At 36.5% G+C, this 144179-nt stretch overlaps 2 protein-coding genes and 1 long non-coding RNA gene across 9 annotated transcripts in view; 1 reads left to right on the forward strand and 2 right to left on the reverse strand.

Annotated features, from left to right (window-relative positions):
- Positions 1 to 12022: 12022 nt before the first annotated feature.
- ABCA5 (ATP binding cassette subfamily A member 5) lies at positions 12023 to 83572 on the reverse strand. 5 transcript variants are annotated; one of them, XM_046675874.1, is made up of 41 exons: positions 83453 to 83572; positions 72386 to 72528; positions 71623 to 71648; positions 71357 to 71473; positions 70094 to 70298; positions 67936 to 68097; positions 66918 to 67006; positions 65203 to 65432; positions 63490 to 63631; positions 62314 to 62502; positions 60741 to 60888; positions 58606 to 58774; positions 57415 to 57473; positions 53948 to 54058; positions 52559 to 52734; positions 51688 to 51807; positions 50492 to 50630; positions 49140 to 49230; positions 48812 to 48951; positions 47780 to 47899; positions 44796 to 44997; positions 42461 to 42630; positions 39754 to 39881; positions 39201 to 39338; positions 36346 to 36459; positions 32885 to 33055; positions 31782 to 31895; positions 31245 to 31379; positions 29679 to 29753; positions 29068 to 29159; positions 25311 to 25437; positions 24880 to 24997; positions 24692 to 24783; positions 23476 to 23651; positions 23017 to 23092; positions 22792 to 22886; positions 21860 to 21979; positions 14621 to 14770; positions 14148 to 14227; positions 12834 to 12889; positions 12023 to 12314 (listed from the first exon to the last, which is right to left on the reverse strand). In XM_046675874.1, exons 4-41 carry the CDS (start codon positions 71456 to 71458, stop codon positions 12207 to 12209), a joined length of 4929 nt encoding a protein of 1642 aa, XP_046531830.1. In that variant the 5' UTR covers positions 71459 to 71473; positions 71623 to 71648; positions 72386 to 72528; positions 83453 to 83572; the 3' UTR covers positions 12023 to 12206. The 5 variants fall into 5 exon arrangements, with proteins under 5 accessions (XP_046531830.1, XP_046531829.1, XP_046531828.1 ...); XM_046675873.1 differs by lacking the exon at positions 83453 to 83572 and adding an exon at positions 74651 to 74688; XM_046675872.1 differs by lacking the exons at positions 71623 to 71648; positions 83453 to 83572 and adding an exon at positions 79254 to 79418.
- Positions 83573 to 122340: 38768 nt separating this feature from the next.
- LOC124247458 (uncharacterized) lies at positions 122341 to 140880 on the reverse strand. 3 transcript variants are annotated; one of them, XR_006890742.1, is made up of 5 exons: positions 140551 to 140880; positions 136853 to 136961; positions 134503 to 134673; positions 127635 to 127720; positions 122341 to 123943 (listed from the first exon to the last, which is right to left on the reverse strand). It is a non-coding gene; the product is annotated as an uncharacterized LOC124247458 (long non-coding RNA). The 3 variants fall into 3 exon arrangements; XR_006890743.1 differs by having other exon boundaries at positions 127635 to 127715; positions 136853 to 137008; XR_006890741.1 differs by having other exon boundaries at positions 136853 to 137008.
- Positions 140881 to 141028: 148 nt separating this feature from the next.
- The window catches only part of MAP2K6 (mitogen-activated protein kinase kinase 6), a 116978-nt gene continuing 113827 nt past the window's right edge, over positions 141029 to 144179 (forward strand). The window contains exon 1 of the mRNA XM_046676986.1: positions 141029 to 141295. Within this exon, the coding sequence (XP_046532942.1) occupies positions 141280 to 141295 (16 nt within the window). The 5' untranslated portion in view covers positions 141029 to 141279. The remainder of the gene's footprint in view (positions 141296 to 144179) is intronic.

Here is a 144179-nt window from a genome sequence, read left to right on the forward strand (position 1 = left end):
CCGCCAGAATCTTAAGAGTTTATATAGAGGCCTTAATGGAGTTCAGTCCCATATACCGTCCAGATGGTCTCAAAAACATACTGCTCTCTCAAGGCTGTGTCCTTCAAACAGCTGCTGGCATGGGAATAGCAGGCAGAACATACACTCCAAGGACAGAGGAGCGGGTAAGGAGCCTCTGACTGCCTGGGTCTAGCTCCTGGGTCAACTGGCAGTCACGTCCTCTCCATGACCTTCTCCAACAACCATATCTTATTTTTGCATTTATAATCTAAAGAGAATTCACCTCTATATCATAATGAATTTTCCCTCCCCCAACATGATAAAACTCTGCTTATTTGAGTCACTTTTATGTTCTTTGATGAAATGTACATTTTACCCTAAAAGTCTTCCATGTTAAATTTTGCAAGATTTATTGCTACATAGCATAGAGCTTCCATAACTAACCTAATAGGATCCATTTTTTAACATATTCTCGAATTAATTGTTGCCTGTATATAGGCACAGTATTTAATTTAGGTGCAGTATGTTAATTTGAACTTTGCTGAACTCTCTTACTTATTCTGATTGTAAATTCTTTGAATTTTCTGAACAAATTTATCTGCAAATAATGACAGCTTTATGAGTTCTGTTTTCTAACAATCCTTACAACTCTCTGAAGTTGAATTCCTGGGATAAACCCAGCTTATCCTCTGACTGTTCTTTTTTATAGTATTCTGTTTCTTTTCATGATGCTGTATTAATTATATTTTTTATAGTTTGTATTTCCTTAAAAAGTCCCCCTTTCCTCCAAATTGCCTTTTTTTCTGTTTGGTCATTAATTTTAAAAGCACACAGCTAAGCTACACTCAGATTCCTGACCTACAGAAACTGTGAGTTGATTAATGTATGTCGTTTTAAGATGCTAAGTTTTGGTATAATTTGTGATGCAAAAATAGACAATACATCCATCTCTTTCTCTATATCACCCAATATACTATAAGCCCTTTAAAGTCAAGACTCTGTATTGCTTACCTTTGTATGCCCAGCTCCTAACCTAGTGTTTGGCTCAATGTAGAAATTTAAAAACAAAAGAAAATGTTGAATTTAATCACTGACAAACTGACTGACTACTAAGTGTTGAGTGAACCCCAGTCCAATCTGCAGGCAGTTTACGATACTCCAGGTCACTTCCCCAACACACTCACACACCTCAGAACGTAAAACTTCTTTAAAACAATAAAATAATCTAATTGTGGACTCACAAATTCGCCTTTTCTAATCTAAGTGACTAATCAGCTTCAGAATGGAAATCAAATAGAGGTATTTTTCAGGAAACTCCTCAGGCAAGGTGTTAATACTCCAAAGTCGACCCGGAAGAAATGTTTCCTTCCTTTGGCTTTTCACAACTTTTGTCCAGTCCCCTCAGGTTTCACTCTAATCAGGATCTTCGCAAAGCAGACAATTCAGATACCTATTTAAATATGAAAATCACTGCTCTAGCTAATGCTGATTCTCATTTTTCCACGAAGTTTGCAACTGACCACTTTTGACTGATTATCTTCAGTTGACTTTGCAGGAAGACAAGACAAATGGAACTTCAGCCACCACCAGCCACCTTTGGTAACATGCGCCCTCACATGTGTGTGGAGGCGCATGCACACCCAGAGAGATGTCTATCCATTATGCACATTGCTCTTACCTAGGGAATTCCATATTTCACAAGCGCCATAGGACACAAGCCAGATACCACAAGAGGCTAAGCGGCACTCTCTATGAGAGGAAGAGATAACGTAAGCTCTGAAATCACACTGCCGGGGTTCCAATCCCAGCTCAGCCACTTAGGAACTCGGTGTCATTCGGTAAATCACTTAACTTCTCCGGCCTCAGATTCTCCAGCTTGAAGGAGGAGGGTGAAAAATAAACATCCTTATTTCTTAGGGTTGTTGTAAGGATTAAATGTAAGATGCAACACCAGCGGTTCTCAAACTGTAGCCTGCATCAGAATCACCTGGAGGGTTTGTGAAACAGGTGGCTGACTCCTCCTGGAGTTTCTGATTTGATAGATCTGGGGCGACCTGAGAATTTACACTTCTAACAAATCCCCAGCCGATTCTGACGCGGCTATTCAGGGAACCACTATGCAGAAACAGTGCATAGAACAATAGAACGATGCCCTGCACAGGGTAAGCCTCAATAAATATTAGCAATTACTATTTCTAAAGCTTCCTTCTTACATATCAAGTCTCTTGTAACAGTGGGAATGGTTTTACTTTTAAAATATTCCAATGAAATGACTTTTGTTTTGACTCATCTTGATGCTTTCTCCCACCTGAGAATTATAATTGAAATTCCTAATTGTTTATATGAAAAAATATAAACTGAATTTTCTCAATTATACAAGCATCACCAGTTCTACTATTTGAAGCAAAAAAAGAGGAAGTAAAAATCAGATTAGAGACTGTGGTTATATCTTTATTAACAATGATACACCAACACCACCCTTTCTGGAGGTTTCATTTTACTCTCTCTGCCCATCTCCCTCCCAATTATCCCAGTTATCAGTAAAATTTATTTTCAGGATAAGAGATGACAGAGGATTCCCTGCCCACCTTTAGGAGAGTACTTTAGAAGTATTACTCTGATTTTGTGGTTCCTTAAAGGGACCAAAGGAGGGACTTAAAACTGGTTTGTCAAAATCAGCCTCAAGCTCCTGTCTACCACACAATTGCTGTCCTTTCTAATTTCTCACTATTCTACCTTCCTCCATTTGATAAATGGCTGGGACTGTCTTCTGGCTCACCCCTCATTTCTTGTTCTTTGTTCTGACATCCTGAATCTGTTGCCTTCTCATTATTTCCCAAATGAACGAGCACAAGGACGACCCCTTGGCTCGGTGGAGATCAGCCTCGGGCTTCCCAGACTGGCTGGCTGGCTGTCTCCGACTTGAGCTCTCCTTCCGCCACTCTCAGGCAGCCTTACCCCACCCGTCTGGAAGCGGCAAGGCGCCCCTTCAGCACAGCCCTCTGCTGCCCTCTGGTGGTCAAGGGGTTTCACGCTTTGCCCCGTCTCTGCTAAGCACCAGCAGAGTGTACTGTGGCAGGACCCTCACTTGGCAGGATTAGAAACTGTCTCCTGCTCACTGAGGTGAACGGAAAAACAAAAAGGAAGAGAAGACTGGACCTTAGTTGTAAAATTTGAAATAAAATGTTTTTGAATAAAAAACCCTGGCATTGCCACATTTCCAATATGAGATTCATTCTCCTCCAGCTCAGAGCTCTGGGCTTAAACTGTAAATTGTTTGTAACTATATACGGTGGCAAATGTTAACTAAACTTATTGTGGTGATCACTTTGCAATATATACAAATATAAAATCATTACGTTGTACATCTGGAACTAATATAATGTTATATGTCAATCATACCTCAATAAAATATTGAAAAAATATGTATTTTCATAAAATGAATGTTTTAACTTTTATTAGAAGGTAAAACATTGAAATGGAAATAAGGTTGGAATTGGCATCAGAAAGCCCAGCCACAGACCAGACTCTGTCACCCAAAAGCTGTAAGATATGGACAATTTATAAAAATGGGAATCTCTGAGTGTTGTTACTGTTTTTAACTGTCAAGTTCTTTGACCGTATTTCTTTGAAAATACATCCTCCTGGAAATATATTGTATATGTGTTTAGAAACAAATTTAAAATTTTTTAAAATTAAAATAAATTGTAAATTGTTATTTTAAGTTATTTTGACTTTCAATTAGAACAAATGATTGAGAAAGGTCCACTGGCTTTCTATACAATTCAGTTCTCAACTTTTTTTCTGAGTGGTCTACTGGCTAGGGTTTGTATCTTCAACTGCGTAGGAACATCCATGAGGGCGAAGCAAGATCCTAGGTGTGCATCTTACAATAATAATTTATATGATGATTTTAATGGCCATAAGTCAAATAGTACCAGCAGGACTTTGTAAAAGTTTCTTACCTTGAACTTCAAAATGCAAGAAAGCTATACAAACATGTGGATCTGCCATACCGTTTAATAGGCAGTTGATGTTCATCTCAGGCAACCGTTTCTAATATTCATAATGTAAGCCTGTAAATAGTGATGGCCTGCCCAAAACGAACAGTCCCAAATTGGGAACCTCATTAACAAATGGCTTAAGAATAGTAAACAACTTGACATGTAAGAAGGAGATGTCACACAATAATGAAAAGATAATCCAGGATTAACTGAAAACAGCACTGAACAAAGAGAAATCTTTAAATATGCACACGAAGACCTTCAGAGTAAGTGCAGATAGAGTCTATCAAACTCTAATAGTGAATTCGTTTATTTAAACAATGAGAATTTAAAAGATGTCTCTACTACCTCAATCTGAACGAACAGAACAAGGAACCCATCTCCCTTGAGCGCAGAGCATGAAGCATTATCTGTGTATAGAAAAAACACAGAAAAGGGTTAAAGACAACTTCCCCATTGAAACCTTCGGGCAGATGAATTGGATCCATTTCCAACCCAAATTTATGCATTAAATTGGTTTTCTCACAAAGGGAGATTTTGCCCTCAAGAGAACATCTGACAAAGTTGAGACATTTTTTATTGTGCTAATGGCATTTAATGGGAAGAGGGCAGGCGTGCTGCTAAACATCCTACAATGCACAGGACAGCCCCCACAACAAAGGACTCAGCCCAAAATGTCAATAGTACCAAGGCTTAGATACTGTGCTTTAAGAATCATAAATCATCTTTGTGCAAAATCAATTTTGTAAGGAGAAACACAGTATACTTTAGACGGTAAAGGGAAGATGAGAAAAGGTTATTATTCTCCAGTAGATTATTTGTGTTGCCTTTTGATATATGCCCTCTGCAGCACAGTGTCTTACCAAGACCTCCAACGTCCTAGCCACTTCTTGCTCATCTAATCCATGATGTCAAAAGAGTGGACCAGCGTCATATCCTGTGGGATGTCCAGGTGATCCAAGTCTCTGGAATATACTGAGGGTGGAGACCCCAAGTCTAACCTTAGGGCAAGTTGAAACGTATACTATTGTCCATTCCAGATTTAGGCGCAGTGTTTCTGATTCTCTTTCTGATCAGAATGGAAAAAAAGGCATCTGCCAAATCAGTGGTTGAACACCAGGTGACAGAAGCTGTTCTTAATCCCTGCTTGCAAAAATAGTCTATCTGGCTAAGCTGCTAAGTAAGAGCTACTAGTTGGTTGAATTTGCAGCTGGTTAATGTCATCCTCCATAATCTGTCTGATTTTTGCAGGGGCGAGATTAGTATATTAAAATGGGAATATGATAAAGACCACTCCCACTTGCATCTTTGATTTTTTCCATTGTCTCCATCCCCTCTCTCAGAATATTGTGTTTATTTCCTATCTTGGCTGAGGGAAGGACAGTTTTAAAAGCTTCCTTTTGCCCTTCCCCCACTGTACTAGGTTGAACAGTGCCCCTGCACATCTGTCAAAATTCATATCCTTTCTGAAACCTCAGAGTGCGACTATATTTAGAAATAGGTTCTTTGCAGATGTCATTAGTTAAGATGAGGTCATATTGCGGTAGGTTGGGCCCTAAATCCCAAACAACTGGTGTTCTTAGAAGTAGAGAAGAGACAGAAAGACAGATTTATGAGGAAGGCGGCCATCTGACAAGACTGGAGTTAAACAGCTGCAAGCTAAGGAAATCCAAGGATTTCTGGCAACCACCAGAAGCTAGGAGAGGCATGGAACTGATTCTCCCTCTGAGCCCGCAAGAAGGAACCAACCCTGCCATCACCTTGATTTTGGACTTCTGGCTTCCAAAACTGAGAGAGAATTCCTATTGTTTTAAGCCATTCAATTGTGGGACTCTGATCTGGCAGCCCTAGGAAACTAATACACCCACTGTAATAGTTCTTATCCCACAAGCCAAGGAAACAATGTGGCAATTATGCCAACTCCCAAGTATGCCTATTCCAATTATAAATTTAGGGACTGGAGACATGAACACTAGTTGGGTGTACAAATAAGTAGACTCATTATGAACTGCATCTACTCCAGGATTTTATTTATTACCTGGCCCTCAAATGCCCCAGTCTCACAGAAGAGTCATGATAATGCTTTGGGTCTCTGGGTCTCAGTATCAACTTTTACCGTGTCCAATAGATGTTGAAATGTTTGAGCATCTCCCTTTTTTCCAGTGTATAGTTACCTCAGTTAATGGTCATAGATCCCTTTGGAAGAGGTCTGGGAAATAAATATCATGTACATATGTCATGATCTCGTCATATGTGAGCCCAGTACAGTAATGCCTGCTTACCATCAGCTCATGGACAGCCGGCTACCACTAACTCAGAGTGATGTGGGTGTGCCCCTCACTAGTGTATTCCTTGTAGCTTTGAATTTAACCCTCTACTGTGTTTTCCAGCCCCATATAGTATACCTACTCAAGTGTGCCTGATTTGGGGTCTTTTCATCCCTTCTTCCATCATGTACCACAGCTTTTTAGCACTTACAACACAACAGCTAAATTGTTCCTGTTCAAATATGTCAGATTATGTCACTCCTCCACTCAAAACCCTCTAGAGACTTCTGATCTCAAAGTCCATACAATGCTCCTAATGGCCCCTTTGCCATCTCTCTGATCCTATCTTCCACTAGTGTCCCCCTTGATTAGTCCAGTCGAGCCTCACTAGTCTTGCCTCTCTCTCTCTCTCAAATATGCTATACACACTGCCTCAGGGCCTTTGTACTTGCTGTTCCCTCTGTCTTCAATGCTTTTTCACCAGCTCACCTTCTTAGTGTGGTGTTACCATCTCAGTGTGGTCTCACCTTCAACACCCACTCTGGTTCCAATCTTCCTTATCTCCATTTTTCACCATCTAACACATTATACATTTTTTAGTAGTCTGTCTCACCCTACTATAATAAAAGTTCAGCAAGGGCAAAGATTTTTGTTTATTGCTTCAATAGTGTATCCCAGTGTTTACAAAAGTGCTTGATTCGTAATAGGCATGCAATAAAATGCTTGTGAACACACACATGATATGGAAACACAATCTTTGCATAAACTTTACAGATTTTGGACACTATCATGGATGGTTCTCAAGGACTACCTAGGGCCTTGATTTGGGGAAGACAGATTCTAAAGCATACATACTGAGTGGTTAGTCACCCCTTTTAAGTTGTATTTCTTTAACAAGCTGAATAAAAGTTGCATGTGCATATATTTGAAGACCAGAATTTCCATTTTTTACTGTATAGGAAGATTTATTCTTTTCTTGGAGTGCCAGAGAGCAGGATGACTTAGTTTTCACTCTACTTTCTACTTTCAAATTCTGAACTGTGTTGCATGTATTACCTGTTCATTAAAAAATTAAAGCAAAAAGAAAATATCTTGAAAAATTAAGAAATACGACAGAGTTTAGGGTTTACCAATTTGTAAAGCTTGACCAATAGTTTTGATCTCAATCATAAACTGATTTCACATACTGTTGATGTGTGTTTGAACGCAGTCAACAGAAAAAAAATACAACTATATAATAATTACATAATAACATCAATAGTATAAGTTGGCCAAGAAATTACTTGCCAATACATAAACAAGAGAATCAGCATTCAGTATCTTTTCCTACAACTATGTGACAAAGACATTACGTTAATAAATAGGAATTAGAGAAGGTGATCCAAAACACTGATGATATCATTCTGTTAGTTAAATGATCACAGTATTGTGGTTAATGATACATATAAGAATTACAAAACACAAAGGGAAATAAAATTGCAACCCAAGCAAGGAATTCATTTAGCTAGTCACAGCATAGAACCTGGAAAATCCTGTTATCAAGAATTTAGATGAAACCTAACAATAAAACTTAAGTGATAGCTTGTCTTAGGGAAAAATACTGGGTTGCAAAAACCTGAAACTTAGTTAAAGTCACAGCTAAAAAAGCTCAAAAGGTCAAAGCTTGAACCTAAAAGAAGAGCCACCTACACAGTTGCCAGCTTACTCTTTGAAGGCAGATCCAGGTAGTCTGCTTTTATGAGCATTTAGTTTCCTTTACAGAGAGCCCTTGATCAGTTCCAATCATTAACTGAGCAACCTAACCAGCACCCATCTCCCAGTCAAGTTAACAAGGTGTAAACTTTCGTGACCTGAGATGGCCCTTATTGGTAAATGAGTAGCCCTGGGAAGGTCTGTGTGTAGACATGGCAAAAAAAAATGACTTCAAATTATTGTATTGATACTTTTTTGGAATCCTGTACTTATGTAAGTATGGTAGGAAGCCTTGTGATTATGTAGTTTTGTGAATGTTCTCTATTTTTAACGAGGTTGAAATTATTAAGAAGTTGATTTACTTAATTTAAAAAAGTGATTAATTAGATTTACAAGAGTTGCTTAGGTGCTTAGGAAGAATTTGTTCATTAAATTTAAAATCTTGCCTGAGTGTTTGAGAGAATTAAATTTATTCAAAAATTCTAAGGAAAGTGATAAATATTTAAGTAGTATTAAATATTTGGGAATAATTTAATCTGTGAAATGTAATAAAATATAAGTGAAACTGATTGCTTTATATTTTCACAAAATAGACTCAAGACAAAAGCATCTACAAGCATACCTAGTTTGTTTAAAACATGAATGAGAATTAAAACACAAGTAACTGTCAATGTTCCTCATGTAGTTGAAAACTCCCCTGAAATACTTCAAAAAATTACTAACAATTACCATGCCAGGTTTTTTTCTTCATTTTTAATATGAGCCACTCATTATTCATTTAGCAATACTAAATAACAAAGAATCCATTTCTTTATACAAACTGAAGAGTTGTCTTACATTTTCAGTTCTTAAAGCTTATTATTAATAATATAATCATATTTATTTTTCTTAAAGGGCAGAATTGAGAATTACTTACGTGTAACACATTATGAATAAAAAATAAGTAAACTTTTACCTTATAAGAATAGCTGATATAAAAATTATTCACCTGAGAATAAATTCTTTCATTTTATATACTATGTTCTTTCAAAAAAGAAAATGAAAAATCAACGTTAGCAATATTAAAAATATATTAAGGATAAAAGCATTTCTATTTTTCAAAAATTAATGCCTATTTTTGTTACATGAAAATACAGTATGGTGTTTCATCAAATTCAGAGTACAATCAGAATGAAATGTTGTGTGACCAACAGAACAGCAATAAAACAATGACAACACACCCTAAGTAGACTTAATTGTGCTCCAATGAAATAGTGATAGTACCACTAGCAAGGCATTGGTCAGATGATATTATAGTTAGTTACATAAGTACCTCTCTTCCTCCTCCTAGACTGTAAGATCTCACAGGGCCAAAACTGATAGTCATCTTTCTACCCAAAGAACCCACTGCTTGAAACATAGTCACTACAATGTCTGTTGAATTAAACTACCCTAACAATATTTTAAGGATGAAAATAAAAATACTGATTTAAGATAGTTTGTGCCAGTTTGAAGGAAAAAATGCTTTTAAAGAAAACCTACTCAGCCTTTTACTAAAAACAAACTGGAAAAAAATTAAGAGTCCATTAAGTGAAATGTAAAGTACACTCATCCTGCTTTTCACTGTTACCGGTTGCTCAGGTCTTAACCGCTGCAGAAGGATGTTTGCCTTACTAGTCAACAACCACATCACTCAGTGAAGTCCAGCCTTTACTCTAACTTCAACATTTGATCATGGATGGAAAATATAAGCTAGGTGATGCTGGTTTTTTTCCAACTTTTGCCTAATATATGTATTCATATTTACTTGCATTAGTAAAGAAAAAAGATTCTGAGACCAGTAATTTAAGACATTTTGAAATAAAGTGATACATATTCAAAAACATGAACTGTATACTGTAAATAAAGATAAACTTCACATTTGACTTTCTGTCTCCTTTTCTTCCATGTTATTTAGCCTTGTTTTCCTAGTTAAATTATGCTTCTGAATTGGAAAGATTTTATTACTGGAAAAAGGGAATAGAACATTTCTACAAATAATTCATGACCAAAATATATTCACTCTAAGTATGTAAAAACTAAAAAAAAATTAATTCAAATGTCTTTTTTTAAAAGTGCTTACAAAAGGACAATAATAGTAAAGTGACTGAATGGATATAACGGATAGGAACATGGTTATGACTAGTCAGCATAATCTCAACTTTCACTCTGCAGGAAAAAAATTTTCCTTTGCATTGATGACACATTCACAGATGTAAAGTGAAGGGGACCAGATCAATGTGCAAAAGCAGGTAACGCCCTGTTCGTCATGCTCTATTTTAACACAATCCATCTTTCTCAGTATGGTCAGCTTCTGAAAAACCACCTTTTCAGTGACTCCCCTAGAAGTTTCTTACACTGAGTTTAAGTGTTCAAGGTAACATATAGCCACAAAAACACATCCCAAAAGAGAAGCCCCTGGGTATTTATACGAATATTAGATACTAAAAGATATCTCTTTAAATTTACGGCACCATTTAGCATTGATTTGCTTAGAAAATACAACATGCTATTGATTAATTTATCTTCAAAGGTAAAGATTTTCTTTCAAATTTGTCTTGAATTGTATTCATCATGCAGAACTAAAGTTGAGTAAAGTTACAACTTTTACTAAAGATGTAACAGTGAGATTTCTCAGGTGAAGAATCCAAAAGCTTGGTATCATGAGGCAAGTCATTTGATAATAAAAGATTAAAAACTAGTGCCAACTAAATCTTCCAAGGAGAAATAACCTAGCTGTAAGTTGTAAAATGCAAGCCGAGACTGTAAGGCAGCTCCTTTAGGTTAGTTAGAAGACCTGTGAGACAGCTGGTACAGCAGGTTCTTCAGGCTCGTGTACAGCACTTGCCAAAGCAATGGAGAAAATACCAGTCATGTACCTTGTACCAAGACTGAGAAGAGATCACCACTTAAATCAGCCACTAGAGCCTAAAATCACAGATGTCTTATCACACAGGAGAGCTAAAAGCTTATCAAGTTTTACCTAAGTTAAATAGCTAATGACTTCATTAAAGGGTTTGGCTTTTTAAAGTAACTCAGTACCAAATTCTTATGTTGCTGCTGTTGTTTTTAAGACTCCATCACAATCCTAACACATTTGTTTTTGTAAAGTTAATACTTTCATTCATCTGGTTGAAATATAATTTTACAGGGTGAAATTATGGTTTCTTATTAAAGAGAATTAAGCATAGTTTACTTCAAATCCTTAAGTTAACCCCCAAAAGTTTATTTACATCCCAACATATTCCAAAGTGAATCTGAGGTGAATTAGTAAATAAATCTACACACTGATATACTTAAAACTCTTTGGAGGAGAGAGAGAGTCAAATACCAAAGTTTTCCAATAAAAACGATTACCAAAAAGATTATTTCATTCTAGAATAAAAGAAAATGTGCTTTAGGAAGGAAGATGACAAAAGAAGTTTCTATCTTCCGTGGAGGAGTGGAGGAAAAGGTATGGCTAATTCTTCCAACTCTATAGATGTCTATCATTCTATCCACAAACAATCGGACTATTACAGAAGATCCTAGACATAGTCTTCCTGTAATTATAATAATTAAAACACCTCTTAATTTTACTGTAAGCAAAAGAAATGTGCCTTCAAATACTAAGTTATCTATGTCTACAATCACCTGAGGAACAAGGTCTCCTTTCATTGACTGCGGGTGATGAGCGCCACCTAGTGGATGTCACTTCCCACAGACCTCTATCTGCACGGAGACTGACTAGCGTTTATGCTTGAAGATTTTCAGGATGCCAACTTCTATTCAAAGTTTCTTTTAGAAATTAAAAAGGAGAAGCAAGAAACTTTTTATTTATGTCTCTCTTCTACATACCATTTATATATTAGTTATTTAGATTGGGACATTATATACTTACATAACAAAATGGTATAAACAATACAGATAACTATTCAAAATAAAATTATTCTATCATTTTTTTAAATCATAATTGAAGCACTATTTTTGAAAGGTGAAAAAGCAAATACTGAACTTCACACAGAGACTACAGTTTAACATACTTCAAATATAAACATGCAGTTTCAATTAATTATACATAAGGTTTATTTGAAGAAAAGCAAAACACACAGCCACAGCATTCAATTAAGGAACTTAGGAAAATCTCAAGTGCTTTCGTGGTTCTTCAGTTACCAATCAAATACACTTTTTAAACCAAAGTTAAAGTGGAAAAAAAAATTCAGGAAGCACACTAAGCAATACAAATTCAAAATACTACTCTGTCTTCCTGTGTTCTTTCCCACCAAAGTGTGCTGTTCAAAGTTCCACAACTATTATCTTCTTCCTCTTGTTCTTTGGTGAGTTCTACAAAAACCTAAATGAAAGTAAATAAATTAATACAGTATTCTATATCGCAATTATCTCAAAGAATTTTTAACTAAATCAGAAATGGTACAATGTTATATCTAATTACATTAACCCTTCAAGTATCAACAGATTTATTGTTATTATTATTATTTAAACAGAATAATCTCCATTAATCACATACAAAGACGAATAGTTAATTTAAAGAATTAATAGATTACTTGTTTTCTGATTAATATATGTAAGTAGCAGTTATAAAAAATAATTTCTAATTATTAAGCAATGTAATTTCAGATATGCTAATATAAAATACCATCATCATGATCTATTTTCTTCACTAAAATGAAAAAAATTGAGCTACTCAAAATAAATGAAGAACCTAAAGTTGTTTAAAATTATACAAAGTTGAAGAATATTCTATAACAATTTGTCTTTGGTTCACAAACTCCCTCTCCAATATAAATCTAAATAATTAAATATTAGGTACTTTTTCAATAAAAGAATTTTTAAAAATTTAACATTATAGTACCTGTTCCAATGTTGCTTGAGAAAAGCTATATTCTTCAATGGCAAAAGTATGTTTAGCTATTAAAACATGAAAACAATATTTATTAATATTTTTAAAGAATAAAAATGGCAGTAACCAAGTGGCCAACAATCTGTTTTTTTAAGAAAAATCTCTATAATCAATTAAATTTGAAACATGTTATTTTCCTCTATCTTGCTTCCTTTCTCTCCCCTCCCTGCACAGTTCCTCTGTAGTCCTAAGCACTACATATTTAATGCACTTGCCTTATTTCACCTTTACCAAGCATCTCCTCTTTACCCTCCTCTATATCCTTCCTCATGATTCATTTTTTCATGATTTCTTTTAATCCCTGGTATCTCCTATTGCCCAATTCCAATACAGCCTGTTCTTGAATTTGTTTTGTTTTGGTGAGGAAGATTTGCCCTGAGCTGACATCTGTGCCAATCTTCCTCCACTTTGTATGCGGGATGCCTCCACAGCATGGCTGATGAGTGCAGGAGGTCCACACCCAGGATCCAAACCCATGAACCTGGGCCACCGAAGCAGAGCACACAGAACTTTAACCACTCGGCCATGGGGCCAGCCTCCCTATTCTTGATTTCTTGAACTATATTCTGGACACTGTTCTTGTGTCCATATACTTTTTTATATTTATTTCAAATCCTTTTGCAATCTAATCTCATGTATCAAATTTTCTGGTTTTCTAGTCATTCCTTTAATTTAATTCTCCTTAAGTAGTTCAGGTGTTGTCTTTAATCATAAAGAAATCATCAGGAAAGATAGGTTGTTTCATAGTTTATAGAAGCCACAAAATAACCAATATATGAATACTTGCCCCACCCAGGAGCTTACCTCTCTTTATGGTACCAGTATATCTTTATTGTACTACCATTTATTTTAAAAATGCCATGATTTGATAATCTTCTTTAAAGCTTTTAGGAACGCCCACCCTCCCACACTATGAAGTCTCTCCTCTCTCCTGCTGCCACGGGAGTCTTACTACCATTGCTATTTCTGTGTCCCAATATGAAGCAAGGATTCCAGAAACTCAGTGCTCCCACTTCTGGACTGAATCAGCAAGGACTAATTAAGCTGAACTTTCTCAGGTGAAAAACTGTGTTGATGTCTATTAAAGACAAGAAAAGGTTTATACTACAATATAGTTGATTACCAAATACCTACATATTAGTACTCACCTACATCTTAGATTAAACTTATTTACCATAGTTTCTATAATACGAACTTCGAGACTTTTTAAATAAAATTCTGGTATAATTTGAAAGCCACCTTACAATGTTTTCAAATATTACTTACCTTCTTCTAGCTTAGAAAATGATTGTGAAAGGGACTGAACATCTTCCTTAGGAATTTTATAAGCCAAAATAGAAGAAAAACTGAAAACAAAAACAGGATAAAATATAGGAAAATTACAAATAACTACTACTGTGTTCTAAAGGTAAAGTTCAAAATTTTTAAAGCTCAGAATTAAACCCCAATAACTTACTTTGATACTTAATTAGATAAAAATTAATTGTTGAAATCTTAAAATATTTCCATGTACAATAAAGTAACTCTCATTACTACTAAGTAAGAATTTTTAAAAGTTTAAATACTATCAAACCTTGAAAGATCTAACACTAAATTAGATATCAAACTCCAGTCATGAGACTATGTTAGTCCAATATTGGCGAGAATACAGACTATTTTTTCCTAATCCTTAACACAATAACCAATTTTCATGATTATTACTATTCAAAGAAATATAACTCCATTTTTTAAATCTTTACCTTTCCTGACGGCTCGCATTTGGGAAAATATACTGAATTTCTCTTTGGAGTCGGTCTACTTCTAGATTTTCTATCCAGTCCTTTAATTTAATTTCCAAAAAGTAGCCTTTTCCAAATTTGCTCTTCAGGTGTTGGACTGTCCCAATACATCTGTCATGATTTTTAAAAGAAAACTCAGATACAAAATGAGTTGACAGTTCCAAAGGATGAGGCCTCACTTAAAGAACGATTTAAATAAAATGTTTATGATGGAATACTTTCAAATTTACAGACAAGTTGCAAATATAATACAGAGAGTCTCCATACACCCCTCACCCAGTTTCAGTTTCCCTAATATTTATCATCATATATTACCATGGCTCATTTGTCAAAATTAAGAAACCAACGATGTATTACTATTAACTTTATTTGACTTTACTTGGATTTCACCAGTTTTCCACCCATGTCCTTTTTCTGTTCCAGGATCTATCCAGGATACCACGTTGCACTTAGTTGTCATATCTCTTAGTCTCCACTGGTCTGTGACAGTTTCTTAGTCTTTCCTTTTACGACTTTGACAGCTTTGAGAAGAACTGGTCAAGTGTTTTGGTAGAATGTCCCTCAATTTGGAGTAGTCTGTTTTTCTCATGATTAGACTGGGGTTATGGGTTTTTGGAGAAAATAAAACAGAGCTGAAGTACTTTTCTTATCACCTCATATCAGGCAGAAGATGACATTGCTTTGTTAAGGTAGTATCTGTCAGGTTTCTGTACTATAAAGTTACTACTTTCCCCTTTCCGTGCATTAGAAGAGACTGGCTAAGTCCAGACTTTACTTGAGAAGTAGGGGGTTAAATTTCCCCTCCTAGAGGGGTAGTATCTACATATATTAGTTGAAATCTTTCTGTAAGGAAGATTTGCCTCTTCTTTCACATTTATTTATTCAGTCATTTATTTGCATAAGTATGAACTTACGTATATTTATTTTATACTTTGGGCTGTAATCTAATATAATGCCTAGCAATTTTTAAAAACAAACACTGAGGAGTGACGTCAGCATCATGGTGGAGTGAGGTCTCTCAGAAATCGTTCCCCTCCAATATAAAACAAAAAAAAATTCATAATCCAACAGAGGACATCCAATCACAGCACAAAAAACATCGGAGAGACCCATGCAGCCATATGATGGAGGGCAGAGAGAGTGGAGCCCCCCTCGGAGGAGGTGGAATGGGGTAGAGAAATCTTCACTCCCTCCCCTTAAAGACTGCGATCCGGGACCGTGGGAGGCCTCCGAGAGGGAAGGAACAGGGGAGGGGACGTTTGTTCAAGGGAACATCGAGGACTCCCAAGGGCCCTTGCAGCCTAGAGGGAAGCCCTTTACCAGGCTGAAAGCTTTCATGGGTGGTGACCTTATCAAGCCAACACCCCAGGAGAGCAGTCAGCAAGAGCAGAAGGAGAAAACTTTGAAACCACGCAGGAGAAAGCACCCCTCACCCCCACCCATTCAGCATGGCTCCAGACCCTGGGATTTCGGCTGAAGGCACAGGGCTCAGAATACGTGGCTCTTGACCCCTACTCAGGGGCGATAGGTGGTAACTGCAACCAAATGATGCCAGGATGCAAAAGAACAGAGCCACTCCCTCTAGCAATATCAAACATTATATTAGATCTCCAGACCAGAGAGAAAATGACAAGTACCCAGAAATCAGTCCTGAGAATGCAGAAATACGTAATCTAAATGACAAAGAACTCAAAATAGCTATCATCAAAAAACTCAACAAGGTAAAAGAGAATGTAGAGAAACAATTCAGTGAGTTCAGGAGCTACTTCACAAAAGAGATTGAAACTATAAGTAAGAATCAATCTGAAATATTAGAGATGAAAAACACAATGGAAGAAATAAAACAAAATATGGATTATCTGGACGCTTCGGCAGACAACATAGAAGAGTGTATGGGCATAATCGCAGATAGACATGTTGAAATGCTCCAGATAGAGGAAGAGAGAGAACTAAGACTGAAAAGAAATGAAGAAAGCCTTCGAGAAATATGTGACTCAATTAGGAAATGCAACATAAGAATTACAGGTATTCAAAAGGAGACGAGAAGGAGAATGGAATAAAAAGCTTGTAAAAAAAAGACATAATAGCAGAGAACTTCCCAAACCTTGGGAAGGAAATCCATGTGGAAGAAGCTGCCAGATCTCCTAAATATGTCAATGTAAAAAGACCTACTGCAAGGCATATAGTAGTGAAACTGGCAAAACTGAATGACAAAGAAAGAATACTTAAGGCAGGAAGGCAGTCAAAAATAACCTACAAAGCAACTTCCATCAGACTTTCAGGGGATTTCTCTGCAGAAACCTTACAGGCTAGGAGAGACTGGAATGACATGCAAATCATTGAAGGACAAAAACTTTCAGGCAAGAATACCGTATCCAGCGAAAATATCCTTCAGATATGATGGAGAAATAAAAACTTTCCCAGACAAACATAAGCTAAGGGAGTTCATAGCCACGAGACCCACCCCCTCACAAGATACCCTCAAGAAGGCCCTCATACCTGAAAAAAAAAGGGAGAAAGGGGTTACAAAGCACAGAGTAAGGAGTTAAACAGGTAGACAGAATCAGAGCAAGATAGCAAATACTCAAATATAGCATTAAAGACAAAGGGAAGAAAAACACCAAAAACAAAGATAATCTTGTCATTTTAACCACAAACTCATAACACAAGATGAAATAAGATGTGAGAAAAACAACTTAGGAGAGGAAGAGGAAATGGACTGAATTAAGGTTTAGTCTAAGGAAATTAGAGGCCATCAGAAAAGGGGCTAGCTTATCCACGAGATCTTGAACACAAACCTCAGGGTAACCACTAAACAAAAAAGCAGAACAGAGACACAAATAATAAATAAGGAGAAAACAAAGAAACACAATATAAAAAGCTACATAACTCGATTGGTAGACCAAAATACACAGGACGAGAAACAAAGGAAATGCAGGAGAACAGGAAAACAAGTGGTAAAATGGCAACATTAAACCCTCATATATCAATGATCACCTTAAACTTAAATGGATTGAAAGCTCCAATAAAAAGACACAGAGTGGCGAGATGGATTAAATAACAAGACTCAACAATATGCTGCCTCCAGGAAACACATCTCAGCTCCATTGACAAACAAAGGCTCAGAGTGAACGGATGGAAGATGATACTAACGGCAAACAAAAGAAAACAGGTGTTACAATACTTATATGAGACAAAGTAGACTTGAAGATAAGACAGGTAAGGAGAGACAAAGAGGGGCAGTATATAATGATCAAAGGGACATTCCATCAAGAAGAAATAACACTTATAAATATCTATGCACCCAAGAGAGGAGCACCAGAGTAAATAAAGCAACTATTAACAAACCTAAAAGAAGACATTAATAATAACACAATAATAGTAGGGGACCTCAACACTCCACTCACATCAATGGATAGATCATCCAGACAGAAAATCAACAAGGAAACTGGAATTAAATGAAAAGCTAGACCAGATGGACTTAATAGACATACATAGAACACTCTATCCAAAACCAGCAGAATACACATTCTTTTCAAGTGCGCACAGAACATTCTCAAGAATAGACCATGTGTTGGGAAACAAGGCAAGCCTCAATAAATTTAAGAAGATTGAAATAATAACAAGCATCTTTTCTGATCACAATGCTATAAAGCTAGAAATGAATTACAAGAAAAAAGCTGAGAAAAGGACAAAGATGTGAGACTAAACTACATGCTATTGAACAACCAATGGATCACTGAAAAAATTAAAGGAGAAATAAAAAAAATCTGGAAACGAAAATGGAAACATACCATACCAATTCATATGGGATGTAGCAAAAGCCATATTAAGAGGAAAATTCATCGCAATACAGGCTCACCTTAACAAACAAGAAAAAAAATAAGCAATATCAAACTACACCTAATTGAATTAGAAATAGAAGAACAAACAAATCCCAAAGTCAGCAGAAGGAGAGAAATAATAAAAATCAGAGCAGAAATAAATGCTATTGAAACAAAAAAGACAGTAGAAAGTATCAATGAAATAAAGAGCTGGTTCTTTGAGAAGATACACAAAATCGACAAACCCCTAGCCAGACTTACAAAGAAAAAAAACAGAGAAAGCTCAGATAAATAAAATTAGAAATGAAAGAGGAGAAATAACAATGGATACCACTGAAATACAACGGATTATAAGAGAACACTATGAAAAACTATATGCCAACAACATGGACAATCTCAAGGAAATGGATAAATTCTTAGACTCTTACAACCTCCCAAAGCTGAATCAAGAAGAAATAGAGAATCTGAATAGACCAATCACACATAAAGAGTTTGAAACAGTAATCAAAAGCATCCCAAAGAATAAAAGCCCAGGACCAGACGGCTTCCCTGGGGAATTCTACCAAGCTTTCAGAGAGGATTTAACACGTATCCTTCTCAAGTTATTCCAAAAAATTAGGGAAGATGCAACACTTCCTAACACATTCTATGAGGCCAACATCACTCTGATACCGAAGCCTGACAAGGACAACAGAAAAACGGAAAACTACAGGCCAATATCGCTGATGAATATAGATGAAAAAATCCTCCACAAAATATTGGCAACCCGAATACAGCAATACATCAAAAAAGATCATGCATCATGATCAAGTGGGATTTATTCCAGGGACACAGGCATAGTTCAACATCCACAAATCAATCAATGTGATGCACCACACTAACAAAAATGAGGAACAAAAACCACATGATCATCTAAATAGATGCAGAGAAAGCATTTCACAAGATCCAACAGCCATTTATGATAAAAACACTTAACAAAATGGAGATAGAAGGAAATTACCTCAACACAATAAAGGCCATAGATGACAAACCCACAACCAACATCATACTCAATGGGGAGAAAAAGAACACCATCCCTCTGAGAACAGGAACAAGACAAGGATGCTCACTATCACCACTCTTATTCAACACAGTACTGGAGGTTTTGGCCAGAGCAATTAGGCAAGAGAAAGGAATAAAAGGAATCCAAATAGGGAATGAAGAAGAGAAACTCTCACTGTTTGCAGCCGACATGATCTTATATATAGAAAACCCTAAAGAATCCATCAGAAAACTATTAGAAATAATTAACAACTACAGTAAAGTTGCAGGGTACAAAATCAACTTGCAAAATCAGTTGCATTTCTGTACTCTAATAACGAACTTACAGAAAGAGAACTTAAGAAGACAGTTCCACTTACAATCACAAAAAAAAGACTAAAGTACCTAGGAATAAATTTAACTAAGGAGGCGAAGGACTTATACAATGAAAACTATAAGACATTATTGAAAGACATAGATAATAACATAAAGAGATGGAAAAAGATTCCATACACATGGATTGGAAGAATAAACACAGTTAAAATGTCCATACTACCCAAAACATTCTACAGATTCAATGCAATACCAATCAGAATCCCAATGACATTCTTCGTGGAAACAGAGCAAAGAATCCTAAAATTCATATGGGGCAACCAAAGACCTCGAATTGCTAAAGCAATACTGAGAAAAAAGAACAAAGCTGGAGGCATCACAATCCCTGACTTCAAAGTGTACTACAAAGCCATAGTGATCAAAATAGCATGGTACTGGTACAAAAACAGGCAGACAGATCAATGAAACAGAACTGAAAGCCCAGAAATAAAACCACACATGTATGGACAGCTAATCTTCAACAAAGGTACCAAGAACATACAATAGAGAAAAGACAGTCTCTTCAATAAATGATGTTGGGAAAACTGGACAGCCACATGCAAAAGAATGAAAGCAGACCATTATCTCACGCCATACACAAAACCTCAAAACCGATCAAAGACTTGAAGATAAGACCTGAAACCGTAAAACTCCTGGAAGATAATACAGGTAGTACACTCTCTGACACTGAACTTAAAAGATCTTTTCGAATACCGTGTCTTCTCAGACAAGGGAAACAAAAGAAAAAATAAAGAAGTGAGAATTCGTCAGACTAAAGAGCTTCTGCAAGGCAAAAGAAACTAGGATCAAAACTAAAAGACAACTCACCAATTGGGAGAAAATTTTTGCAAATCATGTATCCGATAAGGGGTTAATCTCCATAATATATAAGGAACTCACACAACTGAACAACAAAAAAACAAACAGCCTGATCAAATAATGGGCAGAGGATAAAAACAGACATTTTTCCAAAGAAGATATACAGATGGCCAATAAACACACGAAAAGATGTTCAACATTACTAACCATCAGGAAAATGCAAATCAAAACTACACTAAGATAACACCTTACACCTGTTAAAATGGCTATAATCACTAAGACTAAAAATAACAAATGTTGGAGAGGGTGTGGAGAGAAGGGAACCCTCATGCACTGTTGGTGGGAATGCAAACTGGTGCAGCCACTATGGAAAACAGTATGGAGATTCCCCAAAAAACTAAAAATAGAACTACCTTATGACCCACCTATCCCACTACTGGGTCTCTACCCAAACAACTTGAAATCAACAATCCAAAATAACATATGTATCCCTATGTTCCCTGCAGCATTATTCACAATAGTCAAGATGTGGAAACTATCTGAGTGCCCATCAACTGATGATTGGATAAAGAAGATGTGGTATATATACACAATGGAATACTACTCAGCCAGAAAAAAAGACGAATTCATCCCATTTGCAATAACATGGAAAGACCTGGAGGGAATTATGCTTAGTGAAGTAAGCCAGACTGAGAATGACAAACATCAAATGATTTCACTCATATGTGGAAATATAAACGAGCACATGGACAAAGAAAACAGTTCAGGGGTTACCAGGAAAATGGGGGTGGGGGGGTAGGCACAGGGGGTAAAGGGAAGCACCTATGTGGTGACAGACAAGAAATAACGTACAACTGAAATTTCACAGTGATGCAAACTATTATGAACTCAAATAAAAAAAACCAAATAAACAAATAACAAATATCATGCCTGAAAATAACAAGTTGTGGAATAATTAAGCCAATTCCAAATGCAGCTAGCCACTTTTTTGAAAAAATTAACATATTTCCAAGTAATCCCATAGAAGGGTAAGTGATTCAAAAATTCAACCATGGAAACATTATTTTTAACATTCAAATTAATGTATTATAAGTTTTGAAATGATGACACTCTTAATCCACCTCCCCACATGCATCCCCAAAAGGCACGTTGTTCAGACATCTACCTTAACTGCCCAGATACCATGATAGCCACTCGGTCACAGACAGCCTCCGCCTCCTCCATATAATGAGTGGTCAGAATAGCAGACCGTTTTTTGTTTTTAAATGCAGTTCGAATTGCTCGCCTACAAAACATAAATAGAATAAAGAGAGAAGAAAGCATCTGAATGCTAATGAAAATACCTGGGTTTTTAAAAATCCAATTATTTGGTTGATTAGGTTAATTAAAATTTATCAAATATCAATTGCTATAGTTATGTTCTGTCCAACTATGATTTTTCTAATTTATTTTCCCTTATTTTTGAAAGCTCGTCAAACAGTCAGAAATTCCGTGATTTCAAATGTTTCTATGTGTCAAAAAACAAATTATAAAAATTGATGCCATTTTATGTTGCAACAAAAACAGCCAGAGAATCAGAGGGAAATCTTAACATGCATCTAAACCCAATCTTACATTTTATAGACATGGAAATCTAGGCTCAAAGAGTCGGTCAACTAATTAGCACTGTGCATTTCTAGAAAGAGTTCCAACATAAATTCAAGTCAGTATTATTATGAGAGTTATATATATATAATATACAATATATATATAATTATATGTAACATATAATTTATACGTTAAATAACTAGGAAAAAACTTTTTTAAAACTATTCAGACAGAAGTACTCTTTATTTTAATAATTACCCATATACCCATTTTTGTTTTGGAATATACAAAATATTATTACTACTTCATGAAAAATATAATAAAGTTTAAAGGATTCTCTAGAAATCAAAATATTTAGTTTTTAATTACTATTTAATCATTTGTGTTGGATTTTAAATCAGTATGTAAATACAGCTACTACAAAACCATTAGTTTTAATAAAATATTCTTTTATTCTGAAGTATGATATAGTATAATGTGTCTCAAAAGTGTCTTTAACGTCATACTCACCACATGTGCTGTTTGGCTTTAGGATCCATACCTGTAGATGGTTCATCTAACAAAGTAACCTGAGGATTCCCCAGCATACTTAGAGCAAAACACAACTAGACGGAAAGAAAACAAGAGGACAGAGAACTAATAAGGCTTCACTATAAGGAATTCTATCAATGGTTTAGTATCAGGCACTAAACTTTGAATAAAACATACACATATTTGTTTTTTTAATAAAAGTACCTTTCGCTTAATTCCTGCAGGTAGTTTCTTTATAGTTTTCTGAAGATGTTCCTTTAAATCAAGTGCATTTGTTATTCTGCAAAACAGATAATACAAACCCAGTGTATTAGCACTTATTGCTTGTGATCACTGACATTCTTCTTTTCTAGAACACTCAGTTGAAGCTAACTATAATTAGACCTCCAATTTACATCATTTTAAACAAATTAATACCTTGATAAAAAGATTCACTTTAAATTAAAATAAGTGTCATGACATTTATAAGCATATCCATTCTGTAATTAGAAATAGAGAAATTGCCTTTTTATTTTCATAGCTATTGTAATATAGTAAAGAATATACAAAAAAGCAACGACCATTTTCTATGAAAATTATGACACACAGAAATGCCTGTTACGAAATTTTAAAAACATGAAATGTAAACCTTTCTCCAGATAACAAAATGGTTCTAAATTTTACCGATATATGACTTCTTTCATGTCATCTGCACTCATTCCTTTCACAGCTCCATAAATTTCAAAATGTTCCTGCAATGTAATATCTGGCCACAGCGGGTTTATTTGAGGACAGTATCCCATATACTTAATGGAATCATCATCTTCAGCTGGGTCTGAAGAATAATCTCTTAGAAATACCTACAGAAGTACAAACCCATTTTAAACAACTATGTAACTATTTTTGCTTAATTTACATTGTGAAGGAAATGGCAAGTGGATGAATTCAAACTCTTTCCTAGAGCCAGAGTAATATCAGGTGAGATTTTTACTCCTTTTGATGAAGAAAGGACATAGGTAGCTAAATCAGAGCTCAGTGACATGGCCAGAAAGGGCTATTAGGAATGCAGGGTTGACTGGGAAGGCCAGCTCCAATTTAAAGTAGGAAGATCGGGGGGCCGCACTGGAGGTGATACTGAGCCAGGAAGGTAAGCAAATTTAGTCACTTTGACTTCTATGGTGTAAGGAATAGCCAACAGGCAAAAACCCAATGAAAAGAGAGTCCCTGCATTTTCCAGGAGAGCATCGAGCCAGTGAGGTTGGTGTGATGTAAGCAAGGAGGGGAGGAGCAGGAGACAGGACCAGAATAGTTTTGTGAAGTTTCCACAGAGTAGTGAGTGATATGCTTATAATCAGAGACTAACTGATGGCAGGGTCAAGACTAGCTCCCATGTCTCCTGAAGTTAATAGTATTACCTTAAGTTGGTGGACCAATCACACATAATTATAATAATTATAAAAGCAGAAATACAGTCTTGGATCACTTAATGACAGGGATATGTTCTGAGAAATGTGTCATTATGTGATTTTGTCATAGTATGAACATCATAGAGTGTACTTACACAAACCTAGATGGTACAGCCTCCTACACACCTAGACTATATGGTACTCATCCTTTGAGACCACTGTAGTATATACATGGTCCATCATTGACCAAAAAGTCATTATGTGGCACATGACTGTACTGTATATGCATGTGTCTGCATGTGTATATGAAAATTTCACTATGTACATTATTTTCACAGATAACCAAAAAGATAATAATTTGATCAAGCTATACTAAAAAATTAATACTAAAAACAAGTAAAATTTAAGCATCAAAATCCTAATTTATCACTAAGAAATTTATTTTAATTAAAACCGTAAATCGTAGTCAACATATCCCACATTATATATCATACCTGGCCTGAAGTTGGTTCAATATCACCAACCAGAATATTAATAATTGTGCTTTTTCCTGCACCATTTGGACCCAATAGTCCCAAGATCTCTCCTACAGGAAGTGAAAGAAAAATCATCATACAAAAAACAAACTAAAAATGGAAATTACTCTTCTAGAAAAGTTATTTAAGAAAAAATAAATACCAGCCTTTTTTCACACAGAAAGAGACATATTTAGTTGCGACTTTCTTTACTTTTCTTGTAAGAAGAAAATCTTTCCTGTCATCGTATTCTTTATGCAAGTTGTTGACCATAATGGCTGGTTTCTAATAAGGGAAATAGGATTTAAAAAGAGAGTTATAAATCAGATACCAATCATGAAATAACAGGCTGCACACAACTCATGTCTATATCCCAAGAACTATAATTGCTAATAAAGGGTATTGTAGAAATAAATATCCATTTATGACTAAAATAATGGCTTATTCAAAAGAAAGTGGACAAAACTATTTTTTCAAAGACAGATTTTTTGTTCAGATTGATTCATATGGAAAGAAAAATATTTTTCAGATTAATTTCTACACATGGGGAACTGATTATTGCACAATTAATATGACTTAGCAATAAAGACTAAATTACCTCCTCACAACACTGGCAACTCATCAGCTCTTTGACCTTTAGTCTTTCAGCTTTGACATCTTCATCTTCATCCTCATTGTTTGGTGGTTCTGGAAACTTCCTACTTTTGGACTTTGTTGAAAGGGTCCTAAACAAATAAACATAGCAGATTTTCAAATTCAAATAGTAAGAAATCCAAGCATTACATAGAGAAAAGAATAAAAGAATATACCAATACGAGATCTGTGGTTCTCTCTGAAAGGTGGAATTATAGAGCTATTTTTCATTCATTGATACTATTTGAATGATACTATCTAAATTCTTTTATTCAACAATAATATTTATGATCAGTATGTGTCAGGCACTATTTCATACAAAGATAAAAAGATAAAAACACATGTACCCCTCCCTCAAATAATTTGCAGTCTGAGTATAAATGAGATTGCCCAGGCAGAGAAGATGTAGAGGGCTAAATTCAGAACCCACAGAAACACCATAAAGGTAGGCAGAGGAAAAACCGCTTCTGAAGGAAATTATGAAGCAATAGTAAGAGGTAAAGAGGCAAACAGGAGTTGACATTACAGAAAACAAATGAACAAGAGAAAAGTACAAGAAGGGAGAAGTCAGTCATATTAAAAGCTTCAGACTAGTTAAATAAATTGAGCCTACCTGAAAAATAAGTCATTAGTTAGCTTACTGAAAATAGTATCAATAGAAAGGTAAGGGCAGAAACCAGATTGCAGGGAATTAAGGAGTAAATGGGAGGTGAGGAACTGAAGATGGAAGTCTTTTGGCTATGAAAGAAAAGAGAGATATGGGATAACAGCCAAAGAGGGATTCTGGTTTAAATGAGATTTATGAGTTCTGACATCTATTACTTTGTTTTATATGGGAGAAAGATGACCCCTCCTGAAAGAAAAACACCCTACTAAGATCCAAAAGAGAAAGACATAGACAGAGAAAAGAAAACTGACTGAGCAACATCCTTAAGTAGACAGAATAAATGAAGACTTGGATAACAGGAGAAGTATCTCTTCCTCTGGGACTGGGAAAAGGCAAAAATGATGAAAGATGTGGATAAGTGCAAAAATTTATGATTTATAATTAAATGCTTCTGTTTTCTTAGAGGGCAAGATCATCTACTGAGAAGCAGGAAATGAGGTGAGGTTAGGTGAATTTGAGGAATACAAAAAAAGCTGGGGATAACGAGTAAAAAGAAAGAGACAGGAAGGTGCTGACTAGGGAAATGTGACAGGGTTACTAGACCATGTTAAAATAAAGTTGAGTTTATATGGGTAAATATGCAGAAATGTCAAACTGCACTTTTATTTTTCTCCAGCATATAATTAGATCCACCAAAAATTATGATTTTTAGTGGACAGGTCAAAGATATATGGAAGTTGAGGGTGAAAGTGATGAATTATGTGAGCAAGGCTGGACAGAGAAAAAAGTAAAAACAAGGATTAGCTCATACATTTGTGAGAACAGAAAAATCTCAAGGGTATGAAACCATAGGGGAAAAGACCAACAGGGCTAATAAAATAAGAAATCTGGAAAACTGAAAAGTTACTGGTAGCATTGGAAACTGAAGTTTCAGATTTTACAGATCAAGTGAAGAGCAGTGATGGCATGGCTCTGATGCAGAGATGGGTGAAATGGAAAAGACCAGTCACTGGTGTGGAGAAAATCAGAAACTGTGGGGATAGCGTGTTAGAAAGGTCATCTAGGTAGATGCTAAAGTCTCCCCTAAGATGACAGGAATAAGGGAAAAGAAGAAGGAGAACCAGATGTTAAGTCTTCCATGGATGTGGGAAGTATCCAGTGGTTAATAAATACGCTCATAGCAGCATTATTCATAATAGCCAAAAAGTGGAAACAACTCAAATGTCCATCAACTGATGAATAAATAAAGTGTAGTATATCCATACAATGGAATACTACTCAGCAAAAAAAAAAAGTAATTAAGTACTGCTACATGCTACAACATGGATGAACCTTTAAAACATTATGGTAAATAAAAGAAGTCAGACAAAAAAACACTACATATTGAAATTCTTTACAAAAATTGAACAAAGAATCCTAAAATTCATATGGGGCAACAAAAGACCCCGAATTGCTAAAGCAACCCTGAGAAAGAAGAAGAAAGCCAGAGGCATCACAATCCCTGACTTCAAAGCATACTACAAAGCTACAGAAATCAAAACAGCATGGTACTGGTACAAAAACAGGTGCACAGATCAATGGAATAGAATTGAAAGCCCAGAAATAAAATCACACATCTGTGGACAGCTAATCTTCGACAAAGGAGTTGAGGGCCTACAATGGAGAAAAGAAAGTCTCTTCAACAAATGGTGCTGGAAAAACTGGACAGCCACATGTAAAAGAATGAAAATCGACCATTCTTTTTCACCACACACCAAAATAAACTCAAAATGGATCAAAGACCTAAAGATTAGGCCTGAAACAATAAGTCTTCTAGAAGAGAACATAGGCAGTACACTCTTTGACATCAGTTTCAAAAGAATCTTGTCAGACATCATAACTACTCAGATGAGGGAAACAACAGAAAGAATAAACAAATGGGACTTCAACAGACTAAAGAGCTTCTTCAAGGCAAGGGAAAACAGGATTGAAACAAAAAAACAACCCACTAATTGGGAAAAAATATTTACAAGTTATTTATCCGACAAAGGGTTAATCTCCATAATATATAAAGAACTCACACAGCTCAACAACAAAAAGTCAAACAACCTGATCAAAAAATGGGCAGGGGACATGAACAGACATTTCTCCAAAGAAGATATACAGATGGCCAATAGACACATGAAAAGATGCTCATCATCACTAATCATCAGGGAAATGCAAATCAAAACTACACTAAGATATCACCTTACACCTGTTAGAATTGCAAAAATAACCAAAACAAAAAGTGACAAATGTTGGAGAGGTTGTGGAGAAAAAGGAACCCTCATACACTGTTGGTGGGAATGCAAACTTGTGCAGCCACTATGGAAAACAGTATGGAGATTTCTCAAAAAGTTAAAAATAGAAATACCTTATGACCCAGCCATCCCACTACTGGGTATCTATCCTAAGAACTTGAAATCAGCAATTCCAAAAGTCCCATGCACCCCTATGTTCATTGCAGCATTATTTACAATAGCCATGTCGTAGAAGCAAACTAAATGCCCATCAACTGATAACTGGATAAAGAAGATATGGTATATACATACAATGGAATACTACTCAGCCATAAAAAAAGACAAAATCGTCCCATTCACAACAACATGGATGGACCTTGAGGGTATTACGTTAAGTGAAATAAGCCAGACAGAGAAAGACGAACTCTGTATGACTCCACTCACAGGTGGAAGTTAAAAACAGAGACAAAGAGAATTGATTGCTGGTTACCAGGGGAAAGGCGGGGTGGGGGTAGGGCACAAAGGGTGAAGTGGTGCACCTACAACATGACTAACAATAATGTACAACTGAAATTTCACAAGGTTGTAAACTATCATAATCTTAATAAAAAGTGAAAAAAACCCCCACTACATATTGTATAATTCCATTTATATAAATGTTCAAAATTGGCAAATCTATAGAGACAGAAAGTAGATTACTGGTTATATAGGACTCGGGGGATGGGGAAGTGACCACTAATGGGCATAAGGTTTCTTTTGGAGGTGAAGGAAATGATCGAAAATTAGATTATGTTGATGGCTGCATAACTCTGTAAACATACTAAAAAACATTAAAACTTAGAAAAAAATTAACTGACCTGAAAAAGGGATCCTTTCTTATTGATCTGCCTCCATATTTTTTCTCATAGTACTGTAAGAGGAAAATCCACAGTACACACTGCAGGTAAGGCTAAAAGAAGAACACATAACAGCTCATGACCAAATGTTTTCTTCGGCTTACACCAACAGAACGAAGACCAGATTTATCAGGTTCCTTACCATCACCAAAAAAATTAATCACAACTTTTTTGCATGCCATACGAGTTAAGAATAAATTTTAATACAAACCAAAGCAGATTTTTAGTAAAATAATCTTTCATATAGTTGTCTACCTCTATAAAGTTCACTGGTTGTCAGCTTCATAAAATACAATCAAAAGAAAAACAGCTCTGCTTTTGCTTCTGAGGAAGCCAGAATTATAATTAAATAGAATAACATGAAAAAGCCAAGTATATTAAAATGGGCATAGTCAGTAAATGAAAGGTATTACCAGTGCAATCCACATTAGCTAGCATTAACTAACATACTTGACTTTTTACACACTTTTGTTTTCACGCAACAGGATAAAAACTAAAAAGAAAGTTAAAATCATAAAACCAAACTATTCTTAAGGTAACAGGCTAACACAAACATTTTTGTCATTTCTTACCGATATAACAGCCACCAAAAGCCTATCCCATGGATTATAGGTGTCCTCATTTTTTCTAGTATTCTTCCAAGAAATCTAAGACAAAAATTTTTGAAAATTTATATGCTGCCATGACATTGTGATATAATATTTGGTCTTTGACCTGGGTTCCTGGCACACAGCTTCTAATACCCTTGGCACTTCCTGAGTGACAGAGGTGATGGGAGCATCTTTGGTTATTTAAAACAAGCCCCTTTCAACCAAAGCTGAGTTTATGCAAATAAAGTTACTCTTGGAGGATGTGGGCTGGTCGCTGAGGGACCAACAAAGTGATGAGAGGGGTGGAACCTTCAGTGCCATCCACTGACCACTGAGAAGGGGAGAGGGGTTTGGAGATTAACTTATCATGCCTAAGTAATAGAACCACCATAAAAACCCTAAACACAGGGTTGGGACAGCTTTCAGATTGGTAAATGCATCCACGTGTTGGGAGGGTGGCACCTCTGAACTCCATGGGACAGAAGCTCCTGCACTTGGGACCCTTTTGGACCTTGCTCTACGTACCTCCTACTCTGATTGCTCATTTGTGTATCTGTTATAATAAACCCCGGTAACAGTAAATTTCCTGAGTTCCATAAGCCATTATAGCAAATTACTGAACCTGAGAGAGGGTCATAGGAACTCTGGATTTGTATCCAAGTCAGACAGGAGTGTGGGTAACTGGGGGACCCACTACTTGTAATTGGTGTCTGAAATGGGAGGCAGTCTTGTGGGACTGAGCCCTTAACCTGTGGGGTCTGCGCTAATTCCAGATGGCTAGCATGATGATTACTTTATGTGAGGGAAAAACCCATATATTTCATGTCAAAAGTGCTGTGATTAGCAGTTTTCTTTTAGCTGCAATGCATAGAAATATTTGGATTAAAATAAAAAAAAAGGCCTTTTGTTCAGCAAACATATTCTCTATACATAAATTAGCTATTAATATTAATAGCGATGATTTGTACTTAGATTAAAATCTTCCCCATCCCAAAATATTTCTATCTGGGAAGATACAAATTCAACGTAATAAACTAAAGCAAAAAAAGGAGGGGAGATTAGTGAGTAGACTTAATCAGCAATTATCCTAAGTCAGTAATTCATCACTTAATTATTTTCCTGAACACATGGAAATGTTTTTCAATTATCCAGGTATAATAAAACTAATCTGTATTTTATTTTTTCTTGGAAAAAAACCTCTTACACTTTATTTTCTCTCATCCCTTTACAGTACAATACATTATTTAATTGTTGAAAAGCTCCCACCAAACAAAATAACTGAAGTCAGATCATACTTGCAATTTATGTACATCATTTTGGACATCGGAGAACATGTAATGGACAGGGTCCCTCTCTTTTGGGACTTTAAGGTTTAAAGACATGCTTGAAAAGATTCCACAGTAATTTTAAACTGTTGCATTAATAATATTTAAATCAAGTTATAGCAGCTAACATGATTTTTTTTTCTCTTTTCAGTACAGGAACTCATATCCCAAAGATTAGGCAATATTTATGCCTTTTAAATATTAAAACACCTAACAGACCTACCTTTATGAAACAAATCAGACAACCTAGAAGTGGATAGATTGGAATGACTATGCAAAAGGTATAATGAAGAACAGCTGTAACTGTGTATCCCATAAAGAAAGTAATTTCGGTGATTGCAACACAAGCCAACGCTGTCTAGAGAAAAACATGAGAAAACAAGTGAAAAAGTGTTCAGAAATTTCATACAAACTTGCTTGTAAGTTTGTGCCTCAGTAATAACTACGTTTTCAATCCTCTAGTAAAACATGGAACCAGAGATGATATTTAGCAAGGAAGTGTCAGTATGCTGGTACCAGTTGTTTGTAGCTGGCATCCTTGCCATGCAGTTCTTAAATGCTTTCACTATCATCCCTTCATGGAATGAATGATGTAGAAGACATATATACACACAAAAAGCTGCTGCCAGCTATCTATTATCTAAGTTCTGTACTTAGAAAAAACACAGTAACATTTTTGAGTATAACCCTGAGAGAGTTTATGACTTTCAAATAAGCTGCTATGAAAAGTTGGAGTAAAATAACATAAAATGTAACTTACCACGGAATAGATAAATGACCAAAATTCTTTGGTATTTAAAATTTTTTTAAAAGTGAAAGAAGTAATATAGGTAAACAGAATAACTGATGGAACATAACCAATAAGGCAAAAAACCTGTAAAAACGGAAAGGTATATTTTATGTAAAAAGATGAATAGTGAGCAATACATATGATATAAAATGCTAGTCGTATTAAAATATTAAGGGATAATTATTCTTCAAATTTTATTGCTCAAAAAATCACTCCAAAAACTGAAATTGTGATTGCCTAAGAAGTTACCACTCACATTTCTTCTAAATCAATAAAACTCACACTTTTAACTAATTATTAACACAATCCTCAATAAGTCGTTTAAAATGAACACTAATTGTAGTTCTTTTTTATGCCAAGTAAAATGGTATCTCTTATCATTTTTTTATAAAAACAAGTGTAATAGCTGGTTACAACTTTATCCTTCTCAATCAACTATTAATTATCATTTTAATATACATTTAATGCACTGTCTAAATTTTTAAGAAAAACATTTATTAATTTATAAGGCAGAAATGAATATGTAAAGTCACTATGATCTCTGGCAAAACTGCTAAGTTTATTTTCAGCAACCCCAACCTCATCTAGGTTTGTTTTCCCTTTTTCCTAACATACACCATTCGGATGAAAGGGTCTACTATCAGTCATTTACATGTGAACATGAATGAAAATTATACTCTCCCTTAGTATCTTAAACCATATTGTAAATTATGGAATAAAAAAGTTTCTTCTTTGTGAAATTATTTTCAGGCACAGAAACAAGGAAGATATTTTAAGGAAGGATTGTCTGTTTAAGCATTCCTAATTATACACAAGTAGACAGTCTATATGAAAGACCATCCTAGTTTCAAAGAATTATTTTATAATGGTAGTAAGTTATTGTTTTAAAAATCACTTATAGTAATATAAATTGCATTAATCACAGATATCATATACAATAACTGAACAGACACTGGTTCTATTTTCTGTAAAATATTCATATCCAAATTACTCAACCGACCGTCACATTATAAAGACTTAGTTTTTTAAAATAACATTTACAAATAGCATGAGTACAACTGATGTTAACTTACCACAGAAAGGAACTTTACAGGATAAAAATATAATCCATAATGAAATGCAAATAAACTTCCTAGCATCAAAATAAGAACAAGAAAAAATAAGGGGATATCAACAATAGCTTGTCCAATCCAATATGCAGATGGTAAAAGACCTGAAAGTTTAAGCTGAGTATAAGCTTTGATCTAAAAGAAAAAGGGAAAAAAATTGATTATAATTTTAAACATTTTACAAACAAACAGAAAACTCTAGCAGATTATTGCAAAACTCTTAATTTTACATCAACAAAACAATAAAGGTCACATTCCAGACCTACAGGTAATAAAAGCCCCCCCCTACAGCTAAATATAAATTCCATTTAGCCTTTAATTTGGCTATTTCTGAGATGCAACAATTTTAACAAAATTATTTTAACAAAATTATTCAGAATCAGAAAAGCAGCTAAGAAAGACAAAACTAAAATAAAGCAAAAAGTGTCATGGGGGTAATAGCTGTGCAAACAATAAGCAGCCAAAACATTTCTGCTTTTGAAAATCTGTGGAAAGAGATGGGAAAATATGTTTTAAACAAGAAAAGGACTCTTTTAGAACTTAACCTTTCATGAAAACACTAATAAACTGCCAAGTAACCTCTGGATTTGAAGCCTGTCCTGGTATCAGTTCCCCTACATTAAACCTAGCATACATGGGGTTAAAACCCAAGCACTCTTTCCCTACTTACTCCCTGGCTCCTGGCTCCAGAATCCACTATCTGCCATGAAGACAAATGGCCAAGGTCACCAACCTGCAAGTTTCCTTATCATCTCCTCCTTCCTGCAAACAGCCTCCTGAAGGGGTGGGAAAGCTCCGACCAGCAAGGCCACTGACTCCCCCACCATCTACAAGCAGCCACATTCCTCACAAACCTTGAAAACCCCTCACCTCCCCTCTTTCAGGGAGACGAGATGAAAGGAGACAAATTTGAGGGCTTACTCTCGTCTCCTAGCTGATATCATCAGAAATAAAAACCCTTTCCTTGCCATAAGCCCAGCGTTCCAGTTTTTATTTGGCCCTTCTTGTGTGATGGGTAAGAATCTACGTTTGTAGGCGGTAACAGATTTACATAGGGCTTTCGGGTTAAACATGAAACTCCGTACTGATAGTGCATTTAAAAGCCTTCTAGAGACTCCTGTGTAGTACATAAATGTAACAGCGTTTTCCTGTGTACTAACCGTAAATTTAACAGTTTTCCTAACTCTCTCATTGTCTCATTATTTAATTTGAAATTTTAAAAGTATTTTATAAATCCAAATATATAACAATTTTATTCAGTTGATTTTTGTCATCTATAAAAACATCAACACTGAGTAATTAAAGGTATTATATGAAACAGCTAACCATAGAGTGAGGTAAGGGAAGCATGGAATATAAAAATAATAATAATAAGAGAAATGATTAAAAGAAAAAAAAGACAACGTTTACACCAACAGCCCTGCCCAAGCTAGTGCTGTTTGTTGAAATAAATATGAGCATTGAAAAAACAAAAGACAACTTTCGTGCTTAACGAATTACAAGAAAAAAATACAAATTTCAATATAAGTTTAAAAACATAAACCAAGTCAAATACAATTATTTTGGATAATCCATGCTTTTGTCATTCACCTATTGCTGGTGGGAATGTAAAACAGTGTATCCACTCTGGAAAACAGTCTGACAATTTCTTATAAAACTAAACATGCAATCACCATATGATGCAGCAATTGTATTCTTGGGCACTTATCCCAGAAAAATGAAAACTTATGTTCACACAAAAATCTGTACACAAATGTTCAGAGCAGCTTAATTCATAATAGTCAAAAACTGGAAATAATCCAGACCCACACCATAGAATACTACCCAGCAATAAAAAAGGAATGGACTATTGATACACACAAATTGGATGAATCTCCAGGGAATTATACTGAGTAAAAAAAGCCAATCCCAAAAGTAAATATGCTGTGACTCCATTTATAAATTCTTGAAATATCAAAATTACAGAAATGAGAAACAGATTAGTGGTTGCCAGAGGTCAGGGAGCGGGTCGGGTGGGGATCTGGGCTTGAAAAGGGCAATAGGAAGGATCTTTGTAGTAATGGAACTATTCTGTATCTTCACTGTATCAATGTCGCTATCTTGGTTGTGATACTGTAGAGTAGTTTTGCAAGATGTTATTATTGGGGTAAAGTGGTTAAAGGATCTTGTATAATTTCTTGCAATCTAATAGGAGTCTACAATTATCTCTAAAAAAAAATTTGAACTGAAAAACAAAGTTGAGACAAAAAAAGAGAAAAACACAACTGTCAACTAAGTTTTATATTTGAGTTGTGGGAGTTAAGAATTATTTTTATTGTTTTTATACTTTCCTATATTTTCCTATATTGTTTTTATATCTTTCCTATATTTATATATATTTATAACAGAAAAATTGAACATATTTTAAAAATAACTTCTGAAATTAATGTATTACTTTTACACTAAAGAAAATTACTAGGGGCTGGCCCCAAGGCCGAGTGGTTAAGTTCGCATGCTCCACTTCAGCGGCCCAGGGTTTTGCTGGTTTGGATCTTGGGCACAGACATGGCACCACTCATTAGGCCATGCTGAGGCGGCGTCCCACATGCCACAACGAGAACGACCCACAACTAAAATATACAACTATTACTGGGGGGATTTGGGGAGAAAAAAAAGAAAATTACTAAAAGATATAATTTTCTGCTATGAGGTTTAACCTTATTATCCATCACATTGTGTAAATTAATTTAGACAAATTTGCTTCCATTAAGCTAATAAGAGACATACCGAGAATGAAAATTTTGATTAGAGGAGGAAGAGAGAATCTCAGCAGAGTGGAAGAGTGGAAGGCTTTGAATAGCCAAAAGACTGTACAAGATCACCGTCAGCCCACGGATATCAAAACAGAAAGGGGCAGAAAAGATGAAAGAACACCAAAGAAACCTCTGGACACATAGCAATTTTTCCCAGGCCCTGATGATCACAATCATTTTTCACTTTTTTTTTTTTCTCATTTAGCAAAAATTAAGTGCCTTATACATTCAATAAATTCTACTAAGGGTTAAAGAGGAGAGGCAGCTTAGTGTACCAATTAAGAACATAAGGATCATAGTCAGTTCCTAGATCCACTACTTAAACAAGTTGAGTCAACCTGGGCTCATTAGATGAACACTCCCACCCTTCCATTTCGTGACCTATAAATAAAGTGGGTAATATAAAATTTACTTCACGATGTTGAAAAATTAAAAAATATAACTTTTAAAGTACATGGCACAGACTCAAGTAATGATCGTTATTACTATTACTAATAAATGCATTTATACTCCATTTACTTACTCCTGAAATAATTATACAGAAGTCTTACACTCACGCAAACAGGTTTTTTTTTTTCTATGACATTTCTTATTGGCAAACTATACCTGTAATTTTTTTAAGTGAGTCATTACCTTATGATTCTCTGCATTTTCCATGGCAAAGTAAGGTGGCATTGCAGTAACAATGATTCCAAGTAAAGCTGCTTGAAAATACAGCTCAATTTTAAAAACTATGTCTGTAATTTCCTGAAAGACAACCAAAGAATAAGAAACAGAACTGAAAATCACTTTATATCCTCTTAGTACTTTCTAAAAAAGACTATCAAAACTACTGAAGAAACCAATTAGGATATCTATTCTAGGCATAGTCTATAGAAAAGAACAGGTGTCAGAGGTAACAGGCAGTGAGCTACAGGACCAACTTTGCCACTTATTAAATAGCTATATGATCCAGAGCAGATGACCGTACTTCCATTTTCATATCTACAGCACAGAAAAATATGGCATATAAATTAAGATTCACCATTTAATTAAAAATAATAATGTGCATGAAAAGCAGTTAACATGTCCACCAGTGGTCTTATGCAATGAATATGACCATCTCAGAATAATCTTTGATGCCTTCATTGGTTGCCTGGACTATGAACCAGCTGGGATCTTAGGGACCTCCTTTTCTCCACTGGGAAAAGCTGCACCCAAGCTCAGCTTCCTATGGAACTAGAAGCTGCTTCTCTCCAGCATGGGAGACTATAATTCCCACAGACCCCAACAGTCCTAACTGCAAGAACCAGGTACAGACAGACAAACTAGTAAACAGCTGGCGTCCCAAGTGCAAACTATCCATTATCAGGAGCACTTCATTATCCCCTACTCTCAACAAGGCCTTTTTCCTACCCTGGTTCTGTAAGAAGATATGCCCATGGGACAGGGAAGGACTCTGCACTAGAAAAGAACCCACACCATGTCTAGCAGACACCCTGGCCGTGGCACACTCCTCCACAGCATAATGTGGAAACAGGGCATCTTGCTGAGCCTCCCCTGCTGAGTTTTTAGCAATAAAGCCAATTCCTTAATTCATGCCATATGACACTGTAGAATTTGTCCCAAACCCTGGTACACTATAATGGAAGACCCAGATAGAACCAACAAACATGCAAGCTAAGTAGTACAAGAAGTGGAGATTAATGAGACTACAGTTGGAGTCAATCACACAGACTCTGATGAAGGAAGAAAAAAAACCGTGGAACATTATTAAGACTATATCTATGAATAGTGAGTTTTAAAACGTCTCATTTCTTTCCCCTGGTTTTTAAAAATGGTATGATTATATGTCAGTGTTTGATGGAAAGTTGCTAGATCTTTTGTAATAGTTATGGATACATACAAATGCAGTAACATCATAAAAACATGTACAGGAATTATAATTTTGAATTGTGGTTGTTACTTCATGGAGTAGAAAGGAACAAGACGGGGAGGATATACTGGAAGCTTCAACTGTATCTTTAAAGTTTTATTAAATAAAACATATGATAAGATATTAACATTTGAAACATTTAGGAAGTAGATACATGGCTGTTTATTTTCTGTAGGCTTGAATTAGTTCACAATAAAATCACAAGGGATGATTTACAACTTTGGTGATTTCAACATCACCTATGCACTGGTGATTCCCAAATATTTATTTCCTGTCCAGAAATCTCTCTGAATTCACCCATCCAAATGCCTAACATGTCCATCAAGCAAATGTCACAAGGATAGGCAACAACTCCAAATTGAATCAGTATCTCCATTCCACCAAAACAAAACAAAAATCTCTCTTCTGCCTATGTTCTCAAAATTGGTGAATGGTACTACTATGCACATTACCCAGAAGTGTAAGCAATATGACACCTCTCTTCTCCTCATCTCATCTCACAAATGCAACAGTGATGAAGTATGTCACATATTTTTAACTCTATCAGGATTGTTACTGACACTGCATTAATTCAGACACTCATCATCTCCTCTCATCTAAATATGTAGTAAAAGAACCTCTGATCTGATTTATTTAACCTCCTTTCCTCTCCTCCACCTCAATTCCCCCCACAGCAATCTCTCTCCACCCTGGTGCCAGTGACCTTTTTAAAATGTAAATTTGATGTTACTTTATCCCCATGTCTAAGTATAATTATAACAAGAAGAGTACTAAATTAATCTTTGATGTGATTTACACTTAAACATGGCAAAAGATTACAGTAAACTAAAGAAGTTTGGGGTGTATGTTACATAGCCATAGAGACAGAAAGTAGATTAGTGGTTGGCTAGGGGTAGGGGAACTTAGCAAGTGATTAACTAATAGGTACAAGAGTTTCCTGGTGGAGCGATGAAATATAGAAACGATTGTGGTGAGGGTTGCAGAACTCTATGAACATAATAAAAAGCGCTGAATTACATACTTTAAATGGGTGAATTAGTGTATGAAGTACATCTCAATAAAGCTGTTAAACAGTACAGCAATAGAAAATAGAAAATGCTATAACACAAAGGTACTTGTCCATTGATTTTTCAATATATGAAAAACAAAACATAAGGATTAAGAGAAAAATGTTGAGTATTCTTCTGGAGACTTAATTTTCATATTTATAATCCAACAGTCCTATCTGGAGGAAAAATGATTCTCTGGGTGACTTCTCAAGGTTCTTTCGATACCCCAAGTATCCAGATTTTAGATGAACAATATTCATTTTTAACTTAATTTTTCTTCTATTATTAATATAAAAAATACTTACATGCTCTACAAAAATATCAGTACCAAGACAGAAGCTCTTTGGCCCTGAAGTAAACTAATACGGGGACTCCTGAACCCAGATGTAAACCATCCCCAACTCAAGTTTTAAGAAGACTAGGAGACATCACAAGATGAACACCTACGGATTTCATTTGTTATTATCACTTGGCTTTTTATAGTCACTATATATACACACACACATTTTTTTAAGATTGCTTACTTGAAAGAACGGGGTATTCCAGACCTGGATGCTTTCAGTCACATTTGAATGATAAAGATAGTAGTTACTAATGATATTCATCAATACGGGTAAAGAATAAACCATAGTACTGTTGAAAACAGCAGTAAAAACATAGTCCTACGATGTAAAAAAATAGAGACTTATTATATACCATATATAAGTAGATACATTGTTGCTATGTACCAACCTTTTCTCACCAACTAAGCTAATTCTCACTAACTGTACTAAAAATTGGTTCAACAAATCACAGAAATAATATTCAATAAAGACAGATGGATAAAGACAACCTAGTTTGAAATCTACAGATATTTTAAACAAAAATATGACACAAAAATAAAATTAAATTCTTTGTAGATTTATATATTGGTCACCCATAAGGGCATAAAATATATTATAAACACAGCTAGCTATTTCCAAAAGTAAATTCTAAATTTCCAACTGAGATCAAATCAGCAAATCATTAATTTTAGAGGAAGTATCTTAATCTTTTACAACTTTCATATGGGTATTCATTCACATACATTACTCTTACCTTTTCTGAATACATCACATTTAAAGCTGCACTATGGGGAGCAGCAGATACATAGTCACTGTCATTAAACATCGTTATCATTATGTCCTGGTTTGTGAAAAAGCTAATAAGATCACTGATATCAGAGTCTGGAATTAGAAAATAAGCAAATAATAAAGAATCAGTTTAAATGAGAAACAGACACAGGCTTTTAATAACATTGGAAAGAGTTCTTTTTAAAAAAATATTTTATCTTGATTAGATAAGGTGTGATTAAGAACACTGGCCCTGGAGCCAGTCAGCCTGGATTCAAATCCAAGTCAATAAAGACACAGGCCTTTAGAGCAGAACATGTAGCACACAGCAATTATGCAAATTCTAGCTGCTGCTGCTGCTGCTACTACTCATATTGAAAGTTTATCTGACACTCACACGAAATTTGGTTACATAGTGAGAATAAAAATCTACCTGGCAATTTTATGTAACAAGATAACCTACTGGGCTCAGAAAGGGAGAAGCCAGGGTGTGGAGTTAGGTAACATCACTCCTTAGGGGATTTCTGTGTGCTTTGAAAAGACAAATTTTAGAAATGTCAATTGTCTGAAAATATTAAAACACATACAGGCCTCTATCTACATTCTTTACGTTGCCTGGAGCCAAGGGAAAGATTCTGAATCCTGTCTAAGGTTCAAATCAATACCAACATGTTGATGAACAGAAATAGTTCCCCCTGCACCATCACAAAAGCCAGGATGCAAGGAAGGACAAATGAGACTTTTAGAGAAATCAAAATCAAACAAAGGAAAACACTATGAGTAACTGAGTAGCATGGCAGGACGGATCAGACTCAGCACCAAACTCGAGCGTCAGAGAGAAGGGTGCTTCTGGTGGCACTACATTTACTCCTAAGCTAGTGCCTTAACTCACCTCTCACCTCCAGCTTGCCAGAGTAGCTCTGTACTCTTGAGAAGACAGCTATGTTATTAATTGAATGAACTGTATCACCTAGGATACAAAAAGCTCCGCAAGGGGGGTAAGATACCACCCAATATATACACACAGAGGCCAGTGGTTCCTAAAGTGGCTTCATTTAGGACAAATAACAAGGCCTAGGAAAATATGGGATACAGGTAAGCAATTCTAGAAACACTAAAAAACAATAGAAGGGATAAAACTTTGAAAATATTAGGATTTCTGCAGATCAGTGAGAGTGTACTCAAAGTAGAAAGAGTTGAGATACATGTACAATTCCCCAAACACAAAAAAAGTCATAATATCGGAGTATAAGGCTCCACGCAATACTATGTTTTAGCAATATGAAACGTATATTAAAACCAAAAACAAGAATTCTAATGAACGAATAAATTGCAAAACATAACATTTTCTATTCAAGAGCAGTTTTCTATCACTAAATGCCTTCTCCCTCCAAAAGAATAAAAGTTACACAGTAAACTGAGAGCCAGATTTTAAAAGTGATGATTTTAAGAGTAATTTATAATTATCACTACCTATGATTATTGTTTTAACACTGGGCAAAGCTCTGCAGTTAATAATAAATCAAAAATAAAAGATACTAGAACATAGGCAAACTTTTCAGAAATGTTAAACTCCCAAGAGTTTGTGAGTATAGAAAGGGTTAGATGAAATTCAACTAACATATTTCAGCAAGATAAGCAAACGAAGCTGCTTATTTTTTTTGCTGTAAATTTGCCAGTTAGTTAAGCTTGATTTTACTCTTCAAGAAACTTGGGACTACAAACTAGCTATGCAGACGGAAGATGCAGGAACAAGACATCAGGTATTAATGAAATTCTGTATTAGGTTTTAATATTCTGAAAAGCAGAATCCTACGTCAGTTTTTTTTAACTTGTTCAGAGCCTTGCTCAAGGCCACATGCTTTTAATTCTTTTTTATATCTGACAATTATGTAATAAGAATAATCAATAGCCCTTCAAAAATACTCATTACAAATTTAATGTATTTGATTGTAATATTTACATCCAAAGCAATTTTTCTTAATTCTAATTAATTTTTCAGATAAGTCGTTGAAGAACTATTTAAACACTTCTATTTAGATATATAACTGCATAAATATTACATACTGTAACTCTTTCTAAAGAGGGTTTATTGGGAGCCGGCCCCGCGGCCGAGTGGTTAAGTTCGCGTGCTCCGCTTGGCAGCCCAGGGTTTCACTGGTTTGGATCCTGGGCGCGGACATGGCACCACTCATCAGGCCACGGTGAGGTGGCATCCCAAGTGCCACAACTAGGAGGACCCACAACTAAAATATACAACTATGTACTGGGGGGGTTTTGGAGGGAGAAAAGCAGAAAGAAAAACAAAAAAGAAGACTGGCAACAGTTGTTAGCTCAGGTGCCAATCTTTAAAAAATAAAAGGGGTTTTCAACTTCTGAAGTTTATTTTGCTCATCATTAACTTTGAGATGAAACATGCTGCTCTGAGAATATGTTGATACTATTAAAAAATGACATTTTATTACTACAAGCAGTATAAATCAGAGTATTTTTAAAAACTGTCATCTACACTTATACCAAAATTTCATCTCTGTAATATATCACTCAACATCATAAGGAGATTTTTTAAATTTAGACTGTGCAGACTATACCTTTACCTTCATAAATTTCTGAAGTCCCAATCTCTGACCTCAATGTACCCCTCACCCCCAAGCCCTGACCCACACACATCACAGACCTTCACACACTCTCACCAGTAGAATTTTGAAGAAGCAGAGTTGTTTTATATTTATGAGGTTTATCTCCAGGTTTTAGAAAATATAAGTCTGGACCAAGTTTGATGGGAACCACAGCATTTTTAAAGGAGCGATGCACCAAAAACATAAAAATCTGAACTGCGAAAAAAATTAAAAGCAGAAGCAACCTGGAAGGAAAAAAAAAATACAGCTCAAGATACATTAAAATATAAATCTATAGAAAAATATTCCCTCACATGACAGTTAAAAGGTACTCATTAAAAGAAAAAAAAAAAGGAAAGAAAGAAATGAAACGAAAAAAATAGCACTTGGGAGAATTTCTGCTCTTCAAAATGATCTCATGACAGTATTGGACAGAAAGCCAATATTCAATGACAAAATTAAAAGTTATAAAAACGTATGTTGGATCAGAGTCACCCTGAACTTTTTATAGCATATGTAAACTTTTAACTTTTGAAGAACCAGACATTATATCACATTTACATCTTTATTCTCCTGAAGGAACTATTTCCTGCCCTCCCTCTATTCTAACTATTTACTCTCCACATATTTTAGAAAATACATGATACAAAAATATTTTAGATACAGGAAAGAAAAGAAAAATACAGCGAAACTTTGATTATCTTTGAACTTCATCCTCACCACATCAATTTCCATTGCTCCTCCAGAGGCAAAACAAGATATACCACAGTCAGTTATAAGGCTCATCATTTGCACCCGGTCAAGCACATAACTCTATTATCCATTCAAAATGCCCTTCTATCTGGAAGGCAGTATCCTTCTATCTTACCCTGCGACGTATCTCTACATTATGATAGCTGTCAACAAGTGGGTTGAGAGTTTAGATTACCACACTAGCATTTTTTAATTTTCAGAATCCCTATAATTTTTTAAAAACTATTCTTCAATTGTTTTAAGTACACCCAAACTAGCATTTCTAAAAGCATTCTGCATTGAACTCTAGTTCCCCAATAAGTTAACAGGTGTTTTAAGCTAAAAAGAAAAACGTCATGGTTAAATGATATTTGGAAACTCCAGGCTATACAAAGTTGAGATAATTTCTTTACCTCTCGAGTATTTTTATATGCTAATGAAAAACTCTTTAAGAGAGGGAATATGAGATACAACATTTTCTAAATGCATAGATAGTCAAATGCATACCTGACCACACAATACTTTTTGTTATGAACTGAATGTGCCACCCTCCCTCAAGTTCATATGTTGAAGCCCTAACACTCAATGTGATGGTATTTAGAGGTGAGGCCTATGGGAGGTAATCAGGATTAGATAAGGTCAGGAGGGTAGGGCTTTCATTGATGGGATTAGCGCCCTCTGTCTCTTCTCCTGTGCGTGCAGAAAGAAATCATGTGTGCAGACAGCTGGATGGTGGCCCATCTGCAAGCAAGGAAGAGAGTCCTCACCAGAACTCCACCATGCTGGTACCCTAATGTCATTTCTAGCTCTTAGAACTGTGAGAAAATAAGTTTCTGCTTTCAAGCCACTCAGTCTATGTTATTTTGTTATGGCAGCCTGAGCTAAGACACTTTGCTGTTTTTCAGGCAGTATTTTATGAAAATAGTGTTTAGTTAAATAAACTGACATACTGATTTAAATAAGTAATTTTCTTTCAGTAATTCTGACACTAATAAATCAGATACAATTCTTTGATATTGAATAAATTAGGGCAAAAAAGCAAATGAATTCAGCATATTTCAAACATAACAATACTCTTATTCTTGATTATTAAGTTTTATTTATACTGCCATTTTGGATCTAACAAGATGGGTGAGTAGTATATGAAAGTATTAATGTTATCTCCAAGTAATTCAGTGCCTAGAACCCCCTGGGAACCTAACTGAGAGAGGCAAAGCTAAGTTGAAAAGATGTCATTTTGATCCCAGTTCTACTAGCTATAAAGCCTTCCTTATATTTCAGCTTCTTCATTTGATAAGATAAAACTTACTCTTCCTGTTTACAACAAGTGGTTATAAATATTAGTAATAGATGCAAAATAATTGTGAAAAATATAAATGCAAAATAAAATTTAAATACAAAGACAATAATTCACAAATTACATAATTAGAGAATATTTGTCACTCCCTCATTTTACAGATGAGACAAAAATGCTAGTTTAAAAAAAGAGTAAAGCTCTAATAGTATTCAATGAAATTACTAAAAGCATAATTTTTTTCTCAGACATTATGAAAATACAGTTTTAATCTTTCAAAACTACATATATTTACTTATAACAACATTTAAAAAATTAAGATGGTAAATTCAATTCGTCTCCTTAAAAAAACAACTCATCAGGCGGCAGAGTGATTATACTTACACTGATCTCACTGATTTACTTTCACGTTTCAAGGTAAGGAAATGAAACTTGGCTATTGTGTACACCTGCTGTTTCCAAAGGCTCATGGTGCTCACTCGAGAAGCCTTGGTTTCAGAAAGAATAAGTAAGCTCTGCTCCATTTCATCGAAAGATTTTGAATCCATTTCTTCTTCTGGTGGCTGCTGAGTAAATACACTATAATCTATTGGCCAAAACAAAACAAAAAGATAGAAAATTATGATATACGCCTTAAAAGGATGAAAACCTTTCTGAAGCATGTAAATTTTAAAGAAGTACACATCTGGTGGTGATGTAGGACAAATGGAACTCTCATTTACTTTGGCAATATTATCAAAACCGCACATATGATTATCTTATGACTCAAGGAACCACGTATTAGGTATAAACCCAACAGAGATATGTAAGATTTGTACACAGGTTAACTAAAACACATACAAGAACATTCTTAGCTAGCACCCTACCCAGAGTGGCCATAAACTGGAAACAACTTAAAAGTCTATCAATAGGTAAATGAATAAGTTATAAAATACTCTGGCAATAGCATAGTGCAAAACAATGAAAGTGAACCAACTACTGCACAGTAGTTTGAATCTTACAAACATAATATTAAGTAAAAGAAGCCAGAAGCAAAAGAGGGATGCCATATGACTGAATCCACTAAACCAAAAACAGACAAAATTAATCGATGGGATAGAAACCAGGATACATTATTTTTATAACAGTGATTCAATTTAAAAGAGATGAAAATTGGCTTCAGTATGATGAGGGCCACAAAGAGGGATTTCTTAGACTTATCCTAGACTTAAAAAATGAGTAAACATTGGGCTGGCCCCGTGGCCGAGTGGTTAAGTTCGTGCGCTCCACTGCAGGTGGCCCAGTGTTTCGTTGGTTCGAATCCTGGGCGCGGACATGGCACTGCTCATCAAACCACGCTGAGGCAGCGTCCCACATGCCACAACTAGAAGGACCCACAATGAAGAATATACAGCTATGTACCTGGGGGCTTTGGGGAGAAAATGGAAAAAAAATAAAATCTTTAAAAAAAAAAAATGAGTAAACATTAAAAGTTTTAAGAGTGAAATGGAATACTGCATAAAATAATATTTAAGTACAACCTGGTTATCCCGGTATCTTACCAACCTAACAGTTTAGATGAATGACTTAGTAAGATGAACAAGTTCAATTCCTCTCTTCCTCTGATACAGTGGACTAATCAAACCAAAAAAAGGGTGCTAAAATATTTTATATTAGAATCATAGTATTCAGGGAGTATCAATTTACCTTCTACAGAATTTGATGTACATTGACCTTTGAAAAGTAAAATGATTAAAATAGGCCAAACTGAAAGCAAGCCGATGTTAAACGTAAATTTATTCTGCATGGTAGACTTAAAGGTACTACAGAAAAAAGCCAGCAACACCTAGACAGAGCAGACCCTTCACATCTTTATCCCACTATCCAACATTTCTAGAAACTACTGTATACCTCAAAATATTCAGCACCACACATACAAGCATCCTCTCCATGTAATTCTCTTCCGTCATCCTAAGTACTACAAATATCTTCACTGATAATGCGTTCTACATCGTGACCTCTAACTTCCTTTATTTCTTCTATTCCTACACCTTTCTCTCTACTCAATTTCCTCACACTGGATGCATGCCCAAATTTAATACCTTGTTATTCTCCAACTGTCTAAGATCCAAAATTTGTATGTGAACTTTCCCTCTCCGACTACAATCTGATATGATGTCCTCATCATAAACTCGAGTCTTCTCTTTTCTCCATGTTTGAGAGAAACATCTCCATTTCCTTCACTCTCCTGACCTACCACGGCAACCATCTGGCTAAGCTTCAATTTAAGAAAAGTTTCCTCAACTCACATTCTCTTCTTAACCTACAGACGCACTGAAATTGTTCTTGTCAAGGTCACCACTGGCTTCCACACTACCAAATTCCTCACTGTCTTCTCTTCTACCAAACCCATCTTTTCTGTTCTCATCTTATTCTTCACAGCAATCAGCAAATAACTGGTACCATTTGTCTTGGCTTTTACATCCCCTTTTGTGAAGAAAGAAAGAACAATAATTGCTCCTTTACAGCCCTTTTTAGCCCTTCACTGCTCAACCTCAGGGCTGGGCCCTCTACTCGTATCTGTACCCTCTACGCAAGTGATTTCATTCAATCCCATGGCGCCATCTATATATGAGTACCTCCAGAATTTGTATCTCCAGTCCTAACATCTTCACTTAACTCTAAATGTGTTCATCCAACTGCCCACTGTACACCTCCACTTGGCTATCAAACAATATAGCCAAAATTCATGCCTGGATTCCTTCTTTCCACAAACCTGCTCCTTCCCAATTCTCAGAAAATGGCAATTCCATTACCAGTTCTCAGGCCAAAAGCTTAGGAAATATTCTTGATTCCTTCCTTTCCCCAACTCCTAATACTTAATCTATCAGCAAGTCATCACCAGCATCACTAATATAACCCAAATCTGTTCATGTTTCCCCATTTTCACTACCATCCTAGCTCAAGCTAAGATTAAGTGTAACAGTTTCCTAACTGGTCTTCCTGCTTTCACACTTCCTTTACAATCCACTCAACAGCCAGAACGCATTTTTTAATAATGCGAATCAGATCATGTTACTCCTATGCTTTAAAACTCTGAAAAATCTACACCTACTTATTTCTTGCCATCCAGGTCTCAGCTTAAATATCATCTCAACAAAGTCCTCCCTGAAGATACAATCTAAGCTATCTGCCTCCTAAGACCACCCCATTATTTCCTTCATAATTCTAATCACTATCAGTAAATATCTCAATAACTTATCTATTTACCTGTTTATTTCTGCCTTTTCTTCCCCAAAATATAAATTTCACATGCTTACATAATTATTTGTCTTATCCATTATCTATCTGGTTCACTGCCTAAAATGTTGTGTTCGTTTTGTTTTTACCTGCTTGGTCAATTTCTGCTTCAACTTCTAACTTTAAGAATACATCTTCCAAAGTCGTCATGGAAACACCATAAGAAATAACACCCAAATTTGAATGAATATCTAGATCAGAAAATAAACCTAAAAGAAAAATATGAAAGAATGTTGTATAGTTAAGCATACTATCATGAATTATCCTAAAATATCTTCTAAAAATAGGATATGACTAAATTTACACTGCTAGCACAGTGGTTCTCAAACTTTTTGGTCTCAGGACCCCTTTAACATTGTTATAAATTACTAAGGACCCCAAGGAATGTTTGTTTATGGAAATATATCTATTAGACATTTATCATATTACAAATTAAAACTAAGAAATATTTTATAGACAGAATGATAGACAAGGTACATTAAGTTGGCATCTGTACTTCAATCCAGCTAATTAATGATTCATATTTTTTTTCTTCTTGGAAGAAACCAATTAAACTAACAGAAAATTTCTATGTAATCATGAGATAAATGCAATGGGAATTCTGCAGAATATCTACATAATTAATATCCTCTTAAGAGATCCCTAAACAGATAAAGGAGACTGAGTCTGAGTTTCTGATTATAAAGCAACAAACTAATGCTACAATTAAAATAATTCCAGGGTTTACCATATAATCATATAATTCACTGTGGAACCATGAAACTGGAAAAGAACTTGAGGACATACACAAACAACTATAAATGAGTACACATCTTATTCCCAGGAGGCCTACAAGGAAATTATTTCTTTCTTGACAGCAAAGCAAACATAGTTATTTACTTAATACAGTAGTTAGTTTCTTGCATGCTGTTGGTAAAAAAAACAAAAACAAAAAAACCCCACACACATTAGCTTGTATTTCTGATTTTCAAAAGTAAAATAAAGCAGAGACAAAATATTAACTCTGGCCACCTTGGAGCTGTAAATATTACACAGAAAACTAAACAAGAAAGTAAATCAAGTGAACTATTTCCAGTGCAAGATCCTAGTTCAAAGACCAAGAAACTGCAAGTAGGTAATACCTGAAAATTTGTCCATGTCCTTAAAAGGCAGACTGTACACAAGCTGTTGGTCATTCTGTTGTAATAAAGTAGCTCCAGGTATATGTTGTTTAACCAGAGAAGAAAGAGATTCCGTGGCACAGTATCTGTCTATGTACATGCTAGAGAGAATCAAAAATCACTTTTTTTTATGATTACTCAGTAAACAACCAAAAATAAATTCTGAATGTTTTAAGTTAAAGTTAGTGCCATAAAAAAATGGGCAAAGCACATTATGGCAAACACTAAATATATTAACAGTAGACCAAGAATATAATAAAGAATAAAGTCAATAAAGAATGAATGATACCTCAGGCGGTAGCCAATCCCCCATTTACTTTTGAGAAAAATTGAAGAACCAACACATTTCAACATTCCTTGTGATATGACAGCTTTCCTATCTGTAAACAGAGATTTGCATTTCAATTTTTGAGTTAGTAACAGCATTAATAATTGGCATTTATATTTTATAGATTACTATATGAGATGCCAATGCATTAGCTCATTAAATTATCACAATAACCTTAAGAGGAAGGTACTAGATGATCATCACCTATTTTTCAGATGAGGACACTGAGGCAATGAGGAAATATACAGTTTGCCCACTTTTCACAAGTGACGAAGCCAGTAATTGTACCCAGGCAGCCTGTCTAGAGTCTACTTTCCTGATACTGCTCCAAATATCTCCTCTTCCTAAAGGGCTTACTAATGCAAGCACGTTCACAATTTGCTTTACAACCACGTGTAAAAAAGACAAAAAAACAAAATGCTAAAAAAAAAAAAAAGGATACTGCTGAAAAGATGAATGATATGCCCAATTTCTTAGATTATATTATAAACAAAGAAGTTAATCTACATTTCAAACTCTTGAATCTTGTCACAGTTATTAAAAATTCTGTTGGCTTAAATCTGGATTCTTTATATGTGTGTATGTGTTTAAAATTGTGCAGAAAACAGTTAACATAGCAGGTCTGAGACTGTTATTGTCAGAATGGCACGCTTACAAGGCTGGCCCTTGACTGGGGTCTGGAAACCTGGATTGTAGCAGTGTTCCCACCATGCCCAGAACAAATAAGGGTGCTTCACTGTACCTAAACTGTACAAACAATGTAAATGACGGTTAACACCTGCTTTCCTTCTGGGAGTCTGGAATTTCAGTATATGCCAGGCAGAGGGTTCCTATACGAGCAGCACCTAACAAAAATCCTGGGGAGAGCCTCTAATGAGCTTCCCTAGTCGACAACATTTCACACGTGTTTTAATGTGTGAATTTAACAACTCATTGCTAGAGGAATTCTGCACATCCTGTGTGACTCCCGTGGGAGAGGATTCTTGGAAGTTTGCGTCTGGTTTCCTCCAGACTCTGTTCCACGTGCCTTTTCCCTTTGCTGGCTTTGCTTCATATCCCTTCAGTCTCACTGTAATAACTCATACCTGTGAGTATGACTATGCGAGTCCTATGAGTTCTCCTAGCAAATAACTGAACCTGGGGTGGGCTGAGGGACTCCCCAATACAAATATATGTAATTTTTAAAAATTTTAACACTTTTTTGTGAAGAACACACACCTTCTTTATTTACTCCTCAGGATTCAGCATCTCTATGTCCAATCTCCTGTTTGGCCCTATGACCTTATCCTTCAAAAATAAAGTAAGTATCTCACCAGCAAGAATGTCAGCTTCATCCATGAAATGAGTACTAAACACTGTCACACGATTAGATTTTCTGTATTTTAGAAGATTCCAAACAATATGACGAGAACAGGGGTCCATTCCAGCTGTTGGTTCATCTAGCAATAGTATCTGTGTGAAAAGGGATGGGGAAGGCAAGGAATCCTCAGGAAAACTAAAATAAATAAAATTTTTGTGGACATTTTAAAGCTGCCACATTCTAAGTTATTATTGCCCATCAGAACTATATTAGACCTGAGTTTTTCATTCATATGTGAGCACAAATTTTTAAAATTATCAGTTTGGCAAACGAATTCTTTCCTTGGTTTAATTTTAAAAGATTAATGTCTGTGATGTATAAGACGTAAGTGTAATAACAATCAAAAACAAACAAACAAACAAACAAAAATTAAATATATTGCTTTTATCTGAACAATGAAATTTTGTAGATATAACAATTGTTTATTAGAGAAGTATGCCCTATATTGGCTAAAGGGAAGCAATTTGTTTTAAAACTATTTTTAATTTCAAGAATATGGTGGTGGGGTTTGAGAGGAAGACAGATTAACATAAAGCCAGAATACAAAGTCATCCCCAAGCTGCAGCAGCAAGGGAAAAGGTGGCAGGATGGTGGGGACCACTGGGGCTCCTGGCTGCAGGCATGCACTGGCAGCTTTCTAGCTCTGTGCACTGTACCAGCCGGTTCTCTGGTTCTACAGACAGAGAACAGCACAAAACAGACACATACAAAATTAATCAGCAGGACAGTGAAAAACAACTATTCCTTTGATTTTACTTTTAAATTTTTATCATGAACTATTACAAATATATAGAAAACTACAGAGAATAATAGAACAATACTTTTAGAGCCACCGTGAAATTTAACAAATGTTACTTTTTGGCCATTTTCTTCAGATATTTTTTTAAAGAAATAAAACATTGCAGATCTAACTGAAGTACGTCCTTTCCATTCCCCCTCCTAGAGGTGACCACTATCATAAAGATGTTATATATCTTTCTGACCTCCGTTTTAAAACATTATTACAATTACATCCATAATAACATATCGTATTTTATGTATGTTTAAACTTTACATAATTTGTGTGTGTGTGTATATATATTCTACAACCTACTTTTTTATTCAACATAATTTAAAATTATCTCATCAGTGATACTAATGTTTGTTTACCTTTGGATTCCCAAGAACAGCAATTCCTAAAGACAGTTTCCTTTTTTGACCACCACTTAACTTTTTAGCTTGATTATCTTTGATAGCCTGCATGTCTAAATCCAGTAAAACCTTCTGCACCTGTAAAAGTAAAGTGTGAACAATGTTATTTTTTAAATCACACCAATTACATAATTATCAATATTAGTTTTTCAGTTTTTGGAGGGGTTTTTTTTGGTGAAGAAGATTCACCCCGAGCTAACATCTGTGCCAATCTTCCTCTACCTTGTATGTGGGATGCCTCCACAGCATGGCTGATGAGTGGAGTAGGTCCACACGCAGGATCCAAACCCAGGAACCTGGGCCACCGAAGTGGAACATGCAGAATTTTAACCACTCGGCCACAGGACTGGCCCCCTCAATATTAGTTTTTAAGTGTTCCATTTTTAAAACCAACTTTAAAAATTTTCTTTTACTATAGAGTTTAATCTTGACACACATTCGTAAATAATTTTGAAACAACAGATGAAAAGATTCATGATGGAAAGGTCTGTTTGACTTTTGTGATTCCTGGTAGTGGAGAAGGGATCAGGGTAAAGGCTCTGTGTGCGTGTGTGGCTGGGGGAGAGGGCAGATGTGAAAGTACAGGAAGGAAGAAAAGAAAGAAACATCAACATTGAGAGACTAGCATCCTCCAGATGAAACAACTATTTTATAGGTGCTAAAACTTTTACTTCAAATTCTATATAATTCTTTGTAATGACTTTCTGTTTACTGGTTCTGAACTGGTTTTATATTTAGATTTTCAAGGACAGTTTTATTACAAAAGTTATTACAAAAGGTTCTTAATTTACAGGAAACAAAAGTAAAGATTTCTATATGAATAACATACTTCTTGTATTACATTATTGGCTGGTATTCCTTTGATTGAAGCCAAAATGGACAAATTTTCTTCTACTGTCAAAACATCAAAGTGTATATCTAACTGTGGACAAATGCCAATCATTTTTCTCGCTTCAAACATTTCATCTATTTCTGAGACTCTGTGCCCATATATGGATGCAAACCCTAAAAGCAAAACATATATTTACATTTATAATAAATATATTAAATATTAAAAAGTATATATGCTTTATATATACTAATTTTTTAGTTACTTGTATGTAACAGACATATAGGGTAAGAGTTAATATAAATTTGGAAGAGACAATAACCCTCATTTACCACATACTATTGGTGATTTGCTTCCATTTATATTCCAATCTCATTTTCCTTCATTTTCAGGGCATATCACATAGTGGAAAGAGCAAAGAAGCTTAACTGGCACATTACTTATACTTATATTCCAGTAGTAACTTTTCTTCATTTCCAGACATTATGCAATAGCAAAGAGAACAAAGAACTAAAAATTTCCCCCTAAGTATTAGTTGTGTGGTCTTGAGAAAAATGACAATCTGAATTCCAGCTTTTTTCTTATATAAACTGAATGCTAAAATATCCCACTTAAGAACTGTCAAATCAGTATGATAATGTATTGGTAATTGCAACAAAAATCATAAATTCTTATATAAATGTAAGTTAGTATTACTATCATCAAAGAGTAACACAATTAGGAATAAGCAAAAAAATCAAACTAATTTTAAAAGTTAAACTACATTTAAAAAGATACAGATTCAATACATGGAAATTCAGCCCTTTTTTAAAGTAAAATATTTACTGCACTGCCACTCTACCTGTGTTTGGTTATTGTGGAAATGTGGAGCTGCCATATTGAATTTTCCCCTAAAGGGCAATCACATATAACAATTATGTTTGAGGCATTGCTCTTAAAATTCTATTTTAGGAGATGGTATTGACATTTATCATTCTTTCCTTTTGAACTCCTGCTGCATTAGAAATCTGTATCTATTTTCTTAACCTGAAATATCTATAGGTCTCATTTAATTTCCAATTAATTACTGATTTATCCTTCCTTGAAAATGAAAAATAAACAACATACACACACACAAAATATCTGATAAAATATGTACAAAATTAGATCTTTTTTACTTTATTAAACATGATTGAATCATTTTTATTTTATACTGGAAAACATACAAATGTGTGTAATCAAAAAAACAAAGAAACACCTTGATAGATACAAAAGTTGGTCCCAAATCATTGACAAAAATCAGTAAGTATTTATTTGAGGGATAAATAATTATATAGTGATACCTTAGTTAAATAAGGCTAATAAAATGAAGTAAGAGATTTTTCTTTTTTTAAGTCAGAAAACTCTCACCATCAGAAGGCGGGCATAATCCACAAAGAATATTCATCAATGTACTCTTTCCTGTTCCACTGTGGCCAAGTAATGCAGTAATCTGACCCTCATATATGTCAAATGACAAATCTAGTTCAGGAAAGAAGGAGAAGACTCAAATGTGATTTTTATTTCTGGTGAACTATGCAAGATAATTCCTAATACTTGAATATCTTGAAATAAGTCAATAAATTTAAAGACAAATTTAAAGTTACCAGCATATTTAATAGCATAATATTTAATATTATAGCATACAGTAATTCTTTAAGTCAATGGTATAAACAATAAGAAAATTAATAAAAAATAAACTTTTATTTTCTTGTTACATTAACAGATTCAGAGGGCGCACAAAATATTGGGTGGGGGGTTCTGCATACCCACTTTTGAGAATTTCTAAGGGAATTAAAACAGATAAAGAGACAAATAAAAATTTGTTCCCAAGGGTATTTCTAGGCATGTTAAACATATTAGCAAAAAACTAGAAATTAACCAATTGCATGGGAATGGTTAAGTAAATGCTTGAAAGGTTCAACTTAAATAAAAGGAAAATGGGATAAAGAAGCATCACTGGACGCATCCGTCAATGATTAAAGGAAGACAAGAGACAGCATTCTGAAAAACCAGCTTCAAATAATCATAGCCCCTGATTTGATGAAGGTGATCTGGGGTTGTTAATATTCCTAGAGCTGCAGGCCAGAAGCAAAAATAAATCCTCTCTAGAGTAAGATCAATCACTCAGAACAGCAAATAATCTCTACAATTATTCATATGCAATATGTAGTACCCAGTCAAAAACAACTGGGCAGGAGAAAGCAAGATAAGACCAAAAACCAACAGAAAAAATAGGCAATAGAAATATTTCGATCCAAAGGAGATGTAGATATTGACAGCATATGACCAGATTTTAAAATAACTATGCTATCATGTTCACAAGAGAATGTTAGCAAAGAACTAAAAACTATACAAAAAAAGAACCAAGTGGAAAGACAAAAACCGGGAAAGATAAGTGAAAAGATTTCAATAGATAGTTTAACAGCAGATTAGGTCCAATGAAAGAGAAAACTGGAGAATGACAAGAACAGTCAGAAGAAAATATCTAGACTTACGTGGAGAGAAACAAAGGAATAAAAAATTCAGAAAAGAGAACAAAAGAAAAATAGGATAAAATGAAAAGTTCTAACATGTAAAAATAAACCGAGAGGAGGAGAAAAGAGAAAGTAGGACAGAAGCAAGATTAGAAAAGAAATGGCTGAGAATTTCTAAAACAGAAGAAAGCCCCAAGGTACAGATTCAAGAAGCACTATACAACCAAAGCAGAATAAATGTAATCACCATATACTTAAAAATCAAAACATATAAATGATACATGAGTCAAAGAAAAAAACATAATGGAAATTAAGAAATATTTAAAACTGAATAATGAAAACCACATGTCAAGATTTGTACAATGCAGCTAAAGCCATGCTTAGATGAAAATTTATCTATTTAAAATGCATCTTTATAAAGTGATCTATGCATGTATCTCAAGAATTTAAGGGAAAAAACATTTAAATGTAGAAGTAGAAACAACATGAGCAAATAACAATAACAATAAAGAGCAAACATTTAGGAAACAGAAAACATACAATAGAGAGGGTCAACAAAGATAAAGTTAGTTCTTTAAAAAGATTTATTTTTACTGATGAACTCCTGCTAAAAAAAGAAAAAAGTACAAATAATAAATCTCAGGAATAAAAATGGGGAGATCACTATAGATCCTACAGACCTTAACAATATGAAATTACTATAAAGTTTTTGCCAATAAATTTGAAAACAAAATGAAGATTATCCAAAAAAGTCAATATATGTTAGGCCGATGGTTCTCAAGCAGGGGTGGGGAGATATTTTGCTACCCCTCCCACGGAATACTTGGCGAGGTCTAAAGACATTTTTGGTTGTCACGACTGGGGAAGGGGAGGCTGCAACAGGCAGATAGTAGGCAGAGACCAGGGATGCTGCTTGTGATGGTTAATTTTATGTGTCAGTTTCACTAGAGCTATGATGCCCAGGTGCTTGGTCAAACACTAGACTAAATGTTGCTATGAAGGAATTTTGTAGATATGATTAACATTTACAATCAGCTGACTTTAGTAAAGGAGATTACTCTCAATAATACTGGTGAACCTCATCCAATCAGCTGAAGGCCTAAAGAGCAAAAACTGAGGTTTCCCTGTGAAGAAGGAATTCTGCCTCAAAACTGTAGCATAAATTTCCTCCGAAATCTGTCTGAGTTTCCAGTCTGCCAGCCTACCCTAGGAATTTTGAACTCAAGATGGCAATTTCAAGTCTCTCCTGAGTTTAGAGGCTGCCAGCCTGCCCTGCACATTTCCAACTGGCCAGGCCTCACAATCATGTGAACCAATTCCTTAAAAGTACATAATCTTGGGGCTGACCCAGTGGCATAGTAGTTAAGTTTGTGTGCTCCATTTTGGTGGTCCAGAGTTCACCGGTTCGGATCCCGGGCACAGACATAGCACCACTTGTCAGGCCATGCTGTGGCAGGTGTCCCACATATAAAGTAGAGGAAGATGGGCACAGATGTTAGTTAGCTCAGGGCCAATCTTCCTCAGCAAAAAGAGGAGGAATGGTGGCGGATGTTAGCTCAGAGCTAATCTTCCTCAAAGAAAAAAAAAGAAAGTACATAACTCCCTCTTTCCTCGTGCCCCCTCCCCTCCAGCTCCCTCGCTCTCCGTACGTATGTGTATGTATATATGTGTGTGTATGTATGTGTGTGTATATATATTCTCTTGGTTCTAAAGAACCCTGACTGACACACTGTTAAACATTCTACAATTCTCAGGATAGTTCCCCAAAACAAAGAATTATCAGGCCCAAAATCTCAGTAGTGCTGAGGTTGAGAAACCTTGTGGTAGGCCAAAAGAGAAAAAAAGTAACTACATGTATACACATGCACAATAATAAAACGAAAAAGGGGGCCAGCCCTGTGGCCGAGTGGTTAAGTTAGCAGGCTCCGCTTTGGTGGCCCAGGGTTTCACCAGTTGAGCTCCTGGGCATGGACATGGCACCGCTCTTCAGGCCACATAGCATAACCAGAAGAACCTACAACTAGAATATACAACTATGTACTGGGGGCCTTTGGGGAGAAGAAGAAGAAGAAAATAAAAAGAAGATTGGCAACAGTTGTTAGCTCAGGTGCCAATCTTTAAAAAAAATAAAACGAAACAGGACACTGACTTGTTAAATAGTTGAATTTTTTCATCTTGATATTATTTGTTTCACTACTTTGATGTTAGTTTTATTATGAATATTAATCACATAAATAAAAGTATCTCTAAAGGAAAAAGAGAAAATTGTGGTAAAGAAATTGAAATTTCCCACAAACTATGCAAATTGTTTTTCCACTTGAACTTTAATACTATGGACTGAATACTAGGAAAGCTACTTACTTCTCAAAGCCTCCACATTTTCACCTTTCTTTCTGTATGTCTTCTGAATACCACTGATTCTGAAAAACACCATTTCCTACTTTAAGTATTTAAAGCAATTTATAAGCATGTGTGTTTTCATCCATAGTATTTTTATCAAAGCTGTCATATTTTCCTGGAATAATAATAAAGTACCTTCCTACTAAAGCAATAAACTAGAGAGAACTGCCAATTATAAAAGTATTTTAAAGAAACTACAGGAGAAAAGTACAGTATTCCTCTCCATTTTAAATGTCACTCATTCATTTTTCACAAGCCAACTTCTAAAAACAAAGTGAAGCATTTGACTCAAGTAGTTTATAGGTTTCTTTTTATCTCTGATACTTTTATGTTTGTAATGAATCAAATACTTGTTATATCAGTTAAGGGAGATTAAAAACCAAATGCTATTTCACATTAGCACACATTTCAAACTGTCAATAAATGTGAAGTGATTCTCTCATTCCACTTTAAATGTTTCACATAATTTTTTTAAAAAATTAATGGTTTTGTTAACCAGTTTGAATTTTACCCTTAAGAATGCAGACTACTGGCCCACTGATTACATCCTAAATATCTGACTCTCTCTAGCGTTTATACATTTTTCTTAAATTTAAAAAACACAAATTATACTTCACTTTTTCTTTCACTTTTCTTCTATTTCCTTTCTCTTTCTCCTCATTATTATTTTTTTAATTTGGTTTTGACTGATCTAGCAAGGAACAGTAATGAATTTCTTTGGTTCTAACAAATTAAACTGATATTTTAATTATGTCACAATACCTAAGGGTCTGTGAAATTAACTGAGGACAATTTAATATGTTGTATAACTTAGACAACATAGCCTGAATAAAATGATAAAGCTAATATTTATTGTTTTAATTTACACAATGGAGAAAGTTTAAAATAGCTTAATTGTATAAACACTTTTATTACTTTTAAAATTTCCCTTGACACCAAAAATTGCAAATTTGGCAGAAACTATTCTAAGTAGTTCCAAAGAAAATAAGAACTTAAAAGAGAAGTAGCCCTTATGAATACTGTGTTTTAAAAATCATGAAATGTGTACCAAATCTCCTAAGATATCATGCTTACATACATTACTTAAAAGGATTTAAACCTGGCATATTCCATCAGCAGCTCTTATACCTACATTGCCAGATTGAATCCTACCTTATGGCTTCTTTTCCTATAAATTCTGAAGAAACAGGCTCAACAATTTCACTAAAACTAATATTCCCATTAACATTGCCCTCTGATAACTCCTTATAATTTCTTTTGTTCTTTGACCAGTATGATGGCTTCAGAAAATACAAAGATGATCTCCGTAAGCCAAATTCCCCTGAAAAACAGAAAAACTGAGTTATCCTAACAAACTATTTCTGAAAACTAGTTTTTAAATCATAAAGGCAGTATGAGAAATATATGACAACATAGTTCTAAAGTTCAGATATAAAGTAGTAAATCAATATTGTGAAAAATAAAATAACCAAAAAATTAAAAAAAGCAATATTGTGAAAAATAAAAGTTTTATTGACAAATAACTGTCCATAAATAGTTTCTTAGAGTTGCTGAGAGCGGGCAGGAACGCAAAGGTGAGTAAAGCACATTTTCTGCCCTAAAAGAACTTACTCCTTTTGAGTACACATATATACCAAAGGTTAAAACACAATGCAGAACAGGAGGCATGTCACGCACGGTGCTAACAACAGTTCAGAGGAGGAAAAGTTCATATCTGGACAGGGGATATCCTGAAGGCTTGAATGATCATCACCTCAGACAGTCTTTGAAAACAGGTAGTATTCAGAAAAGCGGATATAGTTCATAGAGAAGACTTTTTAGAATTAGGAGAGTAACACAGCAATAGCACAGACATAGGGGATTTAGATATGGCACAGTGATGGTTGGCCACATAGCACGTATCCATTTTCCCCTCTCTCCCCCAAAAAACACACAATCCCCATTTTTTAAAATATCCACTCCTCTTCTAGATGGCCACATTTCTAAGGGATCTGATCCCAACTACCCAGAAGGTTCTAACTGACCTAATTAGTACCTGGCATGCTCTGGTGACTGTTATTGCTCCAGCCATATGCATGTAACCAATCAGACAGAAGCAAGGGCGTAGCCGGGGCAAAGGTTCACCCTGCTTCCTCCACTGGACATGAACAAAGAAGCATAATATCCCGCAGCCACGAGGAGAGCACAGCTGCCAGACTCCAAGACAAAGGTGGCCAACCATGGAGAGAGTGGGTCCCTTATGACACGTTGAGCAAGTCAACCACCCCGGAGCCCATCCTATCTCTGGACTTCCTTTTAAGTAAAGTAATTGATTTAAACCAATTAGAAAAGTTTCCTGTTACGAAGAGCTAAAAAAAAATCTAACTGATATACTGAAGATGCATTTAAATAGGACGGTAGAGATGAATATTAAATACAATAAGGAGGTGGAGAGGGATAAGGAGAGATTAAATACATATGTAAAAGTATTGTGGAGGACATTAATACATAACAAGTTTTTATTTAACTTCCCAGGATATGCCCAGCAAGGTTTTTGAGCAGGTGATTAACTTGACTAAAGGCAATGGTGAAGTTCTTAGACAGACCAGAGGTAAGTAACTAAATGAGAGGGGCTACAATGGTCTAGACTAGTGCTGCCCAATACAACTTTCTGCAGTGACGGAAATGTTCTATATCTGTACTGTGCAATATGGCAACTAACAGCCATATGTGGCTGCTGAGCACTTGGAATGTGGTGTGGCTTGTGCTGAGGAAATGAACTGCTAATTTATTTAATTCTAATAAACATATTTTAAAGGCCAAATGTGTCTAGCAGTTACCATATAACATAGTGCAGGCCTAGAACACAGACAAAAGTAACGAGGAACTCAAGGGGAAAACTAAAGGGGTGTTGGATATTTAATAATATTTTGAATCTCCAGGAGTTTTCTATAGATGCACGACAGGAGATGAGGGGAAGAGTAGGCGTTACAATATTACTTCATAGTTTGGACCTCAGAGGGTAAAACAACGAAACACTTTAGCCAAAAAAGATTGGTGTAGAGAAGGAGTTAAGAAGCTCAGTTAGGGACTTAAGGCTTTCAAAACAAACTGCTTTCATTTACACAATCTTCTTAAGTTCACTAGCAGTTAAGGGATAAACGTACCTATTTAAAATTAAATTAAAAGTTTTAACAATGAATATGACTTAGGGTACCCTGGCAAGAAAAAAAATTTAAATTAAGTTGACCCTACGGGGCCAAAAAGCCAAAAATCTTTAAAGTAAAATGCAGTAACTACCTGCATACCTGGAATGACTTGATCAAGATAGACGGCCAAAAGGACATAGAATATACTATTAAGTGCTAGCATGGTAAGAGCAATAATTAGAGGGTATGGGCCTTCAGTCAAATTAGAAAATAAAGCACCTTCATTAAAATCTTCTAAATGCATGACCTGAAAAATAGAAACACCAAGTTTATTACATAAAAATGATAAAAATAAGCAAAAGCTAACACTACTTAGAGTTACTCATTATATTCAAAGTAACAGTAACCAAATCGGGCCTTTTAACAGATTAAACAGTCCACCAAATTAGTAATACAAATTCATTAGAAAAAAAAATAAAAACTTTACCAAAACATAAATTTATCACAATAATCCTTTTCAATTGTTTTTAATATTATGCTTCTAAAACTAGAACTGTATACATCCATTCCTGGGACATTTAATTCTAATGCTATGACTATCAAATGAAATAAAGTATTATGTTAATATTAACAAATGCAAACAAAAGTATTACAGTCCACATGGAAGTCAAATTAACTATTTGAGGATAAAATTACATTCAGCCATCTTTTCAATCCTGAAAAGTGAGAAGGTACTCTGATTAAACAATTACTAAATTATCCATGGTAGGTAAATGTTATAGAGCAGAAAGATATCTACGAGAGGCTGAAGCCTCATTTAGGTCCCAGACTTGGGACCTGAGAGAATAAACTTTAATTACACCACCCTGGATTTCAGTCTCTTCATCTGTGAAATGAAGATGAATTAAACGACATTTTGCACTCACAACAAAAACTATGAATCTATAATTCTACCTTCCTAAGTGAAGGGGGACTCAGTGGACTCTCAAAATGTGTAGCAACAGCTCTTAAGTCTCAAGTAATTAAAACTTGTTTAACTCAATGTTCATAAACCACCTGTCTTAAGTCTCACAAGTCAGAATATTCTATCCAGCCAACATGAACAATCTCATATTAAGTAATTATATTTTTTCTTTATACGTTAATCAAATTTATGTTCTATTATATAAAGCAGTATCTTAGAAGAATTTTTCCCTTAGAACCTGACTGCCCCTGAAGATTTATAAATCTAAATATTATTTAGGTGAATATGACAATACCATGATTCCTAGGCCAATGAAATCCACCAGGTCTACTTAGTTCACTACTAAAGTCACAAAAAATTTGTTCTGCTCCACACACAATTTTCTCCCAGGCACACTTCTGAGACAAATTCATAATACGTAGCAATACAGCCAGGCTATAGAGCAATCTAGATTACCTGATGCTTAAACCAGTGACTTCTAACAAACTGAGTTATTGTGGTGAAATTGATTACCGAGATATACTAAAGTGAAAGGTGGAGAACTTATAAACAGATCAAATAAATGAAAAATTTAACAGTGGAGAAAATATAAATGAAACAAATATAAAGTGTACTCCAGTATTCAAATATAATTTCCTTCTCATGCTGAAATTTTTAAATAATTTTTTTTTGCATATCCAAGGTAGTATTCATAGTAATATAACATGCTGCATGGAAGTGGAAGAAAAAGAAAACATTTAGTGAAAGTAAGATAAATATATCACCTACCTGTGCAATACCAATCAAAAAAGTACACTGACAAAAGGGACTTAAAAGCCACACTAATGATTTGGGAAAACTTTCCAGGAGGACTATCAAAAGGCCAAGAAATCCAAAAGCCACAGTGACTAAAAATTCAACTATTCCCACATGCTTTGATTTTTTAAAAAGAGGTGTCAGCATTAAAGCAAAAAATACCTATAAAATATAAATACTACAGTTAATGTATTGTTCATATACAATGGTATGAAAACAAAATTAAATTTTGCTTGCGAAAGAACACGTTATTTTCATTAGAAAATACATTCATTAACATTTCATTTCTAAATGCTATAGTAAGATACTTTCTTTTCATACAAATGGTGATATATATAAAAAATTTATGCTGACAAATATTAAAAACTACATTTTATCTACATAATAGGGAAACATGATCACCTCTACACTAAAAAAACCATAAATAGCCACGTGTTTCTGCAGTTTGATGTGTACACATATGAACAAAACAATACATCCACAACCTTTACCTACAGAACCCATCTTTTAAACAATTGTTTAAACAATTGTGTTGATAAGAAATAAAACCAGTCAAAAACCAGGCAATCATACAGAGAAGTATGAGTTATTTGTTACATATCAGGTTAAAAAGCACGGGTAATAGTCAAAATATTTAAGTGGGAGAGCAAGGGCACACACGCCAGTCAGAATGGAAACTGGAAGCACTTACAACAAAGGCTGGTTATTAACAGCCAGCATTCAGCCAATATACCAAATGAATATCAACACTGCCAAAGAGCTATATGTACAGAGACTTTTCTTGTGCAACATCATCCTGTGACATAAATTAACTTGAAACAGGACTCCATGAAAACAAAGGAATAAAAAGTCCAATAGTGGACAATCTTAATTACACAGAATTATAAGAAGATAGTAAAAGACAGACTCAGAGGAACTATATGTGAAATACTCCATATGAAAACAAGTTAAATTTAAACTTGAGACTATTTTGTACTTTTCCTAAAAATATGGAGGTATAATGATGCTATTTATAACTCATTTATCAGCAACCTTATAACAAGCTCTTTCATGGGAAATCAAGTATAAATAAACCAAAGAACAAGACTTTGTTATATTAATCAAATATTTTAACACTTCTTTATGCCCCTTTCAAGTTAAAATACTTACAGATGATAACCCATACAGGAAAAAAAGTAGAAATATCACAATGCAGCTACTTTGAGGGAACAATGAAGAAGCTGTTGCAATGACTGACATAAGAAGGGACATAAGAAAAATCAAACTTGTATACAGAAGAACCCAAGAAAGCCTAAAATGAGAATACAAATACATTAATGGTTAAATGCATAAGCTTTAACAGTGAAAAAGATCACTTTAAACAAAACTTCAGCTTTATTTTTGCATTTTATTCTTAAAATTAAGTCAATCTATTCATTTCTCTGTTTCTCATGTATTGAAAAATAAAGTTTTTATAATTAAAAATACAGTATTGGTTATTTATAGATAAAAGTATAGTCTGATATACAGATAAAACGGTGATTACCTTTTCAAGAGTCAAAAAAAACTTTACAAATTAACAGCAATTCATGATTAGTTTAAATCTAATACTCTCAAAAGTTCAATAATGTGCAACACTTAGGATATTCTTAAAATACAAAAGAGTTTAATGTCTAACAATTTTCTTTATAGCATGTGCTACAATTATACCTCTAACGGCTTTTGGTGCTTCAAACAATAAAGGCTACCTCACTAATCAACATAACTACTACATTTACACAAGAAGCTCAACAATGGATTCATTGTTTTACTTGAAATTTCTCCTCAAATCAGAGCTGAATGGAATTGCTACAGTGTTTAGTTTCATTTTATCTTTATTCTTCAAGTTAGTAGATGATGATTGAATGTATGCTATCATAAATTCACTGAAATAGGGCTAAAAGATACCTAAATTACCAAAATTGAATCCATCATTTTACCGAGACAAAAACTGAAGCACTGAGAGCTTGATTTGCCTAAATTCCTCCAGCTCCTGTTTCCTCACAAAGTACTTTAACAATCCAACGCATCATAAAAACCAACTACTACTAAAATGACAGGAGGAAAAAAAGGAGCAAAGAAAATGTTATACACAATGATCCCATTGTGTAAAATGTTATAATTCTGGCATTGTGTTCAATGCAGTAAGATTTGTAAAATGGACTATAATAGCAACTCACATGCACAGTATTAACTTTTCCCCCAAAACGACATCAAAATAAATTTTCTTACTATACCGTGGGAAAAGTAAGAACAATTCACTTAGAATTATTTATAAAAATGCACGCCTCTATAAAATTATCATTGTATAAAAATGCTGATATATTAAAGCTCACTTGTGACATTTTTTTCATTTGTTTTTCCTATATTATCTGTATATTTTCATGTTAATTCACACAAATAATTTTTTTTCCAGGAAAAAAGTCCATATGCTACATACAGTCACTGTAGCTAAATTTTTAATAACACATATATGCTATGATGTTGGGGGAGAACTAACACAGGCAACTAATTTCTAACTTTCCAAGATCTCATATCTTCTATACACTGAAGTTTACGCTGAAAGACATGGAGCACACTTCATTGATTCAATAATGTGAAATAAAATTTAAACATGTAATGTCAACATATGCTTTCCAAATCCCACTTCCTTTATGTTAAAACAAGCTAATCAATTGCTGAAGCTTGTTGACTCGTCTCAAAATTCCAAGACAAAGGCAAGCACTGTAAGAAAACAGAATCAGCACCTCATCAAGTCAGATAATAACAAAATTACAATTCTGAAGATGTGTATACTTAATACAATTATCAATCATACCAAACAGTAAACTTTTAACAACATACCAAAAGGCAGTGTCATGAAGTCCCATGATCTTTAAAAACTCTTTTAACTTTTTCTCTTTTTCTGCTACAATATGAATCGCCAAAAAGTATCCAAAAGGTGAAAATGCTATAACTAAGTATATTAAAATTACTCCTCGGGGAAAGGTATCTATTTCTACAACAGCAGTTTCTCCCATAATAACAGCTTTAGTTGACTCCAGCTCCTTCCAAAGGGAAACATTGGTCTTCAACTACAATTAGAAAATGCAAATATATTCAATTAATTTATTTCTGATACTAGCCCCTAATAGAGTGTGACAAATATACCCAAAAGTTTAGTCAATAAACTTGTACTACAAATACAATCCTCAAAAAGCTACACACCTGAAATAAAGTGACTGAGCCAAAATCATGATACAGAGTAGGATATTGCTTTTACTGATTCTGGACGCATACCATAAAGTTTGAAGTCTGAAATTGGGAAGTATATAAATTTTGATAAAATAATTTGTCAAAGAAAATAAAATTGCACAATTACCATCTTAAGCAGACAACTGTATGTCCCAACAAAAACATGCATTTATGAAGTTCAGGAATTAAGGAATGATTATTAGTATCATGAAAGAATGACTCTTTAAAAACTGTTCTTTTAAATAGGATATCCTATGGTTTTAAAATCTATATACACAACACAGATAGACAATAATAAAACTATGTCATATGATGCTTCTATCTAATGTTCAACTCTATGTCTAAAATGAGATATTCTCTGCCTATTCATTGAGTGTGGTCTGGGTTGTAGACGGCTAAGGGCTTTGGCCAAAACACAAATAAGTACTGAAACACAATCAATGTGACAGATCTCATATTTCACTGTTTTTACCCTAAACTTCTGCATTATTAAATTTGTGTAATATTACATATCTACAACACATTTAGACCATGTTGCAAGAGTTTATAAGACAATTCTACACATATCATCTCATTTGGTTCTTCCAACATCCCTGTCACTTACAGCATTATTATTGTAGTCGTTTTACTATATAACAGTCCAACAACTAACAGACATAGGTCTCCTGTTCATTTCTACTAAACTGTGAAACACTGGATCAGGTTTACGTGTCTTTAGAATGTAACTGTAACATTTATAGACAATCCTAGGGGCAGCACAGTATTAAAAAACAGACTTGGGAGACAAAAAACAATAGTTTGAATTAGCTTTGCACTAATTAACTGAGTTTTGGCAAGTCATTTAATCTCCCTGTGCTTCATTTTCATATATAAAATGGAGAGAATAACAGCATCAATCTCATAGGGTTGTTAAAGATTAAATAGGTTAATTAGTACATAATTTAGAAACAATGTTTGGCAAATAAGTGATGTTTGTGAAATAAAAAATAAAATCTACTATGATTAAGATAAAGATATTCACTTTAAGTTATTTTTATTCAATGAGAAACTCTGCAAATATAGACCTTTCATAAATATTACTTATGATCAACAGATATAATAATACAGATATACAGAATGCTGAATTATATGCTTAGAAGCCATCAAATAGAAGTGGGTTTCAAAAAATATTAAATCAGAAACTACGATTTTTTTGTTCTTTTCTTAAAACAGTTATAATAAGTTACAAATTCTGTACATTTGACAGCAGTAAACCAAACCCTATTATAAAGATTTAGAGCACAATTATTAAAATATAGTTTTTTCTCTTCCTTTACCATATTTACCTGTATAATGGCAGCATCTATGGATGCTTGTAAAACTGTAAACCCTGAGGACCAGTACTGAGCAGCCTCACATGATTTTGAACAGCCAGCTATGGGGAAAAAAATGTGAGACATAAGATTTTGCACAACATGAAAGTGCCTTCCTTCTTTTAAAGATCATATATGGAGAGTTACCAAAGTAATATAATTAATCAGTCTCTACAAAGCCAAAGAAAATAAGCAATTGCCCTTAAAAGGCAAACAATATTTATCATACTCCTGATTATTTATTTGAAATTTCTGAAATAAGAGAGTCATGTGTGGTAGGACACTGAATAGTAAATTAATACAAATGGAAAGGTAGAAATTAACTGTAAACATAGTTATTTAAAATGTCACTTTTCTGTTTTAAGGGAAGTCATTCTACAATGACATCAGCTTTAAAGCACTTCCAGACGCAAGGACAAGTCCAGGTTAAGAGGACAGAAAAGAAAAATTCTGGTAGGGCTTTTTGGGATCAAGTCACAAATTCAGTACTTAGCATAGCAACTTTAACATTGCTCAATAAATGTCAGTGACTGATAATATCTCTTCATAGGTTTAAAGATTGAAGGCTGTTTTCCATGTTTCAAACATAAAACTAATAAAGTTTATCGATGGAAGACCTTGAGATTTTAAAGATATGTAATATACCATATGTGAAAACAATTACATGGAGAGAAAAAATAGATTTAGAAAATCACACAATTCAAGATACAATTTTGTTTTATGTTACTGTAATCAACAGAATATATACAAAAGTATTAAAATTAAAATGGATGTTATATAAACTATATTTTATATTATATATGTAGCTGTAGACAGACAGATATTTGGGTATACTTATATATTTTTATGCTATACCCCAGTGTTCTTATCTGAACAAATAAGTATAGTTGAAAATGCCAATGCTGAATCCCATTAAATTTTGTATGTATAAACTAAGAGTAGCAAAAGCATACATTTAACTGATTTTCAAAGATCATTTAGGGCTATTTACCTCTTGAATCCATATAAATAGAAGATACTGGAATTGTATCAGGAAAAAAACGGAGTTCATAGGACATGAAGTCTTTGAAAACCACACCTACAAAGTTGCTGGACTTAGAAAGACTGGATGCTACCAATTCTTTTTCATTTGTATATTCTTCGGTAATTATGACTATAAAATATTACAATGATATAGTTAATTCACAAATTAAAATAGTTAAATATAATACAACAGACCAAATTTACCATTATATTTATGAATGTAATATTTTACAAGCACTTTTATTTTATGCTCTAGCTTCTCAGAAAATGACAACAGCCTTTCTAAAACAAAACACTAAATAATAAAATAGTACAATTTTACAAACATTTCTCAGCTGTCATTTGATCACATAAATTATGTCAGTGTAATACATAGCTATTAATATGATAAAATAGAGTACATACTTTATATGCAATATATGTATGCAGTTCACTCATCTGTCTCAAAGAAAACTATACAAATAACTCTTTACAAAATAAATGGATATTTTACTTTCAAATATTTCTTCTTATGAATAAAATTCCATAACCCTTCTCAGAAATGTTTATTAGCAACTATGACGCAACTCTTCTTTGAATAAAAATTATCTTCTAAACATTTAAACCCAATATTGCTTGTTCCTTTCTTAGAAGATATATGGAGAAAATACTGTAACCATCATTCAGCTCCTTTCACATCCGATAATCCTTATTTTTAAATATTTTCTTGAAGTTTTATTTGAAACAATTAGTCTTCACTACAGAAGCTTCAGACGTGGTGAAATGGAACAAACACAGGCTTAGTTCTTAACTTCATTACTTATTAACTATGTGAGCACAAGTAAGAAACTTAATTCTTCAAACTTCAGTATCCTCATCCACATTACCCAGCTGATCACTGAGTTGTTAAGATCAAATGCAGTTACAATCATGAAAACGCTTTGTAAGTTATAAAGCACTATTGAAATGTTAATTATAATGATTTTCCAGACCTTTAAGGTGCACCTGGAACTCCAGGACTGATCTGAATAAAAAGGGTGTTAATTCAACATCCTACAGGTTACATGTTATCATGTATGTATGTCTACGCCACTTTTGGATAGTTCTGTTGTTAAAAAGACAGAACTTAAAAAAAAAACTCTATATATTTTTACTATTTTGGCATCTAAGTTAATACATCGACTTGGATTTCTTTGGCATATATGCTTTTCTCCTACTCAGAATTACCAATGAATTTTGTTCTCAACATTCCTGATGAGTTTTTTGAGCTCGCATGCTAAATTCTTATGCTATCCATGCTACTTGTGCTTAATATGATAACCTAACAAACATATTATATACCAATAAGAAATGTGTTTGATAAAAATATTAAATAGTAACAAGCCAGAAAGAAACCAATGGTGAAAAAGTTATTTGGCTCCTGACTGTATAAACATTTTCTTTTCAGTAACACATTATCCAATAATGTGATGATACATACTAGAAGTTAATTACCACTGTTCTATATAAGACAACACGTTAACCTGTTACTTTCTACAATTCAGCATTTCATTAAATCAACGATCATTAGATGAACATTTCTTTCACTTTCTCTAGTAGTTCTCGCACAGCCACTTTAGGCTCATTAGTGTCTCATTGTTTACACTGTTGTCCAGTCCATTTCTTTAGGAGAAGAACAACTTGAGAGAAACAGACTTAGGTACTTAACCACAGTCGCAGTCTCCAAAGCTAAATACTTCAGTTTACACCATATACCTCCATAAATAGGCATGGCAATCTGAAAAGATTATTGCTTTATAATCTTTATCATACATTTCTAGATTCTTAATTATTATGAGTCAGAATCAAAATGTAACGTTCCTTCAAATCTTTTATCCTGTATAAATATACTTATTTTATAAATGGTCTAATAATTAAATATAAAATATTAAAACTTAATCCGCTTTCTATTACCAAGATTATAAATTAAGGTTTCACAAGAAACATAAGGCAGCAGAATTAAATGATTTTAATATTTTTATAAAACTATACTTTGGTGAAGGGACATATCTCAAGTGTTAAGAATGTTATTTACTCAATAAGGCAAGTAAAAAAATATCGAAGAGGTTTTCTGTTACAGATAGAATACATATATAAGCTTACAATACCATCAGGAAGGTGATCAGTAGAAACTGTTTGCATGATGTTTCTTGTAATATTAGTCACTGGAGTATATCCAAGAATTAGGTTAGAGAGGATAGATTTGTCCAGAGGGTTAAGTTCTATATCAGGCACTTCTTCATATTTCTTATTGGGATGCATCATGCTAATTAATATTAACCAAAACAAAAAAAATAATGGAAAAAGAATTTCCTATAATAAAGGAAAGAAAATGATTACAAAGTGTAACAGTGGCAGCAAAAATCATTAAGATTTCTATGCAAATATAATTAATACTTAGAAAAAATGAGGAATTTGGGTTTCCTTTCTTAAGTACAAAAAGTAAAAACCAATTCTATCCTAGAAGAAATATCGCGTTGAACATCTCACCTGACCCAAAAGGCATATTAGATAATTTTTCCTTTATATTTACTTTTATTGAAATATTTTAAAATTCAAGTCACATAATATATTAAAATGATATAAAAGCTAATATTTAAACATCTAAGATTACTAATGTAAAATATAATAAATTTACATACATAACGTTATTAAAAGTAACTTATCAGACATCCCTATGAGGGATCACTTATATAAAAATTTCTTTATTCAATTCTAAATTAAAACTCACGCTTTAATTCTACCTAAATTTGTACTATTGATATTAAACTCAGTTAAATTCAATAGTCAGCTTTAACAGGGATAAACTATTTATTGTTTCATCTTGCTGTTTAATTGTTCTGCTGGTTTTAGGAGAAGATGAACAATATATTTTCATCCTTTAAAATTATTATTAATTACTTAGCCAGAGTTCTTGCTTTCTTTTACCTTTTAAAGTAATGTATGCTTATGGGAACAAATATAGGACATAATTTTAGTAATCTTAGGCAATTCCATCCAGAGTCCAAAAGATGAGAGGTCATAGGGAATAAACTGTGAAATAATGTTCCACAAAGTTATCTGTGGAATTTACTTTTCATTTCATGAAACTTGGAAAACGCATGCATAAAAGTTCAAAATTAAACACTGATATTAGCAATAACTAAATTTAGGAATCATTATTAAAATTTTTAACATTTAGAAAACATTAGGCAACTTAGGTACTCTTCTGTGGCTAACATGACAAGTTTTCACTTCACAAGAAAATTAAAGGGAACTAAGGACCTAAGGAAATTATAATAAAATTGTATCCAGCGAAATAAATCATCTCGTCAAGACAGAACATGTCAACACAAAATAAACTACGACAAGGCATAAGTCATTCAACTGACCTGAACGCTACTTTTTTTAGTCCTGCATTTAATTAGGTAATTCTTCAGCAGAAGTGTTCTGGTCTGTCTCCAAACTCCCACCTCCCTAATTGCAGTAGCCATGTCTTCTGGATCCGTCTATTAAAGGGGGTAGATAAAAAAAAAAAACCTGGAACCACACAGTCAAGAATATGCCATTTTTAATGGCAAAAACAGACAGACAGACAGACAGATGTTTCAGTCTCAGGTTAGATGAAGTTAAGTATAAGCCAAGCTCTCTCTCCTACCTGCACAGAACAACAATTTGAAGACCCTGAAAAAATAAAGAGTAGCATGTGAAACAGAGGAGAACCAGAATTCAAAATATTGCTCAACCAACAATGAGCTCACCACTTTTTCTCTTTTGGTATCGCCCAAACTGAATGCACTGCAAGTAGGCAAGCTGAGGCACCAACCTTTTTTTGTTTTCTATATTTTCTTATGCCCCTATCCCCAAGCCATCCCATGACAGCCATGTCTGACAGCAGTAATGAAAGCTTAATGTAGCCAAAACTCTGAGGCAAGGGAACTTTTTTCTCCACTAAGTGGAACTATGGTTCTAAGAGGGTGTGTTGCCAAGCAACAGGTTCGCTCTGCTTGCCCTGAGATGAGCCAATAAGTCCAGGGGCAAGTCAGTGGAATAGAACGGGTTTATCCGTCTTTGTAAGCAAAGACGGAAGACGGCAGACTAGCATCCTCAAAGCCCACCTTCCCAGAACAAAGACTACAGGTCAGTTATATAGGGGGGAGGATGTGCAGACATGCATGGAACTATTTTTGAAATGCCGTTTCTTCAGACATCTGGCCTCCAGTGGCCTCAGGGTCTGTTCTCAGTTCCCAATAATCTTCCCTTTGTGGTCCCTTGTGACTGATGTTCCTGCTTTCCAGAAACTGGAGATACGTCAGAGACTCATTCAAGGCCCTATACCCTGATTTAGCTTAAAGATAATAAGAACAAAGCCTAATGTCTATGTGTAACATAAAGATTATCATTTAACTTGTTCTGCTTACTTGTTCTCCCACTGCTTTCTTCTTTACTTCCTGCCACTGGTCCAGGGATGCGGTGGATGCAGTTGCAGAAGTGTGCGACACAATGGGGCAAATAAACCCCAGCTTTCTGATTGGAGGATGGGAAAAGAGGAGCCACAGGCAATCTGAAAGTAGCAGCAAGAGCAAAGAAAAAGAGGAGCTCAGGAAAACAACACAATAATGTTGTTTATTAACTCCTAGACTAACCCCCAAATGGGGCACGCATGGTTCTAATCCTATTCTGCATACCAAAGACTTGAAGAACCAAACTAACAGGAGACAATGCCCAGATCTAGTCTGGTCAGTGGATGGAAGCACACAAGGACAGATCCAAATTGCACTGCAAAGGCTTTTGAAAACTAAACTGAAATTAGAACCACAGCTTAAAGAGTGCTGAGTAGAAACTTGAAACCTGAACCTAACCAGGTCGACAGCACACTAAAAGAAAATATCAACACTCTCCATAGGATTAAAACAAAACTCAAAGTCTCATACAGTCCAACATTACTCAGCAAATGAAGTATGTAGAAAATATCAACTCTATTAAGAAATGAAAATCAACAGATGGCAATGCCAAGTCGAAATAGACTTGGGAATTATGTGACAAAAACTTTAAAGCCACTATTAAAAATGTGCTCCAGCAAGCAACAGCAAGCACTCTTGAAAACAATGAAAAAAAAAAACCTCAGCTAAGAAACAAGACATAAAGCAGCACCAAATAGAAATTTTAGAACAAAACACAAAATAACAAGTAAGACTCATGGAATACACTCAAAAGCAGAATGAAGACAACAGAAAAGATTCTGTGAACTTGATAAATCAACAGAAGCTATCCAATCTGAACAACAAAGAGAAAAAAGGTTTTCTTAAAAAATTAACAATGAGGGGCTAGCCCTGTAGCCAAGTGCTCCACTAAAGTTTCACGTCCTCCACTTCAGCAGCCTTGGTTCACAGGTTTGGATCCCAGGTGTGGACCTACTCCACATACCCGCCATGCTGTGGAGGCATCTCACATAAAAGTAGAGGAAGACTGGCAAAGATGTTAGCTCAGGGCAAGTCTCCCTCACAAAAAAAAATGAACAATTACTCCAGAGAACAGTGGGACAATAACAAAAGCTCTAACATTCATACTATCAGACTCATAGAAGGAGAGAAGAAAGAGTGTTAATGCTGAAAAGATATTTAAAGAATTCATGTCTGAAAACTTCCCAAATTTGACAAGAGATAAAAACCTACAAGTTTCAAGAAGCTTGGTGAATCCCAAACAGGATAAATCAAACGAAATCCACACCCATACACATCATAATCAACCTGCTAAAAATTAAACGCAATGAAAAATCCTGAAAGCAGTCAGAGAATAACCATATATTACCTACAGGGAAATAATGATTTGAATGAGAGCAGGCTTTGCTACAGAAATTGTGTGGCAAAACTGGAATACTCATACACTGCTGGTGGGACTGCAAAATGGTTCAGCTGCCGAGGAAAACAATTTGGCAGTCCCCCCAAAAGTTAAACATAAAATTACCATATGACTCCACTATTCCACATCCAGATATATACCCCAAAGAACTGAGAACAGGGACTCAAACAAGTGCATGTTCACAGAGGTTCACAGCAGCACTCTTCATAATTGCCAAAAGGGAGAAACAGCCCAAATGTCCATTAACAGATGAATGTATAAAGAAACTGGTATACATACACAATGAAATACTACTCAGCCATAAAAAGGAATGAAGTACTGACATATGCCACCACATGGATGAACCTCCAAAACATTATGCTAAGTGAAAGAAGCCAAACACAGAGGGTCAAATATGATTCCATTTATATGAAATTTCCATAATATATAAATCCAGAGAAATGGAATGCAGATTGGTGGTTACCAGAGGCTGGGGAGAGAGAAGAATGAGGAGAAACTGCTTAATGAGAAAGGGGTTTTACTTCAAAGTGATGGAAATGAATTTCACCTCAATAATTTGTTTTTTTTTAAGATTTTATTTTTTCCTTTTTTCTCCCCAAAGCCCCCCGGTACATAGTTGTGTATTCTTCGTTGTGGGTTCTTCTAGTTGTGGCATGTGGGACGCTGCCTCAGCGTGGTCTGACGAGCAGTGCCACGTCCGCGCCCAGGATTCGAACCAACGAAACACTGGGCCGCCTACAGCGGAGCGCGCGAACTTAACCACTCGGCCACGGGGCCAGCCCCTCAATAATTTGTTTTTAATTGTATAAGCTAAATCGTTGTACCTATCACTTTCCAGTGTCTCCATCTGCTGGGGTAAGTTCACCCTTTGGAGGTCCTTGGAGCCTTTTTTGCCAGTGGACCTCTGTTGGAGTTATATCAGTTCTTCAAAGAGGTCACATTAGAGATGAGTTCAAAAGAGAAACAGCCAGAGTCTCAAGTGCAATCTCCATGGTCCCTATTCCAACTTGCCTACCCCAGTAACCTAGGATCTCTGCATACCAAAAGGTATTGAGAGGGCAGCCTGCAGGAGACACCAAGAAAGTCCTGTGAAGCCTTCTTCCAGAGCAATATTTGTTGCCGTGTTTTACATACACCTATCTGATGGGGGCCATTGGTATGACTTCCCTCCAAAACAAAAAGAATCTATTCCAAGCTGGCTGACCATCTCCACCTCGATAAAAAAACAGGCAACCTTTTAGAGGCAGCTTGGTTTACTCAAAAAAGGAAATATCTATAATTAAAGTTTGGATTAAATAAGCATCCTCCTTATATGCACAGAAGAAAGATGAGAGAGAGAGAGTTTTTTTAATTTAACAATGGGATAATGGACAACTTTTACTTTCTTTGGTTTTTTTCCTATATTCTGAATTTTTCCATTGATGCGTGTTACTTATGTAGTAAAAAAAAATACACAATGAGACACACCGTAAAAATATTAAATCACTAAATTAAAAACAGCAAAACTAAAGCAGTCAAGAATGGAGGATACATTAAAAATAAACTCTTCTAACAGCTTCATTAACGTTATATCAGATTCTGTAAAGAACTGATAATCATCTCTATGCCAATAAGAAAGAAAAAAACAAGAAAAACCACACTCATTCAAGGATGATTTACTACAAAACAAACACAGAAACACTAACCAATACAGCAAGAACATTCTCAAGATATCTGCCAAAACACATTGATTTAGTGGGCACCACTGAATTATTCATTCAAATTGAACACTGCATGCTTCATTCTTCATTTTTTAGAAAACAGGCCCCTCATAAAGTAGCTGATGGACTCACAATATTTTCCTTCTTTGAGAACTGCTCCCTGAACTCAGGGTTGAGTCTTTAACAGCCTTTTCTGAAACCCATGAACCTCTGCACCCACGCCACCCCGAGGCAGGGCTTTTTAAACTACAACTTACTCCTGCTCCACCCACCACCCACCATCCCAAGAGACACACAAACCATCTTCATCACCACCACTATCACCTCCACCACTACCCCCGAGCCATATCAATTACATTTTCTCCTGGCAGTATGGAATTTTTAACTAAGAGACGCAGAGATGGGAGTCATGGAAACAGTTACATTAATGGAAATATTTACAAAAGAAAGTTCCTACATTCTTGGTACTAAGCATTCCCCTAAGGTGTGATACCTACTGTGCCTAAACCTTGATTTTTCTTCCCTATAGTATGTGACACACCTTATTATCCACCCAATATATTTTATTGTCACTTAAGCTAGCCAGGATCAGATTCTACTTCTTACAACCCAAAGCACTTAACCAATATAACAGTATAATATGTACTTAACTCCATAGTTAGAATACTCATAAAGATAACAGTGATTTTTCAAAGTGAAGCATGGAAGAACAGGGGATGTTAAAAACCTTCCTGCCTCCCCTCCCTAGTAAGCATAGAATTCCACCGATACCAATGGCAGTGTGTAGGGGCAGATAAAAAGTTGAGAATCACTGATGTAAAGTTTTTAAAGAAGGTTTAAAATAATATTAACAGGGAAATATTTCTGCAGAAGATAATATACAATGACTAATTAAAGGAGTCATTTCAGTGTCTATTCAATCTTCGGTTACTTTCATGTCCTTTCTTCCAAAGCAAAGTCCCTTCATCAGCAAAAAGCGCTTTCACAGTATTTTCCCTCTGCAACTGAGCTCTATTCTTTAGGCAGATTTTCTTTCTCATCATTTTTCCTTAGTCAAAATGTCCTGTACTCCTTTGTGCCCAGTACTCTCCGAGAGAACATTCTACTTCTTGGTAGATAACCTCATCAATCTGATGTTGAGTTGATCTATCCTCATCTGTCATCCCTCTCCTCCAAAAAAGATTCAAAATCAACACAACTGTAATATGAGCTATTTATAAAAACAAGATACCACATCTACATTTTATTTTGATACTTTAAAAAGATTTTTATTTTGAATTAAATACCTTTGTAAGAAGAGCTTAACCTATCAAATAAAATTTCAACCTTAGCTTTTCATCTACTTCAGTCTGGAAGAGGGGGTACCGTATCTTTAAATTGAAATGTAGTGCAAACCCTTAGGTGGCTGCTGGCACTATTCTCCCCTCCCCCAACACAATTTAAAAAAAGGGCTACAGTAAACCCAATCAACATCTTCCAACACGCTGAAAGAAAGTGGAATCGATAAACATTTATGGAAAAACATATCATGACGAAGAGGCACTGAAATCAACACAAGAATTAATAATGCCTGCAGTAATACAGTAGAGTGATTAGGAGTGTGACCTCCGGAGCCAAACCAACTAAACAAGAACCCTGCCTCTGCCTCTTAGTAGCTTTGTGACCTTGGGCAAGTAACTTTTCTGTGTCTAAGTTTTTTCTTATCTGTAAATGGAGTAATAATTGTACCCACTTCTGTGGGGTGTTAGAATGACTAAAAGAATTAATACATGTAAAGCTGAAAATGCTGCCTGGTCCATGGCACATAATTATACACGTTGATCACTACTGTACATAAAAGTAGTATATCTAATATCCTCAAAAGGACAACAGTGCGGGCTCTGTGGCCCAGTGGTTAAGTTCATGCGCTCTGCTGCGGCGGCCCAGGGTTCGGATCCTGGGCGTGGACATGGCACCACTCGTCAGGCCACGTTGAGGCGGCGTCCCACATCCCACAACTAGAAGGACTTGCAACTAAGATATACAACTATGTATGGGGGCTTTGGGAAAATAAAGCAGAAAAAAAAAAAAGATTGGCAACAGTTGTTAGCTCAGGTGCCAATCTTTAAAAAAATAAAATTAAATTAAAAAAAGGACAACAAAGAATACCACATTCATGAAACAAGAACAAGGCAATTAAGAAAAATCTACCAGAGAACTTAGAAATGAACCAGATTGATAGAAATAAAATTCTCAATAGATGAGGTGAATGGCATCTGAAGGCAAATTAGTGAGTAAGAATAAAGACTGAGTCAAGGAAATCCTCCAGAATGGATGACCAAAAGATAAAGAAGAAAATGATGAAAGGAAAGTACAAAATCTGTTATGAAATTATACAGATGAATGAGTATTATGACTGACCTGAACAAATTCATGTTTCTTATATTCATAAGCTCTAGTCTAATCATGTGAAAATGTTAAATTTCAATAACCTTGAACTTCTGTTTATTCAAGTTACTAAAAAAAATGTTAAAGAAGAAAACTCAACTGACTACTTGTTTTCTTCATGATATGAAACCCGATTTGGCTGTTCGATTGAAGAAAAAAAAAAAGGAAACATTCTTAACATTGATTCTTTAGAGACCTTTAGTTTAATGTCCATCTAAACAAAAACTTCAAGGCTGTAGTTAGGTTTTGTAAACTGACAACAATGAACCTATTTGCCCTTCTTGCCACCCACAACCCACAGAGTCTAAAAGCAGACCAATTTGAAAAGGGTCATGGGGAATAAATCAAGCAAGGACTGCTCTGCATAATAACGGGAAGTACTAACTCTACTGTAAAAGATTCCTTGCAGGAGGCCGGCTCCGTGGCTGAGTGGTTAAGTTCGCACGCTCTGCTGCGGCGGCCCAGGGTTCGGATCCTGGGTGTGGACATGGCACCGCTGGTCAGGCCACGCTGAGACGGCGTCCCACATCCCACAACTAGAAGGACATGCAACTAAGCTATACAACTGTGTACAGGGGGCGTTTCGGGAGATAAAGCAGAAAAAAAAAAGATTCCTCGCAAATTATAAGTGCTTAGGAAAACATTCTGCTTCCCCTTCAAGTGTTGAGACCACGCTGTCTCTGAGAATTATGTTTGTCCTTTGGAGAGAAGACAGAAGGAAAAAGAATAGAAAAGGGGTGCCTACAACTCACCCTGGTGGGGTAATCACAGAAGTCCCCCCTTCTCACTAGCATCCCCCACTGTTCTGCAGGGTTTGGAATGGGGAGACAGACAAAGGAAGGATGTGGGAAGGCAGGGCTTTCTACATGGAACGACTCAGCCAACGATAAAGAGATGGTGTCTGAGCTGAGACCCACTCCTGTGGGTAGGGGAACGAGGTTTCCTGAAAGAAAGATGGAGATCCACCGAGCAGACATGAAAGTGGTGCTTCTGAGAGAAGTGTATTGCTGAAAACAGGGCTGAAAGTTAGAAATGAAGTATGGCCAGCACAGGGACATGTATCTGTAAAGAGTTTAACTTCTCAGGTGCCTTTTCTTGAAATACAAGAAAACCCAACTTAGCAGAGAGTTCTAAATTTCCTCTTCTATACTATAATCCTTTAATCATCCCAAACTTTATATTCTTAGGTGGTGGCATTCAAAAGAAAAGGAAAAGGTAATAAAGGATGCTTGGCCTGCCCCACATTTAACCCTGGCTCTAAGTGAGAATAGAATCAGACAATATCCAGGAGTTCACTCACTAGTGGTGGAGTTCATACAAGCCCATGGCAGAACTGGAAATGGTGGAGAGGACCACACAACATTAAACAGCAGCTTTTTGAGTAGACAACACATATAAGACCTTCTCTTTTGGAAAACATGAAGACCGTCTCTTAGGCAAAATCATCTTCTTGCAAAATTCTCTTTTGTAGGAAGACGATTCTTGAAAGCAAAGTGAACAAGTGAAATGCACTAAAACTTCTAATAGTATATTTTTAACAAAAAATACTTTTTTGGAAAACTTATAATACTTGATATAGTTCCAATTGAAAGTCCTACCAATGTACCTTTAAACCTCTTTAATAAAGTCAATTCTTAACTGCTAAAGAACAATGACAAAGACACAGAAATAAGGGTAGAAAATTATTTTTTAAAATGTTTACGTTACTTTCCATTGCTCCACAGCATCCCCAGGGAATGCATTAGTTTGCTGTGAGCTTTAAATAATAATTAGATAAATTTTAAACAAGTAATATCACCAAAGGTTTAATCAAATATTTAACATTCCTAGATAAATAATTTCCTAGATAAAAATAATTCATACTAAATCTAATAAATTGCAAGAAAACTTAAAGCTCATCTTCCTTTTCTAATGTATTAATAATTGACTTAAAATAAAGACTAAAAGTTACATAATCCAAACTTCAATATCAGAAATTCTCTTATTATGGGGCCGGCCCGGTGGTGCAGCAGTTAAGTTCCCACGTTCTGCTTCAGCAGCCCGGGGTTCGCCGGTTCGGATCCTGGGTGCGGACATGGCACCGCTTGTCAAGCCATGCTGTGGTAGGCGTCCCACATATAAAACAGAGGAAGATGGGCACGGATGTTAGCTCAGGGCCAGTCTTCCTCAGCAAAAAGAGGAGGACTGACAGCAGATGTTAGCTCAGGGCTCATGTTCCTCAAAAAAAAAAATCACTTATTAATTTATTAAAGAAATATTGATTACTACATTACACATACAATGAAACATACTTCACTCTTCTCAAAGCAATAAAAAATAGAGAAGTTGAGTCATCCTGATGTCCACAGCCATTCTGGTAAGAGATGCGGTCAGTCACCTTCTTAGCAATCTTGGAAAGATTCTGGAAAAGGCTCTTAGCTGAAAATGTTCCCTACCTCCAACAGATAGGGACTATCAGAGGTCACTTCTGGTCCACCCAAGTAGAACTGATTGTCACTCTCTTGTTCCACGTCTACATCTAATAAATAAGCTGTAATTGCAGTTACCATACTGTGTCATCATTATTTGTTTACGTCTTAATCTTGAACTTGACCATGAGATCCTTGACAAAAATGACTGCCTTATTCATCTTTGCTTCTCTACCACCAATGATATTACTATAACCAATATCATCTCACTGCAAATTCCTTTATCAAGACATGCTGAGAGTCCTTTTAGATCACAGGTCTGCAAACTATGACGGCAGAGGTGGGGGCTAAATCTAGCCCACAGCCTGTTTTGTACAGCCCCTAAATTGAGTGTTTTTGCATTTTTTAATGGTTAGGGAAAAATCAAAGAATAATAAAATTTTGTGGAATGTAAAAATTAGAGGAAATTCAATTTTTGTGTCTATACATGAAGGGTTATTGGAACATAGCCATGCCCATTCCTTTCCATATTGTCTATGATTGTTTTTGTGCTGCAATGGCAAAGTAATTGAGACACAGACCATATAAAACCTACAAAATATTTACAATCTGGCTCTTTACAGAAAAAGTCTGCTAACCCCTGTTACGGACTAAAAGAGAAAGAAGAAAAGTGGCACATGCGTTTAACATTTACTGAGGGATTTATGCACCAAACATAATGAAAAAAAAATGTTAGACACTTTCACTGACTTGGCAGATACATAAAATTTAATATAATGTGGTAAGTGCAACTGAGGGAAAGACTTTGGGAAAGAGTGGAAGGGGAACTCCAGGCAGATAAAAAAGAATGGAAAAGCTATACTCCCAAAAGGGCTTGACTTAGTATAAAGAACAGGGATAGCTGTGAAGTGGCACAGGCACAGACAGGGAATCGGGGCAAAGGGTGCAGGTGTATACTCTAGATGACACTGTAAACACAGCCACTGGAAATGGCATAGGTAATACCTTGTGTGCAAAATGAGATTAGACACCTTTATTTTGTGCACCCATTTATAGCACCCTGTATTTCCTCTAGCTCGCTCTTCATTCCTAAGAGAGATTGTTTAATGGCCTGGCAATCATATATTTCACTACTCCATGCACTCTCCCAATCCCCAAACCTCTAAAGCTTCCACTCGCAGCAGCATCACCCTCAAATTATAACCTTGATTCCTCCTTTATTGAGAAAACTGGAGCAATTGAATAAATTTCCAAAATGTCCCAGTATCCCTTCTATCCGCTTACCTACAACTGCGCCAAAGGTAATATTATATATTTCAACAATATGCCATTTTGGCCTAAACTGAAGACACTGTTTCCATTATAACTCTGAGCCATAAAGCTTAAATGGAATCTGGTATTAACTATACTTTTAATTTAAGACTTATTTTTTGGAAAAAGAGGTTAAGAACATATTTGGCAAATGACTTGAAAGAAATTCCTGCCCATCTACATCACTGGCTTCTCAACTAAAGAAATAAAAACACTATAAAATCAAGTCTTTTAATTTAACAGGGGATAAATTATAAATGCTCTTTTCTTCTTTAGTGTTTCAAAATTTAATGAAGATAGTGTAATAAAAACAAAGTACTAGTTGTCAATATGACTTAACCTAAATTTTAGGACAGTATTTCTTGCTGAACGGGAAAATGCAATGGGACCCACACAAGTTATCCAATGCCTTTTCTTATATATAATAGGTTCCTAAAAGCTCGTGCTTAAAGCTATTTTTAATCCAATTAATTCACACACTAGTAAAGATTACGATTTAGTAGAATATCACAAACTTCTTTTATATGATCATGCATTTTTAACTCAAGAGCAGAGATTATAAAGTGTGGCACTCTTGGCACACGGTTTATAGTATCTGAAATATAAAGGACATTCAAATAAACATGTATTAATAAATTTGCTTTTATCCTGAATGTAACATTTCCTATACTAAACCCTGTTTGAAGGAAAATACACTTAAACTGCACATATTCAAGGACTAATACCTTGCTAGTTTGATTTTAACCCAAATACCCCAAGACCCTTAATAACGCTCTCTTACATGGAGTCCTCCCTAAAAATATGTAATATCGCTCTCTGGGCAGACACAAACTATAGTGGAGAAAGCACCAGAATTTAGTCTGGCATCCCTGGGGTGGAATCTCAGCTTTACCTTTTTGCTAGTTGAGATCTTAATAAGTGACTTAACCACTTTGTGACCTATTTTCCCCGTCTGCCCAACTAGAATAACACCGCCAACCTCAGAGGGTGACTGTCAGGATTAAATGAGATAATACTGCGCTCACGGTTGGGAATCCAACATATACTCCTTTTCTCTCTTTCTGTTCCTTCAGAGCGTCCTCGATAGAAAGTAAACGTGATTCTCTTTATTCTTTCAGACTTACTTATTTTAAAACGTCTATCTAAGCCTCAGGAGCACAGAAAAAACCCTCCTTCCTCTATTACGGCTTCAAACCGAGATCGATGCCTCCAGCCGAGCTAGCCTTCTCAGAAGCTGAGAGAGATGTTTGCACGCCTGCAGCTCTTCGCCGTGTTTTAGGAATCAGGGTGTTTCCCCCCTAAAATCGTTGTCATGAGATCTGCGCATTTTCAGCTCACCCAAACTCCCGTGAACACGCACGTATTACATGATCAGCATGAAACCCCCGAGGAACAGCCAGTGCTAATTAGCCAGTTTCGAGGGGAATTTGCGTCCACAACATTTTTTCCCTCTCCCTAACGATGCCCTGGCGATGGAAACGACCTGGTCCAACCCGACGCAGCCTGGCGCTGGTAACCCGGCCGGGCCGGTCCCGGCGGCCCCCGCACCCCGACACCCCGGGGGGAGCAGACAGCGTCGGCGACAGCGCTCGCGGCCAACCGCGCTTCCTCCGCCGAGACGCGGCGCAGCGTTTCTCGTGCCCCCTAGCCCTCCGACCCGCACACCGCAGCCCCCGACCGCCGAGCCCTCCCCGCCGCCCCTGCTCGACCCCCGCCTCCTTCCCCAGGGAGGCTTCCCCGAGCGAGCCTCCAGCGCCGCCGCCCTCGGCGCCCTCCTCACCTCAGGGCCGGGCCCGGGGCGCAGCGCCGTCCAGCCGCGACGCGCTCGGTCGGTGGAGACCGCGCGGGGACGAGCTCGGCAATGTGTGCGAGAGCGCGGCCCCGCGCGCGCGCCCCAGCGTCGCAGGCCCGGCAGCGCGCCCGAGAGAGCAGCGCCCGGCGCCGGAAGCCGGGCTCCGCCTCCAGCGGAAAGCACCTGAGGGCGGGGCTCCCAGAGGACGGGGTCAGCGGACGCGCGCGCTCCCGCTGCTCGGCCCCGCCCGTCCCGGCGCCGGCGGTGCGGGAGCGCGCCCGTGGAGGTAGCTCACCTGGGGGCGGGGCTCCTAGGGGGCGGGGCGAGTGGGGGCGCGCCGAGACCCGGGTGCTGCGCGCCCGCCGAGCGGCAGAGCCTTGGGAACCCCGCCTGCTAGTTCCGCCCGGGCCGTGTGGTCCTCGAATCTGCATTCCCCGCGGAGACCTCGCCACGCTCTGCCTTGAGGCACAGGCACAAACAACCCGCTTGAAGTCAGGGGCTCGGGTCTGAGTCCAAACCTGTGACCTTGGCCTGCTGCCATCTCATTGCCTCCCGGGTCACATCTAATTTTAAGAATCTTTGCTGTTTCCCGGCTTTTGAACAGTTCTCTTCCAGGACTACATTTTAAGTCACTCCGCAGGCCTTCTTCACGCCGCAGCGCCTGGGGTGCAGTGTCCTCATTATCGTAACTACGTCCTCCAACTCCCATCAGGCAGCGACATCTGGACAGTGAGGATGCTTTTAGTTTTTGAAGTATTCTCACGAGAGTCCGGGCTGTGGTGGATCTTGAATTTTCCAAAAGGCCTGAGACTTTTGGCATCTGTGGAAGACTCTATATCGCACTTACTTTTGTTAAAAATACTAACTGGGGTTTTGAGTTTTATTACCCAAAGTGACCTAAATGGTGGTCAAAAGTTATCGTAAAGGAAAGACAAGCTCACAAGACTAGCATTACAGATTTTTCCTCTCTAGATTTCTGTATGGTCACATTTCTTTGCAGTTTTTTCACTTTTGAGAATTTAACTATTTAAAGACTTTTTAAAAATTCTGTGGATCCTGTGTATATCCAGTATTTTTAAAATGTGTCTTGTTTTTCTGCTTCGCAAATTTAAACCGAGTGCCCCCCAACAGTTACTCTGCTAAGTTCTACTAAAATTTTAAAAATCAAGGAATCAAGTTTTATTTATCCTACTGAATATGGATTAAATAGGAAATTCAGAGGGTTAGCAGAATCCATGGTTATTAAAAATCTGGCAGTGGGAGTCCGGGGAAGGAAGCTAAGAACGTCCTAGAAACTACACTGGAAAACTGAAGGCAGGTAATGAAAACTATTCATGTTATATTTTTTCTCTTTTGGAATATCTTAAGACGTTTTAGTTACAATTCAGAAGAATGCATTCTTAGTGGCCTAGGATTTAGGAGCAAGTAAATAAATGGAGGTCAAAGATAAATAAACCTGGTAGAAACGTGTTACTGAAATATACATTCACTCCCTACTCTCCAATTGTACTTCTCACTAGTAGCCTCAACCTGGCTTTAACTTCAGAGGTCTATTCATCATTTCTGCCACTATTCTAGGCATTTGTTTCCTGGATTTCTTATGCTTGCAATGTTCACTGTCATTCAATCTGTCTGTTTATGCTTCTACTTTTGCTTGAAGACCAAAGACCCAATTCTTCTCTAAAACTCTCATCACCCCAGATAAAATGGGTGTCTGCACACATGCTACCATCTTGTTCACATCATTTTACTTATGTACTCTCTCGTCAATTAAATTGTAAGTAGTGTGGCATTAAGCGATTTCTCTTAGATTGGTAACTTAAATTCCCAGGTCCTATGCATCATAATGTGCAGTAAAGGTTGATAATACTACTGATGAGAAAACACATGTACAAGATTATGCAAATTTTGTCATTATTATCCCCCCAGAATGTCACCACTCACTCAACAAAATCTATGTAATAACAGAAAGAGAAGATATTAAATTCTTCTTATGGGATGGATGACAAAATTATGATGCTGCTATGGTTGTGGGAATAACATAACAGAGAATACTAAATAAGACCTTTATGTAAGAAGACTGCTACAAAGTAATGTATTGGCCATGACATATTTTACTGCCTTTTTGAACGGGCTATTTATCAGACTGCATGTACCTTGCTAACAGTTTAGCCACATAATCTCATCTAAATTTCCATAGTTACCAGGTCCCAGTACTAAATAAGCAGCTGTAGGAAAGATGTTTGTGTCTGAGCTTTTGTATCTAGGAAATAGCAAACAAGTCATACTGCTTGGTTGTCATGGTGGCAAGCCAAATCCCCATATCTCATTAATAGATTCGTAGACAAATAAATCACATGGGACTACATAGATCATAGATGTCGCAGACTGAGATTTAACAAGTTGCCTAGCTAAACAAAATAAATGGAGAACCAGAGTTTTGACAGTATTTAATCTAGAGAGTGAGAATTAGGGTTGCTACCCTAAACCCTAACCTATATCCTAACCTCCTGCTAGGGAACAATGAATTCTATTTGTGTTGCTTTTTGACTTAAAAATCAGAGCTTTATTTAATGGATTTCTTATGCTATTTTAGCCAAAATTAAGAGCAAAATTGCTGAATTGTTCGGACAGGTTTTTTTCCTGATGTCAAATCAGTCCATTATTTTGCAAGATTATCAATACACTGAAAATTACATATACCATTTTATAAACCTATTACTATTAAACACTCTTTATTACCATTTGTTGTGAAACTCTTACCATTTCTGCAAGCTAAAAAAGTGCCAAGAGAAGCGATGTGGTTTCTAAATTCAGGGTTTAAATTAGGTATAATTTCCAAGAAATTAAAATTGGTACCTTGTTCTAGAATAAGGCAAGATAAATAAAGGAATGCAGCCTTGACTGACAAAATAGAAAGAGAATCTTGCATCTTTAACAATAGAATTCTAAACTACCATCTCAAATGTGGCTGGGATTGTTATTAAATAGCTTAGGGAAATGATTAATTAATAATTGGTGGAAAACTGGAGAAGGGAATGACTTCTGAAGGTAATTTTAGTTTATTTGGCTTTATTACCACTGCCACTACTATTATTATTATAATTATCACTATTGTTTTTGTTACACTAAAAAGAATTCCAAATACTATATTCTTTCTTTGTGTTTCTCCAAACAGAAAAATTATTCAAGGAGGTTAATATTTAATTTGATATTTAAAAGCTCAACCAACTGACAAGTGTATAGCGAATGCCTAGTATTCCTGCTTAACAAAACCCCAACGTTGCAGGTGAACAAAAAAAAGGTAAAGAAATCAACAAAAAAATATAGAGCATCAAATGGAAGATCATATTTGTTCCACTGTTAAACTATGTAGTGCAAACTGTAAACTACTGTAGAGAAATCATTGAGGGCTGGAGTTACCTGGTACCTTCAAGAGGAAAAGATGGGGAGACTGCTTTAACCAGAGTGGAGAATATATTAGAGGCACAGCAAAATAAGCCTGCATAGGTTTTTATAAACACAAAATTATCAATTTACCTAAAAGAATAATGTAAAGGCTAAAAAAGAGAGACTTGACTCAATCTGTGTGCTCTTTCTCTCTTCAGTAAGGAAAATGGACTTTGAAGTGAAACAACATAGAAAGAACTGAAACTTGAGATGGGTGGGGAGATAGTAAGCAAGCACCTATCTGTTTCAAACAAGTTCATGTTTCCAGGCACAAATTACATCCCATAGCCGTTTACAGGTAACCTAAGACCTATTCCATTGCTGGTAAATTCAGAGAAACTGTAAAAAATGAAAAAGATGCTAGGTCGCCTGCTTTTTAAAATGGGTGAAAAGTTAGACAATAAAAATTTCAGAACAGGAAAGTAAAATTCCAGAGTACATAATTAAATATATTTTTTGAACATTTAGAAAAGCGTTTGGTGGTCACTAGCAACCAGCCAGGCTAAACTACAGATAAGTCACACTATACTTCTTTTTTGACTTGATCTTTGGATTAAAATGGGAATTGTATAGTCGTGGTATAAATTAATTTCAGCAAAGCATTTAATCCAGTCTTTCATATTTGTGGATGAGAATCTAAAATAAGATATAATTATACTTAGGTAAACTCAAAGTTAGTTGGATAATTGTAGCCAAATTTTTGTTTATAGTTTTTCATCAATTACATAGGTGAAGACATAGAAATCATTCTAGTCAAATCAAAAAATGAAACAAAACCTATATAGCATAGAAAATATGACTGAAAACAGAACCAGGAAACAAAATTACATTAACAATTTGCACTCTGAGCTAAAAATCTAAAGATAAAATTTAACAGAAATATATGAAAATCCCCATATTTGTTCAAATTGAAAAATAAAACTGCAGAAGTACAGAATAGGATATGTTCTAGGTTTGCCATGTAAAAACATCCAGACATTTTAATGTCTGCCAAGATCAATGTGAGTTAACACGCTATGTCAGATAGCTTGCAGTGACACCTCTAACACTTCCATTTGAAAACGCTATGCCCGCAAGCACCTGTTCCTTTCTTTTGGGGGATCCCCTTGCCATTATTCCCCTTGGAATTCACTATTCTTCTGGAATACGCAGAATAATCCCCCCCACCTCCGTCCACCCAAAGATGCCCACATCCTGATCCCTGGAAACTGTGAATATGTTACCTTATGTGGAAAAAGAGAATTAAGTTTGCTAATCAGCTGACCTTAAAATAGGGAGATTATCCTGGCTTATCTGGGTGGGCCCACTGTAATCACAAGGGTCCTTACCAGTAGAAGAGGGAGGCGGAAGAGAAGGTCAGAGGGATGCGACGTGAGAAGGGCTCAACCAACCATTGCCGGCTGTGGGGATGGAGGAGAGAATGCAAGTGGCATTTAGAAGCTGGAAAAGGCGAAGAAAGAAATCCTCCCCTAGAGCCTCCAGAAAGAAATGCAGCTCTGCCAACACCTTGATCTTTCTCCCAGAGCAAACTGGGTGTTGGACTTCTAACTTATATAAGAGACATAATACACTTGTATTGTTTTACATCACTAAGGTCGTGGTAATTCAGTAAGCAACAAAAGAAAAATAATATACCTCTTGCAATTTATTTTCATTCTCTCCAACATAGCCCTGTTAATATTTAGCATCCAAATGTCCTCTGTTTTCTTCTCTCCCTCTAGGTAAGCAAAGCGATGCCATAGAAAGGACAATGAACTATTAGATTTGGTGGATTCAGACACTTAAGAACTGATGGGACTCCATAATCACATAGGCATAGTTAGCATCTATAGTCACTAGTTTTCTAACTTGTAAAATAGGATTAAAAAATACCTACCTTCTTTGTCTGGGTTATTTCAAGGAGTTTTTGAGATGAGGTGTGTGAAATAATAAAAGGCAACTATTGAGCACAGAATATGTGCTACACACTGTGCTATGTAGTCTTGTATTTAATCTCCACAGTGCCCATGTAAGCTATGTACTATTTTTCCTCCTCTGAGGTAGAGAGAAGTACTCTGAAAACTATAAAGCACCAGAGATTAGAAATAAAATAGACGTCATGTAGGGAATCGATATAGAATGAAGAAAACAGGTTTTTCCTATTAGTAACTTTCCTGAAAATATTTTCTTTTTTCAATTAAGCTTTACTAACTTTCAATATTTGTTCCTTGCGCATTCCTATCACAGTTATTCTCTTCATTAATCTGTCCATTCATTTTGTAAATAATATTTGTGGAGTGCCTATTATGTCAGGTGCTACCTTAAGCATTAGGGAGAGAATAGTAAATGAAAAAAGCATGGTACCAGCTGTTAAGGAGTCTAGACTGTAATGAGGGCTATAGATAAAAACAAAGTGACAATGGAGTGTGGCCAGTACCTTCAGCAGGACAGTGGTCGGTAGGAGGACATAAGTGATTCATCTAATACAAACCTGAGAGGTCAAGGAACATTGTCCAGAGGGAGTCATATCTGTATTAAGACCTGAAGGCTAAGTAGAAGTTAGGTAAAGAGGAAGGAGAAAATATTCTGGTAGAATACTGTTACCTTCAGTATTTTGGCCTCTTCCTCATTTACACTTTATTTTTCTCAACTCTGTCTACAAGCTCAAATAGATCTTGCTTTAAGGTTCATTCCCAAATACAACTTGATGTTAAGTCCCTGATGTGAAATTTTCAGATGTTTCCTATTTAATAAGCCCTTTATCTATAATCCATTTTTATCTGATGCCACGTTCTCTTAATCCAGTCATCAAGCCGTGTTGTTTCAGACTGCTTTATTTCCCTATCCTGTTGGAACATGGCCCACTTTTATTAGCTAATCGTAATGTAAATAACAAGTGGGAAAAAACCCCACAAGTATGTGTTTTTATATGGAGTTCATTCCTGTGATTACCTTCTTTTGCCACTAGATGGTGCTTGTATGCCTGAGACACAAAAATGCTGATTTGGTTTACCTACCTGGAAACTAGTGAAACTAACCAGAGTATCAGGACATTAAGAAGAAACTGCCCAAACTAAATTTTAAGTGATCCTGGTTCTTAAATGTATCCTTAAAAAATAAAACCAACATCCTCCTTTCCTTTTGGATACATAGACAGTAAGAAATTTTAAATTAAATTTACCTTTAAATGCCTGCCCATTTTGTACCACCTCATCCTGACACAAGCTTTATCTTCATTTCTTTTATTTTTACATTCTAATAATACTGTCTTCTAACATCCTAACCTGGCAAATTGGACTACTTGTTCCCTGTTTATACCTTCCACCCTCCCATCTCCTTATCTAATCTTATGCTTTTCCCTCAACTTAGAAAAGACACTCCTTCTCTTCCAATACTTCCCCCTCCGTTATTACTTTAGAAACCCCACTCATTTCTCACGACACATTTCAAATAACACCTCTTCCATGAACTTTTTCCTGTTACTACCACGAGAAAATGCCTTCTTTCTTTTCATTCTTTTAAGGAGCTTACTAATTTGTTTAATAATAAATGTAGCATGCATTATTCTAAAGCTAGCACTTAAAGGCTTTCTGCCTTATGATTATTTATGAACCTTTCTTAATCTCCCTACTATATAATGCTTGCCTCTTGTGTGCAGAGACTATCTTAGTCATCTTTATATTTCCTGAAGTAGTTAGCACTATATTATTCATTGAGTTGATTTGAATGTTAGTATCTACAGTAATGTTACCAAAAGCTCTAAGAATCAAAAGTGAGATGATGATTCTTGGTGATGGTCTCTTGGATAGTCTGGATGAAATTCAGCAGCAAGACCTGTGGAACCAAATCATCTTTCCAACTAGAAATGACAGTCATGGCATGAGACTCCCACCTCTCTCAAATTTATAGATATGATGCATAGAGTATAACTATTTTTAAATATAAAGCTGAGTTCAAAATAGAGAAGGCAAAATCTTCAGATACCAAAAATGAAGAAGAAATCCAAGGTCACAGAAGTAAGGGCCAGGAGTTGAGGGTTCAACGCCATGCAGGACCAAGAGATGCGGCCCCAGAGCCACTTAATGAGGAGCTGGAACTACAATTCCTGCATAAATTAGGACCCTAAAGAGATGTTTGCTTTTTGAAGCCTAGGGAAGTTGCTAAGAAACTTATCTTCTGCTCAGTAGTCTAGGTTGGGTGGAAGTGGAGGATGATGGTTCCTATGAAAATTGAAAATCCCACTCTATAAAAGTCCACTAGCACACTATTATTTGAAAACAGAATCCTGAGATTAGAAACAGAGAAACTGCCAGGCCCCTAGGGAAGCAAATATAAAAATCCTCAATAAGGACATTTGCACAACTCAGGGCACAAAAGAATTCCACAGAATAAACAACTGCCACTGAAGGTGAGCTCTCAGTAAAATCTACCACCACACAAGGGAACAATCCACCACAAGGGAGAGGCAGCAGACACATCAAATTGAAAAAAGCTGTGCCCAAATAACTTCAGTGAATAAAACCACCTGAAAGTGACTACAAAAGGATAAAATGGTTAAAAACATAAAAGAAAGAATATAAAATAAAATTAAGAACAAGATAAAAAATAGAAATAATTGAAAAAGAACAGGGCTTTATTGAGTCATTAATTCTTGTAACAAATGTTTATTGAACATCTGCGAAGTTCTAGAACTGTTTGAAGTGCTAGAGATAAAATGGTGGATAGACATACAAATTCCCTACTAGCATAGAGCTTATATTCTATTGAAAATAAAAGCTCAACAGATGGGTTAATCAGACTAGAAACAGCAGAAGAGTTGATTATTAAACTGAAGAATAAATCCGAGGAAATTACAGTACAGCGCTGAGGATTTAAAAAAATGGAAAATATAAAAGTGAAGTTAAGAGATATGGAGGATAGAATAAGAAGATTCAATACACAGCTAATAGTAGTTCCAAAAAGAGAGAAAAGAGGTAATGGAGGGGAGGCACTATTCAAAGAGAAAATGGCAGAGAATTCCTCAGAAATACAGACATGACCCATGGAACAATACAATAAGTCCCCACAGGATACATTTTTAAAAAGAAATCAGTATCTAGACACTTCTAGTTAAACTTGAAGAGCACCAAAAACAAGTAGAAAAACCATAATAGCAAAGCAAAAAAAAAAAAAAGAAAGAAAAGAAAAGAGAAAGAAAGAATACTGCAAAGTGTCTAGATTGACAAAAGAATTTCCATTGGTAAAATAAGATTGAAATACAATTTTTAAAGTGCTAAGGAAATTCTATTCTTGGCAAAACTGTCATTCAAAGCGAGGGTGAAAAAAGACTTTTTCACAAAAAAATCAATAGAGTTTACCATTCACAGACCTGAACTGAAAGAACTACTAACAGATGTACTTCGATAAGAAGGAAATTGAATTCAAAAAGAAAGCAGCAACATGCAAAAAGAAAGCCTGAGCAAACAACTAGAGTAAAATGTTGGGAGAAATTAAATAAGTATTGACTATAATAATCATATAGGATAACCAAGAAAATTAAAACATTGTAACATGAAAGAAAAAGAGGTAAAGTTTGAAACATTTTGTGTTTCTAAATTCTGAGTGTTTTTTGTGTTTTTTTGAGGAAGATTAGCCCTGAGCTAACATCCACTGCCAATCCTCCTCCTTTTTGCTGAGGAAGGTTGGGCCTAAGTTAACATCTCTGCCCATCTTCTCTACTTTATAGGTGGGACACCTGCCACAGCATGGCTTGATAAGCAGTGCACAGGTCTGCACCCGGGATCCAAACCGGTGAACCCCAGGCCATCAAAGCAGAGCACACGAACTTAACCACTATGCCACCAGGCCAGCCTGTAAATTCTGGGTTTTTTCGAGAGAAGGCTACCGTTATTACCGATGCTACCAGGTAAGCACTAAATATTCAAGAGGACCCATTTTGGCCACGTCTCCTCTGCTCAAGCCAGTTAGATAAAATCCACAGATGCTTAGCACGTTATCAATGGTGAGTTACTACTACAGCAGGCATACCAGCCCTGAGTCTGGTAGAGAAAGTAAGAATTGGCACTAGGCCCCTTCCATCAGCTAAGTCTTCTTAGCTCACCCTCAACTCTGGTCTTTACAGTTCCAATGTTAGCAGAAAAAGCTGATGCAGAAAAATGGGAGACAGGACATATGAACATCTCCTCATACAGGATTCAGGTAATTTGGTCCTGCCATCTCAATTGCACCCTTTCCTAAGTACACTGTTAACCTATTTCATCTCTTCCCCGTGCCTCTTGCTGTATGCTTTAAATGGATTCAACAAATAGTGTGACTTCAGCATCTTAATTTGGTCTGTGAACTCTTCTGGACTAGCCCTTTGGTGCTGGACTCAGAGGCTACCATTGCATCATGGTGATTTCTTACTGATATACCACGAACAAAGTAGAGATAAACATGTAATTCATAAATTAAGAAGAAGAAAAAAATCATGCAAGTAGAAGTCAAGAAAGAACAAAAAATTAAGAAATGACATTTAAAAAATTAAACTTGATTACTTTTCCTCTATTTCGAGAATGGCCAACCAATTTTTCATTTACATGCCTCCTCACATAATTCGTTACTGGCTATTTGGAATACTGGATTAAGAAGGATTCTAAAACCAAGCCTCATTTTAGTGAAAAAAGAGTGCCTTCATCTATTAATGATGTCTGCCTAAAGGCACTGGAAATGAGAAGAAATATTTCCCTTTCTTGATCCAGGTTTTCTAAGTTTAAAAAATCACCAATAATTCCCAGAGCTTTCAACAATTCAATTATATTTTCTTTTAATGTTTTTTTTTTTTAGTTAGTGCTCTTACACTTAATCCTTTTACCTATCGAGGAGAAAAGTGAATTTACATACTATTAACTCAAATAAGAATATTTAAAATATCCACAACTACATCAAAATCATAAGATTATATATATATATATATTTGCCACTACATAGAAAAGAAGGTACAGTGATATGCCTATAACTGGCAAGAAATTTCAGCCATTAACCCACTAAATTCTACAAATAGCCATTGAATTCCTACTGTGATATGTGCAAGGCACTCTTCTAGAGCAAAACATAGTTCCTGCCGTCAAGAAAAACTTAAATTCTAGTGAAGGATAAATCCACGTACACAACCAAGTGTAAAACAATATGATGTCAGTAGATCCTATATCTAGCTGAGCATGAGGATTATCCAAGAAGCTTTTCAAAAAAAAAAAAAACTGAAATGTATTTGTCACATAACATTGTGTAAATTTAAGGTGTACAACATGTTGATTTGATACACGTATATATTGCAATATGATTGCCATTTTAGCATTAGCTCCACCTCTATGACATCACATAATTATCCTTTCTTTATTGTGGTGGGAATATTGAAGATCTAGTCTCTCAGCAAATTTGATGTTTGTAATACAATATTGTTGCCTTGATACATGAATCATAATTTACCTGGGTGCAGAATTCTTGGGTAACACCCTTTCCCCTTCAAAACTTTGTGGACATACATATCATTGTTTTTATTGTCTGAACCTTTTGAGACTGAGTTGCACGCATCATACCCCTTGACTTCTAAATATTATGATATGTGTTACTTAAAAACAAGGATTGTCTCCCATACGTATGTAATTATTAATTTGCTTGCTTTCAGTCTTCCTTGTAAGAATATAAGCCCATGGTGGTAGGAACTACTTCTTTCTTGGTCCCTGCTGTATCCCCAGGGCTAGAATAGTGCCTGTCACTTACAGAACTGGGGTAGACAAACTTTTTCTGTAACGGTCTAGAGATACATATTTTAGGCTTTACAGGTCAAGAGGCAAAATCTAGGCTAGACACATAAAAAGACACATAAAAAGAAAATGAATTTCCACAATTTTCAATTGATGGAATTTAAAATATAATAAGAATTGAATGCAATTTTGGGATAATAGTACAGGGCTGGATTAAGGAGGTGGCAAAGGGTGGGCAGCAGGGGTTTGGCCAGCAGAGATCAGTGAAGCAGTGGTAGCTCTTTGGGAGAAGAGACAGCAAGGGAAACAAAACAGCAGCTGTTGCTGGCAGCCCCACCCGCAACTCCAGTCCTAACAGGGTTTCGTGTTCTGCTGTGCTCCGAGAATTAAGGGGACTTCAGAATGCTTTCAGTCCGTAGGAGTCTGCTGTGGGGGAAGGGGCCACCTAGGGAAGAGTTAAAATATGTAGATGAGAAGGGAGGAGGTAAAGGGCAAGAAGCTTAGACCTGATCTCTGTAGCAGCTACTCAACTCTGCAATAGCAGAGCTGTAGCAGGAAGGCAGCCATAGACAATATGTAAACAAAGGAGCATGGCTGTGTTCCAATCAAACTTGGTTTATGAACACTAAAATTTGAATTTTGCACAATTTTCACATGCCACAAAATATTCTTTTTCTTTTTCAATTGCTAAAAATGTAAACATCATTCTTAGCTAGTGGGCCATACGAAAACAGGACTTAGGCTGGATTTGGCCCCTGTAATGATGCTCAAATGGAAGGAAAGAATAAAGGAAGTGTTAAAGAAAAGAAATTTTTAATATTGAAAGCATGTCATGTACAAATACAAAATGAACATGTCAGTGATTTTGCTTAACTCATTAAATGATGGGGAAATCAGTCAGATGTTACAACTGGTTCAAAGGAGAGTTCAAACAACATACACACATGTACACACACACACACACACACAATCAGGAATGCTGACGTAAATTTACTCACAGATGCAAAATTGGTCTATATCCACAAGGCAATGATCATTTTTATTCCTCTGGATAAAATTCATTTGCACTTCTAGAGAGAAAAATAATCTGCATTACCCTAATTTTTTTGCAACTTACAGAGTTGTAAAACTGTACAAAGACAACGACAGGCCCTGGACCCTACATTCACAGCCATATTAGGGAAACTGAGACCACTCACCAGTTAAAAAAATCAAGCATGATGAAATCTTAAACATATACTGGTTTCAAAATATCAAATTTATACCTTGTGCTGCTTTAGAGGGAATGCTAAAAATTGTTTGTATCCAGTTTGTTTATAAAATATCATAACATTTTAATCATATGGTAGTCGCAGAAACATTATATTCTAACTCCTCCTTCACAAGAATACTGCCTGTAGCCTAGAGGACTTTGAATAAGATCTGGGGCAATAAAGTGGCTTTCAAGATTGTAGATTCACATCCCAATTCCAACACACACTGGCTGTGTGATCTTGGGGAAATAAACTTCTCTCAGTCTCGGTTTCTTCATCTGTTAAGTGGAAATAATAATAGCAACTATTTCATAAGGCTGTTATGATAAACAAATGATGTAATACAAGTGACAATAGCATACAGCCTGGCACAGAGTAATCACACAAGACAGTTAGTATTTTCCTTAATTTGTCTGAAATTGATCTCAGACATATTGTTTTGGACAGTCTTGATAAAGCTGTGAGTTACTATTTTATGGTGTGCTGGTGTATTGTTAGAGAAAGTTCCCTTTTCTAGGGGAATACCAGTAAACTTAATTCTCTAGATCCTGGCTGAAATGTAGTGATATGGAATTGCTGTAGCTCTCTTGGGCTACCCATCTATTAGAGGTATACATGTCAACGGAAAGAGGAGAAAGACCACTTGATTTGCTATAGGAATCAAAATGTTCTTTGAGGGGCCCTCCCCGTGGCCGAGTGGTTAAGTTGGTATGCTCTGCTTCGGCAGCCCAGGGTTTCGCCGGTTTTGGATCCTGGGCACGGAAGCACTGCTCATCAAACCATGCTGAGGCGGTGTCCCACATGCCACAACTAGAAGGACCCACAGCTAAAAATATACAACTATGTACTGGGGGGCTTTGGGGAGAAGAAGGAAAAATAAAATCTTAAAAATGTTCTTTGAATTAGACAGTGTTTTCAAAAATCTCCATTGAAACTACATGAATATTATTTTCCAGCATGCATTCGATTGTGTTAGATCCTAATATAAGAAAACACCATTTTTCTATAAGACTATTAAAAAACTGACATTTTCCACACTACAGGGGGCACAGAAGAAGAATTAAATTTGAACCTAATTTCATTCTAAGTACATTATACACACTTAATTACATCTTTTCTCTTCAAATTAAAGAGCATTAGACATTTAAGAAATTAGAATTGCTATACCTGCACTTCTAAATTGAACAAAAGAAGCATCATTGAAATAACTTTTTTTTTTAGAACCACAGTTTTTTTTTTATTCTGAAATAGAACATTTTTCTATATGAAGAACTGGCATTTTTATTCCATACCCTACCCATTCATCACTCTGCTCAAATTATCATTCCAATTCCTCCACTCAGTGGTTTGTTGGGTTTTTTTTCTATTTATGGGAGATGAAAACCAACATAAATGTTATAAACACACCATTAAGATGCAAACTCAAATCCCATGAGAAAAACTTTCTGGGCTGAGGGCGTTTCTGGCTGGTTTTCCATAAAACAAAAGTCCATTAAGACTGACTTTTGAAATATCCTTTGTTTGACATTGGAGTGCCCTCTTTCGCCCACTTGGTCAGCACAGGTGAATTTAATTTTCTCTTTTCTTTCTTTGATTATCAACTCTGCAGGCACCTCTTCCATGGAAATCCAATCAGCTTTAAGAGGACCCAGGAGGGCAGAACTGCCCTTGAAATGCTAAAATTGGGAAAACAGCTTGAGAATGTTATGAAGCAAGACACACTGACGTGAAAGATATTTTCATCTCCACTCACTTGGTGCCAACTCAGAGCAAAGTTAGGAAAACAGAGCACCATGTGCTGTAAAGTAATACTGAATGGAACAGGTGAGTTAAGAATGGAGTAAGAATGGAAAAGTGAGTCAGGCATAAAGTCACAACACTGTGAATTTATCCTCAAGATAATCATCAGCGGCAACAATTGGCAAATTTCTGTTACTGTTTAATAGTAAACGAATTTGTGCTATATATTTGCATTCTGTACAGAATGCAGTACAATGTTCTTAGTATAAAACTAGATGGGAAACTGGAATTTAGTTTTTAATTCCATTCTATCTGTCACTGATTTCTATTGCAAGCTGAAGGAGAGAAAATTATTGTAAATGAAACATGTAATAATTTAGGGTGCATACTGTGGAAAAGAGTGTTCTGCTAGTAAGGATTTTATTTAAAAGCATGATAAAAGTTACAGAGGGAGAGTTTATTTTCTGTTTTGATGGTAATTTTTCTATATACCTATTTTATAACAAAAATGACAACTTTCTTTGCAAAATAGGGGAGGGCTTAAATTGGAGAGCCTCTATCATAGGTGTTTGATTGTCAGTCCTATTAATACATGGCCTTAAAACCATCTCAAGTTCTTAATTCTTAGCTTTTCCTTCCCATAAATATAAAAGTGGAGATGATAAAATAATAGAAATTTTAAAAGAAATTTCTTATATGTCTGTTTGCTTTGTTTTGGGATTCCTAAGTGGACATTTTTATCTCTATGAAATACTACTAACACTGGGAACTTCAAAATATAGTGGTACATCCATGGGACAATGCCATGGAAACTAAGTCTGTTTTGGTGAAATAAAACTTCAAGGGAATGAGTTTCAAAAACCTTTTAGGGGCTGGCCATGTGGCATAGTGGTTGAGTTCCCCATGCACCACTTCGGTGGCCTGGGTTCACAGGTTCAGATCCTGAGTGCGGACCTACACCACCTGTCAGCCATGCTGTGGCAGTGACCCACATATAAAATGGAGTAAGAGTGGCACAGATGTTAGTTCAGGGCTAATCTACCTCAGAAGAAAAAAAAAGCCTTTTAAAGGATAGGTAGATCTTAAAAGAATAAAGTTTTAAAAAGTTTTTGAATGTGCTGGTGAGGGTAGAGGGCAAATAACTCCTTAAATACTGCTGGGGTGGTGTATATTGGTAACATCTTTCTGGAAGGTAATTTATCACTGTGCACCAGTAACTTTAAAAATGTTTCCATTAGTCAGCTCAGAGTGCCATAACAAAATAACATAGACTGGGTGACAAACAACAGAAATTTATTTCTCATAGTTCTGGAGGTAGGAAGTTCAAGATAACAAGATACCAGTGTGGTTGGTTTTTGGGGAGAGTGCTCTTCCTGGCTTGTAGACAGACACCACCATCTAGCTGTGTGCTCACATAGTGAGGAGAGAGAGAGATTTCTCTCACTTCCTTTTCAAATAAGGTCACAGTCTCAGACACCACCCTTATGACCTCATTTAACCTTAATTACCTCCTAAAGTTCCTTCCTCCAGATACAGTCACATTGGGGGTAAGAGCTTCAATTTGTGAATTTTAAGGGGACACAATTCAGTCCATAGCAATGTTCACGCCCTTTGACCCAGTAATTCCATTTCCGGGAACATATCCTGTGTGTGGTGTCAGGTGGGGGTGTGGAGTGTGGAGAGGGAACTGGAAGGTATCCCTAGATGAAAGCTTAAGAATATTCATTATATTATTTATAATTTTAGACTTGGAAAACAAACACAAAGTTCAAAAAATATTAATGGTTGAGTGTGTTGTGGTATAACGTAAGACAGAAAATTAAGCAATCAATAAAAGTGTTTCTGGGGCTGGCCCCGTGGCTGAGTGGCTAAGTTCGCGCGCTCCGCTTCGGCGGCCCAGGGTTTCGCTGGTTCGGATCCTGGGCACAGACATGGAGCTGCTCATCAAGCCATGCTGAGGCAGTGTCCCACATGCCACAGCTAGAAGGACCCACAACTAAAAAAATATATATTTACAACTATGTACCGGGGGACCTTGGGGAGAAAAAGGAAAAATAAAATCTTTAAAAAAAAAAAATGTTTTTTTAAAGTTTTTTCTAACCATGGAAAAATGCTTATATTTTTAAATGTAGGATAAAAAATTATTTATGTACCATGATATCAACTATGTAAAATAAATGTACAGAGGCATAGAGAAAATCCTTAAAGAATCTATAGCAAAATATTAACAGTGATTATGTCTGGGTAGCAGGAACATATATTTTTTTTTCAAATTTTCTACAATAAGCATATATTATGTTGATAATGTAAAAATCTTTTTTCAAAGTAAACAAATCTGTAAACTCAGGGTAAAGGAGAGACAGGAGAGTTAACCGTGTGTTATCTAGGAAACCCACCGACTATCTTAATGAGAAATTAATTTAAAAATTTTATAATAAAATCTTAGGTAAATAACTTAAAGCTTTATTTTTTTTAGTTCTCTCTTTACCCAAAGGGGCATTTCCTTCTTTATTCTGCCCATGTTTGCATGTTGGAGATAAGAAAATAGGGGAATTTCTATTTCTGATGTATTCCCTACTACTGGATTATTTAAATTACAATCTGTAAATCTAATTTATGTTTCTCTCTGCTGGGGATGCTGAGTGGGACACACAAGGAGCCGTTTTTTGTTTTGTATCTAACATTTTATGCCTTGCCTTATTTCCAACATAGAGATCCTCAAAATTTCTAAACACAGTTAAATTTCAGGTTTCAGAGGAAATAAAAATGAACCTGATCTTATGTTACCGAAGAAAGCTCTTTCCAGCTCCCTTTGCCTAAGTTTGATGTGATCTCTTCACAAAACATACTTTCATTAGTATTATGAAAAAGTCAGCCTGATACCTAAACATGATTTTGTTCCTATGGATTGATTTCTCTTTCATCTTACACCCTTCCTCCTAATCTCTAGTTTTTCTATATGAGTATAGTCAGAAAAGAATTTATAAGTATTTGCATGTATAAGTGATTAAGTTTTAATTATTTTAGGTTTTAACCCTATAAGACTTGAAAAGTGGTGTCGACTTTGTTACTTAGTAGTGAATCTTCTAGTAACCAAGTAAGCATATTGGCTCATTCCTAAATACATACCTACATTATAGAGAGCAGATATGAGAGGGCCCCAAACTCAGATGTTTGTAATTATAGTTTACTTTTCTGAATACTTAATCTCTATATAGTCCCCATTTTGCCTGCTGGCTGAAAATTTAAACTAATAAATGCCAAATAAACAACTTCAGTAGTTTATCATTGGATTCAGGTTTAACATAGTCGATCCAGGATTTTCCATCTTATTTCCTCCCCAACATGGATTCTGTGGTTCAGGGTAGAGCGATGTGGGAGGTTGGGGGCTCCTAACAGTAGGGGAAGATTTTGGGTCTGTTTTCACCCTTTGACTTCCACTGGCATCTATGAGAGACAATTTGTCAATTCGGGTCATTGATTTTGGCATATATGCTCCTGCTATCATCTCCTGAGACTTACTCATCACTTGTCTGGGCTATCACTTATGGACTTCAAGTCCATGAAGTACATTCCATGTACTCTTCATCCCAAATAGGTTCACTGACCTTCCTTCCATTTGCCATTTTGGTGCCCTTTGCTGAGAACGGAAAATTTGGGAATGCGCCCCTGTGCCATGTCAGAGTCAAGTAAGACTTAGACAGCCACTTTGGAGTGTCTCTACCCAGAGACTCTGTGACACCATTTCTCCTTGAGTGCTGCTACACTTTATTGGGTGGAGATCTTCTTTAAGGGACATGCCACATCCTTGGGCTTCACCTGGGAAGCAAGATACATTAAGTCTTTTCTACTCCCAGATTTCCAAGCCCAGAATTCCACCATCCATAACCTACTCAGGAACAAGTTAGGAGGAGACAGGGTACAGGACCCTTCAAGAGCTCACTCAAATCCAGACACTCTTCCTGCCATCTCTCAAAAACACTCCTCCCACAGCTTGGGCAAACTTGATCAAGTTGAGCATGGGGATCAGAGTCCTTTGGCTCTTTATCTGTTCTCTCCCTTTCCTATTTATTATTTCTTAAATTTTAAATCCTGATACATTTGAAACTCAAAACACTATTGCCTTTCCTAAAAGCCCAGCTCCGAAAGCTGAAAGTCTAGACTTCCAAGAATATTTTCTCATGTGTGTTTCAAGAGCTTAACCTAGAGTTCAAATACCGTGAATTTGATAGTTCCATCTTCTATGTTCAGCATACTAAGTAGTTTGAATCTATAGCGTAACTTACAAGGAGGATGAGAACCACTTTAGTAAACTCAAACTTTTATCTAACTTGTATCCAAGACCCCCACTCATTTATTCAATGTAGATTTATTGGGCACCCATTATGTGCAAGGCACTGTCCTAAATACTGATGTGTATATTTCTAAAGATAAAAATATAGTTGGTTTTCATAACATATAATGTTTATAAATTACCTACAATGTTTTGAAAGAATAGTGGTGACATAACAACATGTTGCACTAGTTTAATTCATTAGTGGACGAAAACCAGGCATTTACGCTCTGGAGACTAGGCAAGGTGGGCATATTGTCTCCTGAATAAAACCATGAACTAGTTACAAACGCAGAATCCCATTAGATTTTTTAAAAAGGCGTCAAGGTGAATCAGAACAATGTTATACAGATCCAAGTCAGGCACAACAAGAAATTAACGTGCTAAAAAATCAAGCAAGTCACAGAGTAAAGGAAACCAATGCAAAAGAAAGTTCCAAGTAGAGAGAAGGAGGGTGAAACTGGCATACTTCTCTGAGTCTGGTTTAGGGATTCACCAACATGTTTTTTTTACATTGTGTTGTTGACCTCAAGCCTGACCATGCTATGTTGATCGCCTCTTTTGGCTTTTGCACTTTTAAAACCATTATAAGAAACACTTTTTCAGGAACAAATGAAGTAATACTTATTCACAGAATAACAATTAAGTTCTGAAACAAATTTGTTTCTCTAAATGTTCACTTTGGCTATTTCATCTATTTGCATGACCTCAACTATCACCCCAATAAAGACAATTCACAAATCTGTCACCATTTAAGACCCAGCCCAAATAAATGCCCTGACAGGTCTTTCAAATAGCTAGTGATGTATGGCCAAATGCTTGCTGGCCGTTTCCCTCTGATTGTTTTGACATCTCCAACTCCTTATGTCCCAAACGAAAATCATCACCTTCCAGGAAATGTGCTAACCACCTTGCAATCTTTCTCTCTCTTCCTGGCATTCCCATCCCTGGAGCAACCCAAAATCAAAACCTCAAAGCTCTCTTTGATTCTTTTGTCTTATCCACTGTCATCTTCCAGCTCTTTCCCCATCTAGCCTTGGCCTGATATTAAATTGAGTTAATTAATGGATAATTATTACATACTTTTGCTTTCTTTTTTCTTTTTTTTTTTTTTTTTTTGAGGAAGATTAGCCCTGAGCTAACATCTGCTGCCAATCCTCCTCTTTTTTGTTGAGGAAGACTGGCCCTGAGCTAACATCCATGCCCATCCTCCTCTACTTTATATGTGGGATGCCTGCCACAGCATAGCTTGCCAAGCGGTGCCGTGTTCACACTTGGGATCTGAACCAGCAAACCCAGGGCCGCCGAAGCGGAACCTGTGAACTTAACCACTGCACAACCGGGCTGGTGCTTGCTTTTCATTTTTATATGCTGTAGACAGGCTATAGGTTTGGGTCATATTAATCAACATATACCTTTTTTTGCCACTTTAGGAGCATGTAAGAGATGTGTGTCTTAATCTGTTCAGGCTGTTCTAACAAAAATGGCATAAACTCAGTGGCTTAAACAACAAACTTTATTTCTCACAGTTCTGGAGGCTGGGAAGTCCAAGATCAGGGTGCTGGCAGATTTGGTGTCTGGTGAGAGCCTGCTTCCTGATTCAGACACGGCCATTTTCTCTCTATGTCCTCACATGGCTGAAGGGGAGAGAGAGCTGTCTGGTGTCTCTTTTTCTAAGGGCACTAATCCCATTCATGAGGGCTTTACCTTCATGATCTAATCACTTCCCACACGCCCCACCTCCTATACCATCACATTGCGGGTTAGGATTTCAACATATGAATTTTGGGGGACCTAAACATTCAATCCACAACAATGCAATTGCAGAAAGTCATGTTACGTGTATTTGTGAGTGCTGCTAGTCTGCTAAAAAATGCTTGTGTATAATAGACAGTTCTCAATTATGCACTTTCTGCTTTTCTCTGTGAAGGTAGTCAGTTTTATAAAAAGTTATAAATAAGAGATTGAGAGTATACTAGGAGTAATAGTGAGAGAAATACAACTGTGCTTTTGTTTTTCAAAGAAAAAGAGTAGTTTTGTTCTAAAGCAACAATCTTTAGGCTTTTTGGTCTCTGAGCCAACTTTACACTTTTAGGACCTCTTGAGCATCCGAAAGAGCTTTGGTCTATGTGACTTATAACTATCAATACTTAATGTATTGGAAACTGAAAAGTTATTGATTGATTGATTGATTTGAAGATAGCAATGATGGACACATTGCATACTAACATTAATATCATCCTAATATTATTATATTGTATAATTTTGACATCACAGATACCTTAAGAGAGAACTACCATCTTAAAATGTCAGTTTGTTCCAGATTATGAATGAGCATAATTAAGCACAAAACTCTGGAAGTGAATTTATTTGCTTTGATTTATAATACCCAAATCTCAATGAAAGCTACGAAATGTTAAAAATTATAATGAAATTTTCTCAATTCTGATGGGCTTGCTTCTGTGGTTTACTGATTAGTGCCTTCACCTGTAATATCAAAGTTTATTGTTTACACTATATGTAATCTGCCTATATAGCAAAGAGTCTGTGTCTTACCAGAATAATTTGCTTTATATGGACTTTATTATAGCCTTGATTGTTCAAGAAAAAGATAAAGGTTCTCACTTATGAAAGAGCTAAGATTCTGTATAATAATGCTACTTTCTATGCTTATTTTTATATATTTACTTATTTTTTAAATAAACAACAGAAATTTATTTCTTACAGTTCTAGAGACTTGGATCTGAAGTGCAAGATCAGGTGCTGATGCTGGCAGATTCCACGTTTGGTGAGGGTCCAATTCCTGGTTCCTGGAGAGCCATCTATTTTCTATGTTTATTTTTAAATGTTATATTGTCATTTTGGTTAAATAGTTTCTCAGGCACCCATTATCCTATCTTAATCAAGTCCCCAAATTTCCTTTGACAACATTTTTAATTGCCTTCCCACAACTGGATATTAAATAGAAAAAAATTTATAACTTTCAGGATATCTTTTATACTAAACTATCTTTGAGATTTCCTAGAGGGCCCTTGGAAAAACACGAAGGTTTGTTCTTTTACTTTATAAAAAAAAGCCATGCTAGAAATAATTAGATTAAGTTTGTTTGATGTGTTACAATAGTAAGAATTGCACAGAAATATTTGTCGGATTAGAAAGTGCACACAGCCTGGACTAGGTTAAATACGTGTAAGCAAAATGTTATTAATATAAATATTTCAAAAATCAAAGACTTTATGGGAAGTCCCTGGAGAGTTGTGAATGCCCTTGCTGACCATAATGTTTTACACTCAGAGGGAACACAGATGATCAAAATTTTTGTGAAATATTTATATAATGTTCCTTGATAGAGGAATTCAGTATCATACATTCTGATATTACTGGGTACAGTAATAAATTAGTATGATGATGGTTTGGACAAAGGTGTTGTGGAAGTAGTGACAAAAGTCAATTTCTGGATTAAAGTTGAAGGTGGAGCCTATAAATCTGTTCATAAATTGGATATGGGTTAGTTAGAAAAAGAGCAGTCAAAAGCATCTTCAGGGTTGGTTGGCTTAAGCAAGTGGTGGAATTCAGATGCCATTAATGAGATGGGGAAGACCACAGGACATCTGGTTTAGGAGAGACTACAAAGAATTTAATCTTGGACCTGTTAAATATTAAATTATTAATAATAAATAAAAAGGCAATAACATTCATATAAATAAAATGTATAACATAAAAATTCGACAAAATATTTATACAATCTATTTTACAAAATAATATTTTTAAATACATAAATTTTATGAATAAAATAAAATGGCAATATAAATTATAATAAAAAATAAACTGTTAATATTAATACCATTAATCATTTTACTAGTATTTATTATTAAATATTCACATTGCAGGTGTTAAGTAGGAATCTGGATTCAGGGAACAGATCCAGGCAGGAGATATAACTTCAGAACTTATTAATTATTATAGCCATGAGACTGGATGAGATGACCAAGGGAGAGAGTATAAATAAAAACATGTCGCAAATGGCTAGATTTTCTTCTTTTTTATAGCTGAATAATACTCCATTGTATATATACAATGTGTGTGTGTATCACATTTCTTTATCCAGTGATCCAGTGATGGACATTTAGGTTGGACCATCTCTTGGCTAATGTAAATAGGCTGCGATGAACATGTGGGTACAGATTATCTCTTTAAGGTAGTGATTTTATTTCCTTCAGATATATATCCAGAAGTGGAATTGCTGGATCATATGGTAGTTCTATTTTTAGCTTTTTGAGGAAGTTCTGTACTGTTTTCCATAGTGGCTGTGCCGATTAACATTCCCTTTAACAGTGCACAGGGGTTCCTTTTCTCCACTACCTCACGAGCACTTAACTCTTGTATTTTTGATAATAAAGCTGGGAAAAAAAATTTAAAAAGAGAAAAGATGCAAAGATTTCAATGCCATGATCTAGAAGCCCTGGTTTTGCACAGATGGATTTCCAGCTTGTGGATTCCTGAAAAGTTGAGGTATACAGAGCAAGATTCAGGTCACCTGACTTTTAACTTCCGAGAACAGGAATAGATTTTCCTATTCTCTCTTCCTTAGTCCCAACTTCCTGACTATGTAGTAGCGCCCGATGGATTCCAAAAAGACCTCAGGATTATGGGGTATATTTATTTATGTTACGTTTTTAATTTACAAACACTTACATGATGCTTACTATGTTCTAGACTGTGTCCTAAACAGATAACAAATATTAACTTATAATCTTCGTAACCATTATAGGAAGTAGTGAGCGTTGTTATTCCCATTTTACAAAATAGGGCGGTTTAGTGACTCAGCCAAGTTCTCACAGCTATTAAAAGGCAAATTTGGATCTACCACGAGGTAACTCCTCTTCAATCACTGCAACAACAATGTAGAAAAGCTCTGAGACAATAGGAGGTTGTACGTTCTGCACCACCCACACATGGGCCCTGGAACTCAGGAGGCCTCTGTATTTACTGAATCCCTAACTCAGGACTTCAAAGTCATTTTTCTCTTCTCAACATTAAATCTCAGTTTCATTTAACAGCTATATTCTATATTCTCAAATCCCAATTTGCAATTTTAATGATAGTTTTTCTACAGACCCATAGTTTTTAATATAACATTCAAATGGTGGTATCCAAAATTCACTGTGGTACTGGAAAGAAGACCAAGCAAAATTGCAAATACAGTGAAAAGATTTCACAGCAGTCTCTCCTACATTTTTGATTTTTCCAAATGTAAGAGGTACCTGAGAAGAAAATCTCATTATGTTGGAAAAGCCTCTGCCCTTGATGGCACAAGTGATTTTTTAAGCCAAGCATGTATTAGCCAGAACAGGTGATCTCTATTCCAAAGGGAGGTTGCAACACTCCTTTTCCTTGCTCACCAGATTGCTCCAGCATTTAGGTTATGCCTTAGTTAAACAATCTTTCTCCAATACTACTGTTGACTGATCAGTTTCTACTTTGATCAAAGAAATGCTTTCTCAGAGTCAGAGCAAATGGTTTTGGAATAGGACTTAGACTGGAGAAGTCCGAAGAACAGAGCCCTGGGACTCAGCCCATCGAAGAAGCCTTTGCTCATTTCCCACAACAGTAGTGTTATGGTACCTGTTCACTTACTGTTATATTGGTAATGCCAATCTGAAGAAGCAGATCAGTGGGTTTCCACCACTTTCCCACTTGCTAAAGTATGTTAAATGAAGCTGTGTTGATTACCTATATTTGCATTTCAGTAGCCTAAGTAGCTAAGAAAAACTCTAGCAAATTGATTTTTTTTATATACAGGTTTGCCCCACTATCCAAAAGCTGGCTTCACACCACTTCGCTTTTACAAATGACCTACAGTAGTACCTGTCTTCACTGAAGAAATCCGAAGAGGATTTTCACTTTTACGAAAAAAGGTGAAAATAGCGTCCTGCATTTGTTTTGCAGTGAGTCGTTACAGAGGCTAAGCAGTCAGGCATACTGTCATATTTCAAACCTTCCACATCAGCCACAGCAGACAATGAAGCTGGACCTTCGACATCGAGACAGGCAGACACAGAAGAAGGGGTAAGCATTAGTGATCTTCCTGGCCTGATGGGTTCGGACAACGATGATGAGATGTTAATAGATGACCCTCTTCCTCTCACTCCTCCACCCCAGTCTCCTGTACCCCGCACCATCCCAACCTCAGACGACTCAGCCTAGCACATCATCATCACCGCCACCTCTCAGCCTTCCAGTGTGCTCGCCGTCTTCCCGAGTCTGGTAAGTGAAACTACACTGCACATACAGCATTTCTACTTCATATAGGCTGTGTATCTATCACGTCATTTCTGCTTTCACTATATGTTAGTGTTATTTTAGGTTTCATGTAGTATTTGGTAGGTTATTTTTGGGTCTGAGAATGCTCAAAAAAATTTTCCCATATAAATTAATGGTAATTGCTTCTTCACTTTACGCCATTTTGGCTTCCTAAGGGTTTCATAGACGTGCTCAACTTTCAGATAGTGGGGGAAACCCGCATATGAATCAAATTTGAACATGATTTTTAATTTAAATATTGGAGTGCTCAGGTTAGCTATCTGTTGGATTAAATGTCAAGCACATCCTTAATTTACTAAATCAGTGTTCAAGTCTGTAATTGAAGTAATCTCTTTGGTAATGTATCCTTAAGGCAAGGGAATACTTTGACTTAATTAAGAAGAGAATGTCAGTTGATGAGTATGTCTTTTCAGAGAATGTCTCCTTGCAGATATACTCAATCAAAGAGATAATAATTAGCTCAGTGAAACCTTACAGGTAGAGAACATATTTGTAATTTTAAAATGAATATACTATTTGTGTAATTAGGCAATGTGAGTTTGTCATTTTACATTTGTCTGATGGAGAAAATAAATTTTCTGATACTAAGTCTCAGATCGTATCCTGAACTATGATCTTGGGGAATTTTCTGAACTCATGTTTGTGTCAGTTTATTTTTATAATATGGGGTAATTCATTAAATGTAATATATTTAATGGTAATTTTAACACACAAGGTTTTTTAATATTTCGTTTCTGTTTAATGATACTCTATGAGACACACCTAGTTTCTCTGTTCTCTTGGCCTACCAACAACCAGCTTTATGATTTTTGGCAAATTATTTAATGTCAGATTATTTCATGTATAAAATCTGAAGTTTGATCTGCAATGTTTGATCCAGATCTAATATTCTGATTATTTGCTTTATTTAAAGATCATCTTTCGTCTTCTAAAATTGAAGATCTTATTTATATGAAGCTTCTCTTTTATTCCTATGTATTGAGTTCTAAAATCTCTCAAATTGGAATGAGACTGTCAGGAAGACACTGAAACAACAGTGAAAGACTTTGAAATTGGCAAAGAGTACTGAGTGTCTTGTCTAGAACATCCTTCTGTGTTATCTCTACCTTTCAATGTCTTTGAGCTATTTTATAACTCCATAAGATGTAAAATACTGATAGTAATTCAAATGATTCTTGTCCATAGATATGCAAATTGTGCCCCCTGAAACACAACTGATCATTGCCATAGGATATTATCCTGTTTGACATTTATTTGTAAATTCATTTCAGCATTTCTAATTGCCTATATATGCACAGTCTTTGAATCCTCCTTTAAATCACTTATAACATCTTATTGGTTTCCTCATTAATTGATAAGTTAAATAAAATCTTGGACATGTGTTGATTTTATATTTGTATTAGGGTCATGATTTTAACCTTTAAAAATTATCTCTTAATTTACCTAAATAATTAGATTACTGTGAGATTTTAAATAAGATGATGCATGTTAAGGACTTGGCACAATGCCTGAGACATAACGATGATGATTCATATTTAGTCTACTAAGCAAGTAAGCTTTGATTCTAGTTAACGAGTGTCTTCTTCACAGTAACTGATAAGAATTCAAAATAACAAAGGATTTCGCTTAGATGGTTTGAAGATAATTAAAACTATAGCATGACTGAGACAAGGACTTTCGTATCATTAAATTACATATATTTTGGTTACAAATATTCAAACATCAATATCTCACTTAAAATCATGTTTTGATTTATATTAAATACTTTCAAAACTGAAGGGACTAGCAGAGACTTCGTTCCCACCTGAAGTGCTTAGGGAGGCAGAGGCTCAAGAAAACCACGTGGAAAAACATATAGGGGAGTTTGAAAGGAACCAGCTTCTCACTGTTCACAGTTCTGCCACTGATGGAAGTCACCCACTTGCTGAAGATTCATTCATAATATGGCTTTTGTCACGGTGGGGGAAAATATAACAATGAATGGCAAAGAAGAGATTCGAAATAAGGGAGTCAAAATAAACTTTCAACTGCCCTATTCTTTTCCTTCTAGCCTACCTTACCACAAAATAGAGAGACCTTGCAATGCAGAGAAGTGAAGGATATTTTATTTAGGTGTGTGTTTCTATGTTACTTCATTGAACAAAAATATCTGAGCTGTGCATGGTTAAAGACATAGTTTGGATGAATAGGAAGGAATCCTGATTATAAGCACATTACACGCTGGAACAGGTTTTCTAGGGACAAGATTGGCCTCATCAAGATATATTAAACAGTTGTTGAGATGATTAAATGAGAAGGGTTGAAGGGGCCGTAGGAATGTCCTCAAAGAATTTCTTGTCCTCAATATCATTATAAGCAAAATAAACAAACAAATAAATTCAACCAACATTTATTAAATACTGACTATGTGCCAGGTACTATTTTAGCCAGAAAAATCTCTGCCCTCATGAAGCTTACTGTGGGAGGGAGCAGAGAGCAGAGCAGGAGACACAGTCAGTAAGTAAAATAAAAAAATAAATAATGTGGTATATCGATAGGTGCCACGGAGAAAAATGAACACAGCAGGAAGGGAAGTGCTGAGGGCTGTAGTTTTAAAAAGCTTGGTCAGAGAAAGTCACTTTGAGGGGATATTTGAGCAAAGATTTAAAGAGAAGGAGCAAGCCTTGAGGATATGGGGTAGAAAGGGAGGGGGGAAGAATGTTCCAGATAGAAGACCCTGAGGCAGGTAAATACCTGATGTGCTTGAGGAATAACAAGGACGCCAGCTGGCCTCAGCAGAATGAGCAAGGAGGACAGAACGGAACAGGGTCAGGGAGGTAACGGGAGTGAGGATGGAGGCAGATCCTTGTGGGCCTAGGGAGCCACTGTAAGGTCTTCGGCTTTCACTCTCAAAGACAGCGGGAGCCACTGGAGAATTTCAAATAATGGAGCCATATTACCTGGGTCACCAAGAAAAGAAAAGCAGCAACTGCATTCAAACAATGAAAGGGTTGACAAGAAAGAGAAGACTCTGTAGAGAAAAACCCAGAAATACTTGGCTCTAAACCTGCTCCTATGCCTCCCCCACCCAGCCCTCACAGCCAAAAAGTCATATGGAAAAATTTCCTCCCCCAAATCTGGAGACAATCACGTTGAGTTGCTTCATTCACTTTTTTCTCTTTGAACTGAGGATGAATAAAACTGTTTATTTTGAGTTTGGTACCCAATTCCAATGTGTGAAGGGGGGTTTTTCCCCTCACACCACTAAGCAATGCTTGGGACATCAGCTGGGTGTCCTGCTAGTCAACCCAATTCTCACACTATCTACCCGGAGACAGCATCAGATTCCCCAGGTGAAGGGCTCAATCCCACAAGACCGCCCTCCACTTCAGATGCCACTCGCAAGGCCAGGTTGTTACCTGTGCTTCTGACTAACTGGCTATAAATCAGAGGTTCCCAAGACCCCCTACTTGGGTTCGATTAATTTGCTAGAGCAGCTCATAGAACTCAGGAAACCCATTTACTCACTAGATTACCGGTTTACTACAAAGGATATTAAAGGATACGCGTCAACAGCCAGAGATCCATAGGACAAGGTCCTGATCACAGGCGCTTCTGTCCTCATGGAGTCTGGGGCCTGGCACGGTGGAGGCATTCTGGTTCCCCAACCTGGAAGCTCTCTGAACCCTCTCTGTTTTGGGTTTTTATGTAGCCTTCATTACATATGCACTGTTAATTAAATCATCGGCCACTGGCGATTTATTCCCCCAGCCTCTCACCCTCCCTGGAAATCAGGGGTTGGGACTGAAAGTTCCAACCCTCTGTTCTGGGTTGGTTCCCCTGGCAACCAGCCCCCATTCCTTAGGTGCTTTCCAAAAGTCACCTTATTAACATAAACCCATTCAGTGTTGGAAAGTATGAAGAACAAGACAACTATTTCACCACACTCTTTCAGAAAGGCTCTGAAGGCTTTGCAGGACTGAGGACAGAGACTGAATATTATAATAAAAGATGCTTCCATTGCTCTTATTGCTTAGGAGATTCCAAGGATCTGGGGGAGCTGTGAGCCAGGAACTGTGGACAAAGACCAAATATATATGAGAAATAGATTTTGGTCATATGAATGACCATATATATATATATATATATATATATATATATTTCCCATAAATCACAATATCACACTGTCATTGGGGGTGGGGGAGTGAGACAGAGAAATGAACAATGAGCCTCTCTCTCTCTGATGGATACAAAGGTTCCATGGCAACATTCTGAATTGAGGGAAATGGTCCAAAGGTTGAATAAACAGGTGTAATGCACTGGGGGGAAAAGTCAAGAAGTCACCACATTATATCAGGTGAGACAGAGGCACTCAAGCCTTGCAATAGCTTGGGAAACTGCAAATATCCTATGGGGTAAGAGGGACTATTGCATGCAAAAGGCACGGAGCCACCTTAGGGGAAAACAGCTCAAGAACAGAATAAAAAGGGGGAATATTGACCTAAGGAAAACATCACAAGGTCCAATACAATGTAATTACAGAAAAAAAGTTTAAAAAATTAGAAAAAACAATTAACAGAATAGACACTGCTGAGAATTGAATTACTGAGGTAGAGGAGCTTTGCCTAATCAGAGCGAACACATAAAAAATACAGAGAATCAAGCAATAAATGAAGCTAAGAGATCCAGAACACAGACTAAGATAATCCAATAAGAATAAGTTTTTTCTATGAAATAGACACCCCATACAATGGTAGAGAAGATGTATTTAAAAATATAACTCAAGAAGGGGGTCGGACTGGTGGCATAATGGTTAAATTTGTGCACTTGACTTCGGCGGCCCAGGATTTGCTGGTTTGGATCCTGGGCATGGACATATACACATGCTTATCAAGCCATGCTGTGGCAGGTGTCCCACATATAAAGTAGAGGAAGATGGGCATGGATGTTAGCTCAGGGCCAACCTTCATAAGCAAAAAAAAAGGAGCAGGATTGGTGGCAGACATTAGCTCAGGGCTAATCTTCCTCAAAAAAAATAAAAGTAAAAAAATATCTCAAGAAGAATATCCCATAAAGAAAAAAACTGTAACTCCAAATTAAAAAGAACCTATTTTTTCTAGTTAAGTCTGATAGAGAATGCTCAAATCCAATATGACTGAATCTCAAGGATAGAAGAATTCTTCAGGCATCCAAGCAGAAAAAGCAAATCACCTTCAAGAGGGGAGAAATAAAGCTAGTGTTAGACATCTCTATAGCAGCATTTGGGGTCCAAAGATGATGAAGCAAAGTCTACAAATGTGCCCTCAAATGTCTACAAAGTGGGGCCTTCAGGGCCGGCCCTGTGGCTGAGTGGTTAACGTTCCACGCATTCCACTTCAGGGGCCCAGGTCTGCATGTTTGGATCCTGGTGCTGACCTACTCCACTCATCAGTCATGCTGTGGAGGTTTCTCACATACAAAGCAGAGGAAGATTGGCATAGATGCTAGCTCAGGACTAATCTTCCTCACCAAAAAAAAAAAAAAGCCAAAAGGGGGGTGTCTTCAAGTCATGAGCATGGGCAATACTTGGACAATTGTTATAAATGCAGAATCTCAGGCCCAATGCCAGTCTTACTGAATCTGCATGTTTGACAAGTCCCCAGGTAATTTCTATGCATATTAAAGTCTGACAATTAGTAACCAACAAAGCTCTCATGGAAAGAAGGTGTTGAAAGCAATATTCTATTTCAGTCACTATGTCACTCTATTTATAAGGTCATATTTTCAAACATAAAATTATTAACAGAAATAGCACCCATGAGCTTTCTGAAGGCTGGATAACAAAATTCAGATGTCTCATTCAGGAACAAAGAAGCAAGAAGTGAAAGCATGGTGTTAACTCTGAATTCGTTTGAACAGAGAGCACAACAACCATGAGAATTAGGGTTAAAGAACTGAATGTGAATGCAGTAATGTGGATGATGTGAAAATGATATAACCCACAACAGGGAAGATGGGAAGAAGAATATCTCCATTTTTCAAAGCCAACGTCTACAAATACTTTCTAAATTTGAAGGCTGTAATGTTTTAAAAGAGCATAATGACTCCAATATCTTAGTATTTTTAATGTTTACACCTGTCTGCTTTTTTTTTATTACCTTAAAGACATATTTTGGGAAATGAGTTTTCCTGCAGTAAAGGCACATGTGAAGTTCAACAATTCCCTCAATTTCCCTTCCTTTTATTTTTCTTAAATTCAAGAAAATTTAATATTGTAATTACAATAACATTTATACTTATCACTTTTACAAAAGTACTTTTATCTTTCTATTCCACCCATCCATCATCAATATTTTCTCTGTTCACATGCAGAAAAAGTTGCCTATGCATCAGTGGTGTCTAGAACGTTGATTTATTTTTTTTATTGAAGTAACGTTGGTTTAGAACATTATATCAATTTCAGGTGTACATCATATTTTGACTTCTGTGTAGACTACACTGTGTTCACCATCCAAAGTCCAGTTGCCTAGAATGCTGTTTAATGTTGACAATGCAAGTTTTTAAACGCTCATAGTTTTACATTTCTTTCTTGTCTAAATTACTTCAAAAGAGCATGAGTAATTTTTTAAAAGTAATATAGCCAAACAAATATGAGAGGATATAAATAGTAGTTAATTGTAGGTGGTGAAAATACAGTTGATTTTTTTTTTATGGGGAAGAGTTGCTCTGAGCTAACAGCTGTTGCCAATCTTCCTCTTTTTTTGCCTTGAGGAAGATTAGCCCCAAGCTAACATCTGTGTCAGTCTTCCTTTATTTCACATTGGGTGGTTGCCATAGCATGGCTTGACCAGTGTTCTAAGTCTGTGCCCAGGATCCGAACCTATGAACCTGGGCCACCAAGGTGGAGCATGCTGGACTTAACTGCTATGCCATGGGGCCAGCCCCAAGCTGATTATTTTTTTCTTTGGATTTTTACGTATTTTTTATGTCAAACAAAGTTCAGCCAAGCTTTATGTCAGAGTATCAAAGATATTTTTGACCTAAAGAAGATATTTACTGATCCCTCATACTTGGGCTTCAGTTCCATGGCCTTAATTGGAGTAAAGGTAGAAGCCAAAGACCAAAGCACATCTAAAGCAGAAAACCTTAGAAAGAACCCTTCCTCCCTGTATAAGCTGGGAGCCCCAAAAGGCTACATTCTCAGGGTAAAAATCTACAAGTGACCTCCCCAGCGCCCCAACCTTAGGGTTCCCTTGGCATAAACTTTGCATTGGCATGGCATAGGGATACAATACTATTCTTGCCACAGATCAGCCTCATGCAGATCTATACCTCATGCAGACCTGGATATGCATAGCTGGGATGGGCCGGGGAATCCCAAGCCTTGAAGTGGTTTGAGGTGGTCCCCAATGGGTAATGCACTCACGTATTGGCGGATGTGGATGGCAAATCTCTTCAGGAGGAGGCCACCATCAGCATAGGCACTGGAGAATCCCCACAAAGTTTTTCAAAGACAATGACCAGCACTCCATCAATTAAGAACAGGATAACAAGGAAACACGAATGATAACCAGCAGAAACAAGAGACAGCAGAAACAGTCCCACAAATAAACAGATGCAGATTATAAAACAAATATCTGCAATGGGTTTAAAGGAATAAATGACAAGCTTGGAAATATTTGCAGGCAGCAGGAAACTAAAGGAGTGACCATGCAGTTTTGAAAAAGAACCAAACAGCATGTCTCAAAGTGAAAAATGTAATAGCTGGAATTAAAAGCTCAATAGATGTGTTAAGAAAAAGATGACACAAAGAAGAATTAGTTAATGGGAAGATTGAAGTAATTACCCAGAATTTCAGTACAGAGTGAAAAAAAATGTGAAAAATACAGAAAAGAGCTTAAGAGAGGTGAAGTCTAAAATGTATTTGATTAGTTTTAGGAGAAGAGAGAAGAAATAGGCAATATTTGAAGAGATAATGGCTGAGAATTATCCAGAACTAATGAAGTCACCAATCTACAGACTTAAGTGGCTCAGTAAATCCCAAGAAGGATAAATAAGAAGATAAATACATTCATATGCATCCGAGTGTGTTAACCACAAGGAAGCTGGGGTAGCCTGTTAATATCAAAGAAGGCAGACTTTGAGATAAAAAGCATTACTAGAGATAAAGGGGACCACTTCATAAGGATAAACATTTAATTTCAAAGTAAGGTAACCATTTTACATTTTGTGTACACCTAATACCACAGTGTAAAAATACATAAAGAAGAAAAAAGAACCACAGAAGAAAAAAATCCATAAATCATATTGTGAAAATAACAAAACTCTTTCAGTAATTGATGCAACAAACAAATTAAAATGTCAGGACAAATAGATATAGAAGATCTGAACAACATATTAACTAACAAAACTTGAACTAATAGACATTCATAGAACAGTGTCCCACATATAAAGTAGAGGAAGATGGGCATGGATGTTAGCTCAGGGCCAGTCTTCCTCAGCAAAAAGAGGAGGCTTGGTCGCAGATGTTAGCTCAGGGCTGATCTTCCTCAAGAAAAATAAATAAAATAAAAAATAAAAAAGAAGAGAAATAGTATACTTCTGCTTATATAAAATACAATAAAGGGCAAAATTCAACAGTTCTGTTCAGACTCTTAGAGATATAAAGAAAATCAAGGAATTGATTTCCATAAAAGTCAGAAGATCAGAATAGTGATTAACTCTGGAAAGAGAGAAGAGGTTGTAATCAGAAAAATACCATGGGGGTGGGGGGCTTCTGTAGTGATAGCAATGTTCTATTCTTTTTTCTTTTTTTTATTATGTAAGTTTTAGGTGTACAGCATTATAATTCAACATCTGTAATGTCCTATTTCTTTTCTTTTTTTTTTTTTGAGGAAGATTAGCCCTGAGCTAACATCTGCCGCCAATCTTCCTCTTTTTGCTGAGGAAGATTGGGCCTGAGCTAACATGTGTGCCCATCTTCCTCTATTTTATATGTGGGATGCCTGCCACAGCATGGCTTCATAAGAGGTGCATAGGTCTGTGCCCGGGATCCAAACCAGTGAACCCTAGGCCACCAAAGCAGAGCGAGTGAAATTAACCAATATGCTACCAGGCCAGCACCTATAATGTTCTGTTTCTTGATGTGGATGGTGGTTATCTTATAAGAATTTATCAAGATGTATGCATAAGTTGAATAAAGCTTCTGTATGTATGTTTCATTTTTTGCATTTAAATATCTAATCTATTTTTAATTTATCTTGAAGTAGGGTCTAAGGAGTGGGTCCAACTTTAGCTTTTTTCATAGGGCTATCCAGATATCACAATACTCCTTATTTAAAAATCAATCTTTCCCCCACTAATTTGCAGTATGCCTTTACTGTAAACTAAATTAAACATGCAACTGGATCTAATTCTGCATTTTCTATTGTTTTCCTCTGGCCGGTCTATTCATGCCCCAATACCAAGATGGTTTAATTAGGGAAGCTTTAGAGCCAAGATTCTCAACCTTAGCAGTATTGACATTTTGGGCCAGACCATTCTTTTTTGTAGGGTGCTGTTCTGCATATTGTAGGATGTTTAGCATGTTCCTGGGCCTCTACCCACCAGATGCCAGTAGCAACCTCCTACTCCTACCCCAACTCCTAGTTGTGACAAATAAAAATTTCTCCAAACATGGCTGAGTGTTACCTGGGGCGTGGCGGGTGGAGGAGAGGCCGGGGGCCGGAGGAACAGTTGAGAAGCCCTGCTTTGGAGTATATTTTGATATCTGGCAATGCTACTGTTGGAGGAGGTCATGGACAGGATGTGACCGCTGGCTGACCTGCGAGCTGGACCCAGGCAATTGGAGTCTCCAAACATCCTCCCCTGTCCTTGAAATATATGTCCTGCCTACTGTTCCCTTAGCCAGAGCTGTTTCAAGGACACAGCCTTGAGAGAGTATGTGTTGCTGAGACCATCGGGACAGTATATGTGACAGAACCCCATCAAGGCCTCTATATAAACTTTCAAGATTCCAGTGGGTAGGTATGGAGATCCACTCATCTTGCTGCTGCCCAAGACAAGCCTGGTAAGTTCTCTGGCTTCTTCACACCTGCCACCTACCAATCTGGAGTGGTCTGCCTCTTTGTTCGGTTTCTCCTTGCCCTCTGTGTACAGGGGCCGGTTTGTGAACCAACAGCTACTTTCGCTCACTGCTCTCCTCAATTAAGATCTCCTTGAGGGGTCGGCCCCGTGGCCGAGTGGTTGAGTTCTTGTGCTCTGCTTCAGCAGCCCAGGGTTTCGCCAGTTGGGATCCTGGGCGTGGACATGGCACTGCTCATCAAGCCATGCTGAGGTGGCATCCCACATGCCACAAGGAGAAGGACCCACAACTATGTACTGGGGGGATTGGTGGAGAAAAAGCAGAAAAAATAAAGATCTTCTTGCTTATTTAATTCGCCCCAAGCATTTTATAACCTACATGTTTAGTTACAGAAGAAAGCATAACAGTATTTCTATTGGGATTACATTAAACTTCTACATTAATGAAGGAAAAACTAAAATCTTTATGATGTTGAGTATGCCTATCCAGGAATATGTATATTGTTATTTATTCAGGTCTACCTTTTTGTCTTCCAGGAGTGTGCTATTGTTTTTCTCATGTAAGCTTTGGATATTTCTTGTTAGGATTTGCTATTGTAAAAAGAGTCTATATATGCAAACTACTGGTTAGGTGTGTTAATTTTAAAACTCAATACTTTACTAATTTTTTAATTGTTTGTAGTATTTTCTCCTTTGCTTATTTTGGGTTTTCAAGTTATAGATATTATCTATAATAGCACTATCTGATAGACGTTTCTGAAATGATGGAAATGTTCAATATCTATACTGTCCAAAATGGCAGCCATTACCCACATATGGCTATTAAGCACTTGGACTATGGCTAGTGTGACCGAGGAACTGAATTCTAAATTTCCTTTACTTTTAATTAATTTAAATTTAAATAACCACATGTGGCTATTGGCTACCATATTGGACAGCATAGATCTATAGTTTTACTTCTTCCTTTTCAATCCATGTGCCTCAATTGCTAACTCTTATCCAATTGCATTGACTAATACTTCCAACACAATATTAAATAGGAGTGGAGATTGCAAGCATCATTATATTCTTTCTGAGTTTTGCAGGAAAGCCTCTAACGATTCTCCATTAAGTAAAATAAATGCTGATACAGTGTGTTATGTGTGTGCGCGCCCATAATTAATCTTAAGGAAGTATGCAATATTGAAAATAGCTAGCAATCTAATCTCTTCATCTCACCTCTTCTTGTTCCCCTTCAGTTATCCAAAATTTTACTTTAAGTTTTTTCAGTCCTAAGACCATTGAGAAGATCAGGAAGCTTATTCTACTTTTTATATAAAGTCCTAATTCTTTACCATTTAAAATAATTGTATTCTATCTGTAGGAGAATATTTTCTCCCTTATAACCATTATTCTTAGTACTACAAATTAAATATCTACTTAATGCTCACCACCAGTCTTTATGTCAATGTATTTCCAGTCTTATTTCTTGTCTAGAGCTCACTCTCGTCCATTCCTCAGAAACGGATCTATATCTATCTGTCTGTCTATCTATCCATCTATCTATCTTCAGGTTCACTGATTATTTCTTCTGTCATCTCCATATCTCTATTCTTCTACTGATGTCATCCAACAAATTTTATATTTAAACCTATACTGTTTTATATTATATAAATATATTTTATATTGTATTTTTGTTTAAAAATCTGTTCCTCTTTTACATTTCTATAAATTTTCTACATTTTGATTCCCTGTGAGCATGTCTCCTTTTGCCTCATTCAGTATATTCAAATAGCTGCTGTTAAGCCCTGTTCTGATAATTCTAACATCTTGGTCATCTTGAGGTTCGCGTCAGTTGATTGTCTTTTCCTGTTAAAATGGATCATATCTTTTCTGGCTTTTTGTACATATAGTAATTTTGCCTTATATCCTGGACATTTTGGCTTCTGTTATTTTCCTCCGGAGTGGTGATATTTATGTTTTAGCAGGCAATTAACTGAGTTCAACTCAAACTGCAAACTGTCAACAGCTGTGTTGGGTGTTGGCTCCGCTCTCAGTTCAGACTGACTTCAGTTTGTTCTGTGCGTGCTTGGTCCCAGGGTGAGCCAGAGGCTCGGCAGGTTTTCACACATTCTTTGGGGTCCTCCATCTCTCATTCTTCCCTTTCTGGGATTCCCTCCTCACTCTCTGGAAGCTCTGATTGCCTGAGCCCCTTCTCTGGTTCTCCTTACTAGAAAGAAGGGGAGCAGTCTGTCAGAGTTTCAGCCCTCCTGCACTTCCAGTGGCACTGCAGATGCTCTCAGGGTAATGCTACAAAACAGAAACCAAAACAGGAGAACAGGGGGCTTATTTCCGAGCCAAACACTTCCTCCAAGTATTGACTCTCTTCCAAAGTCTGCCTGCTTTTGCTTGTTGCTGGTTTTGTATTTTTCTCAGTTTATCTGAAATAAGGCTGGGTGGGCTGTAACTCCACCATGTTCAAAGCAGAACTTCCCTGGAAGGGATCTTTGGTGTGCTAGTTTTATGTGGGTTGGATTCCTCCAGTATCATCAGACATTATTAGACGTTATCCTCTCATGGCCTCTTGCAGACACTCATGAATTCAATCCAGCAGAATCCTTCCCAGTTTCGGCTGCTGTTCTCATTGAGTACCTGTTCCAAATTTGGGGGTCCTCCTGTTACCAGGGTCATCAGATGCCACAGTGCTTCCCTCTCTTCATCCAACACAGATGGTGATTCCACATGGACCATGCAGGTTTGGGTGATGAACACCCAAAGTAGGGCTGCTGTAAAAAAAATTACCACAAATGGAGTGGCTTAAAACAGCAGAAATTCTTTCACAGTTCTGGAGGCCAGAAGTCTGAAGTCAAAGTGTTGTCAAGGCCATGGTCTCTCTGAAGGCTTCCTTGCTTCTTCCTTACTTCTGGTGACTGCTGGCAATCCTTGACATTCCTCAGCTTGTAGATGCATCACTCTCATCTCTGCCTCTTTTGTCACATGGCCTTCTCCCTGTGTGTCTTCTGTGTGCCCAAATTTCCCTTGCTTTATAAGGCTACCAGTCATCGGATTAAGGCCCATATTAATCCAATATGACCTAGTCTTAACTTGATGGCATCTACAAAAATCCTATTTCCAAATAAGGTCAAATTCACAGACGTTAGGACTTGAACTTATCTTTTTGAGAACACATTTCAACCTACGACAGGTGATTTGCCCTCAATGGATCATATTGGGAGTATTGGAGGATAATTTGTAATCCAGTTTTTTTTAAAGGTCATTCATGGACCTTTTGTCTGCTTTTCTAGCTTTTTTTTTTGGTCAGGAAATTTGGAGAGATTCCTAAAAGGTGAAAACACCAGATATTGAATAGAGTTACACAGGTTTTGTAATGGGAGATGGTGTGTTGTTGCAAGCAGGCAAAGAATAAAGAACAGGATGAGGGGCTAAAAAAAATTTGCCTTCAGCATAAGTATCACCCAAGACATGAATTACAATCCTACCTAAAACAGGCAGGAAAATGCCTATTTTATGTTATTTCTTTTCTTTGTGAGGAAGATTGGCCCTGAGCTAACATCTATTGCCAATCTTCCTCTTTTTCCTTGAGGAAGATTGTCCATCTGTGGCAATCTTCCTCTGTTTTGTATGTGGGACGCCTCCACAGCATAGCTTGATGAGCAGTGCTAGGTCCATGCCCAGATCTGAACCTATGAACCCTGGGCAACACATGAACTTAACCAGTATGCCACCAGGCCAGCCCCAAAAATGCCTATTTTAAAAATGATGGAAGATTGAGATGAAAACATTTAAAATATATATCTAGGGATCCAAATTTCTAACTATGATATTTATTTTAGATTTAGTAAAAATATTTATTAATGTATAGAATTAAGTGACTTGTGTAACACCACATAAATAGTAAAATGGAATCCAACCCACTATGTTGTTCTAAGTTTTACTTATTTTACATTTGTTTCTTTTAAAAATGGGAAACCACTAAAACAATAATCTTGAACATTTTTAAAAGGGGGAAAATCATCCTAGCTCTCCTACTATCCTAAGACCAAAAATATTTTTTCTTGTATATTATCTTCCAGTCTTTTTCCATTTGCAACTATATTTTTACATATTTCCAAGAAATCAAGGTCAACTTTTAACTAAAAAATGAGCAATAGAAACTGTGTATAATTAAGGAATTCAGTTACAAGAAATTTAATTGCTTTGCATTTTCACTTAAAATGAAATCCATAATACCCAGGGGAATTTTCAAGGTCTTCTTAGCTGCTTCTTGGAATCCTCCCTCAGGAATTGCTGATGCCGGTCTTACAACTGTTCTGTTTTCACAAAGGCACATTATGTGATTAAATACCAAGCCTGTGGTCCACCTGCCCAAGCTGACAATTAGGCCTCAAATATTACTATCAGCCATTTCATTAAACTCATTTTCATTAAAGAGTTTAAGGTGTAACAATTACAAAGTGAACAAATAATTTCTGTGACTAACCATGATTCATGATACACAGATTACCATCAAAATCTGTATCAATTTGGTGCAAAAGATTATCCTCAATTCAGACACAAATGCCCTGAAATGAAATCATCCAGAGATGTAGCACAGAAACAGACCTGCACGGTAGTTAAGACCGAGCTTTACTTTGGAACGAACTAGGTTTGGATCTTGAGCGCTCTTCTTGTTGGCTGGTGAAGGTACTTAAACCTTCCTAAGCTTCAGCTTCATTATCCTTAAGTGGAGAAATTACAACTTAATTCATAGATTCTTGAGAAGGTTATAAGATCAAAACAATGCCTGACGCTTAGACCTTCAGTTACTGAATTATTCAATTGAACATTGAATTATTCAATTATTGAATAAATATTCAAAGAGTAACAGGTCCTACAGAGATACTAGTCTATAAAGCATACTGCGGACCCAACTGGTCTGACTTTGGTCACTAGAATCTTGATTGTAACCACCACTCTGATCTACTGATTGTGGTATTTACCTTTCGTAATATCGAATGGGTACTTTCAACCCACAACTTTATCATGATAGAAGGAATTAGTAGTTATAAATCAAAAAACTCAAAATATGAAATAAAATTCATATAGTTTACTACACATTTAACTTTATGACACATTTAAATACAATTAATAAGTAGTCAGTCATAAACATGGTGTGGTCCAGAACTTAATTCCAGTTCTTCCCAGATTAAACTGCAGGCAGATGAGGGAAATGTTTTGATCTGGTACCAATCTTCCTCTTCGTTTATTGTACAGGCTCTCATTGTTCTGTCTCCATGTTTACATTGATCTACGGCAGGTATGTCACTTCTTTGCTCCAGGAATGTGGATTTCAGACTACAATTACTCAAAGTTAATACATAGTCTTGATTGATGGTATATATTTCTTTTGCACCATTTTTCAAACTTTCTTAATAGGTTCATTCTCTTTAGAAATAAATGCATACTTTTCCAACCTGTCTGATGCAGCTGCCTCTGGTCTTTCGTGTGATAATTTACCCAGAAGGAAGGTGACATCAAGGAAGTCTTCACAGAGGCTATTCCACTTCAGCCAAGTCTTAAAACCTGTCAAGTAGACCATGCGGTGGGGGAGGGCACTCCAGGAGCCAGGAAAAACCTGAAAGTGTTAAGGACACATATTGTTCTCATCAGTCTAGTTAGCAAGAAAAGCTGTTTGGAGGAGAGTGGCAATAGATAAGTCTGGATAGGGAGCCAGATTATGATCAGCCTTATATACCATGCTAAACTGTAAGGATTCCACACTGCAGGTGTGGGTGTACAAGATGAAAAGCCACTGGCACATGCAGCGGCTTTACATTGCCATTCACACTGTATTTGCATTGCCGCAGCTGTGCAAATAATGGACTGGGACAAAGTATTATCTCTTCCCTACCGCCACTTCCTCCTCAATGCACTGCAGTCCCTTGTGCTCCACCAATCCCTTCTATCCCTCTATACCACATCCACGCGTTCTTCTCTTTATTGCAGGCATCTCACGCTTCTGTGCTTATTTATTTACATGCGTGTGTCCTCTATTAGATTTTAAACTTCTTGAGGGCAGGGATAGTGCTGCACTCACTTTTGTATACTCAGTATTAGCCTGATGCCTAGAAGAAAGTAAGTATTCAATAAATTCATTATTGCATCATTCAGTATTTATTGAGTGCCCACGACATGTTTCCTAGGAAAACTGCTAAAGGCACTGAGTATAAGACAGTGAACAAAACAGAGAAAAACCCCCGCCCTCGTGGAGTCTGCATACTAATTCTGAGAGACACACAATAAATCAGGAAGTAAATAAAGAAATGGGTAAAATTTTAGTATGTCAGATAGTGATAAGGGCTATGGTAAGAAAGAAATCAGGGGAGATGAATCGAGGGTGTGATTTTAAATCAAGTGGTCAGAGAAGGCCTCACTGTGAAGCTGAGAGTAGAACATAGACTTGGAAAATGAGGGAGCAAGCTATGTGGATATCTGGAGTGGCGGGAGGTAGAAGGTTGCAGGTAAAAGGAATTGGCAGAGGAAAGCGCTGAAACAGGCTGTGCCAGGTGTTTAAGGAATAGCAGAGGTCAGTGTAGCTGAACAGTGAGTCCAAAGGGATAAGGTCAGAGAGGCTAACCGGAACAAGGAGGAGGGCAGTGGTTAGGCAGATCTTGTAAGGCTACTTTTAGACCATTGTAATGACTTTGGCTTTAAGTAGAATGGGAAGCCATTGAAGGATTTTGAGCAGAGGAGTGGCATGATCCAGCTTGCTAATTAAACATGATAGCTTTGGCAGCTGTGTGAGAACAGCCTGAGGAGGGGCACATGTTCTTCTGGGTGAGACGAGGTGGCTTGGACCAGTGTGATATCAGTGGACATGGACAGAAGTGCTGGATATGGCATACAGTTTGAAGGTGGTTTTAGTCAACTGGATTTACTGATGGCTGATGAGGGGTATGAGAGAATGAGAGGAGTTAAGAACATCTCCAAAGTTTTGGCATGAGCAACTGGAAACACGAAGTTGCTATTTACTGAGATATGTTGGGTGACCATTTAATTCCCTGTCCAAATTATGACCCTTTTGAATGTGAAAGGGGATCCTATATACTTGGGAAAACTTATAAACTGGGACTAACCTGGAAAATCTTTTCACCCTCGGGCAACGGTTCTCAATCAGGGGTGATTTTGCTCCCAAGAGGACATCTGGCAGTGTCTGAAGACATTTTTGGTTGTCACAACAAGGGGGCTGCTACTAGCACCCCGTAGGTAGAGGCCAGGGATGCAAAGGACAGCACCCCACGACAAAGGATTATCTGGCCCAAAAATGTCAATAGTGCCGAGGTTGAGAAACCCTGCCCTTGAGACAGGGAAGAGAATGACAAGGCCAGGTTTGCTGACATGAACTGAGATGAAGATCAGTGTAATCAAAGAGATACACTATGAGGATGCTTATTTCCTTCATTTGGTTATAATTTCTACGCAGCCTACTTCTAAAGAATATATAAGGCCATTTACCAAAAAAAGGCATATACCCTTGAACACGGGAGAGTATTAAGAAATTATAAAATCGAAAGAATCTACAGAATAAATTAGGCTTAATAGTACAACCATGATGTTACTGGGACCCTCATCGACTCCTCAGCTATGCTTTCCTTCACCAAAGGCTCGGTTTGGCTACAACATCATCGGTGCTGATGGCTTCTTGGATTTCCAAAGTATATATATAGAAAAAGAAGTTTGGAAGCAACTTTTTTTTTTTTTGGAGGAAGATTAGCCCTGAGCTAACAACTGCCAATCCTCCTCTTTTTGCTGAGGAAGACTGGCCCTGAGCTAACATCCATGCCCATCTTCCTCTACTTTATACATGGGATGCCTACCACAGCATGGCTTTCACCAAGCGGTGCCGCATGCGCACCCGGGATCCGAACCGGCGAACCCTGGGCCACCGAGAAGCGGATCGTGCGAACTTAACCGCTCCGCCACTGGGCCGGCTGCTGGAAGCAACTTTAAGAAAAATGATGATCGCCACCCATCTAAATATGGTTATCTGAAATTGATTTTACAAGCAAAGTTCTTCCTATTCACAACAGATAGGTAAATCTCTCAAGAAGAACAAGATTATCAAGTGAGATGCTTGAAGTCATTCTTATCCCCACTCCATCTTCCCTTTAAAAGAGAAAATAAATAAATAAATAAATGAAAACACCATTGCAACGAGTGACAGAAGTCAAGAGGCTGACTGCCAGATCTCTGTAGCCATCCTTTCTCCTCTTCATCTGTTTGGACCATCTGTGAAGTTATAGCTAATACTTCATACTAGCTGACCTAAAAGCATTCTTTTGTCCCAGTTTAGCTTTCTGCATTTTCATTCTCCCCTTTCTTTTTTTTGCTAAACTTAGTCATTGAATGAGGTGACTCCAGTAGTTGGATATATCTGAATAAGCCTGGTGGTTTCTTAGTAGCTGCGATCTAAGAGTTGCATTCCAACTACTAAGCTAATGAAGCAAATTAAAAGTTTCAAACCAGTCCTAATTTTCTGCATTCAGGTCTAACAGACAAGGATTTATAAACTCAAACCCTTTCCTGTCTGGCTTTTCCTCTGTGATCTTATAATGGGGTCCCAAACTTTAGCAAAATGGGCCTTTTTGGTAGAAATTATACCAAGGCTTCGTTTTGCAATATCCCCTTCCTCCTCATAGTTTATATGCAGGCGCACAAGAGCATTTGCAGCTATTACATAACATGAAACTAGGCAAGGGCAGAGTGTATACACATTCAGAACTCTGCCCTCCGTGTGGAATGCGATAGAAGCAAGTTTAAGCAGGACTGTGCCCCAGAGTTGGGGGCACTTCAGGGAGATTGCGTGGAGAGGGTAATCAACCAGTCTCTGTGTTCTATTCATTCCGGTTAGATTGCATGAGAGGGAGGAAGGCTGGAAAGTATCTGTGCTTCTCGCAACCCAGGGATTTCCACATTTGGTTATTTGTCAGGTAGCTATGAACCTTTTAAACACACTGTTTCTACATATGTTGTTAGGGAAATAGTGCACCCGTGAGGCACCACTGGTAAGTTGAAAAACAAACAAAACCATGTAAACATTCAAGGAAAAAACAGACAAGCAAAGACACAAGGCCACTTTTGAACTTTGGAATCTGTGACATTGCTATCACGTGCCTGAATGCATGCATGTCATAGTCAGGGGTAGAATCGCATGAAGGGGTCAAATAGGAGCCATTTCCACTCTCATCCCTACCCAACTCCCCAAAGTAAAACAAAACAAGCAAAATGGCTACGGGGTGCCAAAAGGATTAATATATTGTCCTTACTCGACCTTTTCTTCACTTCCATTTGAAGACAACAGGTGGTTCATTTCAGTCACACAGAGATTCATGTCCGGTTCCTGAAACCTAGACTAAGGATCATAAACAGATCAATTGGATACTTGTTTTCCCAAGAATAAAAGATACTCCTGTTCAGACACTGATGCCCAAATCCTTTCAGCCCTCCATCTTCCACAACGCTCACCACTAATTACTACTTGTCAATGCTTGTTAAAGAACTGCCAACATCCACTTTCTGAATCTCAGAATAAAATATACCCGCGGTGGGCATACTTCCTGAGACAACTCAGGGAGACTCTGTACATCTAACACACTTCATTATCTAAAATGTGACAACAGGAAAATAATTTTTTTTTTGCATTGGTAAAATTCAAGAGTGCTCATAACCTTCAGGGAAATTGGTCTTTGTTCTTGGAATATTACAAGTGCATTGCATAAATTGCCTGCTCCAATGAAAACAGAAATAGAACTAAGCGTGTGCACATATAGCATCTTGAAAAATGATTTCATATTACTTGTTATTCTCCTTCCAAAGCATTATACAAAATTGATTGAAGAGATAACTGGAATATCATCCACCACAGCTCAGCACTTCATCTCCCTTATGACTTATTTTTAAAATGCTGTTTTTAAGACACAAGGCTCAATTCATTTTTTGGAAGGCAAACTGATAGATATTTGCTCAGCTCTTGTTGCAGGAACTTTTTTTCTTTGAAGGAATCTCAGTCACTGTGAACATGAAATCTTAAAAACACTTTATGTCCTTCACTTCCTATCTACTCAAAACCAGCACTGATCATAAATTGCTAATATAATTCACCCAGATAAATTAATGTTAAAAGGTTAAATGTATCCATTTCTAGTCAAGCCAAAAATTTAGCTTTAGAATCCATAATAACTGGAGAAAATTATAATATTGGAGGAAGAAAGCAATAGAACATGCTACCTATGGGTTGGACTGTTCAGTTTTTCTGAATACTTATTAAAACTTCAAAATAATCCTATCTGTCCTTTTGAAATTCTGAAGTCCTACAGGATGATTTTTCATGTCTGGACTCTCTTGACATTGATAAAGGAAGAATATTTATTTTCTATGTATTTTTTTAACTCATTATGATGCAAAGTAAAATATTTCAGCTAATAAAAAAATTATCTAATTTTTCTTTGTGTTTTGGTTCTCCCTGCCTAATCCTAAACAACCATGTGGATCATTTTGGATAGGTGTTAAACAATTATTTTAAATGCAGAATCAATTAATAAGTCTTTAACAAGAATTTCTCCATTTTAAAATAATAATAAAATACCTATAAAACATGCTCAAACCCCTCTACTATTTAGTTATCAGACAACTAGGCCACTGCGGAAAACATATTCTGGCGATCTTTAAAATATGCCTAATATAAATTTTAAAATTGAGCTAATTAATTAATTAACAAGTTAATCAGAAAAAAGGCAGCAACCACTTGTAATGGTTACAAGCAAAAAGTTAATACAAAGGCAATGAATATAAGAACTATAGAGATAAAATAAATAAAATGAAAAGATTTAGAATATTAAGGTCCTAATGCATGCAATGATTGGAAAGAACCAAAATAATGTTATCAGTATACTTCCTTAATGAGGAAAACCGCATCATAAAAACTGATCATTGAAGCCTGACAACTCTTTCCACCTCTCATTAACTACCACAATGCCCCCTGCTGTTTGCTTTGTTAATCTATGACATTATATGGCTAAAGGCCTACATAATTCATGCCCTAGCTATTCAGCTGTCCTTTAAATCCATTCCACACTGTGTAATGGAATTGTTTTCTCCATATGGCCTCCATTTCCTCTTAACAAGCATCCAACAGTGTTTTGATTTGCTGCAAAAATAAAATATTTCTTCTTCCTTTCCTTTCTATTAAACTAAGCATTTCTATTCATATTTCCCTATGTTGATTGGTAACATTCCTCTGATTTCAAAGCTTTCTCATCTTCTGTCTTAGATTTTTTTCTTATCACTTGGTAGGACTCATGTTCTTACATACCAATTTCCTTCAATTTCAAATACAGTATCTTCATTCTCAAGAAAGGACCTAATGCCTGGAAATTTAATAGCAATAATAACCACCAAAAGCCTCAATAGGTAATAGCCATTAAGCATACACCATGGACCAGGCACTCTAATTAAAGCTTTAAGTGTATTAATTCATTTCATCTTCTCAACTGCTCCATGAGATAGGTACTATCATCATCAACTTTATATAGGTAGGAAACTGAGGCACAGAGAAGTGATCTGTTGAGCCCAACTCACAGAACAAGAGTGAGGAGGCTAACCCAGCCAGGCAGTCTGGCTCCAGAGTCTGTGTTTTAATCCCCTCACAATTATGGCTAACCTATTCAGGTAGAGTGTTGTCAAATTACACCTATGAACAACGAGAAGAAGATAACAGAAACTGGAACTGGGCATGGAAGCAAGTGCTAGAGTTGGGTCAATTTACCTGCTTCTATGGGATAGTGTACAGCTAAATAGCATCTTCCAATGGTATATTCTTGGTATTTGACACTTTACTAAGTCTTTGAAACATAAAATTGAGGGCCAAAATTCACATTTACTTGATTTGGGGGGGGAGGGGGAGATTGAGGAAGAGTGGCCGTGAGCTAACATCTGTGTCCATCTTCCTCTATTTTGTATGTGGGATGCTGCCACAGCACGGTTTGATGGGTGATGTAGGTCCATGCCTGGGATCCAAACCTGCGAACCCAGACCGCCAAAGCGGAGCACGTTGAACTTAACCACTACACCGCTGGGCCAGCCCACATTTGCTTGAATTTTTGTTGCAGCTAATTCTTCACAATATTTACAGCCGAAATCACAATGATTGGTATCCCATCAGCTGAAATGTCTTAAGTTCTTGATCATCAACTGTTCAGTTGAATGAAAAATTGATGATTATAAGTGGAGCTGAGATAACAGAGCAGCTTATCTACTCCTGCATGCATGAGGCAGAGGCAATCATTTCCCATGAACTAGATCTGAAATTATTTCTTCAATTTAAAATTGATTACTTCGCATTTTTGTGTATTAATTTAGTGTTGGAGGTATAACTTTTAAGTAGATCAAATATTCTCCAAATTATTTGACTCCCTTTTGTTTTTCTTTACCTATGTCTGACTATATCCACTAATTCTCATAAAGTATTTACTTGTAATATAATATACTATCATTGTGAATATTTCTACCTCTTCCAATCTAAACTGCCTTTCATAGAACACTTGACTTTGAGAAATATTCATTATGTCTGACTCTTCTATTACCATAAACTTTTAAAAACAGGTAGAATAGGTATTAATTTACTTCTTCAAATTTCCTTCCCAAATTAAACATGAATGGCTGAGAGAAAGCTAGCAGGAATCCTTAGAACAATTTTTTCATGTAACATCTGTTGATTCATTATCAAAATGGCTTTGAAACAGAACACATGAAACATATTATGTAGAAGGGCACTTGAACAGCACCATCAGCCAATAAATTCCATATTTTAGTTACCACTGCCCTTGAAAACAGTCCATGATTGTTGGTTATATAAAGACTTGAATTTGAAATAATTAAACATCTTTATAGAACACAGGCTTTATGTCTCTGAGTTGGGAGGTGTATTAATATGTTGGTAGCATCCACATAGATATAATCTTGTTTTAATCATATTTTGGAAACCTTTGTTTCTCAGGTACTTAATTTTAAATATAATAGATAATTGCTGGTAATGATTTTAGTTTCACCTTGGTATTGCTCCTAGGTCAACATCATATCAATTAGGTCACTTAAAATTGTGACAGTGAGAGTTCTCAGGTTGCAAACTAAAACAGTGCCTTCAGCCTACCGAATTAAAATCTGAATTGGCTTGACTCCTCCAATGTTGATGAACTAACAAACTGGTATTTACAGATGCAGGAATAAACAGAGCGATGTATTTCACGTTTGAGGTGCCTTTTTGCTCAATCCTGTGAGTTGTAACAACTCCTAGCTTAGCAGACAGACAGATGTCATAAACACGTGTAGTAGCGCTCTACTTCTTTTCTTGATTCTATCTAGAATGTCACAAACATACATTGTGGATGTACTTCAGTTTCTCTAACTTCAAACTGAGAGGCACTTTGGTTTGCTACCTTATTAAGATTGGGGAAGAATTAATATGAAGTCCACAAATCCTCTAAAGATTTTTTTACATGGCATATTTTTAAAATCTACTATTAACAGCTCTATTTTACACAGAATTAATGAGTCATTAAAAGGTAAGAACCAAGCATTATGCTTTTTCATAAAGCACTATCTGGGTATAAAAAAAAAATCATCCAAATGTCTGTGGAAAACCTGTAGAATGTGTTTCCTAAATCATGGATCTCATGGAAATAAGTTTAAGAAAATTATACACAAAATTTCCTACATTTTTCTTTGAAATTTCCACAAGCATTCCAAAATGTATTCACAGTGCCAGATGGTGTTACCACACTCCACACAGTTTCTTTATATACAGTAGCATCCGATTTGGCAATGTGCCCAAAAAATGTTTAATAAATGCATTTAGATTTAAAAAAAAAAAGCAGAAACAAAAGGATAAACAAGGCTCTGTAAAATGGAAATCTCTAGTTGTCTTTAGCAAGTGTGCAGGTTTTTAGGTTCTTTTCATTTTCCATCTAAATGTCAGTAAGGTAAGGCTGCTGGAAAGACTCTCTGAAATAGACTTTCAAAGAATTCCAGAGGCAGTAGAGTACAATCTAATCTATCTCTGCTGTTTTACTCCTTTTACTGTAGGATACAGAGTCAGGAACAGGCACAGAGCATGCAGCTCATGCTAAAAAGGTTAACCTCTTTACAGTAGGAAGCTCAAGCTATAAAATACCATTGGACATTCATTATATTGTCAAATAGCTACTTTCTAATACTATACAATTGCATAATAGTTATGCAATTAATTAATATTAATTACAAAAACATATGGAACCAATTGTTTTGATGAGTTTGGCCCACAATAAAATTATTAGTTTACCCATCTCAAAAAACAATAAATATAGAAAATCAGTAGTATTTTCTAATTATCTGCCATATGCTGTTAATAATAAAACATTCCCTTTGGACACTAATCCAAATGGGACAATTTAAGAACAAGTTGATTTATTATATTGACTATAATTATTTCTACACCACTGTAGTTCAGACAGTTTCTTAATTTTCTGTGGACTTTTGAACTTTTTCAGTAACTTGCAGGTATCACCGATCTAAAATATTTCCCAGACTATTTTATAGTTTTTTAAAAAGTGCAGCAGGTCAGTATGACCTGAACTATTCAGGCCTGTGACTGAAGCCCAGAACCATCTATTAATATCAATGTAAACAGATCAAGGAGCCTTGAAGGGCACAACACTTTGTCCTATATCAGTGTTTCTAACTCATCCTCAAATAGTACAGCCTTTAGTGAATTGTCACAGTATATTGCCTAAAGTACAGAGCGTAAAGGAGATATACAGATTTATTGTGGCCTTTATAAGTCCTGAATTGAGCTTATCCCATTAATAACTAATATAAAATAAGGCAAAATGTTACCAGATTCTCTTAGCCTGAAAAAAGGCACAATTTCTAGGGCATTCCTTAAAAGTTACCTACCTTAAGACTAGGTTGGATAGCTTAAAATAGGGAACTAGGAATCAGAAGACAAGTTTTTACATCTGTAATCAAGACAGTTTTAAATCACATGTTTTTCCATCTTGTCCAAGTAAAGCAACAATATGAGGTGACAAAGATAAGTGAGACGTTGGGACAACCCGGTTCACATGTCACTGTAAGGATAAAATGATCAGTGAATGTGGAAAGAGCTTGGAAACCTTAAAATATTACAAACATGTTATTCATATCACCTATAGGATTTTAGGCTTCTCAGACCAGGGGTCTTACTCGTCCAGTCTCTTAACCCATACCATACCTATCATAATTGTAGGTCTTAATAAAAGTCTATTACTTTTTAAAATGGGACATAATAAACTGGGGTGCTTTTCTCTTCTCTCTTTTCTTTTGGTCCTAGGGATAAAAAGATTTGTGAGCTGTGTGTTTTATAGCTGGTATTGCCTGTATTTTATGTTTTTATTTTTCTTAATCCTTCTCTAGTACACAGACCTAGTATTTAAATATATTAGGACTCGAACATTCTGAGAGATATGTAGGAAAAGTAAAATAGGTGGAAAATGAGATACACTCAAGGAAAACTGAGAGCTAATTTTTTCTTATAAGATTCATGATTCTTTTAATAAATGCTCAATTTAATCAATCTATCAACAAATATTTATAAGAGGCTTAGTATGCACCCACTGCTGTTCTATGTAGGATCTGCAGGGTATATAAAAATATTCTCAACGATTTTATGGTATAATTGTTAAGACTTTTGTAATAGAAATTGTTCAAGTACAGGGTGATTCCAAAAGAAGTGAAACTTTTGGAAATGCATTAACCAGTAACTGGGGTTTATAGGAGCATGTAGAAAAGGTCAGTTTGTAAAGGTGGGTCTGCACACTTACTCTGCAAAGGGCCGGAGACTAAATATTTTAGGTTTTGCAGGTGAGATAGTCTCTGCTGCAATATTCAACTCTGTTGTAGTATAAAGCAGCTGTATACAATACATAAGGGAATGTGCATAGCTGTGTTCCAATAAAATTTTATTTACAAAAACAGTGGGCAGGATGGATTTAGAGCATGGGCCATAATTTGACAACTTTCATTGTAAAGAAGCCCTCTCCATAATTTAATAAATGTTCAGTATGCACCTTTCATGTCCCTAGGGCACGCATCAATCACCCTTGACCCTTTGTAAAATGTCACCTTTGACAACTGAAATGGCAGCCAGGACAAGATTCTTCATTTTTTGAAGGTTGAAAAAAAATGAAGGTGCAGTACAGATGTGAGGTTCCGGAGGTATTCTGTCTGAAGGAAGTTGCAAAGTGAGACATCTGAGGATCTGGGTGGCCAAGGTGCAATTCTTTTTGAATCACCCTGTATAATACAAATAAGTAATTAATTAAATATAGAGTTGATTAGGAGTTCCAAATTTAAGGGTAACTTGAACCTCACATATTGAATACAACCATTTTTATTGACTTTCTGTAGAGCTCTGACTTCTTCAGACTTTCAGAAGCCAGACGGGGCAGGAACAGAGAAGAAATGAGTGAGTGAGTGCTTGAGAGAAAGAAATGCATACACACACATATACACATGCATATATGTGTATGTATATATATACGTGTGTATATATATATGGAAAAAGAGATTGATTGATTTGATTACAGTGGAAGGAGGAGAAAAAGTATATACATATGTTAGATTAGACACCATTCCAATTTTCCTCTTGACTTAACAGTATTGGAAAGTTTTTTGTGTCCTATATTACTTAATCTAATCATTCAAGGTAGTTCACTACTTGCCAGTGCTTTAACATACCACACAGATGATAACTAACACACTTATAGGGTTAATGCTAGCTGGAATCATTTCTATTCTTACTTTCCTAGAACCTACATCTTTTGTCGGTCAGCTCATGCTAATATGTCTGGCCAAGACTCAATACGGTTTTGGGGAAAGGTTGAAACATTACACTGGAGCGCTACATGGCTCCTTGATTGCTAAGAACCACTGAGCATTCATATTCCACATTTTTTATTCAATGAGAATGTAATCCAATGAGGATTCTGGATAGTTGGTTGGCATTTCCATAAGACACAATAGACACTGTTAATTTTAAAGGTTGTTGATAGTAATTTGAACATCTAGAATCTTAATAGGAGTCTCACTAAAATATTAGCCAAATATTTTTTAGATAGTTATCATAATTAAACAAAAATTCTTCTTCCTTGCAAATCTCTATGCTAGCATTTCTTTGACTTTTAACAAAGGAGGCTAAGATAAGCTAATCAACCTGTTTTAGATGAATTCATTCAGTATGTAATAAATCCACCCATCCATTAGATAAACAGGTATTGATTGAGCACATATGCATACAACATATGCTAGGCCTGGGGCTGCATGATGAAGATGAAACCGTCCCTGCCCAAGGTTAGACTCAAGGGCCAAATATAGACAAGCAAGCAGGTCTGCCCAAGGGAGTAGGTTAGGAATATGCAGGGAACAAGAGATTTAGCAGAAGAGGTAAGATTTGTACTCATGTAATATGACTGCATATTAGCTACATGGCCCATAATAGCTAACGGATGCCATCAGAGTTAAAAGGTGAGGATGCTCTTTTACAAGACAGAGGGATGTGATCAAGGACAACTTCATGAAAGAGCTGCCCCTGAACCTTGAATGAAAGGTAGAATTTAGGAAAATGAAGACATAGAATAGCATGGGTTAACACAAAGAAGCACCGAGATGTAAATTCAGGTCTTAGGGAGGATAAGTACAGAGGGTCCCTGACTTACGATGATTCGACTTAGGATATTTTGAATTTATAATGGTGCGAAAACGATATGCATTCAGTAGAAACTGTACTTGGAATTTTTATCTTTTCTCGGTCTAGCGATATGCTGTCCGATCCTCTCTTGTGAGGCTGGGCAGCGCAGCGAGCTGCCTGGGTAAACAACGATGCAATCACGAGGGTAAACAACCCACACACATAAAACCATTCTGTAGCCCTCCAACCATTCTGTTTTTCACTTTCAGTATAGTATTCAATAAACTACATGAGATATTCAACACCTTATTATAAAATAGGCTTTGTCTTCCATGATCTTGCCCAACTGTAGGCTAATGTAAGTGCTCTGAGCACGTTTACGATCAGTTAGACTAAGCTATGATTTTCAGTAGGTTAGGCGTATTAAACACATTTTTGACTTACCAATGTTTTCAATTTATGATGGGTTTATCAGGATATAACTCCATTGTAAGTTGAGGAAGATTTTTAATCCTGTTTTGACCAGATTGCTTAAACAAAGGAAACTTGAGAGATAAGGCTGAACAGGTATCCTTGTGCCATATTGGGGAGGGCACTAGAAGCTAAGCTGAATCTATTTCGAGATTTCTAAAATATCTGCCAACAGTCATAATTCATTGTGATATATTAATGCAGTAAAAAAAAAAACTGTACTTAAAGGTATGGTACAACCATCACTCATCATCCAGTCCCCTAACCTAATTCCCCACATACTCTCCCCTATATGTTTCATTATATATAACACACCTGTTTATACCGTAATTTTCCAGAATCCAGAAAAGTAGATATTCAAACTGGAACTCTTAGCTTTAACTTTGGTGCCTTCCTTTCCCTTGTTCCTGATATCTGGTAGATGCTGTTGGAAAACATTCATAAATGTCACGTGCAGATGAGTACTGCCACCTAGGAGGCAACATTTCAATTTATAATACGAATATGTCTTGTCTCATCTCTTAAGTGATATTGTTACAATGGTCATCGGTTGTCTTGGTAAAGCAGAGGATTAGGAACCCTTCTAGTTCCTGAAGAAAGACATTTAACCAAGGTAAAAAACAGAATATGTGATCACAACTGTCTTTCTTTTTTCAAATCACTGGTGGTTTTAATCAGACATTTGAGCCAGGTTTAGAGCCATGGGCTGTGAGAACTGGAAAGGGCCTGAGTTGAACAAAAAGAGGTCCAGAAAGGTGACTTGCCTTAGGAAACACAGCTAACTTCTTCTACAGCCAGGACTAGAACTCACATCTCTTAGATTCTAGTGTTTTTTTTTCACATCAAAAGTTAACAACTTACCAAATCTCATTTGCTTTAAATTAACTTAAAAAATAGAGTGTCAGTAAGTTCTCATGGTATCCTATGTGGCAAGCTTTCTCAAACTCGGCACTACTGACATTTGGACCAGATAATTATTCATTGTAGGGGGCTTCCTGTGCACTGTAGTATGATTACCAGCATCCCTGATCTCTACCCACTAGATGCCAGTATCACTACCCTCAATACCCTGGTTGTGACAACCAAAAATGTCTTCAGACATTGCCAAATGTTCCCTGGGGGTCAAAATCACCCCAGGTGGAGTCACCCTACCCGTACCACCTTCTCCATTCCACATATACCTCTAGAATAATTCCTTTCGAGCCAGTCTGACCTAACCTCAGGGCCTCTTTCCAAGAATCTCAGACCTTTAACCTGACAGCACAGGGCTTTCCCCAGGTGTTCTAGTTTCCCCTGCAGGTGTTAACTCCATCGTTGGAATCTGGCTATTCTAGGCTAGCCATGGTCACAGGTCCTCTCCCCATCTACTCCATTATTTCAGTATGCATTTGAGTGCCTTTCATATGCTACATGCTGGACACTTGGAACGCACAGATTAGTCTGATCTCCAGTAGTTCAGTCTCCTGGGGGAGACAAATACGTAAATGAACACCTGTCAGCCTTATGATGAGTGTTAGGAGAGAAGTGTGTGCAGGGCGCTATGGAATTAGGGAATACACCTCATTCACACTGAGGGTGGTCATAGGGTGATGTGTCACAGAAAGTGGCTGAAAGAAACTGGCAGCTAAGCCGAGTCTTCAAGGATAAATCTGAATGACCTAGGCAGGGAATGGAAAAGGCTTGCCAGGCAGAGGGAGCAATATATCTAAAAGCAACTTCAGAGAAAACCTGGCCTCTGCCTATAGCATCAACATAGGATGAGAAAGGAGGCTGGAGGGTAAGCAGGGGCCAGGTCTTGAGGGGCCAATTATACCATGCCAAGGAGTTTGGAACTGATCTTGAAGGTGAGTAGAAGCTGGGGGGAGAATGCATCAAACTTGCATTTTAGAAAGATTGGAAGTACAGAAAATTACAAAGACGGCAGATTCGAAGTAGGAGCACAGGGTACCTCAAGATAAACACCTGATGTACTGTCTAATAACAGAACAATCATCCAGATTTTGCTCATTTCCTTACACCACCATAGGAGGGATTCCCCTCCTAAGAACGTTGCCACAGATTGGCAAGAGGACAGCCCACGACTGTACAGAGGTATAACCTCCTCCTCTACCCAGGACCGTGGGCAGAGGAAACCTTTTACCATGAAGGCAACAAGAACTTTTTCTTCCGGAATCTAAGACTTCACAGAGAGGTTGAGTTCTCCGTGGAAATTTAAAATATATTTTTCCCAGAAAGAAAAATGATGAATTTTGATATTTTTAAATGTATGGTTCAACCAACTTACGGGTCAGAAGTGTCTTGCATAGGCGTGTGTGAGAGTGTATGTGCACTGGCTGTTGAACATATCATTGTTCCTATGGGAATATGAATTACAGATTGACTTTCAGAACACAATCCATTTGCCAGCTGGGAACTGTGCATGCCTATGCAGAGACTGTATAAGCACAAATGATAGTAGCAAAATGCACCAGACAAGTGATTAGAACTCTTCCATAAAGAAAGGAGTCCGGGGCAATTTAAGAGCAATGCTGCTGACCACATAAAATGCAAATTGAAGTAAGCTCTAGGCAGCTGTTCAGGCCCTGCCTGGGCTTAGTGAGTCTACGAGCAGCTCCAGAAGCTATCCCAGGGCCTGGCCCATAGCAGGTGCTCCACCAATGCTTGGAAAAGTAGACGAGATGCACTGAAATGGATCTCCATGCCCTCATGCTTCCTGGTTAAATGAGACTTATAAAAAAGATGCTGGTTCAATGAGGCGCTGAGATCCTGTGTGCAAGAGAGCGAGGAAAGGACGACATGGATTCCCCCAGAAGAACAGTTAAAGAAAGTAAGCTAGGAAGTCTCTGTATCTGTGCTCTTGGGAGGGAAACCCCTTCATCTTAGCGGCAGAAGCTAATATGAACGTGAGGTGACTGTGATAAATTCTTAATAAAGTCAGCAGAGGGGATCAACTTAAGCAAATGTTAGTTCCATGACCTGTGACCTATTTGTTTTAAGAGCCGAGTTGCAGCTGAAACATGGTGGCCTTCTTCCCTCTGATTCATCCATTACTCAGAAGGCCCTGGCTTCCTAGAATTCTTAGTAAACTTCTGACAGTTTTCGTTAGCAGTTGTCAAATCTAGCCAAATCTTCTTTCAAAGTCCGCTTTTTGCTTTTCACAACTGACCTGACCTACCTCTAGCCTCTCCCAGTTTCAATCCACCTTAATCACTGAGGGCAAATTTACCTTCTTAAAACAATGCTTTAAGTTACACCCCTTTCACCACCTCCAAGTATCTGTGGAATAAAGTCCAAACCTCTAGCCTGCCTTTTAAGGCCCTGTAGAGTCCTCACCTGTAAATCCCACCCACCCCCACCACTTCTGCATACAAGGCAACAGGTGTCCTTAGCGTCCTCTGAACAGGCTCTCCTCATTCTTCCACTGTGCTTGGTTCACACCTTAGCAGCCTGAAATCCTCAATTCTTCCCTCTCTACCTTAAAAGTACATTTTGAGTCTGGTTTACTCAGTGAAGGAGAGGACTGAGCTTATTTCAGGCCATGCCCCCTCACTCGTTTCCATTTCTTGCATGGAATTATTCGATGCATCTCCAGCTTCCTTGCGAAGGGGGTGAACAGGATGCTGTCCATCCCTTAGCCATGAGCAACACATGACAAATGGATGACGCAAAGCCCTAGAAAGATTCCTGGCACATCCTAGGGGCTCAACAGATGTCTGTTAACTTTGTTGAATAATTCCAGATATTTGACTTCGTTAATTTAAGACTACCACTCACTTTCTCCCTTAGGCCAGGGACTTTCCTCCCCCCAGGTTAGAAAAAACATCTAAACAGTTTAACTTTGATAAAGTTAGCTTTGACATAGAGAAAGCAGAACTTCCTCTTTAACCCTTCAAGAAATAAGAACTCCCCCTCAGCCCCAGAATTGAATTTCAGGTTCCTTGAAAATAATCGACCTGGATTCTATCTCACTAAATAAAGCTTTGCATCTTCCCTGCAGTCAAAGGTATTCTTACCTCTAGCCAGCCAAATCACCAACAAATTCTCCATGCCAGGAAAATGTTTTTGAAAATGGAGGTGTGAGGGTAAACGGCTACAGGCAGAACAGTACAACAGGTGCTGCCCTGCGAACACGAAACACCCAAACAGACCTTCTGAGCAAGCCAGATGATTTTTAGCTAACCTCAGGTTCTTTAGCTTTAGTTGCTTCAAGGGCTTTTCGATAACAAAAATGCCCCTTTGTGTTGGCCTTGCCTTTTGTCGCCCATCACTCACTACCGAGTGCGAGTCTGACTTGTTTATCTGGGCGCAATCTTTGTCGCACCCAGACATCTCGGTCAGCGACCCGCGCGACCACGTTTCCTGAAATCAGAGCCCCGTGGACTCTGCTCCGGAACTACATTACCCAGCGGCCCCCGCGCCCTTCGCAGGAAGGACGTCTGCGCACTAAGATACTCAGTTCCAAGTTTGGAGCTTTTAGCTGCCAGCCCTGGCCCATCATGTAGCTGCAGCACAGCCTTCCCTAACGTTGCAACTGGGGGAAAAATCACTTTCCAGTCTGTTTTGCAAGGTGTGCATTTCCATCTTGATTCCCTGAAAGTCCATCTGCTGCATCGGTCAAGAGAAACTCCACTTGCATGAAGATTGCACGCCTGCAGCTTGCATCTTTGTTGCAAAACTAGCTACAGAAGAGAAGCAAGGCAAAGTCTTTTGTGCTCCCCTCCCCCATCAAAGGAAAGGGGAAAATGTCTCAGTCGAAAGGTAAGAGTCTATTTGCATTACTTGCAAAAATGCAAAGGCTTGTGCATGCATTTATGAATGCATGGATGCAATTTTCGCCTGGCGATTGCATTTTTAAGTTTGAGGTTTTCCACAGCTCAGTTGCATTTCCTGTTTAGTATGTGTCTTTTTTTTGCAGACACAGAGAGTTCCTGTAAGGCAGGGCTTGCAGTTCAGCTGTGCATTGACGTTATTTGCATTCTTCTGCTAGGATTACTGAGCTCTTTTTGCCTTTTGCACAGTCAGGAGAGATAGAGCAGGTTGGTAGCGTCTAAAAGTGCAATGCTTTATATAATTGTAAAATTCTTTGGTATGCACACATATTACAAGTAATTTTATGTGCAACAAGGGTACAAACTTTTAAAAAGTCTGTAGGTGAAGATGAAAGGTAAAACTTGAGTTAAACTAGTCGGAAATTAATGTAACCTTATATGCCTTTGGGAATGAGCCGTTGCGGTACCAGTATTTAGCTAAATTTCCATTGATATCGCTTTGAACATTAAACAACTTTTGGTTTTTAAAGGAAGTAAAGGTGAAGTGTGAATAATAGCATGTTACAGAAAAGCAGACAAGAAGACTTTCTCTTCCGAGATTTTGCACTTTACACCAATTGCTTTTGGGTTCGCAGTATTTAGAAGCAGCAATGAGGACATAGATTTTTTATGTCTTCCCATAAGGAAGATGCTTTGCATCTCGGGGGAAATGTTGGGGGAAAAACTGTACTTTTAAGCATTACACCAACGTGGGGAGACTGCACTGTTTCATTGACAACCATAATGAAATCTTTTAAGTGTGTAATTGCATATATTTAGTCAATTATAATAGGTCAGAAGTTCAGGGTTATGGTTGTTTTCTTTGTGTTCTTTTCTTTTTCTTAAATTTTTTTTTACGCAGTTGTATTTTGCAGACTTAATGTCATGCTGGGGAGGGGATTAAAAAAAATAAAATTTCTAACATGGCATCAAGAGAACTTGAGGGGGTGTTGTCAGGTGCCTCCAGGACCCTAAGTCACTTGTTTCAATAATCAATCCTTCTTTACTATAGAGAAAGCGTATGCCATCTGAGAATGTATGGAATGGAGAGGTGGGTTAGGCACTGGGTGAGTTAGGCTACCTGGGGCACGACATAGGTAAGTAAGACCTGGTGAAATGAAAGTGTCTCATAAGCTTTCTGCCGCTTTTTTTGGAGTAGTTGTACCACTTTTTAATTCTACCTGATGGGAAGCATGCATCTCAGCCCAAGAAGGAAGTAGTACGTATTCTTAAGAGTTCAAAGTAGGGCTCTGCTTGTCTTTGAGTCTTAGGGGAGAATGGAAATCTGAAAGGCTGAGAATGCTGAAGAACATAGGAATTGGCATTATGAGGTGCAGATGTTTCTTAAGAGAGGGGAAACCTACAATCTCCTAATTGACCAGAGAAATAGTAGCTTAGAAGGGGCATTCCATGCTTTGATGTATTAAAGAGATGACATCTAGTTACTTTGTATTTGTGTATATTTTCACTCATTCATTCAGTTCAGTTTAATATGTGTATAAACATATCGTGATACATATGTGTCTGTGTATGTATGTGTATGTATGTACACATAGAGATAGATAGTCGGATGTAGTGCACAGGATTTGGGGGCATACAAAAATATTTAAAATGTAGTTGCTTCCTTCCAGGAACTTAGTCTGTGGTTGGTGAAAGAAAGCATGTATACAATCGTTATAATACAAGATAATTGCGTAGATAGTGAAGAGAAATGGTGCTGTTGGACTTTAGGGATGGAGGTGATCTCTCTGGGAGATAGTCAGGAAGGTTTCATGAAGAAGGTGATGTTAGAGTGATCTGATCTTTGCACCTCAGGGTCTAAACTAAATCAGTTTCCTTTTTGCATTTTTGGGGCTCACTCCTAAGGTAGCTCACTCCTAGTAGCGCAAGTTTTTGAGTTGGAAAGCTAAAAGAAATATTAGCATGGCACTCTTCCATTATGGGTGCACACATAATAGATCAGGTACTGATGCTTCTTCAAATCAATTCCCATTCATCCAAAAAGTTTTCTTAATTGGGTTGTGTTTGGAAGGTACATACGGAGTGAACATGGGGTTTCTGTCCCAAAGGAAAATTATTGGTAGAAAGAAGTGGGTGATCATTTCAGAAAAGGCAAAGGAGCTTTGGCCTGGACTTTAAATGTGGAATTGGCCTAATTCAGCTATGGCAGTTTCAAATGGCCAAGACATTTTTTGCAGTAGCAAACTTCTTTGTAATACTATAACCAAATGAAATGGGAGGAAAAGTGAAAGGTGGATGCAACCTCACAGTGTTGAAGAATTTAACAACATGTTCAATTCAAGGACCTTTACGAACTTTCTAGATCACTATAATTCGGTTTTACAGACCTCTAATTTAAGGCACAGCAGAGGCAAAAGAATTACAGAGTCCCTGGGAGCTGAAGGAGCCAGTTACTTCTTTCCAGCCTTACCAACAGTGAGATTCCGAGAAAGAATTTCTTAAAAAGAAATTTTGTTTTCCACAGTTGTAACTTTAGGTGGTATGCTTTTCAGCTTGTTTATATTAGCTGTCTGGGGTTGAGCTGACATTTTTCAAATATTAAAGCGGTAGAATGCCTTTTGAGGAAATCTGAAATGTAAGTTAACAGGAAGGGCACCCAGAAAGTGCAGGAATTCCTGCACTTTACAGGAAGACAGGCTACAGGAAAAATGTGTCATCTACATTACCCGGGAGAGAAAAACTATTGTTATCAGCCATAATGATCTGAGGGAGGGAGGGAAGGAGAGAGGAAGGAAGGGAGGCCTGGCATCTCCCAGTTCACCTGAAAATCTACAAAAAGTTTGACCCTGCACTCTTTCTCATTTCTCCCTCTA

This window comes from Equus quagga, chromosome 11 (genome assembly GCF_021613505.1).
Source record: "Equus quagga isolate Etosha38 chromosome 11, UCLA_HA_Equagga_1.0, whole genome shotgun sequence".
Classification (NCBI taxonomy): domain Eukaryota; kingdom Metazoa; phylum Chordata; class Mammalia; order Perissodactyla; family Equidae; genus Equus; species Equus quagga.

Coding starts and splice junctions, on each gene's coding strand:
- ABCA5 (XM_046675872.1), bottom strand. CDS start 79,347: ATGTGTTGTCTACTCAAAAAGCTGCTGTTTAATGTTGTGTGGTCCTCT. Junction 67,007..67,935: donor TATTTATATGGATTCAAGAG/GTAAATAGCCCT, acceptor TTTTCCCCATAG/CTGGCTGTTCAAAATCATGT. Junction 22,887..23,016: donor CTGCAGGAATTAAGCGAAAG/GTACTTTTATTA, acceptor CTTTCCGTCTAG/TTGTGTTTTGCTCTAAGTAT.